Below are 144,179 nucleotides of genomic sequence, written 5' to 3' on the forward strand. Positions count from 1 at the left end.
ACGTGTTTCAGCTATTGTTGAAAGCTTGCGATGAAGAGGGTCCTGGCTTACGGTCTCCCACAAATTCATTCGAATATATGAGTCTTTAATGAACATTGCTACATCATTGAGCAGCATAAATAATGATGCACTTTGCAAAGTAGTCTTAGTGGTGTCTGACAAAACTAGGTTTAGGATATGTGAATAACACCACACATGTATTTGGCCAGGAGAGACAGTTGTTAACCAAGTGGAAAAGCCATTGTAAATCCCTTGCATATTAGCAGCTCCATCAGTGGAATTTCCAATGCATTTAGTCACATCTATGTTGCATGAAGTGAGAACTTTCATTAGAAGCTGGTGTATTGCTTCACCGGTGGTTAATCTGCAGTCATGTACTGCAAGTAGCCTTTCATGAATTTGGTTAGTGACATACCGAATTATAACGGTCATCTGATCCTTTGATGTTATATCTTGTGATGTGTCAATTTGGATGGAGAACATTCCAGCATTTCTAACTTCTTTTTGAATAGTACTCTGAATAAGTTGCTTGATGGCATCAAGGATTCCATTTACAGTGTTTTTTGACAGCAACGTTATTAGAGATCCTCTTCCCCTAGCACCTTTGGAATGCTGCTGCTGGCTTTTTTCAATGCATTCATTTACATGTTCTTGCAAACAAACATCATACTTGCCTAACAGTAGAACTAGTTCCAAAAAATTGCCATGATCTAAACTCACATCCTTGAACGTATAGGCTGCCTTTGCTTTATCCCCTCTGTAGCTAAGTCCACATTTTCCAATCACCTTTATTATGTCTATCACCCTATGAAGTACTTGTCTTCTTTTTCGAACTTGCTCTTGGTGAATTGACATTTGGTTTTGAAGAAGAAGGCTCCCTATATCAGCACTGCTTGCCTTTAGAAAATATGCTTCAGCACTACTTCTGTGATTTTGACTTTTCTCATGCTCTTCCATTCTTTGATGAACGTGCTTGCGATCTTTGAACCCATACATGAATGGACCAGTTGAAGAAGATTTTGAAAATGCCAGACAGACAGTACAAAAAAAAAATTGTTTTCAGTGTCATAAGTTAGCCATCTTCGGTTTGTTCCATCTTTGCGAAAGAAGGCTTTTTGTAAATTAGGATCTTGTGTATCTTGTTTAGGGTGATATTTCAAAAATAAAGACAATTGGACTTTTGAAGGACGTGCAAAATAGTTGATGCTTTCTCCAGAGGTGGGTTCCACACTGGAAGAAGCACTATCTGATGGTGGATACACATTGGAACATGGAGCAACAGATTGAGCAGTTGAATCCACATGTACAATACTGGATACCGATGCAACTGGCTCAGATGCAGTACGTGGTGGAGAGGGATCTCCAAGTACCGCCCTATTTAATATAACCTCTGGTTCAGCATCACTTGAAGAAGAATCTAAACTAGTTACTTCTTGAGATGTTATTTCAGTTTCAGTTTCTGTAAGAGGCAGATTAGCAGCTGTTTGTGCTGTGGCTTGACCAGTTGTGCCACGTGAGAACAAGTCTGATAACTTTGCACATTTTGCAGCATCAGCTTCTAGTCTCCTCTTCCTTTTTTCCCTGACCTTCTCTGCGCCACCTTTCCTTTTTTTGGCAGTGTTTGGATCCATTTCACAGCAGTAAAAGCAAGCTGTGAATGAAATAATGAAATATAATTGCTTTGTGTAACCTAAGTTAGGCTATGTCCACACTTCAGTTTTTTCCTGATCAGATCCGATCAGTTTTTGTGTGCCAAAACCAGGAGTGAACCTTGCAGAGAAAAACTATAATTGAAAGATTGACTCCTGTTCTGGGTTTTGGAGTCACTACTGGTTTTGGAACACAAAAAACAGCAGGGGTTATATACAAGCAGGCAGCCCCCCAGCAGGGGTTATACAGGCAGCCCCCCAGCAGGGATTATACAGGCCCCCCAGCAGGGGTTATATACAAGCAGGCAGCCTCCCAGCAGGGGTTATACAGGCCCCCAGGCAGGCCCCAGCAGTGCCACCTGCCACCCTCACCCCCCCCCATCACTGCAGCCCCAGTCCAGATGTTGGCGAGTTGGCTTACTGCTGTGCTCAGGAGCCTGATGGAGCGGGGCAGAGATTCCAGTGTCCGCTGGCTGCCGGGTGTCTTCTCAGCCAGGTCAGCTCCAGCCTCCTCCACTCTGCCACTGCGCACACAGGGAGGGAGCGAGACAGCCAGGGCTCCTCGGGGACAAGTGCCAGTCCCGGCCGGTGGGGTCACGCAGAGAGATGTGTGTGTTGCAGCTGCTCTCACTCTCCGCCTACAAAGAACACGCTGGGCGCCGGCTGATTTCGTCACAGCCGGGCCGCAGCGCAGCAGCAGGTCTGAGAGAGTGAGAGACTGTGTGAGTGATGCTGTGCGACTGCGACCAGTGACGTCAGTGGTGGCGCACTGGCGGTATAATACCGGCAGCGGCCAGCAGCATTGAAAATTGGCAGCGGGGGCCGCTCACCGGACCCCGCCGCTATAGTGGCGGCCGGCGGGTGGCGGCAGCCACAAAATAATTTTAAACAGCAGGCAGTCGGGAGAGGCGGGGGGCGGCCCCCCCACCCCTCCACCGGCCAGCCCACCGGGAGAAGTCCCGCCCCTCCCGCCTGTCAGTCCGGGCCTGGGGATATATATGGACTTACAGCAAAATATATGCACAATGTTGCTTTAGGGAGCTTAAAACATTGATTTATGCACTGCAAATATAAGTCCAAACATAATGAAAATTGATGTAGGTCTACAGTGCAACCGAGTAGAAGACAGATATTTGATTCTACATGAAAATTGACCTACGATACAGATTTTAATGTCTGCATGTCAATTTCTCATTCATAATGAATTTTACTGTAGCAGGGGAAAAGGGATCAAATGTTACTCATTTGGATTTTGCTAAGGAAATACCACAGATTTGTCTGGAAAAAAAAATCTGCTTTGTGTGAACCTACCCTAAATGTACTAAGGAATAGGACTCAGGGGGACTTTACACGTTGTGACATGGCTTCCAAAATATCGTCAGGGTCACATCGTTAGTGACGCACATCCGGCGCTGGTAGTGACATCGCAACGTGTATATCCTAGGTGCGACGATAAACGATCGCAAAAGCGTCGAAAATCATTGATCTGTGTAGCGTCGTTCATTTCCATAATGTCGGGTCGACCGCAGGTATGATGTTGTTTATCGCTCCTGCAGCTCCACACATCGCTGTGTGTAAACCCGCAGGAGCGAAAAACATCTCCTTACCTGCGTCCTGACGGCAATGCGGAAGGGAGAAGGTGGGTGGGATGTTATGTCCTGCTCATCTCCGCCCCTCCGCTTCTATTGGCCGGCCGATTAGTGACGTCGCGGTGACACCAAACGCACTTCCCCCTTGAAGGAGGGATTGTTCGGCAGTCACAGCGACGTCGCCGAGCAGGTATGTGCGTGTGAAGAAGCCGTAGCAATAATGTTCGCTACGGCAGCAATCACCACATATCGCATGTGCGATGGGGGCGGGTGCAATCGCGCTCGACATCGCTAGCAAATGCTAACAAGGTTTAATCGCCCACCCCAGGGCTCTGGGACACCCAGTGCCGGGCTGGACTAGTCTGGGGGTAGTCAGCGGTGGCAGGGCCCGGCTCCGTGACCCTGGCGGGGTCAACTAATATGACGGCTGAGGGGATGTGATTATAATTAAAGTTAATGAAATATATTCGTGACGCCACCTGTGGATTGCGGCTATGGAGCCGCCGCTGCTGGATAGGGCCTCCGGGGCTGATGTAATGGCAGCTGGGATGGTTCTGCTCCCCACAGGTGGAGCGGTACCCCGGGGCAACCGTTGGTGCTTGTAAGAGTTTATGCAATGGTGGTGCAGTGTAGAATAAAAGGGAGGCGACACCAGGAGTTGCAGTTTCAAGGTCTTTTACTCACTGTTTCTGAGTCCAAGTGTTGACAAACCAGTTGCCCACTGGTATGCTGGGATCCACTGTCAGGGACCTCCGCCGATCCCGGGTGATTCTTAGGGTTAATACCGGCGCACCACTTTTATGTCTCTTTCCTCGACTGACTTCACAGTCTTGACTTTGATAGATGAACTTGTCTTGGCCTCTACCATAGAATCTGGTCAAGGGGGCTTGCCTGACTGGAATCTTGCCCTCTTTCCAGGGGATCTATGGCAGGTTGTGCCCCTGGGCGCTTGCAGCCACCCTGGGCCTCGGTGTCAGTTTATGAGGAAATGTCTTTCTTCCCTCTGTGTGGGGACCGTCCCCGTTTGCAGCCAGATCCCTCCACCCGATCTTCCTGTGGAGCAGGCCATGAGCAAATATGCCCTTCCGTGGCCCTGGGATCCTTTCTTCTCTGTCTGTTGTGTCACCTGGGCCTAGCTGGGCCCCAGGATCTCCACCAGGAATCTTCTCTCTCAGTTACTTTCTCTCCACTCTCCTGAGGTGACTACCTCCCTCTCCTTCTCCCTCTCCTTCTTGACTGACTTTGAACTACCTGTTTCTACTCTCACTTTCAGTTGGCCCCTCCCACTTTTCCTGTTGCTAGGCCCCACCCTATGGGAGAAGAGATGGCTCTTACGGCCCCCCTGACTACAGCATGGGGGTAGCTGCCACTATCTCCGGTCCAAAATATGTCTGACAATAGGTGTAGTGTGAATTTGCCTGTGAACCGGTATGTACCCTTGTCCTTACCCAGGATGGGACATCACACCTTTGGCTGAGGTGCAATGTCTCTGTGGCGACGGAACCCTCAGGGGCGCCACACTCCCCCACAGCAAATCCCAGCACGTCCGCAGGCTGAATCAAGAAAATACAGTGGAAAGAAACTGTAAATTTTTATATGCATATAACAGTAAAACTTTAGAACTTTTCATCCCTGTATGGGAGGCACTTTTCTTGATCGTTGCATAAAAAAACTCTTAAATAACTCTAAAATTCTTGTGTGCACTTTACAGTCCAATGCACTGGTTCGGGTCACTCCCACCATAATTATGGTAGGGGGCAGAACAGGTGCAACTATATACATTGGGGTTACTGACCACACATAGTCCTGTGGCCCAAACGTCTGTTCAACTTTAACTTTACATAAGGGGCAGAACCAGCCACTAAGTCCAGTGGCCTGGTTAAACAACAACACACATATATACACATTTAACTGCGGACCACTTTCAAGTCCAGTGGCCCTGTAACACAGACAGTGGTGGGGGGTGACAGCTTCAAAAAGCACAAAGGGGCAGGACTTAAGGGATGGGTAGCTTCTTCAAAAAGAACAATGGGGCGGTGCAAAGGGAACATCTTCAGAAGGATGAGGGACAAACAGGGGCTATTTACAGTGCTGTGACTTCTTCTTCATTTAATCACGTGGATAGATGCGGGGATCCCACTCTGGCATGGCTCCAGGCAGCAGGTAGGCCGAGGAGATCATTGTCTGGGTCTCCTGCGTGCTTGTTGCAGGTCTGCTGCAGGGTGCTGTGGCCTGGGTTCGGGCAGGAGTGGGGCTGCGGCCTGCTGGTTCTGCCGGGGCTGCCTCCTCACGAAGTACGTGGACATTTAGGGCGTACTACCCATGGTTTCCTATCAGCCGCGTATATTCTATCAGGTCGCCAGGCTGGATATCGCGCCCTGATTGGCCTCTCTCTAGACGTTCTTCTATATCCCGGCGGGAGACAAACACGTCCTTTCCCAAGCCTGGCTCCCGTATAAAGCCCCAGCTCTCCTCCAGTCTAAAGTCCAGGACTTGGCCCCTCCTGACTGGGCCCTGGGACCCTTTGCGTGATTTCCTGATGTGGGCCTTGGAGGCTAGGTTAGCTGCCTCTATTGCTCTCCTCTTTTCCTCCCGGCACTCCCTTTCATACCAGAATTGCTCCAGCTGCTGTGTGCAGGCTATGCGGGTGGCAAGTGGGGTCGAGGCAGGAAGTATTGGACGAGGCAGTCCCAGGTCATGGACCGGTGCTGCGTCCCAATTTATCCCAGGCAAGGACGCACCAGGTATGCCAGTGGGAGGGCTCGGCAAGGGGCCCACAAGGTGATCGGGGGCCTGCGCTATCGAGGGAGCCATCCTCACTGTCGGGGTCAGCAGGTTTCGCCCAAGCCTTGGTGTGTTCAGCGGGCACCTCCTGCAAGCCTGCAGGAGGACTGGGCGGCAGTGCTTCATGGCGCCCTGGGCTTAGCCGGGAAGGGGCGGCGAACTGCTTACCCGGGTGCATCACTACGGTCTGCTCTCTCTGGCCCACGACCTCGGGTGTCGCCCGGTCCCTCTTGACACTTGCTTCTCAAGCTCCTTCATCCATCCGCCTCTCCACCTCCGCTTGTAAGGTGCTCAATCTCCGGGTGAGGAGCTCCACTTCTTCCCGGAGGAGGTTTAGCTCGGGGTCTCGTTGCTTGCTCCCTGGGGTGCCTGGCTGTAGGTGTTCTGCCATGTTTCCGGCCTGGTTCCTGCTCGCGTCTGCACTGCTCGAGCACTCGACCATGCCACTCGGCTGCACCATTTTCCAGGCTGTACCAGCGCTTGGCGCCAAGCTGGCACCCAGCCCACTATGGCCGACATCACTCCGCCTATGATCCAGTACATTCTATCAGCGTTCTGGTCCGACATCTAGGATCACTTTGCCAGACTTTCAGCTTCTTTGTGCGCCATTTTTCAATCCTTCTCTTTGCATAGCAGAGGCAAGACTTATCTTCACGCTCTTTTCTCAAGACAAGGGGGCGGGGCTTATTTTCACGCTCTTTCATCAGGCACGCCCCTCTTTTTCCCGCACTCAGCAAAGCTAATGGCGGCGGCAGCTTTTTCACCACAGTAAAACACAGTTAATCACAGTCTTTTCACACAGTTCCTTCAGGCGCACAGTACCCAGGGTCCGGGCACGAAATCCTGTTTGTGACACCAAGGTTGACTCGCCCACTCCAGGGCTCTGGGACACCCGGTCCCGGGCCGTACTAGTCTGGGGGTAGTCAGCGGTGGCAGAGCCCGGCTCCGTGACCCTGATTCTTAGGGTTAATACCGGTACACCACTTTTATGTCTCTTTCCTCAACTGACTTCACAGCCTTGACTTTGATAAATGAACTTGTCTTGGCCTCTACCATAGAATCTGGTCAAGGGGGCTTGCCTGACTGGAATCTTGCCCTCTTCCCAGGGGATCTACGGCAGGTTGTGCCCCTGGGCGCTTGCAGCCACCCTGGGCCTCGGTGTCACTTTATGAGGAAATGTCTTTCTTCCCTCTGTGTGGGGACCGTCCCCGTTTGCAGCCAGATCCCTCCACCCGATCTTCCTGTGGAGCAGGCCACGGTCAAATATGCCCTTCCGTGGCCCTGGGATCCTTTCTTCTCTGTCTGTGGTGTCACCTGGGCCTAGCTTCTCTCTCAGTTACTTTCTCTCCACTCTCCTGAGGTAACTACAGTGCCTACAAGTAGTATTCAACCCCCTGCAGATTTAGCAGGTTTGATAAGATGCAAATAAGTTAGAGCCTGCAAACTTCAAACAAGAGCAGGATTTATTAACAGATGAATAAATCTTACAAACCAACAAGTTATGTTGCTCAGTTAAATTTTAATAAATTTTCAACATAAAAGTGTGGGTCAATTATTATTCAACCCCTAGGTTTAATATTTTGTGGAATAACCCTTGTTTGCAATTACAGCTAATAATCGTCTTTTATAAGACCTGATCAGGCCGGCACAGGTCTCTGGAGTTATCTTGGCCCACTCCTCCATGCAGATCTTCTCCAAGTTATCTAGGTTCTTTGGGTGTCTCATGTGGACTTTAATCTTGAGCTCCTTCCACAAGTTTTCAATTGGGTTAAGGTCAGGAGACTGACTAGGCCACTGCAACACCTTGATTTTTTCCCTCTTGAACCAGGCCTTGGTTTTCTTGGCTGTGTGCTTTGGGTCATTGTCTTGTTGGAAGATGAAATGACGACCCATCTTAAGATCCTTGATGGAGGAGCGGAGGTTCTTGGCCAAAATCTCCAGGTAGACCGTGCTATCCATCTTCCCATGGATGCGGACCAGATGGCCAGGCCCCTTGGCTGAGAAACAGCCCCACAGCATGATGCTGCCACCACCATGCTTGACTGTAGGGATGGTATTCTTGGGGTCGTATGCAGTGCCATCCAGTCTCCAAACGTCACGTGTGTGGTTGGCACCAAAGATCTCGATCTTGGTCTCATCAGACCAGAGAACCTTGAACCAGTCTGTCTCAGAGTCCTCCAAGTGATCATGAGCAAACTGTAGATGAGCCTTGACATGACGCTTTGAAAGTAAAGGTACATTACGGGCTCGTCTGGAACGGAGACCATTGCGGTGGAGTACGTTACTTATGGTATTGACTGAAACCAATGTCCCCACTGCCATGAGATCTTCCCGGAGCTCCTTCCTTGTTGTCCTTGGGTTAGCCTTGACTCTTTGGTCAAGCCTGGCCTCGGCACGGGTGGAAACTTTCAAAGGCTGTCCAGGCCGTGGAAGGCTAACAGTAGTTCCATAAGCCTTCCACTTCCGGATGATGCTCCCAACAGTGGAGACAGGTAGGCCCAACTCCTTGGAAAGGGTTTTGTACCCCTTGCCAGCCTTGTGACCCTCCACGATCTTGTCTCTGATAGCCTTGGAATGCTCCTTTGTCTTTCCCATGTTGACCAAGTATGAGTGCTGTTCACAAGTTTGGGGAGGGTCTTAATTAGTCAAAAAAGGCTGGAAAAGATAATTAATCCAAACATGTGAAGCTCATTGTTCTTTGTGCCTGAAATACTTCTTAATACTTTAGGGGAACCAAACAGAATTCTTGTGGTTTGAGGGGTTGAATAATAAATGACCCTCTGAATAAACTTTTCACAATTTAAAAAAAAAAAAAAAAATAACATTCTTTTTTGCTGCAGTGCATTTCACACTTCCAGGCTGATCTACACTCCAAATGTCACAATGCCAAGTTAATTCCGAATGTGTAAACCTGCTAAATCTGCAGGGGGTTGAATACTTCTTGTAGGCACTGTACCTCCTTCTCCTTCTCCCTCTCCTTATTGACTGACTTTGAACTACCTGTTTCTAGTCTCACTTTCAGTTGGCTCCTCCCACTTTTCTTGTTGCTAGGCCCTACCCTATGGGAGAAGAGATGGGTCTTACGGCCCCCCTGACTACAGCATGGGGGTAGCTGCCACTATCTCCGGTCCCAAAATGTGCCTGACAATAGGTGTAGTGTGAATTTGCCTGTGAAACGGTATGTACCCTTGTCCTTAGCCAGGATGGGACATCTGTTATGATCCGGAACCATGGAAGACCACCATAAATCATTGGTAAAATGTGACAAGAGCATTGGCAACTAATCTGGCCGCCATCCCCTTACTAACCATCACAACTAGAAGTAGCCGAGGGGTGAACTAACAGCCTGTGCACCGCAAACCCAGCCGGAGAACTAGCTATCCTAAAGGAAGGAAAGATGAATAACTCTCTGCCTCAGAAAAGAGATAAAGAATAGCAAGCCCCCCCATATTCAAAGACTGCGGTGATATAGAAAAACACAATACACAGATGATAGGATTAGCAAAAGGTGAGGCCCCCACTGATTAAAATAGGAAAGGACAGGAAAGAGGCTGATGGTGGCCAGAGAAAAACCCTGCAAAATTCCAAATTCCTGATAGTACAAAAAGGCCCTCAGATCGCCCGATCTGCACTCCGTCCTATACCAGGCGCTCTTGTCATACCAATGAACAGAAAACAGGAATCATTACAAATTCAAAAAGCCACAAACACATGGACTTATAGGAGCAAAACTCCAAACATAACTGCAGGGAGTTTCCCAGCTAGGTAACTAAGAGGGAAAATTCCTGCATGCAAATAAACTGAAAACAACCACAGCAAATGACAAACTCAGATAAGAGTAAAAGAACCAAACAATAAACAGCAAAGCACTTATCTGGGGTAGATGTGGTGTGGAGCAGAATGAAGCAGGCTGGTGAATAAAGAACAACTGACATCCGGCATAGCCTGCTATCTGACCAGGATTTAAATAAGCAGAGAGTTAGCAATGGAAACGCCCATTGCTCAACACACCTGGTCTATGTCCAAACCATTCCTGGCCACAAGAGGGAGCCTCTCAGCAGCCAAAGCATAACTGACATTCACAACAGTACTCCCCCCTTGAGAAGGGGTCACCGAACCCTCACCAACGCCATCGGGTTGCTCAGGATGAGCATGATGGAAGGCGCGAACCAACCTGTCCGCATAACTGTCAGAAGCCACAACCCAAGAGTTATCATCCTGCCCATAACCCTTTCATTTCACAAGGTACTGAAGCTGACGCCTACTTCGACGGGAATCCAGAATTTTGTCAACCTCATACTCCAGATCCCCTTGTATCAAACCAGGGTCAGGAGGCGCTGCTGCAGGAACCGTTGGCTCCACATGTTTCTTCAACAAGGACTTATGGAAGACATTGTGAATCTTAAATGACACAGGCAGAGTCAAACGGAAAGATACAGGGTTGATAATCTCCGAAATCTTATAAGGTCCAATAAATCTGGGCTTAAATTTAGGAGATGGAACTCTCATAGGAATATTTTTAGAGGACAACCACACCATGTCCCCCCCTTTAAACCGGGGACCAACAGTCCGACGCCGGTTGGCAAACCTTTGGGCAGTTTCTTGGGACTGAAACAATTTATACACTACCTGCCCCTAAATCTGCTGCATTCTGTGTACCACCGAATCCACCCCTGGACAGTCAGACGCCTCAAGCTGCCCCGAGAGGAACCTAGGGTGATACCCAAAATTGCAGAAAAAGGGGGACACCAATGTGGTAGAGCTAGCTCTATTGTTAAGGGCAAATTCAGCCAAAGGCAAAAACGAAACCCAGTCATCCTGATCCGCAGAAACAAAACACCGTAAATAGGTCTCCAGGGTCTGGATAGCCCTTTCAGTCTGACCGTTGGTCTGAGGATGAAACGCCAAGGAGAAAGACAGCTGAACACCCAATTTGGAGCAAAAAATCCTCCAAAACCTGGATACAAACTGCACCCCTCTGTCAGAAACAATGTTTTCGGGAATACCATGCAAACGAACAACATGTTGGAAAAACAAAGGCACCAACTCTGAGGAAGACGGCAACTTAGATAGGGGAACCAAGTGGACCATCTTGGAGAATCTATCACAGATCACCCAATTCACAGTCATTTTCTGAGAGACGGGAAGCTCTGAAATAAAATCCATAGAGATGTGCGTCCAAGGCTTCTTAGGTACTGGCAAAGGCAATAATAGCCCACTAGAACGTGAACAACAGGGCTTGGACCTAGGACAAACTCGACACGACTGCACAAAACGACGGACTTCCCGGGACAGGGAAAGCCACCAAAAAGAGCGTCTCACAAGATCCAGAGTACCAAAAATGCCAGGATGACCCGCCAAAACAGAGCAATGAACCTCAGAGACAACTCGGTCTCTCCATTGGTCCGGGACAAACAGTTTCCCTGTAAGACATCTCTCAGGTTTATCCCCCTGAAATTCCGCCAGTGCAAACCGCAGATCAGGCGAAATGGCCGAGAAAACTACACCATCATTCAAGATAGTAGACGGCTCGACAACCTCCAAAGAGTCAGCACAGAAACTCCTGGAAAGGGCATCGGCCTTAACATTCTTGGTGCCTGGCAAAAAAGAGACCACAAAATTAAACCGGGTAAAAAACAAAGCCCACCTGGCCTGCCGAGGATTCAACCTCTTGGCCGATTCCAACTAGGTAAGATTCTTGTGGTCCGTAAGAACCACAACTTGATGTCTAGCCCCCTCCAACCACTTCATAGCCAATAATTCCCGGTTCCCCACATCATAATTCCGTTCAGAAGGAGCAAACTTCCGAGAGAAAAAGGCACAGGGCTTAAGTTTACCCGAAGTAGCGTCTCGTTGAGACAGAACAGCTCCAGCTCCGATCTCTGAGGCATCGATCTCCACTTGAAATGGGCGAGACACATCAGGTTGCTGCAGGACTGGGGCAGAAGTGAATCGCCTTTTAAGCTCCTGGAAGGCTACAATCGCCTCTGGGGTCCAATGCTCAGCATCAGTTCCATTCTTGGTTAAATCTGTCAGAGGTTTGACAATGGCAGAAAAATTGGCTATAAATTTACGGTAAAAATTAGCAAACCCCAAAAACTGATGTAGGGATTTTAGAGAAGTCGGTTGCACCCAGTCGTAAATAGCCTGAACCTTAACCGGGTCCATTTCGATAGCGGAGGGAGACAAGATGAAGCCCAAAAAGGAAATCCTTTGCACCCCAAAGAGGCACTTTGACCCCTTAACGTACAGTGCATTATCCTTAAGTATCTGAAAAACAGCCCGTACTTGCCTAACACGAGAGTCCCAATTATCAGAAAAAATCAAGATGTCATCCAAATACACAATCAAAAATTGACCAATAAGGTCCCGAAAAATATCATTCATGAAGGCCTGGAAGACGGAGGGTGCATTATTGAGCCCAAAAGGCATCACTAGGTACTCAAAATGCCCCTCAGGAGTATTAAAAGCCGTCTTCCATTCATCACCCTTCTTAATACAGATGAGAATATACGCACCCTTGAGATCCAGTTTCGTAAACCATTTGGCGCTCTTCACTCTAGAGAACAGATCAGACATCAGAGGCAAAGGGTACTGATATTTGACCGTAATTTTATTAAGAAGACGGTAATCAATACAAGGCCTCAACGACCCATCTTTCTTAGCAACAAAGAAAAAGCCAGCACCCAAAGGAGAAGAGGAGGGCCGAATGTGCCCCTTCTCCAATGATTCCCTGATATATGACCACATGGCATCATGTTCGGGCACAGACAAGTTGAAAATCTACCCCTTGGGAAATTTACAACCCGGCACCAGGTCAATGGCACAGTCACAGTCCCGGTGTGAGGGCAGAGAATCAAATTCCTGGTCACTACATACATCATGGAAATCAGACAAGAAGGCCGGAACATCAACTGCCTGAGCAGACATGGACGACACGGAAAGGTCCTGATGCAAACCTTGACAACCCCAACTAGCTACCGACAAGGATCTCCAGTCAAGAACTGGATTATGGGTCTGCAACCACGGAAATCCCAATACCAAGGTATCCTGTAGATTATGCAATACTAAAAATTTACAAGTTTCCTGATGCGCTGGTGCAACTCTCATAGGCACCTGGGTCCAAAATTGGGGTTTATTTTCTGCCAAAGGGGTAGTATCAATGCCCCTTAAAGGAATAGGAGTTTGCAAAGGAACTATGGGGAAACCACAATCCCTAGCAAACCCAAAATCCATCAAATTGAGCGCTGCCCCTGAGTCCACAAAGGCAAATGCAGAAAAGGAAGACAATGAGCAAATCAATGTGACAGACAAAAGAAACTTTGGTTGCAAAGAATCCACAGTAACAGAAGTAGCCAATCTCCTTTCACATTTAGGGCAGACAGAGATGTTATGAGAAGCGTCTCCACAATAGAAGTACAGTCTGTTCTTCCGTCTGAACCCCTGCCGACTAGCATTAGAAAGGACCCTATCACACTCCATAGACTCCAAAGGCTGTTCCACAGGCACAAAACCAGCAGGTATCTTCCTGCGCTCACGTAACCGCCTATCAATCTGAATGGCCTGGCCAAGGCCACAGAGGCATCAAGACCAGAAGGGACGGGAAATCCTACCATTACATCCTTCACAGCATCAGCAATACCCTTCTGAAAAAGAGCCGCAAGCGCATCATCATTCCATTTGGTAAGGACCGCCCACTTTCGAAATTTCTGACAAAACGTTTCTGCAGAATCCAAACCCTGAGTTAAGGACAACAAGACCTTTTCTGCTTGGTCCACAATATTGGGTTCATCATATAATAAACCCAAGGCCTGAAAAAAGGAGTCCACATCACGGAGAATTGGATCATCAGACGCTAAAGAGAAGGCCCAGTCCTGAGGGTCACCACGCAGAAGGGAGATGAAAATCTTAACCTGCTGTACGGGAGTCCCTGAGGACTTAGGGCGCAGGTCAAAAAATAATTTACAATTTTTTTTGAAGCTCAAAAAACTTTAAACTGAATGGGGGGAGCTACAGGCTATTAATAGCAACTGTCAGTGGTTGCTATAGGAACAAAATAAACTGTTCGTATAAGAAGCTTATGTGTGAGGTAATAAGATGTCGGTGGGGAGACTGATAGAGATAGACACAGACAGACACAGACAGACGGGCAAAGAGACAGACCTGAAAAGAGACAGACGGGAAAAGAGACAGACGGGAAAAGAGACAGACGGGGAAAGAGACAGCCCTGGAAAGAGACAGACGAGCAAAGAGACAGACAAGCAAAGAGACAGCCCTGGAAAGAGACAGCCCTGGAAAGAGACAGCCGGGCAAAGAGACAGACGGGCAAAGAGACAGACGGGGAAAGAGACAGCCCTGGAAAGAGACAGACGAGCAAAGAGACAGACAAGCAAAGAGACAGCCCTGGAAAGAGACAGCCCTGGAAAGAGACAGCCGGGCAAAGAGACAGCCGGGCAAAGAGACAGACGGGCAAAGAGACAGACGGGCAAAGAGACAGACGGGCAAAGAGACAGACGGGGAAAGAGACAGATGGGGAAAGAGACAGCCCTGGAAAGAGACAGCCCTGGAAAGAGACAGCTGGGCAAAGAGGCAGCCGGCCAAAGAGACAGCCCTTGAAAGAGACAGCCTGGGCAAAGAGACAGCCTGGGCAAAGAGACAGCCTGGGCAAAGAGACAACCTGGGCAAAGAGACAAACCTGAAAAGAGACAGACCTGGAAAGACACAGACAAAGACAGACGGGGAAAGAGACAGTCGGGGAAAGAGAGAGACAGACAGACACAAACACACACACACACACACACACATAGAGACAGACACAGAGATAGTGAGAGACAGACAGACACAGAGATGGAGACAGATAGACTGAGACAAATACAGACAGAGAGATAGAAACAGACAGACAGAGACATAGACACAGACAGACAAAGAAAGACACTGTCTGTGTGTCGCTGTCTGTCTCTCTGTCTGAGACTGGGAGAGAGACAGAGAGACAGTTACTATCCCAGGCAACGCCCAGGTACTACAGCTAGTCTAATATATAAAGCTGAGTGTATGTATGTGTGTATGTATGTCCGCTAAAGGAATCTGCACCGTTGCATAAATTTTGCACAGACACCCTATGTGACTCAGGGAACATCAGACTATATTTTGACGAGAAAATGTAAGCTTGCGCATTACAGTTACTCTCCAAAAAACCTGCCATTAAACTGAATGGAGGTGTGAGCTACAGGCTGTTAATATCAACTGTCAGTGGTTGCTAAAGGAACAAAATAAACTTTTAGTATAAGCAGCTTATTTGTGAGGTAATAAGATGTGTCAGTGGGGAGACAGATAGAGAAAGACAGAAAGAGATAGAGACAGACAGACAGAGAAAGACCGAGAGTGGGAGACAGGAAAAGAGAGGACAGACAGATAGGGAAAGAGACAGAGAGAGAGACAGAGAGAGACAAACAGTCAAAGAGACAGACAGAGGCAGACAGATACAGACAGACAGGGAAAGAGACAGGCAGACAGGACAAGAAGCAAAGAGACAGACAGTGAAAGAGACAGATACAAGGAAAGAGACCGGGAAAGATACCGGGAAAGAGACCAGGAAAGAGACCGGGAAAGAGACAGACGAGCAAAGAGACAGACAGACAGGGAAAAAGACAGATGGGGAAAGACACAGACAGGGAAAGAGACAGGGAAAGAGACAGATGAGGAAAGAGACAGACGAGGAAAGAGACAGACGAGGAAAGAGACAGAGACAGACAGGGAAAAAGACAGATGGGGAAAGACACTGACAGGGAAAGAGACAAGGAAAGAGACAGAAAAAGAGACAGGGAAAGAGACAGAGACAAGGAAAAAGATAAGGAAAGAGACAGGCAAAGAGACAGAGACAGATGGGAAAAGAGACAGATGGGAAAAGAGACAGACGGGAAAAGAGACAGACAGGGAAAGAGACAGAGACAGATGGGAAAAGAGACAGATGGGAAAAGAGACAGATGGGAAAAGAGACAGACGGGAAAAGAGACAGACGGGGAAAGAGACAGAGACAGATGGGAAAAGAGACAGATGGGAAAAGAGACAGATGGGAAAAGAGACAGATGGGAAAAGAGACAGACGGGGAAAGAGACAGACGGGGAAAGAGACAGACAGGGAAAGAGACAAGGAAAGAGACAGAAAAAGAGACAGGGAAAGAGACAGAGACAAGGAAAATGATAAGGAAAGAGACAGGCAAAGAGACAGAGACAGATGGGAAAAGAGACAGATGGGAAAAGAGACAGACGGGAAAAGAGACAGACAGGGAAAGAGACAGAGACAGATGGGAAGAGAGACAGATGGGAAAAGAGACAGACGGGGAAAGAGACAGACAGGGAAAGAGACAGAGACAGATGGGAAAAGAGACAGATGGGAAAAGAGACAGACGGGGAAAGAGACAGACGGGGAAAGAGACAGACGGGGAAAGAGACAGACAGGGAAAGAGACATAGACAGATGGGAAAATAGACAGATGGGAAAAGAGAGACTGGGAAAGAGACAGACGGGGAAAGAGACAGACAGGGAAAGAGACAGAGACAGATGGGAAAAGAGACAGATGGGAAAACAGACAGACGGGGAAAGAGACAGATGGGGAAAGAGACAGACAGGGAAAGAGACAGACAGGGAAAGAGACAGACGGGGAAAGAGACAGACAGGGAAAGAGACAGAGACAGATGGGAAAAGAGACAGATGGGAAAAGAGACAGACGGGGAAAGAGACAGATGGGGAAAGAGACAGACGGGGAAAGAGACAGACAGGAAAAGAGACAGACGGGGAAAGAGACAGACGGGGAAAGAGACAGACAGGGAAAGAGACAGACGGGGAAAGAGACAGACGGGGAAAGAGACAGACAGGGAAAGAGACAGAGACAGATGGGAAAAGAGACAGACGGGGAAAGAGACAGACGGGGAAAGAGACAGACGGGGAAAGAGACAGACAGGGAAAGAGACAGACGGGGAAAGAGACAGACGGGGAAAGAGACAGACAGGGAAAGAGACAGAGACAGATGGGAAAAGAGACAGACGGGGAAAGAGACAGACGGGGAAAGAGACAGACGGGGAAAGAGACAGACAGGGAAAGAGACAAGGAAAGAGACAGAAAAAGAGACAGGGAAAGAGACAGAGACAAGGAAAAAGATAAGGAAAGAGACAGGCAAAGAGACAGAGACAGATGGGAAAAGAGACAGATGGGAAAAGAGACAGACGGGAAAAGAGACAGACAGGGAAAGAGACAGAGACAGATGGGAAAAGAGACAGATGGGAAAACAGACAGACGGGGAAAGAGACAGATGGGGAAAGAGACAGACAGGGAAAGAGACAGACAGGGAAAGAGACAGACGGGGAAAGAGACAGACAGGGAAAGAGACAGAGACAGATGGGAAAAGAGACAGATGGGAAAAGAGACAGACGGGGAAAGAGACAGATGGGGAAAGAGACAGACGGGGAAAGAGACAGACAGGAAAAGAGACAGACGGGGAAAGAGACAGACGGGGAAAGAGACAGACAGGGAAAGAGACAGACGGGGAAAGAGACAGACGGGGAAAGAGACAGACAGGGAAAGAGACAGAGACAGATGGGAAAAGAGACAGACGGGGAAAGAGACAGACGGGGAAAGAGACAGACGGGGAAAGAGACAGACAGGGAAAGAGACAGACGGGGAAAGAGACAGACGGGGAAAGAGACAGACAGGGAAAGAGACAGAGACAGATGGGAAAAGAGACAGACGGGGAAAGAGACAGACGGGGAAAGAGACAGACGGGGAAAGAGACAGACAGGGAAAGAGACAAGGAAAGAGACAGAAAAAGAGACAGGGAAAGAGACAGAGACAAGGAAAAAGATAAGGAAAGAGACAGGCAAAGAGACAGAGACAGATGGGAAAAGAGACAGATGGGAAAAGAGACAGACGGGAAAAGAGACAGACAGGGAAAGAGACAGAGACAGATGGGAAAAGAGACAGATGGGAAAAGAGACAGACGGGGAAAGAGACAGACGGGGAAAGAGACAGACAGGGAAAGAGACAGAGACAGATAGGAAAAGAGACAGATGGGAAAAGAGACAGACGGGGAAAGAGACAGACGGGGAAAGAGACAGACGGGGAAAGAGACAGACGGGGAAAGAGACAGACGGGGAATGAGTTAGACGGGGAATGAGTTAGACGGGGAAAGAGACTGACAGACAGACAGAAAGAGATAAAGAGAGACACAGACACATAGATAGAGACAGACAGAGAGACTAATACAGAGACAGACAGAGACAGACGGAAAGAGACAAACAAACAGACGGACAGACAGAGACAGACGGACAGAGACAGAGACAGACAGACAGACAGAGACAGATGAAGATGGGAGACAGACATAGAGACACTTACTATCCTGGGCAACGCCCGGGTACTACAGCTAGTCTAATATATAGAGCTGAGTGTATGTGTGTATGTATGTCCACTAAAGAAATCTGCACCGTCACATTTACAATCACGAAATTTTGCAGAGACACTACATGTGACTCAGGGAATGTCATAGACTATAGACTATATTTGGACATGAAAATGTAACCCCGCACTTTACAGTTACTCTCCAAAAATCCTGCCTCCATTAAAGTGAATGGAGCTGCGAGCTATTAGGTTATTAATAGGAGCTGTGAGGGGTTGCTATAGGAACAAAATAAATTGTTAGCATAAGAAGCTTATGTGTGAGGTAATAACATGTCGGTTGGGAGACGGATAGAGAGAGACAGAAAGAGACAGAGAGAGAGAGACAGACAGTCAAAGAGGCAGACAGACACAGACAGACAGGGAAAGACACAGGCAGACAGGGAAAGAGACAGAGACAGAGAGACAGACAGACAGGGAAAGAGACAGGCAGACAGGGAAAGAGACAGACAGATACAGACAGGGAAAGAGACAGCCAGACAGGGAAAGAGACAGGCAGACAGGGAAAGAGACAGACAGACACAGACAGAGACAGACAGGGAAAGTGACAGAGACAAGGAAAGAGACAGGGAAAGCGACAGAGACAAGGAAAGAGACAGGGAAAGAGACAGAGACAAGGAAAGAGACAAAAGACAGACAAGTAACTAGACAGGGAAAGAGACAGAGACAAGTAAAGAGACAGGGAAAGAGACAGAGACAGACAGGGAGAGACACAGAAAGAGAAAGAGACAGACGGGGAACGAGACAGACGGGGAACGAGACAGACGGGGAACGAGACAGACGGGGAACGAGACAGACGGGGAAAGAGACAGACGGGGAAAGAGACAGACGGGGAAAGAGACAGACGGGGAAAGAGACATACGGGGAAAGAGACAGACCTGGAACGAGACAAACCTGCAACAAGACAGACATGGAACGAGACAGATGGGGAAAGAGACTGACAGACACAGAGATAGAGAGAGACAGACAAAGAGACTGATACAGACAGACAGACAGAGACAGACACAGAGACAGACAGAAACTCGAAGAGAGACAGAGAGACAGTTACGATCCTGGACAATGACCGAGTACTACAGCTAGTATCTAATATATAAAGCTGCACCGTCGCATTTACAATCACGAAATTTTGCACAGACACCTTATATGACTCAGGGAACGTCATAGACTATATTTTGATGGGAAAATGTAACCCTGCACGTTACTCTCCAAAAAAACCTGCCTCCATTAAAGTCAATGGAGCTGTGAGCCACAGGTTATTAATAGCAGCTCTGATTGGTTGCTATAGGAACGAAAGAGATTTCTAGTATAATAAACTTATGTGTGAGGTAATATGATGTTGGTGGGGAGACAGATAAAGACAGACAGACAGAGACAATCAAAAGAGAACCCAGTCCCGCCCTTTAGCCATGATTATTCAACTTCCTATATAGCCAGGTCCCTTGCTTCCCATACACAGCAGGTTTCAACCGCACATAGAGGTAACATTTGGTTAGGTACCCATGCACACAAGCAGGTTTTAACCGCATATAGAGGTAACATTTGGTTAGGGACCCCGTATATAAGAGATTAACGTGAAGTTGGTTATGGGGCAGTAATGAATTGATCAATACATTAGCTAAATATCTCTTTTTTTCAAATAATGCTCAGCAGTTATGCAATGTAACATTTAAATTTGTTTTCAATTTTTCATATGGCTAGTTGTATTTTTCATTCCTTATGTATCTTAAAGCAGTTATGCTTGTTCATATTTCTCTGAATTTGGTGTGCAGCTTTCACTTCATATAGATTATGTATTTTTTGGCTAGCACCCTGTTCACATTTACAATGGTGTTCCAGCAGTCTTTTTGATTGTTATGCAGTTTTTTTTCTGTCTGAGAACCCAGTCCCGCCCTTTAGCCATGATTATTCAACTTCCTATATAGCCAGGTCCCTTGCTTCCCATACACAGCAGGTTTCAACTGCACATAGAGGTAACATTTGGTTAGGTACCCATGCACACAAGCAGGTTTTAACCGCATATAGAGGTGACATTTGGTTAGGGACCCCATAAATAAGAGATTACCGTGAAGTTGGTTATGGGGCAGTAATAAATTGATCAATACATTAGCTAAATATCTCTTTTTTTTCAAATAATCCTCAGCAATTATGCAATGTCACATTTAAAAATGTTTTCAATTTTTCATATGGCTAGTTGTATTTTTCATTCCTTATGTATCCTAAAGCAGTTATGCTTGTTCATATTTCTCTGAATTTGGTGTGCAGCTTTCATATCATATAGATAGACAGAGACAGACAGACATAGGCACAGACAGAGTAAAAGAGGCAGACAGGGAAAGAGACAGAGAGAGACACAGACAGGGAAAGAGACAGACACAGACAGACAGGGAAAGAGACAGGCACAGACAGACAGGGAAAGAGACAGGCAGGGAAAGCGACAGACAGGGAGAGAGACAGAGAGAGAGAGACAGACAGAGAGAGAGGCAGACAGACACAGACAGGAAAAGAGACAGGCACAGACAGACAGGGAAAGGTACAGACAGAGACCGACAGGCAGGGAAAAAGACAGAGACAAGGAAAAAGACAAGGAAAGACACAGATGGGGAAAGAGACAAGGTAAGATACAGAGACAAGGAAAGAGACAGAGAAAGAGACAGGGAGAGATAGAGACAGACTGGGAAAGAGACACAGAGATAGAGACAGACAAGGAAAAAGACACAGAGATAGAGACAGACAGAGACAGGTAGACAGGGAAAGAGACAGACCGCAAAAGAGACAGACAGAGATACAGACAAAGACAGGCAGGTAAAGAGAAAGGGAAAAAGACAGACTGGGAAAGAGACAGACCTGGAAAGAGACAGCGCTAGAAAGAGACAGGGACAGAAACAGGCAGACAAAGAAAGGGACAGACAGGGAAAGAGACAGACATAGGAAAGAGACAGACATAGGAAAGAGACAGACATAGGAAAGAGACAGACCTGGGAAAGAGACAGACCTGGGAAGAGACAGACCTGGAAAGAGACAGACCTGGAAAGAGATAGAGAGAGACAGACGGACATAGTGATAGAATGTGACAGACAGACACAGAGAGAGAGAGAAAGACAGAGAGACTGATAGAGAGACAGACAGAGAGATAGACACAGAGACATAGAAACAGACAGATACACAGAGACAGACGGAAAGAGACAGAGAGACAGACAGACAGAGACAGAGAGACAGAGACTGGGAGAGAGACAGTTACTATACAGGGCAACGCCGGGTACTACAGCTAGTATAATTATAATATATATATATATATATATATATATATATATATATATATTATATATACACGCACACACACACACACACACACACACACACTATGTTCCAAATTATTATGCAAATTGGATTTAAGTGTCATAGCGATTATTTATTTTTATTTTTTTCAAAGGAACTCATTGGTGGTATTGTGTCTCAGGGTTCTTTGGATCACTGAAATCAAATCTCAGATACCTGTGATAATTTGGCTAGTTTCACATCTCCGGTATTTTGCGTGAAGCCAGATCCGGCACAAATGCAGTACAGTTACATTCACTTACAATGGAAGCACGATACCATGCGGACACATGCTTCATACACAATTGCATGTGTCCGCATAGTGTCGCACTTCCATTGTAAATTAATATAACTGTACTGCATTTTTGCCGGATCCGGCTTCCGGCAAAATACCGGAGATGTGAAACCAGTCTTAGTTTGCCAGGTGAGCCCAATAAAAGGAAAACTGGATGTTCCACAATATTAAGCAGGCCACATTTTTCAAGTAACATGGGAAACAAAAAGGATCTCTCCTCTGCCGAAAAGCATCAAATAGGGCAATGCCTTGGACAAGGGATGATAAAGCAAACATACCAAAAACCACAACAACCATATAAGGCCTCTATTGCATGAAATCAATATAAACACCAAAGAAGAATATGCAGGCCTTATTGTATAATGCAAAACACTTCATCTTTATTGACAAGATAATATTTAAAACACGTAACAATAATGGATCAGCCCAGGAGGGACGGATGGAATAATGGGGAACACCAGGCACTTATTGTTCTATCATTAATGGATAACCATATATGGGTAGTATGAAATGTTACTCTGTATCAAAAATCCTTCAAAAATGCAAACTTTTCCCAATAGTAAACATTAAGTAATGTATAAATTGTAACAAGGATACAGTATGCAGTATCAGTATATTACTCCATGTAACAGGTAACATAACATTACCAAAAGTCCAAAAGCGTAGGACTGCCACGGCCTCGACAGACACACTGACGCGCGTTTCGCACCTAAATGTGCTTCGTCCAGGAGTGATCTGTATTGGAAACGCTGACCTCTTTATAGGTAGGGAATCCCTCATAGATGTAAAACCGGTGTGTTACTTAGTGACGAAATGTCCGGGTTTAACCATGTGACACGCTCCGGTCACCGTAGCAACGGTTGTAAACAATCATATTTACTCATGGAAAGTCCAGAACGTCATTTCCGGGTTTGAACATGTGACACGCTCCGGTCACCGTAGCGACAGTTGTAAACAAGCATATTCATTCGTGGAGAGTCCATAACGTCATTTCCGGGAACGTCACATCAATATATCAGCAGTCCAAGGTGCCATAGAGACGTATCAAACATAGATCTGACACGTTATTTCCGGAGGCACTTCACCCGTAAGTATTAGTCGCCATGGTGAGATGTAAACATCAGGACGTCACCTCCGGATACACATAATAATCCCGTTTTCAAAGGACGCTGTAAAGACTTCCACGAGCATCCACCAGTATAAAACCCTAACATTTGCATCAAACTACAAAAGCATAATAGGGAAAGCTGAGGCAAGGAGAAGTATGTAATAATTGTCTATACTCAAACGATCATGTATATATATATATATATATATATATATATATATATATATATATTATATATATATGTGCATCTCGCTATCTGTGCATATATCTATGTTAATCACATATCCCTTTCCATATGATATAATATGAATATGAACCACAGTCTTATAGTTACCATACTAGCCATGTATAATTAAATAACAGTAATAAGTGAAAAATCAATAAATATGAATGCCAACCAGCACCCGTCCGAGAAATCTCAGGCGGGTGGTGGGAGCATAATAAAGTGCTTACGTGAAAAAAATTTATATATAATATTTAAAATATTCTCAACATACAAAAATTTTTTTTATAGTTATAATCAATTAGTGATTTTATGTACCGATCAATAATCAATAGTAATAAAAAGCCCAAAATAAGGGGCCACAAGGGCCATATAAAGAAAAGAGAGGAAAAGCAGGGACAAATAAGTGAAAGAAGTGACTGGTGAAGTGAGGAAATAGAGAGAGACAAAACATGAAAAAGAGCCTGTAAAAGATAAATACATAATCAATAATTATTTTTCATGAATATATGGAAAAAATGTTAGGGAAGGGATAGGGAGGATGGGTTGGGGTATCTCTAACACTAAACATAATCATAAATCCAAATGATTAAATACTGATAATATACATATAAATTTTAAATTTTATAGTAAATAAGATATATAACAATTAATTATTAATAATATTAAAAACATATGTGATAAATCACTCTATAAATATAAAACATGTAATGAAAAGTAGTATCAGCATCAAAATTTCTAGATTCCATTAATAACAAGTGCCCGATGAGAACCACAAAACCAACACGATAATCCAATTAGTATATTAGTAATTAATACATGATCCCAATAAATAACAATAATATAATATCCAAAACACATTCAAAATTCCACCTTATGCCAAGGTTTATACGAATACAATCTACAAAAGACCAACCAAAGTTGGCCCAAGATGAAAAGGTATTTCCAGAGACCCTAAAGAGGAAAGATTAAAACCATACATTACAACCACATAAATAAATATTAAAATAATATGTTGTATTAAAAACAGAATAAAAAAACAGAAATCTACACTTAAAATTTATATGGGGAGGAAGAGAACAAAACTATTATGATCGTTCAATCCATTTGGCGTAAGAGTATTCAATTTGTAAATCCACATTGTTTCTCTTTGAGCCAGGAGTCTCTTCCAATTACCACCTCTCATACCCCAGGACCAACATGTCCTTGTGGATTAGCATATGTGGGGATGACGTCCCGTGAACTGAGACATCGGATCCGTGAACATGTGCTAGATATTGAAAATGCTAAGCAGGAAGAAGATTCTAATAAACTAAAAACCATCCCACGCCACTTTAAACTAAAACATGGATGCGACAGTTCTTTATTTCAGGCCAAGGGCATAGATAGGATTTTGATTGGTATGAGAGGTGGTAAATGGCACAAGTTTGTGCTGGCCGCAACCAGTCCCGCACCTATGGTCCATTCTTACTATAAAATATATGGGGAAGGGAAAACGGAGTCCATGCACCAGGTGCAAACATTACTGTATGTAAACTCTTTTAATCAGGTGAGGTAAAACCTGGTAATCATCATTTTTCACATAAACATTACTTATCATTTTTCAAGAAAATAACAAACTAAGAAAAATAATAAAAGAAAACACAATATTAACATGTTAACTTCATATAACCTGGTACCGCTACCATTAATGCTTGTAACCTACAGCGGAGGCTGGCATGACCTGCTCATTGATCATAACAAGCCTTTTCACATCCAAGGCATACCTGCCCCGCTCTCCACAGTGCCGGGTGTATGAAACCACCTCTCTCGGCTCAAGGTTACGGCCCGGGTGCCCCCTCGGGAGATGCTCTTCTACATCTCTCCGGGAGACAAACACTCCTGCCGTGAGGCCTGCTTACTGAACAAACCCCCATCCTCGGTTGGGGTCAAACTGCTCTACAAGACCTTGGTACTACGGCCCTCTGACTCAGGAGGCAGCACTTCTCAGATTCTCCTTCTCTCTTTCGGTACGGGCAGCAATCTCCTGTCATCGCTGATCTCGTGTTGTCACCTCCAGGTGCAGCTTGTGCTGTTGTCGTTCCCAGTAGGTGGGCGTCAGCATTCGGCTTCGCCTCCCTTACTGGTATGGGTCATAGGTATACATCTGTGGCCCCAGCAGCCGCTGGAACACCGTGCGGCGGTAGTGCTGGCATCTCCACAGGCTCTGCCCTGGCAGACAAAGGAACCGACTGCTCCACAGCCGTAGGTCCAGAGTCCGGGTGCTCCGTATCAGGGTACAGGCCTGATGATGCGGCCGTGTCCGGTTGGGCCGATGTTGGGGTGACTACTGTCATGGCCTGGTCGGGTGGTAGGGTCTGAAGCTCTGCAGCTCTCTCTTTGTAAATGGGGACTGGAGGTTCCACTGCCGGTGTTGGGGTAGGCAGCTCGGCGTCCGCCGAGGATGAGGGTGACGCTGGTGAAGTGCTTGCAGCGGGCGGGGGCAGACCGGACCCCGCAGCCATATAGGCCGGGTCAACCGGGGCTGGGTAGCTGCTTACCCGCTCCTAGCATGGGACTTCAATCTCACGGGCTCGCACCGCCATTGCCAGGCTCCTCATCTCTTCTCTCCAATGGTCCAGTATAAAGAGGAATTGTGTCCGCATCCACCTGCAGAGTTGTTCAGCCTCTTGCTCGATACAGGTCGTGGTCCCAGGAGCAGCACGCTCTGATGACCAGTCTCGTGCCGCCATCTTGCCTCTGTGGTGCCCAGGAATGTTATGGCAGAGTCCTGGCGTCCCTGACTCCCGCTGCTACATGCTGTCATGCCCCCTCGGTTTTCGCCAGCCACTCACTACCACCCGGGGGCACTCTGGGAACTTCCGGTTCTGGCCAAACTCTCAGGACGAAGGGCGGGACTTCGACTTTGCGCGCTTTTGGTCTGGAAGATGGTGTTTTGGAGCCAAAGATGGCGGGAAATGGAAAAAAACGGGACTTTGACACCGCAGATTTGCGTTTCAAGGCACACGTCACCCAGGTTAGTGGGCCCATTTTGTATCCTGTGAGTGACACCAGAAATTTGAGGTGTGCCGCCCTGCACCGCTGCTGCCGTTGGGAGTACCCGGGGTGATGGAGTGGGGCAGCAAGATGACTTTACCCTCCACGGGTAGGGGTAGACCCCAGGACTTTGGATCATAATGCGGGGAGTGCAGTGCAGGGGTCAATCGGGTACTCACTCAGCAATGAAGCAAATGCTGACAACAAGGTAAACCAAGTCTCTGACTGCTGCTGTCTCCTGAGGGGAGCTCGTCCGGGTCCCATCCCCTGCAGCACTGCCTGGTGGTCCGTAACCTGCCTCCTGGCACCAATTTAGATTGTCCATTGTGACCCGGTAGCCTGGAGCTTTCTGGGCCCCGCTCCCCACTGTGGCTAAGTGAAGGAGCCTGCTCTCAGGAGCTCACGCTTGGGATTTCAGTGGGCCGCTTGCTAGGAAAGCCCTATCCCCTCATTGTGCTAGTGCCCCTGATCTCTGAGCTTTGTGGGAACAGTCCATAAAGGCTCTGTCCTCCGCAGGTTAATTGCCGGGTCGACTGAAGCTTCTCCCCGACCTAGGGTCCGTGTACCCCGACGTGCCTTCAGTCCCGGACCGGTGATCGGGCCAGGCTGCTGACCGTCCTCCTTGACGAGTTCCAGGGACCTAGCCTCAATCCCCTGCTACCGGGGTTCCGACTCCTCTAGGTCCAGACCACCGTCTGCGACCTAGTCTGCTTCTCCCTTGGGAGCTACTACTCCCATCTCCCTTAGAGCTCCTCACAGCTCGAGGGTTCCTACTCGACTCGCTTGACAACTCCCACCTCCCTGCCTAACCCCTAGGTTGGCGGCCCCATTCTTACTTAAGCAGCCCACTGGTGTGCTTGAGTACAGCACGGGAAGGGTAGATTGTGCAGAACCCTGTGACAACCCGAATAGTCCAGGGCGTCACAAGTGGAAGATTGCCTTCAACACTTCTGACTTCCTGACTCACTACAAATATCTTGTAATGCATTTCGGCTAAGAAATGCATAGGTTATTTTTCAGACTGTTATTAATAGCATAGTCAGAGACACAAATGCTCAAATTGTGGCTGTATATCAGGATGACATTATGGCTTATTCACCTGATATTAAATCACACATCTGATGTATGTACTGCATGCCAAAGACTTCTAAACAGTTCTTGAAAACTGCAAAACTTAAAAAATGTGTTTTCTGGTGCAACAAGTACATTTCCTAGAATGTATTTTCCACTAAAGCTTTCTGAAATCGGTGTAAACAAAATCCCTGAAAGCCTTGTAGCATTTTCTTGGGTTTGTAAACTATTTATTAAAAATGTTTTTCAAGATTGCCAAACCACTGACTGACTAGAGTTAGAAAGGAGCAGATGTGGTGAATTTGACGCCTAAATTGGTCCATGGTTTCTCTGAGTTAAAAAATATTTTCCTCTCTGGTATGTAGACTGGTTGGATCCACAGGCTAAAAAACATCCAGCTCCAAGAGACTCATTACAAGGTACTTTCAAGATGGTATCTTACTCCCTATAAATTAAACATAATAAACCCCAATTGTTCATCAGAATGTTGGAGAAATTAGATAGGTAATCTGTCGCACATATTTTGGTCCTGTAAGGAACTTGACCTTCTTTGGAGGGACATCAAAAATTAAATTTTAAGACTTACTAAACTAAATATCAGTTTAACCCCTCAGTTAGTCCTTTTCTCAATAGGTTTGGATCAAGTCCCAGTCAAATTCAGACATATAATTTGCCATATCTTGTTAACAACCAAAATTGCCATCGCTTCAAAATGGAAACAAACTCAAGTGCCCTCTATAAATGATAAAACAATCACTGATCTCGGGGAGACCAGCCAGAGAAAACACTGCCGGCAGCCAGCGAGGGCGCTCAAGACAGTGAAATCCTAGGTACATTGCCCCCTGGGAAATATTCAAATCAAAAAAGTCAGTGGATCCTCTGTTAGGAGTCTCAACACAGAAATCAGCCAGATATCCCTCCGGGAAGGACCCAACCAAGGGGTGGCTCTTTTTAGGAGACCACCATAACCACCATCGTAAGTGGCCCTTTTAGTCAATTGCCAACTTTTTGACAAGTTTAAAGATATGACAAGGGAAATACCAAGGCTAGGTATCCATCCACAGACAGCTGTTTCGGGGTATTGCCCCTCATCAGTGTGGAGTAGGATTCTGGCCAGGTGGGAGCAATGCCTAGTAGACCAACAAGACAAAACAATCACTGATCTCGGGGAGATCAGCCAGAGAAAACACTGCCGGCAGCCAGCGAGGGTGCTCAAGACAGTGAAATCCTAGGTACATTGCCCCCTGGGAAATATGCAAATCAAAAAAGTCAGTGAAGCCTCTGTTAGGAGTCTCAACACAGAAACCAGCCAGATATCCCTCCGGGAAGGATATAAATGATATCATAGACAAAGTGTCCTTGCATAACACGTCGAATATAACGTCGCATTAAGAGGAAAACAAATAGGAAAATATAACACAAGATGGAAACCCTGGACTGATATCTTCACGAGTCCATTGCAACTAAAAAACATCTAGAATGATTGTTCTCTTTTCTCAGGTAATTAAGCATGGGAAAAATATTTAATAAAACTTAGTAAATTGTTTTAAAATGTGATCATTATGTAAACTGTTCATTCCTTTCCCCTTACTGTCCTCCCCCCTTTTTTTTTATCCCCAAAATCTTTCCCAGGTTTTCCCAATAAAGTTAACTTTCCTAAACCTCCCCCCCTTTAAATGTTGGTTAATAAACTTTTAAAATCAAATAAAAACACTTTATAGACAAAAACATCCAGAACTCCTGCTGTCCATTGCCAATTATTATTTGATCAGTTTTAGTGAACTTCTGTTTGCCTTGCTCTTTAATTCCCAGTGGACATTCCTGATTTTGACTTTAGCTTGTTTACTATGTTCATGCCTTATGATTTTCTCCGTACACGTACCTCCAAGACAGGGCTGGACTCGCATTCAGCCCTGGCATTTGGGGGTGCAAGGTCCACTTATTGCATGGTGAATGTGGAATATCTTTGTGCACTTGTAGGTTGTGTAACACGACCATATAACATGTAGTCACAGCTGCGTCCAGTATTACAGCGCAGGCCTATTTATTGCTCTTAGTAGCAGGACCTGGTGAAGCCGCTATTTTCCCTACAGAGCTGGGTCTAGCAGATAATGAAGAGGATGCTGCTCTCCATATAATGCTGCGGTCACATAGCTGATGGCCAGGGATACAAAATCACATCCCCCTGAACTAATATTGATTACCTATTCTACAGATAGGTGATCAGGAAGCTGTTGTCAACTTCGGATTCTAAAACCATCAAGTGATTAAAAGAAGTGACCGCTCCATTCTTCTGGTGTTTTCCACTCGGAGGACGCTCTGTACTTTACAATGCAGATCAATGGGAAGACTCGGAAGATGCCGAAATCTACAACTCCCAGCTTGTCCTTAACAATGGTAAGGAGATGCTGGGAGTTGTTGTTATCAGACTGCGGACCAAACAGGAACCACAATACTGATAAGACGCAGGCAATATCACAAATAATCATCTACATCCAGGTACCTTTATAGGTGACATCTTCTGAGTCGATCCCATCCCTTTTTGTCTCCATGCAGTACAGACACCATGATGAGGTTTCGTGCCCACTGCTCGTCTCTGAAGACCTCCATCTTTATTCTTCAGTAGCACTTCCCCACACAGCACCTTTAAAAATAAAAGTATCATTATTCTGCCCCATAAATATAAATATCTCCCATGCTGTGCCCCTGAATAAATAATTGCTGTGCTTCCTTCACAAAATATCCCCCCCACACTGCCCTTATCCAAAATAGCTCCCACACTGCCTCTCTCCTTAATATACCCCCACGCTCCCTCTTTCCATAATGTCCCCATACACAGCTTCTCTCCATAATGTCCCCTCCACACTGCTCTCTTTATAATACACCCGCACACTGCCTCTCTCCATAATATCCCCCCATACTGCCCCTATATTATTATTTATATATTCCCCCAAACTGCTCTTTTGTAATCCCCCCACACACAATACAATGCACTCTCCATTACCCCTCCCCCCACACATAATATAATGCACCCCCATTACCCTCCCACACACAATACAATGCACCCTCCATTACCCCTCCCCCCACACACACACACACACACAAACACACACACACAATACAATGCACCCCTATTACCCCTCCACACACACACACACACACACACACACACACTCAATACAATGCACCCCTCATTATCCCTCCCCCCACACACAATACAATGCACCCTCCATTACCCCCTCTCCAGACATAATACAATGCACCCTCCATCACCCCCTACAGACACAAATTACACTACCCCATCACTACATCTCCTGCATCCCCCCTCCCTCGGATTTCAGTACTCCCCCTCTGCCTGTCACAAAGCTGTGTTGCTTCACAAATGTTCCCCATTGTGTGTCCTCAGCCCCTCCCCACTCATCCCCATTAATTAAACTTGTCTCTTCGGCTCCTCCATGGAGCGCTTACCGCTTCCTGACGTATCCTGTGTGGCGCCCGCAGCACTGATCTCATGACGATGCTGCACGTCGGGGGCGGGGTCCTGTACAGGTGCACTATTCAAATTTATTTAAGTCTGAAAGACGCAAATAGATTTGAATAGGAAGGAGGAAGCTACGGTCACCGGCACCGGCACCGCTGCGCTCCTCAGCAGTGTGTGCAGGCCGGGCACACTATCACAGCAGGGCCGGCACAGCACAGCGCACTGTCTCCTGGTCCTGCTGCAGTTAGTGTGCCCGGCATGCACATATTGCTGAGGAGCACGGCGGTGACTGCAGATACAGCGGCCCACTACAGGCACCGGCCCACTACAGGGATCGGCTCATCTGGCATTTGCCAGAATTACTCTATGGTCAGTCCAAGCCTGCTCCAAGGTCTTTCTTGGCTACTGGACCATTCTTTCTGCACCACTGGCCAGCAACTGAACCGGTGGCCCAACCTATATCCCTCTGTGTAAGTTTAAATCCCTTTCCAGAGGTTAAAGGTTGAAGGCCAGGGCATCTGATAGATGGTGTCTTCTGCTAAGCCTGTCTATAGTAATCATTTTAGAACTGCCAAGTGAAAAATGACAGGCTCACTTATCAGTATGAGGTAAGCGCTGCCCAGTCAAAAAGAAAAAAGTAATGCCTTTTTCCTGAGATTGTGGTTGGATACCGCAAAGCATATTAAAAAGTGAGGTTGTTAGGCAATGCTCCCCTTCCGTAGTGTTCATGTGTGTGGGGGAATTGGGACAGAACTATCATTTTTCCAATAGCTGTTTAAAGTATATGGGCATTTTTAGCGTACACCACAAAAGACAAGACACTATAGTTGAACCCTGATGAGAGTATAGTTCTGTTTTTCCTCAGTTCTTACATTTGCTATGATCCTGTGCTGGCTTGCTATTTTTCTCTAAAAAAAATATCTTACAAAGCAATAGATTTGGATAGTGATGTGGGTGCAGCATTTACATTAAAGGATACAGTATATATTTAGTCATATTGCTTAGGGCTCCATCAATCTCAAGTGCAACACATTAATTTACTGTCAACTTGATAGACACAAGCAAATGTATAAGTGTTTATATAACTATTATACTGTTCTGCAAACATCACAGACTAGTCAGCTTTCCAGATGTGTCAAGTACAACCCCAGCCACTACTTGATGAATGATCGGTACGTGACGTTTATATTTATGGAGTTACCACTGTTGTATCTCCGTACTTGTAAAGAAATAGGAAAGTATTCATTATGTTGCGGTATGGAAGAGATATGCACAGATTTGTCATTACTAATTAAACATGGATGATAAAGATAGTGACATCACAGCTAAATGTAAAAGATCATATGACAGTTAAAAAATGATTGTTTCTGTTAACCCTCATGCAACACAGACTGACCCTTTAATTTGTGTGCCATCAGCTCCCTCCCATGCTTATGCTAAACCCCTTAAGGACCGAGACACTTTGTACTTTAATGACCAAACGCTTCAACATATCCCAGTGATTCTGATATTGCTTTTTTGTGACACATTGCACTTCATGTTGGGGGTAAGTTTTGGTCAATATTATTTATTTTTGAAATTTTAGCAAAATATTTCAAAATTTCACAATTTTCAAACTTTCATTTTTTATGCCTTTAAATTAGATAGTTATACCACAGAAAAATAGTTAATATATAACATTTGACACATCAGTACTTTACATCATCACCATTTTTGAAAGATTATTTTGTTTTGTTAGGAAGTTGGAAGGGTTAAAGGTTTATCAGCTATTTCTCATTTTTCTAACAAAATTTCAACTTTTCTCAGGGACCATATCACATTTGAAATGACTTTGTGGGTCCTATGTGACAGAGAATACCAAAATAGACACCATTTTAAAAACTGCACCCATCACACAGCTCAAAACCCCATTTAAGAAGTTTATTAACCCTTTAAGTGCTTCACAGAACTTAAAGCAATGTGGTAGGAAAAAATGAACATTTTACTTTTAGCCCCAAAAATGTTGCTTTAGCCCCAAATTTTGCATTTATATAAGGGTAACAATAGAAATAGTATGATATATACTTTTTTGGCAATTTCTCCTGAGAATGACGTTACCCCATATGTTGTGGAAAACCAATGTTTGGGCGCACGGCAGAGCTTAGAAGGGAAGCAGCGCTATTTGACTTTTGGAATGCAAAATTGGCTGCAATAGATCGCGGTTGTCTTGTCTTGTTTGCAGAGCGTCTGATGTGCCTAAAAAGTGGAAAGTCCTCACAAGTGACCCCATTTTGTAAACTACACCACTCAAGGATTTATCTAGATGTGTGGTGTGAACTTTGAACCCACAAGTGCTTCACAGAATTTTATAAAGTTGATCCATGAAAATAGAAAAATACATTTTCCCCACAAAAATGTTGCTTTCTCCCCAAATTTTTCATTTTTACAAGGGTAGCAGTAAAAATTATCTGTCCAATTTATTCAACTTGTTGTTTTTCACACAGTGACAGTTTTAATCCATGATGGACATAGCACATTATGATGTGGGAACTGACACCTGCTCATGACGTGCTGTGCCCTTCATTGCTAGTTAAGGGCTTAATGCACTTGATTATACTTTATGTTCTGTGCTTTTTATCATTGCATTATGTGTATGCTCTCTTGCACTGCACTCTTCTCTTACATCATGGCACATTACATAAAATGTGGGTCTTGGCATGGGTAGATGGACTAGTGCTATGGGGGTGCTGGGCCCTTGCAGACTGCATTATGCCTATGACTCTAGCTGGCCAGGACCAGATGTTGGGCAATTCAATGAGAGATTCCACCACTCAAAATAAACTCTTTACTGAATGATAACTTGGTAGGGATTATGTACAGTAGATAGCAAGTGAATAGGTTCACAAAGGTTTCCTTTACAATATTCTCATGGATCATTCTCATACACTGTTTCTTTCTTTACTTTTTCAAGTCTACTTGTCACTCCCTCAACAAATCTCTGTTCCTTCACCATAACACAGCTCAGTACTACAGTAGTCCAGTTATCCTCAATCCGTGATTGCACGTCTTCTTCCTTTTAATAGAGTTAGTTTGCCAATTTGGCTGGACTTAACTTTTGACATTTTGGGAACTCCCGCCTGGGGCACCCTCTTTGTTCCACATTCTGTTCCATCTCGGACCGCTACCTTTCTGAGTTACAAACTTCGAGCTGTACCGCTAGGTGTTCTGTCTCCGGACCCAACTCTAGTCAATAACTCTCTCCTTTGACCATTTCTCTTTCTTTCCTTTTTAGACCATGCTATCCACTGTCCCGATCTTCTCTCATGTTAGAAACACCCCGGCATATGACTTTGCTTATTAGTCAGACCTTAGATCAGCTCTTACTGCACGCTGGGCTCTATCTCACCTACTGAGATGAAACTACCTTCACTATAGCCCCTTCCACTTTGGGCTTGTCCCAAACATTAACTCTCCCTACTGTCAATAAAACACAATCTGTCACTAATAACATGTCACTATACAAATTACACATCACAACAGTATTTGTGTCTTCAAGGGGGAAAAATGTCAGTGTGTCCATCTTCTTACAGTGCCAACACTGCAGCCGCCCAGTTAATCAGGGATTTATTGTTGATAACTTAAGTGAGACTTACAGGAGAGGGTGCTACACTAAGTTATTTGACTGCTGGCTTCCCATGATACAAGGTCAGTCATAAAGGACATGTGGAGAAGTTAAGAGCAATGTTACTTTTATATACAACATGAGTAGAAGAGTAGAGGATGCATCTGAAAATTATGTTTTGACCTAGATTATAGAGGAGAGATTGCCTCTGTGACTTTCTCTGGAAGCGAAAACCATGCCCATCCACTATGAATGAAGGAAGAGACCATCTGAGTAAAAGTACAAGAGCCAGAGTGACTGTACTGTGAGTGAATAGTAATAATAATAATAATAATTTTATTCATGTATATAGCGCTATTAATTCCACAGCGCTTTACGTACATTGGCAACACTGTCCCCATTGGGGCTCACAATCTAGAGTAAGCTATTAAACAGACATGGGCCTGAGCTCTGTGTAATAGATGGGCAATGCCCCATGATTTGGGATGAGTGAACCCGAACTGTAAAGTTCGGGTTCCGTACCTAACACCTTGTGTTTGGTGCTGAAACTCGAAAACAATCTATTGACTGTACGTCCAGATCCTGTTTGTCATCCAAATAGAGCTTGTTGAAAGGTTGCATAGTAGCCATTCAGCAAGCTTGTAGGCTGTGGGCACTTCCAGAGCCATCACATCCATGCCAAGTATTGGCATGGTTGTGATTGACCAGGGAAATCACTGTAAAAAAACAAATGACGTGAGTCACAAATGAAAGTTAAATGGTAATAAGACCATGATAGTTATACATACCATGTTTCCTAGAGGATCATGCTGCAGTCGGACTCTCTTTCAGGCCCACTAATTAAGGTTCATGAATATTCAATGCATCCCCTGCCCATGTCAGTGATTGATGGCAGACTGCGATACACGCCCTCTACCCTGTGGCTGCATCTATTGCAGTCAGTTTGCTGTATAGTAGTGTAAAAAGAAATAAATAATTGTAAAAGCTGCCATAGGCTCCTACCATATTTTGATAGCCAGCACAGGTAAAGCAACATCTGCAGGCTGCAGCCCCCACCTTTGAGCTTTACCATGGCTGGATATCAAAATAGAGGTGAAAGAAAGATGTAGGGTTCCTCCCATTTTTGATATCCAGCCACAGTAAAACAGGCAGTTGGGGGTAAAGCTTGGAATTGTCACATCTAATGGATGCAACAATTCTGGGCAGCTGCAGGCTGGTATTTTTATCCTGGGGGGGGGCAATAATTATGGCACCTTCCATCCTGATAATACCTGCCCCCACTTGTCTGCTTTACCGTGGCTGGATATAAAAAAATGAGGGGGACCCCACATCTTTTCCCCTCTATTTTGAAATCCAGCCACGTTAAAGCTCACAGATAGTGGCTGCAGCCTGTCACTGTAGTTTTACCTGCACTGGCTATCACAATATGGCAAGCACCTATGTTATTTTTTTAAAATTATTATTTTTTTTTTTTACACTACTATACAGCAAACTGACTGCAACTACTCAAAGCCATGGCCACAGGGTTGGGGGAGTGTATAGCAGTCTGCAACCAATCACAAACACTTGCACAGAGGGTAAATAGGGGGTAGCAATGAATATTCATGAATCTTAATTAGCAGGCCCGGATGAGAGTCCAACTGCATCATGATCCTCTGGGAAACACAGTATATATAACTATCTTTTTCTTACTACCATTTAAGTTCCATTTGCAGCCCCCGAGCGCTTAATACGGCCATTTTACAGCTCCGAACATCTCATCCCCATTGACTTGCATGGGGTTCATTGTTTGTGGTTAAGTTCAGAGTTGTTTGATTGATGATCCCGATTTTTTTGTCCCTTTGTTGGTTCGGCAGACCCGATTATCTACGGGTTTGCTTATCACTACCCATGATGTAAATATACTATGTTTTATGCGTATACTGTTGGATAATATCAATGCATGTGTTGATATTTGAATGTTTAAGGAAGAGTAAGTTCTGGCTGTAGCAGTGCTGGGACTGTCTATCAGGTTGCCAAATGTTGCCATATAGCAGCTGTATTTAGTCTATGGTAAAGTGAATTTAGAAGACATGTTAGATTAGAAAGGGTTAAAGTAGAAAAAGGAGGAGTGTCAGGTGGCAGGGCGATGGCTAGGAGAGGGGTTTCCAGAGGAAGGCAGTCGAAAGTGGGTTCAAAGCCAAAAGATGTGGCCTCTGTGCTATCGCCAGTCATGGACCTCCAGAGGTTCAGAACCTACAGATCAACCCGGTGGGCTTGGTGCCATGCACCAGGCCCAAAGTCCTCTCAGTCCTCTCAGAGTCCTCTAGAGTCTCCTTGGCAGAGACACGCCTGTGCAGCCCGGGACCGGCACTCTCCTTCATGTGTGTGGACAACAGCCAAGAGAGTAAGCATAATTTAGTAAGAGTCCTAACTCCCGAAGCATTGGTCAGTCATTAGTGTGTAAGCAAGTCCTCTTGAATCGACCAGAAGAGACTGGTGTTGAAAAAATGAATACAAAGACACTGTTGTTGCTAATATGCTTGAAGAGACTACACCCTTTGAAAGGAAGTAAAATTACCAATGTTAAAAGACTGTATCTTGCCCCTGCACTGCCTCAATTGAGAATCGCCAACTAAGGCTGTCATAAATATTACAAGAGAAGAGAACGGCGAGTTTAGTTAGAGGGAGTTGTAGAGAGTTGTAATAGTCCAGACAAGAATGAATCAGAGTAACTGTAAGAATATTTAGTCAAAGGTAAGAAAAGTTTGAATTACACAGATACCTTGATGTGTAAGTGACCTGATCGAGCAAGTGAACAGATTTAGGGAGTGAAGAAAAGATCTGAGTTAAAATAACTCCAAGACAGTGGGCATGCTTGCTGGGGAGTAATGGTAGAACCCCCCACAGAAATGGAAATTTTTGGTTTAAGAAATTTAGTAGAGGGAGGAACCACAAGTTCATTTTTTGACAGATTCAATTTTAACCCTAGAACGCATACCTGGGGCCTCGCAGGCCTGCTAGGTCACTTGTTTTCTATGGTACATTTCTATGGTTGTGCGTTCTAGGATTAATGGGAGGACATGATGTTAGAGACAGCAAATAGACAATTGCTAATATTTTCTAGTAATGCAGGGGTGATGTCTGGAGAATATATGTATAATTGGGTGTAATCAGCATGGAGATAATGCACGAAACTAAATCTACTGATGGTTTGTCCAATAGGGGTGTAGAGTGGAGGGTGGCTGTAGTCGTGGCTAAGGGATTGACTCCGGATGCCATGGCACGCTACAAGAATCAACTGGCCCTGGCTAGGTGTGTGGACTTGTGTTGTATGGGCTGTGAACGCATGGAGGCTGCATACTGCTGCTGACGTCAGCTGACCAGAACCGGATCATGACTCCTGCTCCCAATGAGACCAACAGTTTGTTTCAAACAACAATTTACTCAATGGTTCATTCTTGGCAGCAATGTTCCAGTCCTTATAGTGGGCACATATTTTCCAGCACATTACAGTTTTAGGGACAGGTGAGTAGAAGGTTCCCGTTCTCCGTGTGTTATCACGGATAACACACGGAGAACACACGTAGGCCATGCACACAGCACACTGAGGGCAATAAGCACCTTTGACACGTCCGTGAAAAACGTGCGTGTTTTTCAGGGACGTGTGAAAGTGGCCTTACAGTTGTTTAGGCACATGGACCAATATATTATGTATAATCCTGAGGATCCCGAAACACATTGCTTTCAATTTATTTTTATTTGTATGTTTTTATATTTTTGTGTACAAGTTTAATCCATTTATTTTTTTAATAACATAAAGACTGGAGCGGATTGTTGCTAATTTGGTTTAAGTAATGCTCTCCATGATATGCAGGTGGGGACACCAGTTCAGTATCCCCAATAAACAGTGAGTGTAGTTTCATTGGTTTAGTGTTGGTGTGTTCTTATTGTGGACCCAGTGGGCTGGTGCTTCCTTTTTTGTGTCTAATTTGGACTTTTATATGGCATCCTTGGTCCTGCTGATTTGAGTAAAGGTAAGGTGTAATCTTTGATGCGAGTGGACCCCATCTTTTTCCATTACCTGAGTGTAACTGTCATGCTACGTTCGTGGTGAGTGCATTCAGACTGACCTAAGTCTGACGCACAACGAATAAACAACTAAAACAATACCATAAGCTGGGGGGGAACACCGGGGACACAATACACTGGACGTCCCTGCCGCTAGGGAGAGGGGTGAGGGGGCACCTGCTGCGCTCACCTCAAGCTGATGCCTGAGCTCCCAGCATCTGTATACAGGTTCTTTCAACCTGTAGTCGAGCAGGATACCTGGGTCCTTCAGCTGCCCTTGCTGACCCTGTCTACTGAGTAGGCCGAGGAGTTCACTAGACTCGCCACTACAATACGGAAACACAAGAAAAGGAAAACAAACAGATGAAATACCGCAACAGAAAAGGATAAAGATCGGCTCCATGGAATGCTCCAACACAGCTCCTTACACTATGGGGGCCAGTATACAAATGAGTTTGTATCTTCAGCAGGGATTGCTGGGTAACACCTTTATTTAAACGTGAAAGGCATGACTACAAAGCTACTGCAGCTGAAGCACTTAGCTAGAGACTGCTGGAGAAGTTGCCAGCAGTAAAACTGACATTAACTGTTTAGGCACCAAAGGAAACAAAACCATGTGTAAATGTGGATAACCAGATGGAGCTGAAAGACAGCAGTCCGGAAGCTGTCACTAGTCTCCAGAAACAGGGAGACGATGGTGACAGTAACTGCAAGCGGTCTGTAAAAAGTGTATTTATCATTTTTTTCTTTTGTATTTTATGTATAACCAAGGGACTTTTTCTAAAAAAATAGATCAATGTAAGCAGGTGAACATAAGCTAAATACCTCATCAGAAAACCTTTTCTTACCATACACATTGTAATACACTTCAGCATGAGCAAGAATGAAATCTGAATGATATAGTTCCGTACTAAGTATTTTATAAAATCGCATATGTCAATCAACATACTACACTGCAGATCATTTAATTAGGGGGATACCTGAAATATTAGGAAATACAGTCACTCACTCATTAGGCATTTGTTTCACAATTTTGTTGCTTCCCACCTGGAACATCACTGATATTTACCGTACATCTTCATCACATATGGACCTGAGTGAAGAAATGTGGCATTTTGCTACAGTGGTCCAAACTATCTAAATCTTTGGTAGAAGCTAGGGCTGAGCGGACCCGGACTGTAAAAGTACAGATCCGCGTGGTTTCAACACAATCTGGGTGCGGACCCGGGCCAGGGATTCTGGGTGCATGATCTGGATTCGGGAATTAAAGTGAAAATAAACTAAAGAAGAACTAAGTGAGAGTTTCATACTTACCGAGACTTGATGTCAAGGTGCACACTGCTTCCGGGTCGCACATTCCCTTCCTGTACTGTGCATCGCATACACACAGCTGTGTTTTCCCCGCCTATCGGACGTCCTCTCATCTGTGATTGTTTGCAGGCTGACGTGCCCCCCAGCCTCAGTCATAGGAGAAACCCTGCACCAATGCACCAATTGTTTTATTTACTTTTACAGGATGATAGTGACACAGATGCTGCTGTGATGTAAACCAATCACTGACACTGTTACAGATGGTGGGCAGGGAACGCCATGCATATTTACAGGTTTTACATCTGCCCTGGAAAAGCTGCAGCGCAGCCAATCACCTCCTGGCAAAAAATCGCGGCAAAACCAAGGAAAAAAAAAGTGTCAAAATACCGTGGTTTTTACCAGGAGGTGTAGAGTGGATGTAGGAATATGGTGTTAAAATTTCAGCACCAAATTTGCATCCCTTGGCCCAAAAATAGAAAAAAAAATAAAATAAAAAATTCTGCTAGCAGATGGAAATTTAGAGCAGAAATCTAGTGCAGATGATTTCAGCACCAAATGTACACCTCCTGGCAAAAAATCGTGGCAAAACCGAGGCAAAAAAGTGTCAAAACACAGCGTTTTTTTACCAGGAGGTATAGATTGGATGCAGGAATATGGTGTAAAAATTTCAGCACCAAATTTGCATCTCTTGGCCAAAAAAACCCTGTGATTTTCTGCTAGGAGATGCAGGTCTGTGAACTCAGTGACCTCCACCTGAGGTCAGGTTACCTGCGATCACAGGTGAAGGACCGTTGGAACCTCCGGCTGTGACCGCAAATGACCTGAGTGACGTCACTGCTCATTGTGCAGCTCATTCATTCTCTGGAGCTCACAGAGAGCGGTTGTTCTATATGGCTTCTCTCTGTGATATTCAGATGTAGCAGAGCTGAAGCGGCATATGACCTAGTGTGGATTACGCCAGACCTGGAGGGCTGTGTTAGGCGTTAATAAAGAGGTGAAAGAGGGTGCGTGTTGTACTTAATTCCAAATAAAGGATTTTTTCTGTGTGTTTATTTACTGTAATTTACAGGTCTTGATGCAGGTATCTGATAGACGCCTGTGCCATCACTAACCTAGGGATTAGTAGCAGCTATGCGCTGCTATTAACCCCTTATTACCCCGATTGGCACCGCATCAGGCCACCGGGAAGGGCCAGTATTGCACTGGGATTGTCACATCTAATAGATGCGGCATTACCGAGTGGCTGTGGGTTGAGAAGACCAGCACCCTGCCGGCATTATCTTGGCTGGGGATGAAAATTGTGGGGGACCGCATGTCGTTTTTTTTTATTATTTATTTAAATAAAAAAAAAGCCACACGCGGTTTCTCTTAGACTGGAATCACACTTGCAAAGGACTTGCGAGAGTCTGCCATGGCATCACCCGGCACAGCCTCGCACGTGTGACTGTGGGCACTGGATACACAGCACAGATACAGCCCGACAGCTGGGGCTGCATCCGCGAACTATATCTGTGCTGCCGATTGTTTTATTTATTTGTTTATTTTTTACCACGATATAGACCCGCAGACACTTGCACTGCTTTCCCCACCTACAGGCCCTCCTGGCACCTGTGATTGGTTGCAGTCAGGTGACACACTGCTACTCAGGGTGGGGGCGCATCTAATTGCAACCAAATACATGTGCTGGTGGGCGGGCAAAGTAGTGAATATTGAATTGTCGGCTCCGAAAGGTAAAAACGTGACCCGGAAGGAGTGTGCCACCATGACCTCGCCTCGGTGAGTAGTCTGCGCGCGCTCCTACCCCCCTATCCCTCCACAGATGTTTTAATCTTCGGATTCTGGTGCCCATTGACGTATATGGACACCGGATTCCTGAGCAGATCTGACTTATTTTTAAGGCCATGTTCGCAGTAGAAAATGGAATTTTCTTTAGAAAATTCCGGATCTCTGCAAGAATCCCGCACCCATGGCAGAAATCCGCACGCAAATTCCGCATGCGATTTTACTGTGGGATGTTGCGGATTTGCCGCGGAATTTCTGCGTTTTTTCCGCAGGTTGGTCCCTGCGGGCTTTTACCAATTATTAATGGTAAAACTGCAGGGACCTGCAGAAAAGAAGTGACATGCACATTAATTCCACAGCGGAAATTCCGCGGGTAAATCCACAGGTATAAAAAAACGCAGTGTGCGCACAGCATTTTTTTATACCCATAGGTTTTTCTGGGGAATGACTGCAGAAATGTTAGACATATTTTCTGCAGCAAATCCACAGTAAAATCCTCTGTAAATCTGCAGCGTGCGCACATAGACTAAATCTGGCAGTGATCCGCAGGTCCCGGTTTTTGGGGAGTTCGATCAGCTCTAGTAGAAGCTGGTACTTACTTATACTGGATAACAATTGTTATGTCTTACCTGAGAAATGAAATCTGTAGGCCCTTGGTTCATTCTCACAGTTCTTGTTCAACATGGACAGAGATGATGACGCAGTAAGGTGGTCTGGTTGGAGCAATGGAGGTATTAGAGACAAGATGGTAACTTTAATTTTTAATTTTATATGCATTGAAAAAAAGAGAATAAAATTTATATAAAAAAATGTTTTAGATGGTCCTTTAATATGTACATAAGAATTGCACATATAGCTGCAGTCTTAGGGCGGCTTTGCACGTTGCAGCATCGCACGTGCGATGTCGGTGGGGTCAAATCGAAAGTGACGCACATCCGGCGTCACTTTCGACATCGTAGTGTGTAAATCCTAGATGATACGATTAACGAGTGCAAAAGCGTCGTTATCGTATCATCGGTGTAGGCTCCGACTTTTTCAAAATTACGCTGCCACGACAAGTACGATGTTGTTTCTCGTTCCTGCGGCAGCACACATCGCTGTGTATGAAGCCGCAGGAGCGAGGAACATCTCCTTACCTGCCACCGGCGGCTATACGGAAGGAAGGAGGTGGGCGGGATGTTTACATCCTGCTCATCTCCGCCCCTCCGCTTTGATTGGCTGCCTGCCATGTGACGTCGCTCTGACATTGTACGACCCGCCCCCTTAGGAAGGAGGCCGGACGCCGGCCAGAGCGACGTCGCAGGATTGGTGAGTGCATGTGAAGCTGGCGTAGCGATAATGTTCGCTACTCCAGGAATCACAAGATATCGCTGCTGCGACGGGGGCGGGGACTATCGAGTGCGACATCGCAGCATCGGCTTGCGATGTCGTAGTGTGCAAAGTACCCCTTAGGCTATGTGTCCACGTTGCTTTTTACCTGCTTTTTACCTGCTTTTTTGCTGCTTTTTCAACTGCAGCGTTTAATGCCAAAATGGATGTGTTCTGCTTTTCAAGCAAAGTCTATGGGAATTTGGGTTTCTTGTGCCCACTATGCAGTTCAAACTGCAGCCTTTTTCTGGCAGAAACTAAGGCAAAAACTCTGCTTTGCAGTTCAAAACGCAAATGGCAAAAACAATTGACATGTCAATTGTTTTTGCCATTTGGGTTTTGCACTGCAAAGCTGAGTTTTTGTCCAAAGTTCTGCCAGAAAAAGGCTGCAGTTTGAACTGCATAGTGGGGACAAGAAACCCAAATTCCCATAGACTTTGCTTGAATAGCAGAACACATCCATTTTGGCATTAAACGCTGCAGTTGAAAAAGCAGCAAAAAAGCAGGTAAAAAGCAGGTAAAAAGCAACGTGGACACATAGCCTTATGCTATTCATGATTGCCTTTTGCAGTCACATGAGCATGTCATCACTGCAGAGAAGTAAAAACAGATCAGCAAGGAGTGTTTTTTTTATTTATTTTATTGCATTTACTTGTGTTATGAAAGTTTAGAAAAAATGAGGACGACCCCTTTAATTGAAACTATAAATCTAAAGCTAATGTGGCGCCCTGGCCTAGCCAGGTCATCACAGATAACATACAAACACCCCCCACCCCCATTAGACGGGGACACCAGCCAAACAAAAATTTTTGTTGCCTCCCTCCAGTGTCTGATGTCCACACCAGGTGGGGCGGAGCCAAGCGGTTGGCCCCACCCACCGAGGAGTTCACAGGCCTGGAGGCGGGAGAAGTGTCAGTTGAGAGTTGAGAGTTGGGAGTTCAGTGTTGGAGTTTGAAGTGAGAGGAGTGAGCACTTGGGTGTCTGGGTTTGTGGCCCAGGCACTGACAGCAAGGTTGGCAGACGGTGGTGGCCAACTGCAGGAGTGGTGAAGCAACGCGGAACCGTAGGACCGGGGTCGGGTGATGGCCCGCCGGTACCGACCGGGGAGCGAAGTGAAGCCAGCACACCCAGGCAGGGCCATCGGACCCTGACCAGGCTATGAGCCGCCGTCAATAGTCAGATCCGAATGTGACTGGAACCCCAGGGGTTTCACAACAGCAAAAGTCCCGATTGAAGGCAACAGCCCACACTGTGAGGGTATACAGCTACCGCCTAAGGCTAGAGACCCAAGGGCCAGCGCCTGCGGGCAAACGGGCTCCTCCGGTACCCATACACCGGGGTGCAGACTACCGTTGGGAATCCATAGTAGTCAGAAGAAGAACATCAAGGTGCAGGGAAAGACAGCCGCCATCACCTGTTCGGGGAGAAACACTGCAGCCGGCTGCGGGACCCGTCCATCCAGCCGTTTGGTTTACCGAGGACTGTGTACCTTTCTTGCTGAGTGAGTACACTCGTGCCATCCGGCACCGCGCCGCGCTGTCCCTGTAACCCTGCACCTCGCCAACCTTGCTTCCCCGTCACAACATCACTGGGCCCTGGACCACCGATCCCTACCCAAGGGAGGGGAAAAACAACATCCCAGCTGCTCCTTACCATCGATCCCGGGATCCCCGTCATCAGCAGCGGTGGTGCCTATCTTCACCACGACCCGTGGGTGGCATCACGGACTAAATCCCCCAAACCAACCACCCCTTTCACTCACGGGTGAGGAGCGCCGCTCGAGTCCCCGGATCCGGCCCACCGCTCGAGCCACCGCGCAGCAGCAGCAGCCGCAGCAGCGCCGGACCCAAGCGTTAGCGAGAGCGCAGCAGCGACGGCGTCCTCCCCGCCCGCGACACTAACACGGTTTAAACCACAAGTACATTAATATTTGGCAGGATGGACAAATATATTATATTATCTGAATGTTTGTTGCAGCTTCGGTCTCTGGTCATAATTATGGTGGTGAATTCTCAAAGCCATAGGTTGATGAAGTGAGGTGAACTAGTAGAAATAGTGAGGGTTTTAGAGGCCAAATGCTAACTGAGGAACTGAGGCTGTAGAAGTTGGATGGCAGCTGAAGTCACGGAAGTGTAGAGGACCATAGGGAAGCTGGAGCCTCAGTAAACTAGCCATGTAGCAATGAGTAATGTAGCAGAGTCTGGGTAAATAGCATAGCTGAGCATTTCAAGAGCACTGGTGGACATAGACAGATGAGGGCCCCTGTGCAAAAACAGTATATTGGCCCTTTGCAGCCCAAAAGCTTATCAAAATGCACAATTTTACCCTCTATAAAGCAAATTATTATTATTTATTATTATAGCGCCATCAATTCCATGGCGCTTTACATGTGAAAGGGGTATACATAATAGGGACAAGTACAATAATCATAAACAATACAAGACACAGACAGGTACAGAAGGATAGAGGTCCCTGCCCGCGAAGGCTCACAGTCTACAAGGGATAGGTGAGGATACAGTAGGATTGTGTAGAGCTGGTTGTGCGGCGCTGTATCAGACTGAGGGTTACGGCAGGTTGTAGGCTTGTCGGAAGAGGTGGATCTTCAGGTTCTTTTTGAAGCTTGTCAAGGTAGGCGAGAGTCTGATGTGTTGTGGAAGAGCATTCCAGAGTATGGGGGAGACAGGGAAGAAATCTTGGATGCGATGGGAAGAGGAGATGAGAGGGGAGTAGAGAATGAGATCTTGTGAGGATCATAGGTTACGTACAGGTAAGTACCTTGAGACTAGGTCAGAGATGTAGGGAGGAGACAGGTTGTGGATGGCTTTGTAAGTCATGGTTAGGGTTTTGAACTGGAGTCGTTGGGCAATGGGAAGCCAGTGAATGGATTGCCAGAGAGGAGAGGTTGGGGAGTAGCGGGGGGACAGGTGGATAGCCGGGCAGCATAGTTTAGAAAAGATTCTAGGGGTGCGAGACTGTTAGAAGGGAGGTCACAGAGCAGGAGGTTACAATAATCCAGGTGGGAGATAATAAGGGCATGTACAAATCAAATTAAAGTTTTTATGACGTAGTACCACACCCCAAAACTCCTTCACAAATGTAATCATGCCTTCCCGGATGTGTGTTGGAGATGTGGAGGGGGAAGAGCGGCGTCCTTGTACTAAATCTTTTGGACATGCCCAAGGATCTCTAGTTTCTAGGGTGAAGTTGCGATCTTAATTAATTGCGTTACCCCGATTGGGGGTGGAGTCGGTGACGCGGCGCGTATGTGCGGTGGGTGTGGTAACGCTTGAGCATGTGATGCGTCCCACCTTGGAGCACATGTGGGGTACGCCCCTCTGAGCACGCGCTGCGTTATGGGCCGACGTGGATGGGGGCGGGATGCTGGTGCGTTCCACTATGGAACGCGGAAGTGAATGCGGCTACCATTGTAAGACATGTGGAGGAGCAAGGACAGATCACACATGTGAGCAAGTAAGGCAATTAGAATTAACATGCTGATTGGCTAGGATCTGGGCTTGGAGGACACCTGAGGGGTTATAAGGTAGATTGATGCACCTGGTGGCCCCCTTAGCACCATGAAAATCTAGCAGCACACTGGCTTTTATAGGTATATCGGACCACAACAGACTGATATCGGCCTCCTGATGAACCATGAAATGGGGAAACGCGTTGCAGCGTGAGGCATTATTAGCTAAGTATTATATGTCCCTGCTATAACTGAGGTTCTCATCGAGAACAATTGTAGCCTCCTGATATTTGAGGTTAATTGTGAACTCCATATTTGCACAGTATCACTTTATGTATATGCACTGCACTTTATTTATGCGCACTGCACTTTATCTTTGTGTTAGGGGTTCACAGGGACATAGCAGGGTCAGCCGTCGAGGAGTGGGGGCGCCACTACGTATCTTTAGGGTGCCAACCTCCATGGCTAGGTAGGGCACAGGAGGGAGTGGATATTGTAGGGATTGATTTTCCCTCTCTCCTCTGTGCACAAAGTCACTTTATTCACTTGAATTGTGGTATTTTACCTTTTAATACTATCAATAAATGTTAAGTTTTAGTTAGGGTTTTATGGTATTTTAAGTTGAGATCTTAATTAGTAAAATCTTGAGCAGGGCAATCCCTAGGGATCCTGTTGTTCATCTATTGAATTTATTTCCAATGTCCCTCGACAGATTTGAAACTAAGCTCCTATTACATATTCTGACCGCAGCTAAATTTTTGATATCTGTATTTTGGAAGAGAGTGGCTCCTCCCTCTGTTTCGGATCTATACGCCGGTGTAAAGGACATTAGAGTTATGGAGTGGCTGACTGCATTGATTCAATGGATAATTTTGTCATGATTTGGACTCCATGGGATGTTCTCATGGACACTTATCAGATGTAATGGGTCGGCCTTCTATGCTCCGTCTAAGATCACTATATGAATTTGAAGCCAGGGACTGTGCTTTTGGGGGACCATCCTTCCTTTATCAATGTAGCCTCCATCTGAGCCTCCACTGATTTACGTTTACCTCGATGTGAAAGATTTTAGTGATATGCTTACCTCTGTGTACTTGAGTAGTTCTTTACCATGTAATTATTTTATTGTTATAAAAAAAACTTAAAAAATAAAAAGTTGAAAAAAAATGCACAATTCTACCTTGTTTGGAGGTGATAATGGACCCCCTTACCCCTTGGGCCCCTGTGCGGCCGTACGGTTTGCACCAATGATATGTCTGCACTTGGTCAGGAGACTCCCTTGTAGTGAGGGTGCAGAGTCTATTGAACACCAGAGCTGGGTATATGAGGAGATTCATTTGTAGCAATGCTGCAGATCACAGTAGCAATAGAGCTCAGTATGTCAGGAGACTCACTTGTAGCCATTTAGCAGAGGCCAGTAGAAAAGCAGAGTTGTTTGGTGGCTCAAGAATTAGGCTATGTGCGCACAGTGCGTTTTTTGCGGCGTTTTTCGGGTGCGTTTTTGGCCTCAAAACTGCATGACTTTGCTTCCCCAAAATTGACATGTCAATTCTTTCCTGCGTTTTTCTGCGTTTTCTCCCCATGCAATGCATTGGAAAACGCAGAAAAACGCAGCCAAAAATGCACCAAATCGCAGTAAAAACGCATGCGTTTATTGCCACTTTTTTTGACGCGGGTGCGTTTTTGTGCGTTTTTAGCGGCCAAAAACGCACAAAAACGCAGCGTCAAAAAAACGCAGTGTGTGAATTTAGCCTAAGGGTACTTTCACACTTGCGTTAATTACCTTCAGTCACAATCTGCCCTTTTGGAAAACAGTGGAATCCGTTAACGGATTCCGCTGTTTCCTATAGACTTGTATGGATGACAGATTGTGCCAAAAGTACCTGCGTTGCTTCCGCTGGCTGACGCTGCATTGATTCCGCCGGGGGGAAGGAACGCAGCATGTAACGTTTTTTGAGCGGCGGAATCTTCTATTTTTCACTGCGCATGCTCATCATTTTTTTTTTTAATCACAGAAACTTTATTTTGTGTCTTGGTGGGCGAACGTTCAGCTGATCGCCCGGCAGCCGGCATGTGAGAGCGCTCAGCTGATCGCCTGGCCACCGGCATGTGAGAGCGCTCAGCTGTGCGCCCGGCCGCCGGCATGTGAGAGCTCTCAGCTGAGCGCCCGGCCGCCGGCATGTGAGAGCTCTCAGCTGAGCGCCCGGCCGCCGGCATGTGAGCGCTCTCAGATGAGCGCCTGGCTGCCGGCATGTGAGAGCTCTGAGCTGATCGCCCGGTAGCTGGCTATTGAGAGCTCTCAGCTGAGAGCCCGGCCGCCGGGTGATCAGCTGATCGTTCACAATAGTCTGCTGCCGGTAAAACTGTAAAGAAAAAAAAAATAAATAAATAAAAACAAAAAAGCTTTCCGTTTTTTGTATGATCTGTTGCATCCGTTTTGCCATTATATGCAACACATCTGTTGCATCCGTCACACAACGCAATGCTTAGAGCACTTATGTTATATCAGATAGGGATGAGCACATCTGAACTACCTGAACTAGATGTGCTGCAGAGGAGATAGCTAGTCTAAGCAGGACAGGGTAGTCTCTAAATAACTCATAACTCTAAATAACTCTTACTAAAAATGCATGGAAATGAAAACATGTTGAAAAGTTAATAAATGAACAAAAAACGTTTTTTTCTAAGTCACTTTTACCTCAGAAATTTTTAAACATTGGAAAACAAATCTGGGGATTGTGATCAAAACACCATAAAATCAAAAACATTGACTGTAATGACAGTTTTTGGTGTTAAGAAGTGTTCAGTATGCAAATAAAAATTATATCCAGAAGATTATCCAGTCCTCTCTACAGATGCTGGTCAGATGTGAATACATACTTATATTAGATTAATCAGAAAATTAAGGAATGAAGCGTGTCCCGAGATGATGGTGTCAAATTTTTAAAGTTAAAAGACGGCTAAATTAAGTTCTCTGGCACATTATCAAAGGCTTGGGCGCCACAAGAAATACAGACAAACACACTCATGAATTATTACAAATAGATATACTTTAATAACAAGTATTAAAAAACAGTCATTTAAAAAAATCACGTTTGGAATTTTGTTTTGTGATTTGGGAAGTTAAAGTTAACAGGCTCTTTAAAACCACGTCGTTGTGCGGGTACTTCTCATTTCTAATTGATTCTCTAGACACTCCTTGTTTGTGTTAGTGTTCCCTGGTCTGACTTCAGCTTGAGAACTAACCTTTCTTTGGATCGTACAAAACGTTTACCAGCCAATAGTTAAGTATCCCTTGTAAGACCAAGTTATAGATGTATCACAAACGCAAAGAATAAAACCATCCAAACCTCTTTAGAATACATGGTTACAGTTTTACAAGAATTGTGTTAGAAAATATTCATAGAACTGCAATGATGGGTTTTATGTGGTTTTTTTTCGACCAATGCCTTCCTCTATTAAAAAACGTAAGGTACTGGACCAACACCATTATTCTTCAGCAAAAAAGAGCAACAAACTGGCACCGAAACATCAACTGTAAATTGGTTTTATTCAATTTTTATATATTTTTGATGGCATAAACAGACGAAAGTCCATACTTTAGAGCTTGAGCCAAATATTGGAAGTATATATTTCCCATCCTTCTATGCACTACTGGTAACAAATATATAAAAAGAGAGTAAAAGACAGTAAATGTACGTGCATCAGATTAGTTAAAGAAGCCCTCCTATTAAGTTTTTTATTAATTAAATGTGTGTATGTACATGTAATGTAGCGTGCGTGTATTAATATACTCACCTACCACTGCTCTCTCCAGTGTCCATTTATTTCCTCTGCTGTGAGCAGCTGCGAGCTGTATGACCTGGTTGTGACTTTTACAATGTAACTCTATGGAGCCTGAGACTGAGGCTCCTTACAATTACATTAAAAAAGAGACTTACGGCTCACGTATAGAGCATAGAGTGAGCTGGCTAGCCGGAATTGTAGAGAAGCCACTCAGAAAAGGAATGGAATAGCCTTGAATTCCAAAGAGAGGAGCGGTATGTGAGTATATTAATACACACACTATATTACATGCACATATACACATATTATTATGATTATTATTATTATTATTATTATTATTGCACCATTTACTCCATGGAGCTTTACATATGAAAAGAGGCTTGAACAATACAGGGCACATATATAATTAAAAATCTTAATGGGAGTGCTTCTTTCATGTTGACTTCTAATTATACAGGATCAATATTTCTAAAAAGACATTTTTTAAAGAAACAAGTCTGTCTTCCAAAAACTTGACTGGCCTAAAATGTATGACATGACGTTTATTCAAATATTAATAATAACAATTCCATTTATCTTGCATCAACATATTCCACAGCACTTTACAATTGAGGGGGATATATACAGACAATAGAGATACTATGGAGTAACATGTAATTCAACAGTTTCCGGAGGAGGGAGGGCCCTGCTTGCAAGTTTACAATCTATAAGGAAATATGTGGGCCACAGTAGGTAGAACATGCCCGTCATGTATGGTCCAGCCACCATTATAGTAAACAGTGGTTGTTAGATAAAGCTGCATGAGACGGCCATCAGCCATTATCTGTCTACGTACAGTTACCAAAAGCTATTTTTAATTGGTGTATAGAGGATGATGAATTGGAGGAACCAGGTTCTAAGAAAGCAGAAGAGTAAAAGGAATAATTGGATTAGTGAAGGGAGGTTATGACTAGAGTTGAGCGCGGTTCGTGGTTCGAGGTTCTCCAGTTCTAAGCTCGAGTGATTTTTGGGGCTGTTCGAGATCGAACTAGAACTCGAAGCTTTTTGCAAAAGCTTGATAGTTCTAGATACGTTCGAGAACGGTTCTAGCAGCAAAAAGCAGGGCTTTTTACAGCTACAGTGTGCAGGAGCCATCGCTGGCAGCCTGCCACAAGCTGGTAACCAAGATAAACATCGGGTATCCAAGCAAAGCGCTTGGTTAGTAACCCGATGTTTATCTTAGTTACGTGCAGGAAGCCCACACTTCCCCGCTCAGCTCACTCCACCCCCTCCTGCCCGCAGCATGTACACACGTACACACACACACACACACACACACACACACGCACCCCCCCCCAGCTACAGTGTGCAGGAGCCATCGCTGGCAGCCTGCCACAAGCTGGTAACCAAGATAAACATCGGGCATCCAAGCAAAGCGCTTTGGTTAGTAACCCGATGTTTATCTTAGTTACGTGCAGGAAGCCCACACTTCCCCGCTCAGCTCACTCCGCCCCCTCCTGCCCGCGGCATGTATACATACATATACACACACACACACACACTCTCACACACGCACCCCCCTCCCCCCCCGCTCGGCTTACCTGCGGTGATGAAGTCCCGCCATCCCGACCTCAGCACTGTCCTCCATGGCCGCCGCTTGTCACATCACCTCTCGCTTCCCACCCGAGACGTCACGGACCTCTCGCGATACTTGATGTGAAGGCGCCGGTCATTGACCTCAGTGACAGGGGCTGTCAGTGTACTGGAGATCAGCGCAGGTAATGTACCTCGCTGACAGCAGCACTTGTCATGCCCTGCAGTGACCTGGGCTGACCCATTGATGTTAGCTCAGGTCACTGCATTGCTCTCCCAGCCAATGGGGAACATCCTGCTCTTCATTGACTGGGACAGTGTGGATCGTCATGGCAACCCCTTGGATTACAGCAGACCTGGATTTGTTTTTCTTTCTAATAAATTGGTTAAAGAGGGAATGTTTTGGGGAGTGTTTTTTCAAATAAAAATGTGTTTGTCGTCTATTTTTTTTTATTACTGACTGGGTTGGTGATGTCGGGTATCTGATAGACGCCTGACCTCACCAACCCCAGGGCTTGATGCCAGGTGACATTACACATCTGGTATTAACCCCATATATTACCCCGTTTGCCACCGCACCAGGGCGCGGGATGAGCTGGGGCGAAGCACCAGGATTGGCGCATCTAATGGATGCGCCACTTCTGGGGCGGCTGCGGCCTGCTATTTTTAGGCTTGGGAGAGTCCAATAACCATGGACCTCCCTAGTCTGAGAATATCAGGCCCCAGCTGTCTGCTTTACCTTGGCTGGTGATCCAATTTTGGGGGACCTTTACGTGTTTTTTTTTTTTAAATTATTTATTTAATTTAAAATAACAGCGTGGGGTGCCCTCAGTTTTGGATTACCAGCCAAGGTGAGGTTGCCAGCTGTGGTCTGCAGGCTGCAGCCGTCTGCTTTACCCTAGCTGGCTACAAAACTAGGGGGAACCCTACGTCATTTTTTTTTTTTTCATTTTTTTGGCTAAATACAAAGCTAAGCACCCCTTAGTGCCACATGAAAGGCACCAAAGAGTGCTCCACTTTTTCTCCACTTTTTCTCCACTTTTTTCTCCACTTATGGAGAAAAAGTGGAGAATAAGTGGAGAAAAAGTGGAGAAAAAGTGGAGAAAAAGTGGAGAAAAAGTGGAGAAAAAGTGGAGAAAAAGTGGAGAAAAAATGGAGAAAAAGTGGAGAAAAAATGGAGAAAAAGTGGAGAAAAAATGGAGAAAAAGTGGAGAAAAAAATGGAGAAAAAGTGGAGAAAAAATGGAGAAAAAGTGGAGAAAAAATGGAGAAAAAGTGGAGAAAAATGGAGAAAAAGTGGAGAAAAAATAGAGAAAAAGTGGAGAATTTTTTTCTCCACTTTTTCTCCACTTTTTCTCCACTTTTTCTCCACTTTCTCCACTTTCTCCACTTTTTCCACTTTTTCCACTTTTTCCTCCACTTTTTCCTCCACTTTTTCTCCACTTTTTTCTCCACTTATTCTTCACTGTTTCTCCACTGTTTCTCCACTGTTTCTCCACTGTTTCTCCATTTTTTTCTCCACTTTTTCTCCACTTTTTCTCCACTTTTTCTCCACTGTTTCTCCATTTTTTTCTCCACTTTTTCTCCACTGTTTCTCCATTTTTTTCTCCACTTATTCTCCACTTTTTCTCCACTGTTTCTCCATTTTTTTCTCCACTTTTTCTCCACTTTTTCTCCACTTATTCTCCACTTATTCTCCACTTTTTCTCCACTGTTTCTCCATTTTTTTTCTCCACTTTTTCTCCACTTTTTCTCCACTTATTCTCCACTTATTCTCCACTTTTTCTCCACTTTTTCTCCACTTTTTCTCCACTTTTTCTCCGTTCTTTTTCTATGGTCGGTCTACCCATTAGCTCTGCCATGCATACTGTAGCTCTACACCTACTGCACATGTTACTTTATGATTGACATCTCTTTCGTACCAGAGCTGTCTAAGTCTACTCTGACCCCATATTTGTCATTACTATATTGTCCTTGTACTGTATTATGACATTTGTATCATGTGTTTCATTTCTTGCTGTGTTGCAGTTTTTTTGCTGCATCCCAATTGTACCTCTACATTGTTCGAGTTTATGTTATTGTTCTCTCACTCTTATGTGATACTGATTATTGTCATTTTTCATGATTACATGCAGATAAGTCCAATCTGACGAAGGCTCAGGCCGAAACGTCAATTGTAACTTGTTTTGGACAAAAACATATATGCTTATGAAAAAAAAATGTTCTTAATACGGACCAATAAAGAGTGATTTTGCATTACTATCCATTGGGACTTACTGACTTAGTCTGGGAGATTTAGAGTGCCGAGGTTACTCACTAATTTTATCTATTATTACCTCTGAGCACCTATATACCAGTGAGCAGAGCTTCCTCTACAGTAGTTCTCCTGATTAGGCATGCCCTTACCTCATGAGCAGGGCATTGCAGCTTTGGTAGCAACCATTACGACATGGACTCTGCTGCTGTGGACCCGGGGAGAGTGAGTGCAGATTCATTGCACCCACACTCCTCACATGAAGGGTCCGCACTCCTAGAAAATGGGGGATACGTTCCCTGAGTGTCTCCCCCCCATATTCTAGACGGTCCAGAGTCGTCGTGGGACCCCTTTATTTTTTTTCTTACAATAAATTGGTGAAAGAGGAAATGTTTTGAGGACTGTTTTTTCAAATAAATTTCTTTTGTCGATTTTTTGTTTTTGTTAGTACTGACAGTTTATGATGTTGGGTATCTAATAGACGCCATGACATCACAAACTGCTGGGCTTGATCTCAGGTGACTTTACAGCTAGTATCAACCCGATTTATTACCCCGTTTGCCACTGCACCAGGGCACGGGATGAGCTGGGGTGAAGCGCCAGGATTGGCGCATCTAGTGGATGCGCCACGTCTGGGGTGCCTGCGGCCTGCTATTTTTAGGCTGTGAAGGCCCAATAACTATGGACCTTCCCACCCTGAGAATACCAGACCACAGCTGTCCGCTTTACTTTGGCTGGTGATCCAATTTGGAGGGGACCCTACTTTTTTTGTGTAATTATTAATATTTATAAAATAATTATAAAAAAGAGCCTGAGGGGACCTCCACATTGGATCCCCAACCACGGTAAAGCTGCCAGCTGTGGTTTTCAGGCTACAGCCGTCTGCTTTACCCTAGCTGGCTATCAAAAATGGGGGGACCCAACGTCATTTTTTTTTTTTAACTATTTTTTAAATAGAAAAAATTAATGGGCTTCCCTGTATTTTGATTGCCAACCAAGGTAACGGCAGGCAGATGGGGGTGGCAACCCAAAGCTGTCTGCTTTATCTGCGCTGAGAATCAAAAATACCGCGGAGCGCTACGTCATTTTTTTAAAGATTTATTTTTACAGCACTGTGATGTCCAGCAATCAAAATACAGGGAAGCCCATTTTATTTTTAGTTATTTATATAAATAATTAAAAAAAATAAATATGGGCTCCCGCTGCATTTTTTGTATTGCTAGCTAAGGGTAATCCAAGCAGCTACTGGCTGCTAACCCCCACTGCTTGGTGTTACCTTCACTGGCAATGGAAAATCCAGGGAAGCATTTTTTATTTTTTTTGCCAAAAAACTACAAAAAAAGGACGTGAGTTTCGCCATATTTTTGTATGCTAGCCAGGTATAGCAGGCAGGTGCTGGAAGAGTTGGATACAGCGCCAGAAGATGGCGCTTCTATGACAATGCCATTTTCTGAGGCGGCTGCAGACTGCAATTCGCAGCAGTGGGGCCCAGAAAGCTCAGGCCAACCTGTGGTGCGGATTCCAATCCTCAGCTGCCTAGTTGTACCTGGCTGGACACAAAAATGGGGCGAAGCCTATGTCATTTGTTTTCTAATTATTTCATGAAATTCATGAAATAATAAAAAAAGGGCTTCCCTTTATTTTTGGTTCCCAGCCGGGTACAAATAGGCAACTGGGGGTTGGGGGCAGCCGTACCTGCCTGCTGTACCTGGCTAGCATACAAAAATATGGCGAAGCCCACATAATTTTTTCAGGGGGCAAAAAACTTCTGCATACAGTCCTGGATGGAGTATGCTGAGCCTTGTAGTTCTGCAGCTGCTGTCTGTCTGTATGGAGAAGAGCAGACAGCACCTGCAGAACTACAAGGCTCAGCATACTCCATCCAGGACTGTATGCAGAATTTTTTTGCCCACCAAAAAAATGACGTGGGCTTCGCCACATTTTTGTATGCTAGCCAGGTACAGCTGGCAGCCACGGGCTGCCTCCAACCCCCAGTTGCCTATTTGTACCCGGCTGGGAACCAAAAATATAGGGAAGCCCGTTTTTTTTTAATTATTTCATGAAATAGTTAAAAAACAAATGACGTGGGCTTCGCCCCATTTTTGTGTCCAGCCGGGTACAACTAGGCAGCTGGGGATTGGAATCCGCAGCACAGGTTAGCCCGAGGTTTGTGGGCGCCTCTGCTGCGAATTGCAGTCCGCAGCCGTCCCAGAAAATGGCGCTCTCATAGAAGCGCCATCATCTGGCGCTGTATCCAACTCTTCCAACAGCCCTGGAGCCGGGTGGCTTGTTGGGTAATCATGAGTTAATACTGGCTTTGTTTTACTAGCCAGTATTAAGCCAGAGATTCTTAATGTCAGGCACGTTTGACCCGGCCATTAAGAATCTCCAATAAAGGGTTAAAAAAAAGACACCACACAGAGAAAAAATACTTTAATAGAAATAAATACACAGACACATTAGAGACTCCATCTTTATTACCCCCTGTCAGCCCTCCACGATCCTGCTCTTTTGTCTTCTTTCTTTCTAGTGTAGTAGTAGTGACGATTGTAGTGAGGAAGGATGAGATTCACCAGCTCATCACTTGGGGCTGGGGAACCTCCATCCTCACTACAATCATCACTAGTGTAGTAGTAGTGACGATTGTAGTGAGGAAGGATGAGGTTCACCAGCTCATCACTTGGGGCTGGGGAACCTCCATCCTCACTACAATCATCACTACAATCGGGAAGCAGCGTGCAGCCTTCACTCCGTGAGTGATCAGTGCTGGCTGCTAGCGGTAACGCTGACAGACGCGTTACCATAGCAACGGTGCTCTCGGAGCCGCGGTTAGCGGTGACGTCACCGCTAACTGCGTTGCTATGGCAACGGTGATCTCCGTTAATGACCGGCTGTGTCAGCCGGTCCCTAACGGAACGGGGAGTCGACCGTGTGCTAGAGCATGTCGCCGGTACACGGCGATACACATATGTGCACCGTGTACCGGAGAGATGCACTCGCAGGTCCTACATGACGTGTCATAGTCATGTGACCAGTCTGTAGCCAATGAGATAATAGCCACGTGACTGGTCACATGGCTATTTTGACGTCACGATAGGTCCTGCATCTCTGCTGGCAGTGCAGGTCACCGGGAGGATTCAGCGATCATCGGATGGAATAGCGGCAGGAGACAGAGTGCAGAAGGGATCGCGAGGACCGGTAAGTGTTATGGCAATGTTTATTAACTGTTTGTGTACATTTATAATGCATTTTTATGTGTTTGTGATTGCCTCCCATTATAGCCTATATGTTCGAGTTCGGTTCGTCGAACGTTCGACGAGCCGAACTCGAACGGGACCCCCGTTCGGCGAACCGGCCTCGAGCCGAACCGGGACCAGTTCGCTCATCTCTAGTTATGACCGGGGCCACACGGGGCACTAGTGCGATGCTCGCATGACACTCGGCTCCCGCTGGCAGCACAGTGGGAGCCGAGTGTCATGCGAGTGTCCCTGCGACTGAGGTCCAACTGTGCGAGCGGACCTCAGCTACGGGGGCGGGCCAGTACTGTGGAGGGGCGGGCCAGCGCTGCAGAGGGGCAGCCGGCACGGAGGAGGGGAGGGAGGGATTTCTCTCCCTCTCTCCTCCGTTGCCAACTATTGCGATTCTCGCTCTGCATGTGCGGTACGCCGTGTACCGCGAGTGCAGTGCGATTTTTCTCTCGCCCCATTCACTTGAATGGGTGCGAGAGACAAGAGTCTCGCCTTACAGTCGCAGCATGCTGCGATTGTTTTCTTGGTCCAATTAGGACTGAGAAAACAATCGGTCATGTGCGCTGACACACAGGCTAAAATTGGTCCGAGTGGAATGCGATGTTTTATCGCACTCCACTCGCACCGATTTTCTCAACGTGTGGCTTAGGCCTATAAGCTTGTCTACAGAGGGGGGCTGCAGAGTAGTGTATTCCTGGTGCAGCAAGACATGAAGCCTTGGTGATGGAAGTGGGAGTTTCGGATTATGGAGGATGTTAGTGTTAAGGTACCGTCACATTAAGCAACGCTCCAACGTTCCCACCAGCGACCTGACTTGGCAGGGATCGCTGGAGCGTCGCTACATGGGTTGCTGGTGAGCTGTCAAACAGGCAGATCTCACCAGTGACCAGCCTCCAGCCAGCAGCGATGCGTGGAAGCGATGCTGCGCTTGGTAAGTAAGGTAAATATCGGATAACCAACCTGATATTTACCTTGGTTACCAGCGCACACTGCTTAGCGCTGGCTCCCTGCACTCCTAGCCAGAGTACACATCGGGTTAATTACCCGATGTGTAGTCTGGCTATGTGTGCAGGGAGCAGGGAGCCGGCACTGACAGCGTGAGAGCGGCGGACGCTGGTAACGAAGGTAAATATCAGGTAACCAAGGAAAGGGCTTCTTGGTTACCCGATATTTACATTGGTTACCAGCGTCCGTAGCAGCTGGCTCCCTGCACATTCAGTTGTTGCTCTCTCGCTGTCACACACAGTGATGTGTGCTTCACAGCGGGAGAGCAACAACTAAAAAATGGTCCAGGACATTCAGCAACAACCAGCAACCTCACAGCAGGGGCCAGGTTGTTGCTGGATATCACACACAGCAACATCGCTAGCAACATCACTGCTACGTCACAAAAGTCGTGTCTCAGCAGCGATGTTGCTAGCGATGTTGCTTAGTGAGACGTGGCCTTTAGATCAGTTCTAGATGGAAGATAATCAGAGTAGGGTAGTAGACAGATAAGAGAGGAGATGTAGGGTGGTGCAGAACTGTGGAGAACTTTGTGGTTAAGAGCAATAATTTTATATAATAGTTTCTAGTGGATGGATAACTAGTGCAATGACTGGCACAAAGTGAAGGACTCTGTGTAGCTGGTGGTCAGAAATATGATAACTGACCCAATGATAAGTGGCAAATTCATTAGAGGAAGAGCTGTTCTTCTTTATTTGCCCTCTACTTTTGCTAACGGAGTAGGTTCTTGAAAGGGAATCCGTTTCTATACTGTCCTTATCTCATCATCACCTAAGGCATATAGACAATGGCAGTTTTGTTGAGATAACTCCTTTAATGTGATATTATCTCCAATACGTTTTACAGTACAAATACAGTATTTACATTCTAGGAATGTTTTCTTCTGCACTGAATCATTTAATCCTTTTGTGAACATTGCTTCTTTTTACAATGTACGAAGTTCAAAGCAGTTTATTTGTTTTAAGAAGATGAAATTCTTTTGAACTATTTGATGTCTGTAGAGCACACATACATTCCTGAACATTGAAACTGAAACACCAAAAAGGAAAAGTCATGGAATCACGGAAATCACAGAATAGGTAGACATGTTAATGATATGCACATGATGAAAAAATGGAAACAAAATTTTCAAAACATCTCAGTTTATTTGGTAAAAATGATTATGACCGCCACATGCAGAAATATACACATTTTCATGGTCGATTAAAGCATTTGAGAGCACTGGTGTGAGATCAATGAAGCACATGTAGCTGAACATCTGTTATATAGCCCAGTCTCATGCACAATGCATGTTTGGTTTGTGTAGACGCTGAGTTATGCCTTAAACCTAGTATGTGATATCTAATTTCACATGCAATACAGAAAAGATCACTACAAACCATTCTTCGGACCTGATGAGACCATTAAGGGAATACCTTCATGAGGGAAAATCACATCTGTCCTACTCCTGCGATTATGGTTTTGGGTAGTATGTATGGTAGCTATACTCCTATAGTCTTCATTTCAGGTACACTGACAGTTTGGCATCACATTGATTTGATCATAAAACCAGTGGTATGGCCAGTCCTCCAAAGTGTCCCAGGAGCCGTTTTTTTTATAAATTGTAAAGCGGCACAGCAAAATGTGTAGTAAGGCTACATTAGTCAAGCTGAATTGAACAAAACAAAAAGTAGGAAGAGAAAAGCAATATGATAAAATATAAAATCAATTAATCTGATCAGTAAATGGCATAGTCACAGAAAATTCCAAATGTCAAAATTATGTTTTTTGGTTGCCAAATATTTTGCGCAAGATGAGATTACAGGCAATGAAAACATAGTATCTGCGCAAAAATGGTACCATTAAAAACGTCAGCTCAAGGCGCAAAAAATAAGACATCACTGAGCCATAGGTCCTAAAAAAGGAAAATGCTATGGATCATGGAAAATGGCGCAAAAAGTGTGCCTTTTTTTGGCCAAACTTGTGAATTTTTTTAACCCCTTAGATAAAAGTAATTCTAGATATGTTTGGTGTCTACGAACTCGTACCGACATGAGTTATCACACTGATACATCGGTTTTACCATATAGTGAACACTGTGAATAAAATATCCCCAAAACAATCATGCAATAATACTTTTTTGCAATTTGTTCACACTAGGAATTTGTTTGTCATTTTCCAATACACTATATAGTAAAACTAATGGTGTCATTCAAATGTACAACACGTCCTGCAAAAAATAAGCCCGTATATGGCAAGATTGAAGGTAAAATAAAAATGCTATGTCTCTCTGAAGGGAAGGAAACCCCCCCCCCAAAAAAACGGAAAATCTCCTGGGGGTGAAGGGGTTAAGGATGAAAGTCTGAACCTCAACTGCATCTGAATTGTTTTGTTCAAAATCCATTGTGGTAAAGTACACAACAAAAATTTAAAATTTGAAAAATATTGTCTCTGTCCAAATATATAAGGACTTAACCGTATATATACCGGTACTATATATATATATATATATATATATATATATATATATATATATATATATATATATATATTTTTATTTATTCTTTATTTTGTAATCAAGCTACTTGCTTGACTTCACAATGCCAAAGTCCCACAAGAGTTTCCAAACTCCACACACATACAGTTAGGTCCAGAAATATTTGGACAGTGACACAATTTTCGCGAGTTGGGCTCTGCATGCCACCACATTGGATTTGAAATGAAACCTCTACAACAGAATTCAAGTGCAGATTGTAACGTTTAATTTGAAGGTTTGAACAAAAATATCTGATAGAAATTGTAGGAATTGTGCACATTTCTTTACAAACACTCCACATTTTAGGAGGTCAAAAGTAATTGGACAAATAAACCAAACCCAAACAAAATATTTTTATTTTCAATATTTTGTTGCGAATCCTTTGGAGGCAATCACTGCCTTAAGTCTGGAACCCATGGACATCACCAAACGCTGGGTTTCCTCCTTCTTAATGCTTTGCCAGGCCTTTACAGCCACAGCCTTCAGGTCTTGCTTGTTTGTGGGTTTTTCTGTCTTAAGTCTGGATTTGAGCAAGTGAAATGCATGCTCAATTGGGTTAAGATCTGGTGATTGACTTGGCCATTGCAGAATGTTCCACTTTTTTGCACTCATGAACTCCTGGGTAGCTTTGGCTGTATGCTTGGGGTCATTGTCCATCTGTACTATGAAGCGCCGTCCGATCAACTTTGCGGCATTTGGCTGAATCAGGGCTGAAAGTATATCCCGGTACACTTCAGAATTCATCCGGCTACTCTTGTCTGCTGTTATGTCATCAATAAACACAAGTGACCCAGTGCCATTGAAAGCCATGCATGCCCATGCCATCACGTTGCCTCCACCATGTTTTACAGAGGATGTGGTGTGCCTTGGATCATGTGCCGTTCCCTTTCTTCTCCAAACGTTTTTCTTCCCATCATTCTGGTACAGGTTGATCTTGGTCTCATCTGTCCATAGAATACTTTTCCAGAACTGAGCTGGCTTCATGAGGTGTTTTTCAGCAAATTTAACTCTGGCCTGTCTATTTTTGGAATTGATGAATGGTTTGCATCTAGATGTGAACCCTTTGTATTTACTTTCATGGAGTCTTCTCTTTACTGTTGACTTAGAGACAGATACACCTACTTCACTGAGAGTGTTCTGGACTTCAGTTGATGTTGTGAACGGGTTCTTCTTCACCAAAGAAAGTATGCGGCGATCATCCACCACTGTTGTCATCCGTGGACGCCCAGGCCTTTTTGAGTTCCCAAGCTCACCAGTCAATTCCTTTTTTCTCAGAATGTACCCGACTGTTGATTTTGCTACTCCAAGCATGTCTGCTATCTCTCTGATGGATTTTTTCTTTTTTTTCAGCCTCAGGATATTCTGCTTCACCTCAATTGAGATTTCCGTTGACCGCATGTTGTCTGGTCACAGCAACAGCTTCCAAATGCAAAACCACACACCTGTAATCAACCCCAGACCTTTTAACTACTTCATTCATTAACGAGGGAGACGCCTTCAGAGTTAATTGCAGCCCTTAGAGTCCCTTGTCCAATTACTTTTGGTCCCTTGAAAAAGAGGAGGCTATGCATTACAGAGCTATGATTCCTAAACCCTTTCTCCGATTTGGATGTGAAAACTCTCATATTGCAGCTGGGAGTGTGCACTTTCAGCCCATATTATATATATAATTGTATTTCTGAACATGTTTTTGTAAACAGCTAAAATAACAAAACTTGTGTCACTGTCCAAATATTTCTGGACCTAACTGTAATACATATGAGACAAACTGTCATGCTAGGTACGGGGAAGTATCAAGGGCACGACGAAAAGGAATGAAAACCCTGTGTCTAGGACAGGGGTGGGGAACCTTTTTACTGCCGAGGACCATCTGGAAATTTCTACGAACCATCGGGGGCCGCACAAAATTATCAATGTGAAAATTACCTGGCTACATTTGGTGAAGAAATTAATTAACTCACCCCTATTGTGGTGGCCAGAGATGCTTCTCTTTGGTGCAGCGGTTAATTTTCGGTGATATTGATCATGTTGCTTCTCACAGCTGCTTTTCCAGGATTGTCTCGGTCTGGAGCAGTCAACTCTTTGTGATAATAAGATTGGTAAATCATATACATCACAACTGACACTGGGACTGCTGTATTAATATACATCACAGGAGGGGCTGGGGGCATATACATCCCATAGGAGATGCTGGAACTACTGTATATACATCACATAGGAGACGCTGTGACAGCTGTATATATATATATATTAAAGGAGATGCCCCAGCCCCTCCTGTGATGTATATGCCACATGCAACTCCAGTGTGATGTATATGCCACCAGCCCCTCCTCTGATGTATATGCCCCCAGTGTCTCCTGTGATGTGTATGCTCCAGCCCCACCTGTAATATATACATTACAGAAGACAATGTTCAAAGCAAGAAGGCCTGCGGAGACACCATCACATGTTTCTCAACGCTGGCAGGAAACTAGCCAGGTCTTTCACCGGGAAGGAACAACCACGGGAAGGGCAGTCTCCAGTCAAGGAGACCACCTATGCCAAACATGGTATCCATCCACAGACAGCCGTTTCGGGGTATTTGCCCCTCATCAGTGTGGAGTAGGAATCTGGCTAGTGGGACATTGCCTAGTAAAAGACTATGTGAGCAAGGATGGTTGACCTTAGGGAGATCAACATCCACCACTGCGGAGACACCATCACGTGTTTCTCAACGCAGTGATTCTAGAACAATGCCCCCTGGGAAATATTCAAAGCAAGAAGGCCTGCGGAGACACCATCACATGTTTCTCAACGCTGGCAGGAAACTAGCCAGGTCTTTCACCGGGAAGGAACAACCACGGGAAGGGCAGTCTCCAGTCAAGGAGACCACCTATGCCAAACATGGTATCCATCCACAGACAGCCGTTTCGGGGTATTTGCCCCTCATCAGTGTGGAGTAGGAATCTGGCTAGTGGGACATTGCCTAGTAAAAGACTATGTGAGCAAGGATGGTTGACCTTAGGGAGATCAACATCCACCACTGCGGAGACACCATCACGTGTTTCTCAACGCAGTGATTCTAGAACAATGCCCCCTGGGAAATATTCAAAGCAAGAAGGCCTGCGGAGACACCATCACATGTTTCTCAACGCTGGCAGGAAACTAGCCAGGTCTTTCACCGGGAAGGAACAACCATGGGAAGGGCAGTCTCCAGTCAAGGAGACCACCTATGCCAAACATGGTATCCATCCACAGACAGCCGTTTCGGGGTATTTGCCCCTCATCAGTGTGGAGTAGGAATCTGGCTAGTGGGACATTGCCTAGTAAAAGACTATGTGAGCAAGGATGGTTGACCTTAGGGAGATCAACATCCACCACTGCGGAGACACCATCACGTGTTTCTCAACGCAGTGATTCTAGAACAATGCCCCCTGGGAAATATTCAAAGCAAGAAGGCCTGCGGAGACACCATCACATGTTTCTCAACGCTGGCAGGAAACTAGCCAGGTCTTTCACCGGGAAGGAACAACCATGGGAAGGGCAGTCTCCAGTCAAGGAGACCACCTATGCCAAACATGGTATCCATCCACAGACAGCCGTTTCGGGGTATTTGCCCCTCATCAGTGTGGAGTAGGAATCTGGCTAGTGGGCATTTACTAGGCAATGTCCCACTAGCCAGATTCCTACTCCACACTGATGAGGGGCAAATACCCCGAAACGGCTGTCTGTGGATGGATACCATGTTTGGCATAGGTGGTCTCCTTGACTGGAGACTGCCCTTCCCGTGGTTGTTCCTTCCTGGTGAAAGACCTGGCTAGTTTCCTGCCAGCGTTGAGAAACATGTGATGGTGTCTCCGCAGGCCTTCTTGCTTTGAATATTTCCCAGGGGGCATTGTTCTAGAATCACTGCGTTGAGAAACACGTGATGGTGTCTCCGCAGTGGTGGATGTTGATCTCCCTAAGGTCAACCATCCTTGCTCACATAGTCTTTTACTAGGCAATGTCCCACTAGCCAGATTCCTACTCCACACTGATGAGGGGCAAATACCCCGAAACGGCTGTCTGTGGATGGATACCATGTTTGGCATAGGTGGTCTCCTTGACTGGAGACTGCCCTTCCCGTGGTTGTTCCTTCCCGGTGAAAGACCTGGCTAGTTTCCTGCCAGCGTTGAGAAACATGTGATGGTGTCTCCGCAGGCCTTCTTGCTTTGAATATTTCCCAGGGGGCATTGTTCTAGAATCACTGCGTTGAGAAACACGTGATGGTGTCTCCGCAGTGGTGGATGTTGATCTCCCTAAGGTCAACCATCCTTGCTCACATTACAGAAGACAATGGGGCAAATACATCACAGGAGGGGCTGGGGGCATATACATCACATGTAGCGTAAATGTTGTGTGTTTTTTCTGCTGTTTTTTTGCACATTTTGCTGTGTTTAAATGTCCAAGCAAAGTGGATGTGATTCCATGAACAAACGCCTCAGAACTCTGCAATTTTGGTGCTTTTTTTCTCTAGAGGTTTCTATGTGGAGCTTACAAAAATACAGGAGAAAACTGCAGTTACTTTATTAAGTGCAGAATCAAAGCTTTTCTGTACTATAAAAACGCTAACAAACACAGATTGCAAATCAAAAAGGTCAGTGGAGCCTCTGTTAGGAGTCTCAACACAGAAACCAGCCAGATATCCCTCCGGGAAGAGCCCAGCCAAGGGGTGACTCTTTTTAGGAGACCACCATAACCACCATATTAAGTGTCCCTTTTAGTCAATATCCAACTTTTTGACAAGTTTAAAGATATGACAAGGGAAATACCAAGGCCAGGTAACCATCCACAGACAGCCGTTTCGGGGTATAGCCCCTCATCAGTGTGGAGTAGGATTCTGGCTGGGTGGGAGCAATGCCTAGTAGACCAACAAAACAAAACAATCACTGATCTCAGGGAGACCAGCCAGAGAAAACACTGCCGGCAGCCAGCGAGGGCGCTCAAGACAGTGAAATCCTAGGTACATTGCCCCCTGGGAAATATGAAAATCAAAAAGGTCTGTGGAGCCTCTGTTAGGAGTCTCAACATAGAAACCAGCCAGATATCCCTCCGGGAAGAGCCCAGCCAAGGGGTGACTCTTTTTAGGAGACCACCATAACCACCATATTAAGTGGCCCTTTTAGTCAATATCCAACGTTTTGACAAGTTTAAAGATATGACAAGGGAAATACCAAGGCCAGGTATCCATCCACAGACAGCCGTTTCGGTGTATTGCCCCTCATCAGTGTGGAGTAGGATTCTGGCCGGGTGGGAGCAATGCCTAGTAGACCAACAAAACAAAACAATCACTGATCTCAGGGAGACCAGCCAGAGAAAACACTGCCGGCAGCCAGCGAGGGCGCTCAAGACAGTGAAATCCTAGGTACATTGCCCCCTGGGAAATATGCAAATCAAAAAGGTCCGTGGAGCCTCTGTTAGGAGTCTCAACACAGAAACCAGCCAGATATCCCTCCGGGAAGAGCCCAGCCAAGGGGTGACTCTTTTTAGGAGACCACCATAACCACCATATTAAGTGGCCCTTTTAGTCAATATCCAACTTTTTGACAAGTTTAAAGATATGACAAGGGAAATACCAAGGCCAGGTATCAATCCACAGACAGCCGTTTCGGTGTATTGCCCCTCATCAGTGTGGAGTAGGATTCTGGCCGGGTGGGAGCAATGCCTAGTAGACCAACAAAACAAAACAATCACTGATCTCAGGGAGACCAGCCAGAGAAAACACTGCCGACAGCCAGCGAGGGCGCTCAAGACAGTGAAATCCTAGGTACATTGCCCCCTGGGAAATATGCAAATCAAAAAGGTCCGTGGAGCCTCTGTTAGGAGTCTCAACACAGAAACCAGCCAGATATCCCTCCTGGAAGGGCCCAGCCAAGGGGTGAATCTTTTTAGGAGACCACCATAACCACCATATTAAGTGGCCCTTTTAGTCAATATCCAACTTTTTGACAAGTTTAAAGATATGACAAGGGAAATACCAAGGCCAGGTATCCATCCACAGACAGCCGTTTCGGGGTATTGCCCCTCATCAGTGTGGAGTAGGATTCTGGCCGGGTGGGAGCAATGCCTAGTAGACAAACAAAACAAAACAATCACTGAAAGCAAAAAAACACAGGATTTATGCAACATGTGAACATGAACACAAAAAAGCAACATGTGTGAAGTGAAGCTTATATAAATATGAGAAAGTTCTGGCTGTTATGAATGAATGAATAGTCCGGGGCATCTGCTGAACATCTCTCACTGCCAAATGGGCGTGGCTTGGGTGTGTGGCTAGGGGAGTGGTCTAAAGTTGCCATGGAGCGTGCAGAGCGCCACAGAAATTGTCCCTCTTTCTGTTCTTCAAAAGTTGGGAGTTATGCATAAAAACTAACTCTATTTTGAGAGCTGTTTCTATAAGTTACAAAACCATGAGAATACATTTCTCAACATCAGTAGTAATGCCTTTAACTATAAAACAGTGGGCAGGAGATATTTACATCGTTTGAAAAAAGACCTGTGTCCATCTAGTTCAACCTTCCTCCACTAATTATACATTTTGTCATTTATAACCGACAATGTTGTGTGTACTGAAGAAATCATCCAGCCATTTTTTAAAAGCTGTTATAGTATCTGCCATTACTACCTCTTGTGGTAGGGCATTCCACAGTCTGACTGCTCTAACTGTAAAGAACCCTTTCCTATTTAGCTGCCGGTGTGACTGGTGTTGCTGTGCAGCTGGAGCAGCAAGGTAGAATTAAGACAGGGCAGGCAAGGAGATGCTTGGCAGTTTAGGGCCAGCAACAGCTGCTCCGGAAACATCAGTACAATCTAGCACTATGAAACACAGGGGTCATCCAGAAGGTATATAGCTGGTGAGGCTGTGCAGTGGTTGCGGCAGGAGCAGCATGATAGTGTTTAAGGGGTGGTCCAAAACATAAATTCATTTTAATAAATGCCTATTTGATGTAATAATCTAATATTTTTTCCAATTTACTTTAATTAAAAACTCCCTATCCTTTTCACACTCATTCTAAGTACATTATTTATTTTTTTATTTACTCTTACTTTTTACTTACTTTGATGATGCTTTGAGAATACCACTACATGTGTCGGATACTCAAACAAAGGTTCATCAGGGTGCAGAGGCTGATGGCATGGCCTCTATCCTCTCCCTGAAACTAAGCATCATCAGTGACATCTGCATTAAGGTTTGTGGCAGTCTGAACATGCATCAGTTGTCAATTCTCATGTATGCTCAGTAGATTCGTGACACTGCGCTGTCCCGCTGGCCTTGATCAAAAGTGACGAGCCATCAGGAGATCTCAATTTCAGCGCACAATGTTGGAATACCCGCATGCAGAGACTAGTGCCATCCCTCTAGTGACATCACTTGTAGGGCCACCACTGGCCTCTGCACGCTGGGTAATCTTACAAAGCACACTGACAGTGCGCTCTACTGTTGACTTGTCCCTCCTGATCAAAACTGCTGAGAGAGAGCAGTGTGACAGTACATATTGCACAGTGACAAGAATCTACTGAGCATACATTGGAATTGACAACCAACACATGCACTGGGATTTTTCCAGGATAAATATTAGCGGAATCAGATTACTGTTTCCACACATGTCCCTACTGACAAATTTACACCTCTTCAAAGGCCTCTATTAGTCAACACGCATCCCACATTAGCTGCTAATATCAGATTACAAAGTAACCCATGCTCAAGTTTGATGATTTAGTCCATCACTGCTTTATGCTCTATGAAGAAACGCTGCAACATATAGTCGAATTCTAGTTAGTTGCAACATCGCAAACCAGGAGATTATCTCACAGAAAAGAAACTAGACAAAAATGCATCAATAGGGGACCATGAGCATCTAGAACCAATAAAGGGGGATTTACACGCTGCGCGATAGCTAGCGATGTCGTGCGCGATAGCACCCGCCCCCGTCGTTTGAGCGACATTTGGTGATCGCTGTCGTAGCGAACATTATCGCTATGGCAGCGTCACATGCACATACCTTTTCAGCGACGCCACTGTGACCGCCAAACAATCCCTCCTTCAAGGGGGAGGTGCGTTCGGCGTCATAGCGACGTCACTGCGGCGTCACTAAGCGGCCGCCCAATAGCAGAGGAGGGGCAGAGATGAGCGGCCGGAACATGCCGCCCACCTCCTTCCTTCCTCATTGCCAGTGGACGCAGGTAAGGAGATGTTCGTCGTTCCTGAGACGTCACACATAGTGATGTGTGACGCCGCAGGAATGACGAACAACCAGCGGCATGCACCACAAACGATATTATGAAAAGGAGCGATGTGTCAACGATCAACGATTTTTGACGTTTTTGCGATTGTTGATCGTCGCTCCTTGGTGTCACACTGCGATGTCGCTAACGGCACTGGATGTGCATCACTAACGACGTGACCCTGACGATATATTGTTAGCGATGTCGCAGCGTGTAAAGCACCCTTTAGACTAAAAGATAAAAAAATACTTAAAATAAATATTTTTATTATATATGTGTTAAAAACATAAGCCAAAACAAAGAAAAAGAGGGTATGTAACAAATGGGATCACCAAATATTTATAGAAAATATTTTGTTGACAAAAAACACCAAAAATCATGTTATAAACAATTAAAACACTCAAAAAGTGAACATACTGGGGTTTGCATACAATAAGTCATAATAAACCCCATAATTCCTCCTTAAAGAAATTTCATACTACCTAAGGCTTAAAACACACTTCCGCATAAAAAACGTACATGTCTCACGTTCCGTTTTTCGGGTCCGTGTTCCGTTTTTTATGGGCGTTTCTCCGGTACGCGTGACATCCGTGTGATGGCGTATGCTTGTCGTGTGTGTGTGTGGAATGTTTGTGTCTGCGTACGTTTCATGTCCGTGTGGTGTCCATATGTGTTGATCTGTGTGTGTTGTAAAATGACGTTGCTACATACCCGCTGACAGCCGACACAGACCGAGACGAGCGGTGAGAATGAACTCGGGTGAACCTCACCTGACTTCATTGTCATACCACGGCTCTGTCTGTGTGTGGCGTCCTGATAAGAAGTCATCCGTGATGGAATCACCGGTGTCCGCTACTCCCCCTGAGTAACTGAAGTTAGCGGCGACATTTGCGCTGTCGTCACTCAGGTTACACGCGGCTAGCTGGAGTCACCCACCCGACACCACAACTCACCTGTGACTTCTTCGCTGATCACGCAGCTCACTTCAGTCACTTGGGTGACTCACAGTCACAGGTGGAGGATCCAGTGGTGGCCGCGAGTAACCTGACTGACGTCATTGGTGATCACGGGGCTCACTTCATTTGCAGCTTGGAGGTGATAGAGAGCGGTCATTGTGTGTGGCCGCTCCTGTCACCTTCATGTAGCAGAGCTGAGAGCGTCGTGGGACATCCATGGATTACGGCGGACCTGGATTGGTTTTTTGGTTTTATTAAATTGGTGAACGAGGGTGTTTGTTTGTTTTAATTATTCTAAATAAAGGATTTTTTGAATGTGTGTGTTTATTTAATTTTAATAACAGGTTAAACATGGAAGTTATCTTGGGGAGACGGTTGTCATGATTAACCTAGCACTTAGTGGCAGCTATGGGCTGCTGCCATTAACTCCTTATTACACCAATTGCACTGCACCAGAGCAATTCGGGAAGAGTCGGGTAGAGTCCCGGAAATGTCGCATCTAATGGATGCGGCTTTTCTGGGCGGCCGCTGGCTGATATTGTTAGGGTGGTGGGCTCCCCATAACGTGGGGCTGCCCATCCTGAGAATACCAGCCTTCAGCTGTGTGACTTTACCATGGCTGGTATCAAAAATGGGGGGAACCGCACGCCGTGTTTTTAATCATTTATTTATTTTACTGCACAATATAGACACGCCGGATGCTGTGATTGGTTGCAGTGAGACAGTTATCACTCAGCGTGGGGGCGTGTCTCAATGCAACCAATCATAGGCGCTGGTGGGCGGGGCAAGCAGGGAATAGTAGATTGAATAATGAGCGGCCGGCATTTTCAAAATAATTAAAGTCGCCGTATCTTTTGCACAGCTGTTCTTCGTCGCGCTGGTGATCGGGGATCGGTAAGTAATGGACAGGGGGAAATACAGACCGACTGACAAAGGGATATTGACTGACAACCACAGAAAAAAAGGTAAATTGACTGACAACCAATTAGAAAATAGATTGACCGACATCGCTCACTAAAAAACGCACACGGGCGGTACGTGTAGCACACGGACATGCTACGTGTGCCGTCCGTGCAGGCATGGACCCATTGACTTTAGCGGGTCCGTGCCTACGTGATGCCGGCGAAAAATGGACATGTCGAGCATGTGGGAAAACGCACACATGTACAAACGACACGGACCCACGTTCCCTGTGGTTTTACGTGTGTGGGACTGCTACCATAGGGTAGCATTGGTCTACGTGTCTCCATGCCGCCGGTACGTGCAAAAACGTACCAAACACGTACACCATATACCATCAAAAAAGCAGCAATATCGCAAGCATGAAGCCGCACAAAAAAACTGCATATAAAGTGACAATGACATAAAGCAGCAAGTATGGCTGCATGCAGAATAACAGCGCTGTAGGAAATGCTAAGCAGCAAACACAATTACAGATACAATAAATTGCAAGCACAAAACAGATGGAAATCAGATGGGGTATTTTTCCCTGAGGAAGCTGCCACTAGGGCAGCGATACACATTGGTTTCCTCCTTAATGATGGATATTCTGTCCTACACCTGGGACTTGCTGTGGATTGGTATACTTCCATCTATGCTTTACAGAATCAATATTTTTTGATTTCCATCTGTTTTGTGCTTGCAATTTATTGTATCTGTATCTGTAATTGTGTTTGCTGCTTAGCATTTCCTACAGTGCTGTTATACTGCAAACCTGGATATTGGTAATGCGGCTGATGTGATTTATTTGGACTTTGCAAAGGCATTGGATACTGTACCACATAATAGCCTTATACTAAAGCTCCAGAAGCAATTACTAGGGGAAACTATATGCAACTGGGTAAGGAATTGGCTAAAAGATAGGAAACAAAGAGTAGTCATAAATGGTACATTCTCTAAATGGGCTATAGTCAGCAGTGGGGTGCCTCAGGGATCTGTACTAGGACCGATTATTTTTAATCTCTTTATTAATGACCTTGTGGATGGGATAGATAGTAAAGTGTCAGTCTTTGCTGATGACACCAAACTATGTAGGATATTAAAAACTGACCGTGATAGTACAATATTACAAAAAGATCCGGATAAGATGTCAGAATGGGCAGATACTTGGCAAATGAGATTTAATGTAAAGTAATGTACCTAGGACGGAGTAATCCTATAATTGCATATACATTAAATGGAAGTAAACTTGGGACTACAGAACAGGAGAAGGACTTGGGTATTCTCATTACAAATAAGCTGAGCAGCAGCACTCAATGTCAAGCAGCAGCTGCTATGTTGGCGCTATAGAAATAAAACTTATTATTATTATTATTATTATTATTATTAAAGCAAACAAGATTTTAGGGTGTATAAAAAGAGAGATTAGATCCCGTGATCCCAACGTATTGTTACCCCTCTATAAATCCCTTGTAAGGCCACATCTGGAATATGGGATCCAGTTTTGGGCTTCACATTTTAAAAAGGACATTCAGAAGTTAGAGTCAGTTCAAAGGCGACTAACTAGACTACTACAAGGGATGGAAGGCCTCCCATATGATGACAGGTTGAAAAAGTTAGATGTGTTTAGCTTAGAAAAAAGACGTCTCAGAGGAGATCTCATTTATATGTATAAATATATGTGTGGTCAATACAAAGGACTGGCACATGACTTATTTCTTGCAAAGACAATACTAAGGACCAGGGGGCATACACTGCGAGTGGAAGAAAAGCGATTCCGGCAGCTAAATAGGAAAGGGTTCTTTACAGTTAGAGCAGTCAGACTGTGGCATGCCCTACCACAAGAGGTAGTAATGGCAGATACTATAACAACTTTTAAAAAAGGGCTGGATGATTTCCTCAGTACACACAACATTGTTGGTTATAAATGACTTTGTGACCAAATGTAGAATTGATGGAGGAAGGTTGAACTAGATGGACCTAGGTCTTTTTTTCAACCTAAGTAACTATGTACCTATGTAGAAAAAAACGGACAGCACACTGTCAGTATACAGTTAGGTCCAGAAATATTTGGACAGTGACACAATTTTCGCAAGTTGGGCTCTGCATGCCACCACATTGGATTTGAAATGAAACCTCTACAACAGAATTCAAGTGCAGATTGTAACGTTTAATTTGAAGGTTTGAACAAAAATATCTGATAGAAATTGTAGGAATTGTACACATTTCTTTACAAACACTCCACATTTTAGGAGGTCAAAAATAATTGGACAAATAAACCAAACCCAAACAAAATATTTTTATTTTCAATATTTTGTTGCGAATCCTTTGGAGGCAATCACTGCCTTAAGTCTGGAACCCATGGACATCACCAAACGCTGGGTTTCCTCCTTCTTAATGCTTTGCCAGGCCTTTACAGCCGCAGCCTTCAGGTCTTGCTTGTTTGTGGGTCTTTCCATCTTAAGTCTGGATTTGAGCAAGTGAAATGCATGCTCAATTGGGTTAAGATCTGGTGATTGACTTGGCCATTGCAGAATGTTCCACTTTTTTGCACTCATGAACTCCTGGGTAGCTTTGGCTGTATGCTTGGGGTCATTGTCCATCTGTACTATGAAGCGCCGTCCGATCAAATTTGCGGCATTTGGCTGAATCTGGGCTGAAAGTATATCCCGGTACACTTCAGAATTCATCCGGCTACTCTTGTCTGCTGTTATGTCATCAATAAACACAAGTGACCCAGTGCCATTGAAAGCCATGCATGCCCATGCCATCACGTTGCCTCCACCATGTTTTACAGAGGATGTGGTGTGCCTTGGATCATGTGCCGTTCCCTTTCTTCTCCAAACTTTTTTCTTCCCATCATTCTGGTACAGGTTGATCTTTGTCTCATCTGTCCATAGAATACTTTTCCAGAACTGAGCTGACTTCATGAGGTGTTTTTCAGCAAATTTAACTCTGGCCCGTCTATTTTTGGAATTGATGAATGGTTTGCTTCTAGATGTGAACCCTTTGTATTTACTTTCATGGAGTCTTCTCTTTACTGTTGACTTAGAGACAGATACACCTACTTCACTGAGAGTGTTCTGGACTTCAGTTGATGTTGTGAACGGGTTCTTCTTCACCAAAGAAAGTATGCGGCGATCATCCACCACTGTTGTCATCCGTGGACGGCCAGGCCTTTTTGAGTTCCCAAGCTCACCAGTCAATTCCTTTTTTCTCAGAATGTACCCGACTGTTGATTTTGCTACTCCAAGCATGTCTGCTATCTCTCTGATGGATTTTTTCTTTTTTTTCAGCCTCAGGATGTTCTGCTTCACCTCAATTGAGAGTTCCTTAGACCGCATGATGTCTGGTCACAGCAACAGCTTCCAAATGCAAAACCACACACCTGTAATCAACCCCAGACCTTTTAACTACTTCATTGATTACAGGTTAACGAGGGAGACGCCTTCAGAGTTAATTGCAGCCCTTAGAGTCCATTGTCCAATTACTTTTGGTCCCTTGAAAAAGAGGAGGCTATGCATTACAGAGCTATGATTCCTAAACCCTTTCTCCGATTTGGATGTGAAAACTCTCATATTGCAGCTGGGAGTGTGCACTTTCAGCCCATATTATATATATAATTGTATTTCTGAACATGTTTTTGTAAACAGCTAAAATAACAAAACTTGTGTCACTGTCCAAATATTTCTGGACCTAACTGTATGGATGACAAGTGAGAAAAAAATGCCATATACAAAATAATTAAAGAAGGTGAAAATTTGGAGCCCATCAGGGATCCTTCAACTTGTAGATAAAAAGCTGAATAAAATGAAAAAAAATTAACTTAATAAGTATTGTACAGCGGTCACAATGAATTGTTTCACCCTTGAAGAATATAGGCTATAGTTATTAAGATGGAAACAGAGCTTTTATGGCAAGCTGGTGTGGCATAATAGAATACAAACTCATCGCATCACAGAAAATGAAGAAAAAAACCTTGTGTCCAATGGAATTTGTCAAAAACCTGCAATACACTACTGCTGTGTCTCAGTTAGTCAGTATTCTAGCTACCAAAGGTTGGAGATGTTCATCCAACCATTCTCCCAATTTTTCATTAAAGGATCCAATGCTCAATATAATGGGGAACAAAGTGGGTGGTAATACAGTCTTGTGGATTCTAGGGAGATGGGAAGAATGGGATGTAAAGGTAAGTAATACCTTTCTTTTTTTTTAAAAAAAAAAAAACACCTAAAATCACTCCCTCATGCAAACATGCTGAATGTTCATTTTTAAAGATTGTAGTTGGATCTGAACAAAGACGTTTATATTTTTTTGGTGTCGGGCTATATAGATGACACTTGGTTAGTTGCTGCATTCATAACTACCACAAAGCCACTCTTGTCGGATTGGCGAACTACAAATGCGCGGTTGTTTTGCAATGTTGTAACAGCAAGATGTTGTTTTTTACGTAAATTGGTTTTAGTATGTTGTGACTTATTACTTTAATATAGTGATTTAAGATCCCATTCAACCAAGGTTTGGAACAAATCAAGGGCAGGAGCCCTGGATTGTAATGGTAATAAGATGGATTATTAATTTTGACAGAAATATCATTGACAGAGGAAAATCATTAGTATTGGTATTAAGCAATGCTTGTAAAAACATCAAAGCATGCTGTTCTTTAAAGGACAAATTTAAAAATTCATTGATACCCTTGGGATCAGCATCGGCCGAAAATGCTGCACTGTTAGAATCATTATAGGCAAAATGTCGTTTAACAGCAAGTAATCATGCAAACCTATTTACATACTGAATGGTCTGAAACAAGTTAAAATTGTGGTTAGGGACAGAATTAAGTTCCTTAGCCAGAACCAACATCTGTGTTGCAGACAAACAGTGGGTGATAAAACAAGGACCCTATGAAGATGATCGCTTAACAATGATAGTTGGCCTCAGAGGGTACCTTCTGAGCCCATCCACAGTGCGTTTGTTTACTTCTCCTCCTTCTTTTGCATTTTTTGAAACCTTTAGTGGTCTGTTGGCATCCCAAGATTGATCTGAAAGGGAAGTATCAGAGTCATAATCAGTAGAGTCTCTTTCAGAAGAGGAAAAAGACACTCGTTTTGTCTCAGTATTCTTTACTGTGGGTACGTTCCTCTCTATGAGCTTGACATTTAAGAATAGAACCAGTCCTACTTTTTCTTGGGTTCCTCCATGAGTAAATCTGATTTTGTTTTTATAATTTAAAGACTCCCGACTGAATTTTCTCTTCTTCATTCTTACAATCTTGCCTTCCAGCTTATTGAGATTCTCAGACATGTTTTATTGTAGTCTATCAAAATCAGAGGAATCATTATATTTAGTGAGGGCATCATGAACCTCAGCAGTGTCCTGTTTTAATTTAACAAGTCTCAATTCCTCATTTTGCACAATAAGTCCCATAAGTACCAATGAACCTTTACTGAGGTTATCATTCCATTCGTGCTATGTATGTCATTGGTCGTTAATGGGTTAATATCAATTGAACAAAAATATAAACACAATACTTTTGTTCGTGCTCCCATTTTTGATGAGCTCAACTGCAAATTCTAAGACTTTTTCTATTTACACAAAAGTCTATGTACACTAAAGACCTTTTTCACTCAAATATTATTTTTAAAGTTGTCTACATCTATGTTAGTTAGCCCTTCTCCTTTGCTGAGATAATGCATTCACCTTACAGGTGTGACATATAAAGATACTGATTAGACAGCTGTCACAGTACAGTGATGGAGGGAACAGAGGGACGTACACCTGCTGTTCCCAGAATCAGGCTTACTCAGAGAGGTGCATGACTAAGTGCTTACCCAGTCTACACCAGAGCCTCTGATGGTGAGTGTTACGGGGGGCTGTCTGATAATAACCGAAAGGAGTATCAGACAGTCAGGGTCCACCGTGCAAAGACTTTGCTGCAGACTATGGCAGAGTGCAATACCTCTGTTAACTCACAGAAGGATATAATAAGTAAGTAAAGCAATTCCTCCCTTACTTGGAGGGTGTGTGGAATGATCTCTGTTAATAATCACAGAGACAAAGGCAATGTGTGCAAAATGGCACCTACCTAGGTCCGCTCTTCTAGTGGTGCAAAAGAGACGAACAGCAGCATAAGCCGCACAAAGCTCCTACCTGCGTTCGCTCCACTAGTGTGCGAGGACACGAACCACTAGATATGGCACCTGCCTAGGTCCGCTCTTCTAGTGGTGCAAAAGAGACGAACAGCAGCGTAAGCCGCACAAAGCTCCTACCTCTGTTCGCTCCCCTAGTGTGCGAGGATACGAACAACTGCCAGACGCAGTATAAGGAACGTTACCCTAGCGGCAACGTCCACCTACGAGTAGAATCACAAGGCCCAGCCAGACCATGTGCCTCAGGCACCTGCCTATGTCCGCTCCCCTAAGAGGTAAGGATACGGACAGCAGCCGAAGCTGTAAGGTATAAGAACGCTACCCTGCCGGTAGCGCTCACCTAGCATAGACAGAGGAATGCCTAGAGGAACGCGCACAGAGCGTCTACTCATATGCATGAACCAAGAGGACTGAGCACCATGCGGCGTGTGTCAGGGTCTTATATAGACTCTGTGCCTCATCCAAGATGGAGGACACCAGAGCCAATCCGCTGCCAGAACGACAGGAGTGACGTCATGCTGGCCTATCACCGAGCAAGACGTCACAAGCACATGACCAGCGACCAATCGGCATAGAAGGTGTCAGAGACATGTGACCTCGTGTCAGCGATGATGTCACCCGCACATGTGCAATGGCTCCAAGATTGGACTTAGTCTCCGGCGCTCGCACATGTGCAGTAGCAAGAAATCTGGACTTAGTCTCCAGCGCTCGCACATGTGCAGTAGCAAGAAATCTGGACTTAGTCTCCAGCGCTCGCACATGTGCAGTAGCAAGAAATCTGGACATAGTCTCCAGTGCTCGCAGCAACCGTAACAGTACCTCCCCCTCAAGGGCCCCCCTCCCGGCGACGCAGGTAATCGGCAACTAAGTCGGGAGCATGGACAGCCTCCTCAGGCTCCCAAGAGCGATGTTCCGGGCCATAGCCCTCCCAATCTATCAAGAAGAACCTGCGCCCTCTAACCATCTTAGAACCAACTATGGCTCGTACCTCATAGCTAGAGCGAGAGGAATCAGAGGCAGGAGAGTGCACTTCACGAGCGTGAGGTAAAATAGCCGGCTTTAGCAGTGAGACATGGAATTTGTCATGAATCCTAAGATGGACAGGTAACTTCAATTGATAGACTACAGGATTTACCTGTCGAAGAACCTCATAAGGACCCAGGAAGCGAGGAGCAAATTTGACAGAGCTCACTCTAAGTCTCACGTGTTTTGCAGAGAGCCACACAAAGTCCCCTGGAGAAAAGACAGGAGCCGGGCGACGAAACCGATCGGACACCGTCTTCATACGGTCCTTAGCTGCTTGGATCGACTCTTGAGTCCGATCCCAAACCTCTCTGGCATTAGTTGCCCAGTCGGCCACAAGAGGAGGAGGTGCAGCAGCGGGAAACGGTACCGGTACCCTAGGGTGTTGCCCATTATTGAGTACGAACGGTGTCTGCCCAGTGGCCTCAGCCAGCGAATTGTTAAGAGCAAATTCTGCCCAGGGTAGGAGGGAGGACCAGTTATCGTGGTTCTCAGCAACAAAGTGTCGAAGGTATATAATCATAGATTGATTGGTACGTTCAACCAAACCATTAGTCTCCGGATGGTATGCCGAAGAGAGATTCAACTCAATTTGCAGAAGGCTACAAAGATCTCGCCAGAAACGGGAAGTAAATTGCGGGCCTCTATCACAAATGATACGATCTGGCATCCCGTGAAGCCTAAAGACATGCTTGAGGAATAGTTTGGCTAGTACCCTGGAAGATGGGATTCTCGATAACGGTACGAGATGAACCATCCGGGAGAAATGGTCCGTAATGACCCACACAAATCTATGTCCCTGTGAACATGGAAGATCACCCACAAAGTCCATGCCTACCACCTCCCATGGTCTATCTGGCACTGGTAAAGGATGCAAGAGCCCAGCCGGTCTCTGCCGTAATGGACGGTTGCGAGCACACGAGTAGCAGGAACCGACGTATCTCTTGACGTGGCTGGCTAAGTGTGGCCACCAATACCACCTCTCCAGTAACTCTCGTGTCCGCCTAATACCAAAATGCCCACCCACCTTTGAGGTGTGGGCCCATGACAGTATATCATTCTGTCGATCAGGCGGAACAAAGGTCTTGCCCGGTGGGATTTGGTCTAACGTCACAGGGGAGAGCGTATGAAAAACCCTGGAGGGAAGGATAAGACGAGGTTCGTCAATCTCTTCCTGGGTAGAAAGCATAGAGCGAGACAGGGCGTCTGCCTTGTTATTCTTACTCCCAGACAGATAGTTGATGGAGAAGTGAAAGCGGGAGAAAAACAAGGACCAGCGGGCTTGGCGAGGATTCAGACGCTGAGCGGTTTGTAAGTACGTCAGATTCTTATGGTCTGTATAGACCTGGAAAGGATGTTTCGCTCCTTCCAGCAAGTGACGCCACTCCTCCAAGGCTAATCTCAAGGCGAGCAGTTCCCTATCCCCAATGGTATAGTTTCTCTCTGCCGGTGAAAAGGTTTTAGCAAAGAAGAAACACGGCCTTTTTCTACCTGCACCGTTCTTTTGATACAAGACCGCACCAGCACCCACTGAAGAGGCATCAACCTCTAAGAGGAAGGGCTTATTCTCATCGGGTCTTTGAAGAACGGGAGCAGTTGAAAAGTGTCTTTTTACTGCCTCAAAAGCCTGAGATGTCTCAGTAGACCAGGCTTTGGGATTAGCACCTTTCTTAGTCAAGGCCACCAAAGGGGCCACCAAAGTAGAAAAATGGGGTATGAACTGCCTGTAATAATTTATGAATCCTAAGAAGCGTTGCACCGCCTTCAAGGAATGAGGTTCGGACCATTGCAGGACAGCAGAGAGCTTCGCAGGATCCATAGCCAGACCCTCTTGTGAGATAATGTAACCCAAAAAAGGCAATGAGGACTGCTCGAATACACATTTCTCGAGTTTAGCAAACAATGAGTGCTCCCTTAAACGGGAAAGGACACGAACGACATCCTGACGATGAGTCTCCAGATCAGGAGAAAAAATCAGGATGTCGTCCAGATACACCACTACAGAGGATAACAGTAAATCCCTGAACACATCGTTTACGAAGTCCTGAAATACTGCGGGTGCATTACATAACCCAAAAGGCATGACGAGGTATTCATAGTGACCGTCTCGGGTGTTAAAAGCGGTCTTCCATTCGTCACCCTTTCGAATTCGTACCAAGTTATACGCACCCCGCAGATCCAACTTCGTAAAAACTTGAGCTCCTCTCAGTCTGTCAAAGAGCTCCGAAATTAAAGGTAATGGGTATTTGTTCTTTATTGTGATTGCGTTGAGACCCCTGTAATCTATGCAGGGACGCAAATCACCCTCTTTCTTCCGAACAAAGAAAAACCCAGCTCCCGCGGGAGAGACAGACTTACGAATGAACCCCTTCTCTAAACTCTCTCTTATATAGGTCGACATGGCCTCCGACTCAGGTATCGACAGGGGGTAAACCCTGCCTTTAGGTGGAACCGAACCTGGGATAAGGTCTATGGCACAGTCATACGGCCTATGGGGTGGAAGAACCTCAGCACCCTGTTTGGAGAACACGTCAGCGAAATCCAAATAGGGTGTAGGTATGGGAGAGAGATCAGTTGATGCAACCGCAACGACCTTAGGTGGTAAGGGAAGACATCGGGACTGACATTTCGAACCCCAACTAATAATGCTGTCAGACTCCCAGTCAATGTGAGGAGCATGAGTCCGAAGCCATGGAAGACCCAGAAGGACGTCGTCTATACCCTCAGGCAAAACAAGAAAAGAAATCTCCTCTATGTGACCCTGAGACAGGGAAAGGCGCAAGGGAACTGTCCTCAATGTAATGGAGTCAGACAACATAGTTCCATTAACAACACGGACAGGAATAGGCGCCTCTAACATGATAGAGGGAATATTGTGTCCCTTTACAAATCCTGAGGACACAAAAATCCCGTCAGCTCCGGAATCCACAAAAGCCATAATAGGCCATGTATTCTCAGATAACGAGAGCTGACCTGGGATACAACACTTAGAGGGTGCAGAAGACGTCTCTAGTAACCCCCCTCTAATGGTTACTAGGCCAGGGAGTTTCCCTGACGACTAGGACACTTGTTGGCATAGTGCCCAGCCTGACGACATACGTAACATATAGGAGGACCAGACTTGCGTAGTCTGGAGAACGTATGACCTAACTCCATAGGAGTGGGAGATGTTTCAGATGCTGAGGAAGATGGTAGTGGACCCTCAACAACTGGAATAGCCCGATGCTTAGGGCGTGAGGAAGAGACCTCGAGTCTACGTTCCTTATGGCGTACATCGATCCTCGTTGCTACTGTGATCAAGTCCTCCAGAGAAGCAGGGACCTCACGAGTAGCAAGGGCATCCTTGACATAGCCTGCCAACCCTCTCCAGAAGATAGGAATCAACACCTTCTCTGGCCAATCTAGTTCTGCCACCAGAGTTCTAAAAGCAATGGCATAAGAACTAGTGGATAACGAACCCTGAGATAGATCTAACAGTCTCAGGGCCGCATCATGGGTAACCTGCGGACCCATGAATACCGCCTTAAGAGCATCAAGAAAGTCTTGATGTCTCAGAGTAACCACATCAGAGCGCTCCCATAGGGGAGTCGCCCATTCTAAGGCTTTGTCCTGAAGTAAGGAGATGATAAAGCCTACTCTGGACCTCTCCGTAGAGAAGCGAGAAGAGTTGACCTCTAGGTGTATCTGACACTGACTAATGAAACCACGACATGATCTGGCATCGCCAGAATATCTGTTTGGCAGAGCAAGTCGAGGATCATGTGCAGATGTCACCATGGTCTGAGGTTTATCCTCTATACTCTTGAGCCGTGACTCAAGTACTTGTATGTAACGGTGTAACTGCTGATATTCTGCCATAACTGCCAGACCCTTGGCTCAGTCCTAATGTTACGGGGGGCTGTCTGATAATAACCGAAAGGAGTATCAGACAGTCAGGGTCCACCGTGCAAAGACTTTGCTGCAGACTATGGCAGAGTGCAATACCTCTGTTAACTCACAGAAGGATATAATAAGTAAGTAAAGCAATTCCTCCCTTACTTGGAGGGTGTGTGGAATGATCTCTGTTAATAATCACAGAGACAAAGGCAATGTGTGCAAAATGGCACCTACCTAGGTCCGCTCTTCTAGTGGTGCAAAAGAGACGAACAGCAGCATAAGCCGCACAAAGCTCCTACCTGCGTTCGCTCCACTAGTGTGCGAGGACACGAACCACTAGATATGGCACCTGCCTAGGTCCGCTCTTCTAGTGGTGCAAAAGAGACGAACAGCAGCGTAAGCCGCACAAAGCTCCTACCTCTGTTCGCTCCCCTAGTGTGCGAGGATACGAACAACTGCCAGACGCAGTATAAGGAACGTTACCCTAGCGGCAACGTCCACCTACGAGTAGAATCACAAGGCCCAGCCAGACCATGTGCCTCAGGCACCTGCCTATGTCCGCTCCCCTAAGAGGTAAGGATACGGACAGCAGCCGAAGCTGTAAGGTATAAGAACGCTACCCTGCCGGTAGCGCTCACCTAGCATAGACAGAGGAATGCCTAGAGGAACGCGCACAGAGCGTCTACTCATATGCATGAACCAAGAGGACTGAGCACCATGCGGCGTGTGTCAGGGTCTTATATAGACTCTGTGCCTCATCCAAGATGGAGGACACCAGAGCCAATCCGCTGCCAGAACGACAGGAGTGACGTCATGCTGGCCTATCACCGAGCAAGACGTCACAAGCACATGACCAGCGACCAATCGGCATAGAAGGTGTCAGAGACATGTGACCTCGTGTCAGCGATGATGTCACCCGCACATGTGCAATGGCTCCAAGATTGGACTTAGTCTCCGGCGCTCGCACATGTGCAGTAGCAAGAAATCTGGACTTAGTCTCCAGCGCTCGCACATGTGCAGTAGCAAGAAATCTGGACTTAGTCTCCAGCGCTCGCACATGTGCAGTAGCAAGAAATCTGGACATAGTCTCCAGTGCTCGCAGCAACCGTAACAGTGAGGATGGACTTGCCTGATGATAGGTACCCAGTACCTTTTCAGGGCAGCACCTGGTTATCTTGCTCTTCCAAGTTCGGCGCAAGGCGAGAGAAGAGAAGGAATCCACTGCCACTAAGGAAGGATAAGGAGGAACAGCTGCTGACACCTGACTTTAATGAAGTTAAATGAGGTCATGTTACCTACAGTCACAGGTGGAGGGCCGTCGGAACCTCCAGCAGTGACCCCAAATAACCTAAGTTACGTCACCGCTCCTTGTGCAGTTCATTCACTCTCTGTTTGAAGCTCACAGCTGGTGGTTACGCTCTATGGCCGCACACTGTGCCTTCAGATGTAGCAGAACTGAATCGTCGTGGGACTTTGTGTGGATTATGTTGGACCTGTGTGCTTTTGGGGCTAATAAACTGGTGAAAGAGGGTTTTTTTTTGTATTTAATTTCAAATAAAGGATTTTTTGGGTGTTTGTGTTTATTTCTTTTCACGTACAGATTAGTAATGGGGGGGTCTCATGGACGCCTCCTATTACTAATTTACGGCTTAGTGGCAGCTGAGGTCTGTTCTTTACCCCTTCTTACCCAGATTTCCACTGCATCAGGGTAATCGGGATGAGCTAGGTAAAGTTCTGAGATTGTTGCATCTAATGGATGCAATAATTCTGGGTGGCTGCAGGCTGCTATATTTAGGCTTTTATGTGCCCAATTTGGATGCTCCCCAGCCTGAAAATACCAGCCCCCAGCAGTTGGCTTTATCATGGCTGGGTATCAAAATTGAGGAGGACTGCATGCCGTTTTTTTAAAAAAAAATTATTTATTTAAATGCTGTAATTTAAAAAGACCTGTATACAGTTCCTTTTATTTTGATACACAGCCAAGATAAGCACATGGCTGGGGGCTGGAGCCTGTAGCCGTATGCTTTATCTGTGCTGGTTATCATAATATGGGGGGACCCTACAACAATTTTTCTTTTTTATTTTTTTTTACACCAATCTACAGTGACCCGCAGACAGGGTCTGTGATTGTAAGCAGTACGACACGCTATCACACAGGCTGGGGCGCTGTCTTACTGCAACCATTCACAGACGTCAGGACTGCTGGTGGGTGAGGGAAGCAGTGAATATGCATGAGTGATAATGAGCAGCCCCTGTTAGAGACTCAGTAAGTATAACGTACTTGCTCTAATCCGCCTATCCTTTCTACCACCAGTTTTAAGTGCAGGATTGTGGTCTCCATAGACTTATATGGGGACAGGTGTCTGGCTACATATCCGGTATCAATTCTGGGCCGGAACCATTTGGGTTTTTTTCAAATCCGGTTAGTCCCGCTGATCCCGGATATCTGCGAATTCGCCTATCAATTACCATTTTATACCTTGGAACACTGTAAATTGTCCTGTAAATGAATCTCAATGAGTAATAGCTGCTGAGAAAAAAATTGTCCCACTTTCCTAAATGGAAACAAACCGAGAGATTATGAAGTATTTTCTCTACATTTGGGGCTTTCTCCTTAAATAAATCTGAAAGCAGCTATGTGAGCAGATTAACTTTTTAACTTCCACTCGTTTTTTTATAACAATCTCTATTGTATTTAATTTTGGCCTAAAATTATTGTTGCTCATCCATTGTGATTTAGAAAGTCTGCTCATTATAGTCACCGGACAAACTCTTGGAAAAACAAAACCTTGTAAGCTCTCACCATTGTGTTTAATTGCAGAATGAAAGCAAACACAGGCCTTCCTTCCTGTGTGAAGTTAGTGATGCTATTTATTTGTCATATAACTACAGCGTTGCACTTCTTTCTATATCTCATATTCTAGAGGGTAATTTATTCCTCAGACAAGAGGAAGTCATTCTCCGAGGACAATCTGATAACGTCTAACAGCTGTATATGATCCATGCTGCGTTTCTAGCATATGGTGTTTGAAGTTACTCTATAGATTTTGAAGAATTATGTTTGTTGTTTTATTAACCATAGGCAAATCTCCTCAAGTATGTTTTGAGTAATTATTACAGCATAATTTCAGATCATCTCGGCTATAAAGATAAAATAAGATTTAGGAATTTGAAAAAACATCTACAGTATATCACAAAAATGAGTACACCCCTCACATTTTTGTAAATATGTTATTATTACGTCTTTTTATGGAACAGCACTGATGATATGATCCAATGTAAAGTAGTCAGTGTACAGCTTGTATAAGGCTCTGTGCACACGTTGCTTTTTTCCTTGCAGATTTTAATCAATACTGCAAGGAAAAATGCATGCCAGCAAAGTCTATGAGAATCCTGACTTGCTGTGCACATGCTGCTTCTTTTTTTCCTTGCAGGTTTTGTTGCTGAAGAAAGAAGCTGCATGTCAATTCTTTCTGCATTTTTTTCCTGTCTAATCACTGATCCACTGCAATGCTTTATCACTACAGTGGATTACATCTGTCAGTGCTGCACTAGCAGCACTGGCACTTTGTCTCACAAAATATGCATTCAGCATGGTGTGTGAGGCTCTTCGTAGCTCAGTAACTTGGGATCGTCATGCTGACAACCCAAGGTTGCCATGGCAGCGATCGAGTCCCTGTGATAGCATTACAAGGACCCGATCACCAGGGAAAGGTAAACGATCCCTCTCCCTGCCTCCTGAATGCTTTGATCGCAGCATTCAGGGGGTTAAACTGCTGGGAGCAGTGCGGGCACCGCTCTTGGCAGTGAGAGCTGGGTCCCAGCTGTAATATCAGCCAGAGAACTGGCAGTAATCACTTGAACCCCCGTGATCGCCATGTGAAAAAACAAATGGAAAAACACATATGAAAAAAGCGCAACCGCAATAAAAAAATGCTATTTTTTTTCTGCTGTGTATTACCTGCCAAAAAAGGCACAATTAAGCAATGTGTGCATATAACCTAACAGTGTAAATTTGGTGTGCCCTCTTAAAAGCTCAAACAGCTATTAATGTCTAAACAGCTGAAAACAAAAGTGCTTCATATGTAGTCCGACCAGGGTGTAGCAGAATTTGTCCCTTATATAAGGTATTATTTAGTCATTATGCGGTTAGAATATATTGTCGGGTCATCGTGTGGCAGTATTTGTTCCTTGTATGTGGTATGAGTCGTCATCACGTGGTGGTAATTTGTAGTCTGGTCATGGTGTCTAGAGAACCTGGGGCGGGAAAAAGAGTAGTTTCAGTTTTCTGTTTGAGGTGGTAGTTCAGAGGAGTGAGGAGAAAGTCAAGTTCAAGTGAAGCCAGAGAGGAAAGGCGTCGGGGTTGGAGCCCCGGCGTACTGGCTAGGTGGCAGATGGTGGTCCGTGTCTGCCAGGAGATGGGAAGACGGCTGCCGGAGATCCGAGGTGGATCGGGACAGGGTAGGAGCCCGCCGGTACCGACACCGGAGAACCGACCCGGAAACCTTGCACAGAGGGGGTACCTGGACCCTGAAGCAGAGATCGGACCCACCGACTTTATTAATTAACCAGTTGAGGACAGGATTACAGGTCCTGTCCCACCCAAAGTCCCAAAAGTAGACCAGCAGCCCAACGAGAGGGATAGGGCATCCGCCAGTGCCCCTTTAGATCCCACGGGTCAGCGTCTGTGGGCAAGGCTCCCACCTATAGTTCTGGGAGCGGACTCCCGTGTTCTATACCGAGAAGTCCAAGGAGAACTATGAGCAGTGCAGAGGAAAGTGACACAGACCATCACCCCGGGTGAGTGACCAGAATACACCCGGCCACGGCGGCCGGCTACCAGCACCTTGGACTTGCGTGATTAATTGACTGTGAGTACACTGACATTCCCCGGTCTGACTGCCCCTGCAATCACCATCCTCAGCACAGAGACACTGGGCCCCAGGGTATCCATCCCTACCCACGGAGGGGTTAATATCTGGCTGCTATCCCATCGCCCCCGGGTGCTCCCCAACAGCAGCGGTGGTGCTACATCTCACCACACACCGTGTGTTACGTCACCAAGTGATTACAATAATCCCCGTATATATACGTCCCCTTTTATTCGAAGTGTCCGCACGACCCCCGGGTCCGGAGAATCCCTCGAGCCACAGTGCGGATCCGGATCCGAGCAGGCCCGACTGCTGGTGTGGGGGCGGCATACCTCGAAACTTGGCGTCACAAACAGGATTGTAACCCATCCACCTACCTGGTGGAAGTGCGCCTTGTTCTGGACTCTCAGCGGTGCTCCGCTGTAAACATTTTGAAAACCCTCCATTTTGCCGCCATTTTTGAGCGTGAAAAATGACAACTCAGCGTTTTCCTCCCCGAGAAAGGGCGCGAAGAGGAAGCCCCGCCCCCTGGGAACGCGAGCGGAAGCTGGTGACTCCCGAGACCAGAGGAGAAAAAGAAACCAATGAGACGCAAAAGAGACTGCTCCCAAACAACCAGGGGGAGGGCGAAAACTGCGGCATGTGACCCGAGCAGATAAGAGGCAGGGATACCAGGACTCTGCCATCTTCCATTTTTGGACACCATCAAGAGAGGATGTCTCACTGTTCCGGCAACCTGACAAAGAAGGAGCCTTCTCCCTGGACTGCTGACTGGGTGGAAGCCCAGACTACACGGATGTGCCTCAAAATCCAGGCCCAGGCCAACTACCTGCTGGCCAGATGGACGGCCGAGATGGGAAACTTGGCTGCAATCGTTCGGGCACGCGAAGACGAGATGGCCTCGGAGGAGCGGGTAAGCAACCCACGCCCCTATGTTCCACCGGAACCGGCCCAACCGGCTTAGGAGCTCGGTCTGCCCCCATCCGCCACGTCACCTCCCTCGCCGCCCACATCTGCAGCTAGTGCCCCAATCGGTCCGCTGCCCCAAGCCACGGCAGCGGAACCCATAGCATCTACCTGCGAGGAATGGGGACCTTGGGCCACGAGCACGCACCGCTCCGGCACCAGTACCAGCCCTGCGCCGGACCAAAGCCCGGAAGACATCCCCTCCAGCCCCGAGCCCGGCCGTGCCTAACATGACAACACCAGCCTCGAGCCCGGCCGTGCCTAAGATGACAACACCGGTCCCGGCAGCCCGCGCGGCCGCGTCAGCTGCAGCAATGACCCAGACTGCCGACCCGTACCCGGTCCCGGCTGTGGGACAGCCGGGATATACCTGCAGGGGAGCAGAAGCAGAGCAGGCTACTGTGGAGCAGAACCCTCAACCAATAGTGAAGCCGGTCGTAGCCGGCAGTGATGTTGTCCGCATGAGCCGAGCTCCCGAGCAGGGGGAGGAGTCCGAAGACCGCGCTCTATACTGGGAGCAGCAACAGAGGCAGCTTAAAAAGGAGATAGCTGCGAAGGTGTTGTTCCAGACATATCAAGAGAAAGACCACCTCCGGCAATCCACCTTCCGTGTGCGGGGCCTGATTTACGGTGGGCAGGTCCGCCATTTTAACTCACAAAAGGGATTGGGGTTCATATATGAGCCGGGCATGGATACCGAAATATTTGTGTCCCGGAGGGATGTAGCCCCTCACCTGCCCACAGGACACCCAGATCGAGACCTGGAGCCCGGAGACATGGTCTCGTACACCTGGCACTGCAGAGAAAGGGGGATGTTCGCCCTGGATGTGAAAAAGTGGGTGAAGATTGATGGGCAGCTGTGTCTCCACCCCCCTACACCATCTCCATCTACAGAAAGAGAGTAAGGTAGCGGTTTCCTGGCTTCCACAGTTGTTGTTTACCCCGATAAAAATTCCACAGTTTTAATCATGGACCAAGGCTGAGAACTGGCAGGCCAACTCAAAAACTTTTGGGCCTTGTAAATAAACCCGATCCACTTCCTTTCTATGCACCGGCATGGCCTCTAGAGAGGCTGATTGGAGGAAGGGCCTGCGGTAGAGTAGGCCGAGGCCCAGTCACTACTGAAACCAGTGACTAACCTCCAGGCCAGGGCAGGGGTCTCTGGACCAAGGGACCCGTGACAAGAACTGCTGGGTAAGGAACTTTTTACCTGGCCCGTGTGGGTGTCACCCAGAACTGTTTTTGGGTGACACCCACACGGTTTTCTTGGGTGGCAGGTGCAGTGAGAAAGTGGTCAGTTTTGCAACGTTTAAGAAGTGTTGCTCCCATAAAGGGAAGAAATGTTTTAATGTTTTATACCATGTTTTACTTTTCTTCCCGGTTGCAGTTGCAGAAAAAAATAAACGTTGGTGGTAGGACAACCCGCGGACAGTCTGTATTAAACCAAGGGGGAATGTGACACCCTGGCGCCACCAGGTGTCGCACACACATTAGGCCCCCACATAACACCATCCCTCACAGGGTTACATCAGAACCAACAAAACCCTAGTCACCCCCCCAGGGTAGGAAAGGCACACCAGTGGGCGGGACAAGGCAGAAAGGAAACACCCACCTAGGGGTCTAGAGAACCCAAGGCGGGAAAAAGAGTAGTTTCAGTTTTCTATTGAGGTGGTAGTTCAGAGGAGTGAGGAGAAAGTCAAGTTCAAGTGAAGCCAGAGAGGAAAGGCGTCGTTGTTGGAGCCCCGGCGTACTGGCTAGGTGGCAGACGGTGGTCCGTGTCTGTCAGGAGATGGGATGACGGCTGCCGGAGATCCGAGGGGGACTGGGACAGGGTAGGAGCCCACCGGTACCGACACCGGAGAACCAACCCGGAAACCGTGCACAGAGGCGGCCGGCCACCAGCACCTTGGTTTACCATTGGACTTGCGTGATTCATTGACTGTGAGTACACTGACATTCCCCGGTCTGACCGGGCGCGCCGGCCCCTGCAATCACCATCCTCAGCACAGAGACACTGGGCCCCGGGGCATCCATCCCTACCCACGGAGGGATTAATATCCGGCTGCTATCCCATCGCCCCCGAATGCTCCCCAACAGCAGCGGTGGTGCTACATCTCACCACACACCATGGGTGGCGTCACCAAGTGATTACAACAATCCCCGTATATATACACGTCCCCTTTTATTCGAAGTGTCCGCGCGACACCCGGGTCCGGAGAATCCCTCAAGCCACACTGCGGTCTGGATTCGAGCAGCCCCAACTGCTGGCGTGGGAATGGCACATATACACCGACAGGGCCATTGACTATAATGCAGCAGACAGAGCAAGCGTATGCTCTGTCTTTCACCTTTTTCGGTTTATAAGCTTTTTGCACGCGGATGCCCAGACGCAGCAGAAAAACGAGTTTCGGACGTATGCTCTGACGGAGCCACTGAAACGCAATGTGAAAGGGGACTTAATGCAAACTACAATAATTATTGATCCTAGTTATGGTTTGTGCACAGCAGATGTGCAGGAGCCTCCTGTATTTTACAGCTGACGCCTCACTATAATGGGGATAATGGCTTACAGGTATTTGCATATCGCTGTAGGGTGGGTTTCTAGAGTCAATTCCCCCTGTGGGCCTCAGATACCCCAGTCCGACCCTGGCCATACAAATTAGACAATCTACTTCAGTGGTATTGGCAAACCATCTAATATGAATGTCTCCCCAAACAAAATATATTGAAAAAGAGAAGGATCTAACTGTTCAAATATTAACTTCATCCCGACTGCCGATGGTAAATAAACCTTACATGGAGGTTTGTAGTCCAAATAGTGGCATTTTGCCCAGACACGGATGTTTTTAACCTAGATAGTGGCATTTAAGTTAGGTTCCTTGCCGTTGGTTTCCAGGCTTACATGCATTGGCCAATACATAAACTAAATATCTCTCTTTTGCAGTAATGCAGTGCCATATTTTCCCTTGTTCATTTTTGGCTTTTCACTATGCAGCTGTATGCATTTTATGGTAAATAAACCGTGGCGCTTGCTGGGCTCTGTGCTGCGCCAACATTTTTAAACGGTCAGAGGTCAGAAGAGAATCGTACCTCCCTGCGTGCCGCAATCACCAGGTTTCCGGTGCAGAATGGTATTTCTGACTGGATCAGGTCCTGATGATGTTAACTCTTTGCGATCTTCTATATGCCACAATCTTTAGTTATCATTAGAGATGAGCGGTGTTGGAATCGAACAATTCGCCAATTTCAAATTCGAGTTGTTTTGTGCGATGTTTGAGTCGTTCGACGAACTCGAACGATTTGCTTCACGTTCGACAGTTTGAGTTAACGTTCGATAATGGTTTGATCACCAAAAGCGTGACTTTTCACAGTAAGGCTATGTGCGCACGTTGCGTATTTGCATGCGTCCTGCGTCCCCAGCACAATCCATCTCTCTTTCCTACTCACCACGGCTGTCACAAAGCACTGGCGGCTTTTCCTCTTTTGAAAATGGCTGCCGCTCATTATTCAATCTCATATTTCCTGCTTTCCCTGCCCACCGGCGCCCATGATTGGTTGCAGTCAGACACGCCTGCACGTTGAGTGACAGCTGTCTCACTGCAACCAATCACAGCTGCCGGTGGGCGGGTCTATATCGTGCAGTAAAATAAATAAATAATTAAAAAAAAAAAAAACTGTGGTCCCTCCAATTTTGATACCAGCCAAGGTAAAGCCACATGGCTGGAGGCTGGTATTGTCAGGATGGGGAACGCCACCCTAACAATATCAGCCAGCAGTCGCCCGTAATTGCCACATCCATTAGATGCGACAGTCCCAGGACTCTACCCGGCTCATCCCGAATTGCCCTGATGCAGTGGCAATCGAGGTAATAAGGAGTTAAATGGCAGCTTATAGCCTCCACTAAGTCCTAGGTTAATCATGGCAGGCGTCTTCCCGAGATACCTTCCATGATTAATCTGTAGTGAAAGTAAATAAACACACACAAGAAAAAATCCTTTATTTGGAATAAGAGACAAAAAAAACCCTCATTTATCACTTTATTAATCCCCAAACACCCATCCAGGTCCGAAGTAATCCACACGACGCTTTCAGCTCTGCTACATGAAGCTGACATGAGGTAAAGCTGTGGAGAAAGGAAGCGCAATAGGGTCTTACCTGGTATATATCCGGGGAAAAATTAAAAGAAATGCACTCACCTCAAGGAAATGTGTCAGTTAAAACCCCTGAAAAAGCTTATGTTGTTGAGATGAAATCTACTGCAGCCTCGTGGTTGATAACAGAGAACAATAGAGAAAGGGGTGTATGCCGTGCTATTCACTAGGAAGGAGGACAGGAAGATGATCAATGTTCCTTTATTGTAGATTTTTTATCTACGCGTTTCAGGAGCTCTGATGAAGGGAGCAGAGCTCCTGAAGCGCGTAGACAAAAGCTACAATAAAGGAACATTGATCATCTTCCTGTCCTCCTTCCTGGTGAATAGCGTGGCATAAACACCTTTCTCTATTGTTCTCTGACATGAAGCTGACAGGGATCGACATAGAACACGACAGCTCTGTGTCAGCTCCACGCAGCAACTGAAGTGAGCCGCGCTGTCACCGGAGACTTCACTCACGTAGTGTTGGTGTGTGCGGGGATGATGGAGGCCGGTGTGTGCTTGCATGACGGAGGCCGGTGTGTGCAGGGATGACGAGGTCCGGTGTGTGCGGGGATGACGGGGGCCGGTGTGTGCGGGAATGATGGAGGCCGGTGTGTGCGGGGATGACGGGGGCGTTGTGTGCGGGGATGATGGAGGCTGGTGTGTGCGGGGATGACAGGGGCGTTGTGTGCGGGGATGATGGAGGCTGGTGTGTGCGGGGATAATGGAGGCTGGTGTGTGCGGGGATGACGGGGGCATTGTGTGAGGCGATGATGGAGGCCGGTGTGTGTGGGGATGACGGGGGCCGGTGTGTGCGGGGATGATGGGGGCCGGTATGTGCGGTGATGATGGAGGCCGGTAACTGCAGTGACGGCAATGCTGATCGCGGCTCACTTCAGTCACTCAGGGGATTTGCGGTCACCGGTGCGTCCTTCACCGGTGACCGCAAATCAGGCTGTGACACAGACAGAGCCGCAGGATGACAATGAAGTCGGGTGAAGTTCATCCGAGTTCATTCTCATTGCGCGACTGTCTGACTGCTGTCAGCGGGCATGGAGCCGAGCTGAATGGCAGAGCAAGCATCCAGCGCACATACATTCTGCATCAATTCTGCAGTCACAATACATTCACATGCGCTGCCAAATTGCTGCAGAATTATACGCATGGACACTACGCAATGTGCGCAATGTTAATAATAATATCCAAATTCAATGTATAGTGTGCGGGGGGTTCCTGAAATAATGGTGATCTCCATTTTTTTCCCTAGCCGCGCGTACAGTGGGGGCAGTGCAGGCTATCAGCCAATCACACACACACACACACACACACACACACACACACACACACACACAGCGAAGTGCATTTTTTGCACGCAAGCAGGGGCATGTGTCATTGGCTGTGTATGTCACATGTCCTTGCCCTATAAGGACTTCTGAGTAGTTTCACTTTTGGACACCATAGAAGGAGTTTACTCTGTGTATACGTACTTCATACCAGAACTGGCTCATCTGGATTGATCCGTGCACCTCCTGATTTGTCCTGTGGCTTCTACGCTGGTAAGCTGAACCTTATTTTTGTGTTTTCTACGTGTTTGTATGTGTTTGTGTTTGCCTGCCATTGTTTTCAATGGGGTCCGAAGGTGTTCGTCGAATATTCGACGAACACAACCGCCGTTCGATGAACCAAACCGAACTTGAACACTAGAGGGGAGGCCCATCTCTAGTGATCATGATATTGGGACGCCCTGGCCGGGCCAGGTAGTCACAAATAGGGCCCCGCATTACACCCTTCCCTCACAGGTAACACACAGCCAACCTTAAAACCCTAGTCACCCCCACAGGGCTTGATAGACACACCAGGAGGCGGAGCCAGGCGGTTGGAAGACACCCACCGAGGAGTCTTAGACAGCCCGGGGCGGGGAAAAGTTGAGTTCAGACAGATCAGTTGTAGAGTTCAAGGAGAGTGGAGGTCAGGCCTGTGTCTGGGCCTGAGGCAAACTGACAGGTACCAGGGTAGGAGCCCTGGTGCCTTTGGCTAGGAGGCAGACAGCGGTCTCCGTCTGCAGGAGCCTGGAAGACGGCTCGGTGGAACCGAGGTGGACCGGGACAGGGTAGTGGCCCGCTGGTACCGACCCGGGGAACCGACTCGGAAACCGGAGCACACAGGGGGGTACTTGGACCCTGAAGCCAAGTCCAGAAGCTACTGGAACTGGTTAATTCCCCGATTGAGGCCAGGACTAGAGGTCCTGTCCCACCCAAAGTCCCGATAGAAGACAACAGCCCACCGAGGGGGATAGAAGGCCACCGCCAGGGCTCAGAGATCCCATGGGCCAGCGTCTGCGGGCAAGGGCTCCTTAGGCCACATCCAGCCGGGAGCGGACTCCTGAAGTTGCAAGCACAGGCAGTCCACCATTTTAAAACAAGTGCAGGAGAAAGACAGAGACCACCAACCGGGTGGGGGAACCTGAAAGCAGCAGGCTGCGGGGACCGACCACCATCACCTTGGTTTACCAGAGACTCATGTGTTTTCTAATAGTGAGTACACCAGCACCCTGCGGTCGCCCATCTCCCTACACCACCAAACCCCAACGGGTCCCGGGGCCACCATCCCTGCCCACAGAGGGGTTAACAACTTGCTGCACAACATCTCCCCCAGGTGCCCCGTAACTGCAGCGGTAGTGTACAACATCACCACATACCGTGCGTGGCGTCACAAACTCCGTACGGCACAGCCCGTACATATACATCATACATCCACCATCCCATCACCCCTCTTTTAACTTGAAGTGACCGCGAGACCCCCGGGTCTGGAGACCCTCGAGCCACCCACAGAAAGACTGGATCCAAGCAGCTCGGCTGCCGAGAACGGGGCAGTACACTTCAACTTCTGGCGTCACGAACAGGATACTTACCCATCTACTTACCTTGTGGAAGTGCACCTTGTATTGAAGTCAGCGGTGATCCATTGAAAAATTTTCAGAATCCGCCATCTTGCCGCCATCTTTTGGCGCAAAGATTCCCGCCCAGGGTCTTCTTCCCCGCGAAAAGAGCGCGAAAGCTGAAGCTCCGCCCCCTGGGAAAATGGCTGAAAAGCAAAGCCGGAAGTTGAAAAACAAAACTTGCCGGCCTGAGAGAGAAGTGCCAGGAAAAGACCAAGGGGGGGGGGGGCGGTTGAAAATTCTGCGACATGTGACCGAGCAGATAAAGGGCAGGGACTCCAGGACCCTGCCACCCTTCTGGTTCCTGGACCCCGTGAGAGCAACATGGCCGACCCGTCCAACAAGCCCGGAGTAAAGGAGTTCGTGCCCGAGACCGCGGCATTGGTAGAAGCCCAGACCGCACGAATGTGTCGCCGGATCCAGGCGCAGGCGTGCTTTATGCTGGAGTGCTGGATGGCCGAGATGGAGGAGATGGCTGCGGCCGTGCGGGCACGCAAAGTGGAGGCAACCTTAGAGGAGCGGGTAAGCGACCCATGCCCCTTTGTCCCCGAGGGACCGGATGATCAGGCTGAGAGACCTGGTCTGCCCCTGCCCTACATACTGCCTCCCTCGCCACCCTGCTGACACCCCGCTCGGTCAGCTGCCACCAATGCCGGAAGCGGAGTCCATCCCACCGGCCCGCGAGGACCAGCCCGAAGAAGCCGCCAGCAGTCAGCCCGTCACCACCCCGACACCGGCTATTTTTCCACGTACCACCAGCATCCGGAAAGTGCCCCGTCTTGCTCTGAACCTGCCACCGATCCCGGAGGAGGCCGCGCCAGAGACGTTAATGGCCCTGGCAGTCCGCCCGGCCAAGGCAGAGGCGGTCCCCGACCGGAAGCCGGCGCGACAAAGAGCGCTGGCTGCTCCCAGACTGCCGACCTTGGCTGAGGTGCAGTGGAAATGTGCCTGCGGGGCAGCCGTACAAGCCACGTCACAGCGGGGCCCTCCACTGCCGAAGGTGCTGGTCGTAGCTGGCACAGAGGTGCTCCAGCTGGGCTTGGCCCCCGTGCAGTTCACTATGGAGCAGGCCACAGACGCTCCATATTGGGAGCAGCAGCAGCGCCAGCTGGGCCGAGAAATAACGGCCCGTGAAAAAAGAAAGGCGGAAGTCCTATCCAGAACCATGCAGGAAAAGGACAATCTCAGGAACGCCACCTACCGGGTGAGGGGCCCGACACATGAAGGCCAAGTCCGGCACTTTGACCCCCGATGAGGTTGAGGTTTCATCTTTGAGCTGGGCATGGAGGCTGAGCTCTTTGTGTCCCGGAGGGACGTGTACCCACATCTCCCCATCGGCCATCCCGACCGGGACCTGGAACCCGGAGAGCTGGGGACCTACACACGGCACTGCTGCAAGAGGGGGTGGTTTGCCATGGATGTAAGAAGAAAGGTGACCATGGGAGCCCAGCTGCACGTCCACCCCTCTCCGCCTCCTTCCAGCCCCGAATACCCCGAATATGCCGAGTATTAAGTTGTAGCGGTTCTAGGCTACCTTTCTGCAAGTCCCCGATGGGACCCTGTTGACGTTCCCGTTGTTTTAACCCCCTTACAAAAAGACACGGCTGATAACTTGCAGGCCAAAACAAAAACTATTGGGCCTGATAAATAGCCCCAGACCACCCTTTTCACCATCCTGCAGTCTCCGGAGAGACTGGTTGGAGGAAGGGCCTGCGGCAGTGTAGGCCGAGGTCCTGTCACCGTGGCAACCGTTGACTATCCTCCGGATCAGGGGTCCCCTGGACGTGAGGCCTCTGTGAGAGACTGCCGAGTAAGGAACTTATTACCCGGCCCATGTGGGCAACACCCAAACCCGAACCCGTTTCCTGGACTGGGGAAAAGGGGTGCGCACCAGTGCTTAGCGGTGGCACCAGGGCTAGGTTTGCTTAGGTGGGTTAAGGTGAAAAGGACCCGGTCCCGTCCCGTCCCGGTTAATAAAAATGTTTTATGCAACATTCAAGCAACCAGCCTCCCATAAGGAAAGAAAAACAAATATTCATACAATGTAAGTATGTTAGTATAATTGTATATGTGTTTTCTATCTTTTTCAGTTTAAAGCAAAATAAACCGGTGGTGGTCGGACAGCCTGCGGACGGTCTGTGTTTAACCAAGGGGGAGTGTGACGCCCTGGTCGGGCCAGGTAGTCACAAATAGGGCCCCGCATTACACCCTTCCTTCACAGGTAACACACAGCCAACCTTAAAACCCTTCACCCCCTCAGGGCTTGATAGACACACCAGGGGGCGGAACCAGGTGGTTGGAAGACGCCCACCGAGGAGTCTTAGACAGCCCGGGGTGGGGAAAAGTTGAGTTCAGACAGATCAGTTGTAGAGTTCAAGGAGAGTGGAGGTCAGGCCTGTGTCTGGGCCTGAGGCAAACTGACAGGTACCAGGGTAGGAGCCCTGGTGCCTTTGGCTAGGAGGCAGACAGCGGTCTCCGTCTGCAGGAGCCTGGAAGATGGCTCGGTGGAACCGAGGTGGACCGGGACAGGGTAGTGGCCCGCTGGTACCGACCCGGGGAACCGACTCGGAAACCGGAGCACACAGGGGGGTACTTGGACCCTGAAGCCAAGTCCAGAAGCTACTGGAACTGGTTAATTCACCGATTGAGGCCAGGACTAGAGGTCCTGTCCCACCCAAAGTCCCGATAGAAGACAACAGCCCACCGAGGGGGATAGAAGGCCACCGCCAGGGCTCAGAGATCCCACGGGCCAGCGTCTGCAGACAAGGGCTCCTTAGGCCACATCCAGCCGGGAGCGGACTCCTGAAGTTGCAAGCACAGGCAGTCCACCATTGTAATACAGGTGCAGGAGAAAGACAGAGACCACCAACCGGGTAGGGGAACCCGAACGCAGCCGGCTGCGGGCACCGACCACCATCACCTTGGTTTACCAGAGACTTGTGTGTTTTCTAATAGTGAGTACACCAGCACCCTGCGGTCGCCCATCTCCCTGCACCACCAAACCCCAACGGGTCCAGGGCCTCCATCCCTGCCCACGGAGGGGTTAACAACTTGCTGCATAACATCTCCCCCGGGTGCCCCGTAACTGCAGCGGTGGTGTCCAACATCACCACATACCGTGGGTGGCATCACGAACTCCGTACGGCCCAGCCCGTACATATACGTCCTACATCCACCATCCCATCACCCCCCTTTCACTTGAAGTGACCGCGAGACCCCCATGTCCGGAGACCCTCGAGCCACCCACAGAAGGACCGGATCCGAGCAGCTCGGCTGCCGAGAGCGGGGCGGTACAATATATAGAAGTTAGTAAGAAGCAGTGCGCGCCTTCTGTTACCTCTCCGACTCCCCGGTGACATGATCACGGGAGAGCCAAGGGTTGTCATGACAGCTGTAGGTCACATGATGTCCATAAGTCTGCCATATACAGTGGCCTGTCAGACCCAGCCTGCAGCAAAGACTGACAGGCGATCTGCGAGTCTGACACTGACAGTATAATGCATTGCTATGCTGCTGCATGGCAATGTAATATACCAGCGATCAGGCTAAGAAAAGTTAAAGTCCCCTAAGTAAAAATGTTCAAAAAAACACTGCAAAATAGGTAACACCCCCCCCCACACACACACACAAAACTAAATATATTATACCAAAAACTACATTTATTTATATAAAAACAACAAAATTAAACAAAAAAGTACACATATTTGGTATCACTATGTTTGGCCTGACCTGGTCTATAAAAATGTAATGCTATTTAACCCTTTCAAAGGACAGTTTAAAAGAAATAAATTAATTTAAAAACGTGGCAAAAAACTGTTTTTTCATCATACCGCAGTAAAAGATAAAATCGTAAAAACAATTCCTGAATTGCTGTTTCATGCTCATTCTACCTCTCAAAAATCAGAATAAAAAATGATTCAAAATTATTATGTGCCCAAGAATGGTGGCAACAGAAACGTCAACTCATTGCGCAAAAAACAAGCCCTCTTTTATCTCTGTCGGCAGATATCTAGAAAAATGATAGTTCTCAATATATGTTGATATATAAAAAATTTTTCGTAAAAAAAAGCGTTACAAGTGTGTGATAGCAGCCAAACATAAAAAACTATATAAATCTTGATTTGATGTAAAGACACCAACACGAAGAATAAAACCATTTAATTACTTATAACACATGGTGAACGATGTAAATGTCGCGCCCCGGGGCAGCCAAGTTGCTCGGATCCGGGCGATTCGTGGCTCGAGGGGTCCCGGACCCATGGGCACCGTCGAACAGTTTTAAATGAAAAATAAAAATGAAATAAAAGTCCGACTACGCCAATCGCGGTTTGTGGCCAGGAATGATAGGGCTGCCGCTGCAGTTTCCCACTGGGGATGATGGATGGGGGCAGCGTGGATGGTGGAGCCCTGCGGGAGTAGAGTAGGTGAAGAGTTAATGTGGAGGTGCGCGGCAATGAAGCAGTCCAGACAGGGAGAGCAGTTTGATGGTGTTTACTCACTGGTTCGACGCCCTTGAGACGTACTGGATTCCAGGTGCGCCCTTGTCCTGATGGCTGTGCTTGCCAACCTGGTGCCACTCTCCACCTGTGCAGTCCTGTGTATGTGGATCCTCCCTGGCATGGAGCGCCTGGAGGTCCTCCTGGTGTCTGGGTCCTGCCGCAGGCAGCTTGGACTATTTCAGGGAATATGTCCTGGTCCCAACTTTGGTGCTGATACCTTGGACGTTAAAGGGTGGCAGATGAGTCCTGGAAACCCACCAGCCTGGCAGAGTTAACAGAGGGCTTGAAGTCCGTGTCTGTTCTGGGGATCTGCACCCTGCGTGCAAAGTGCTGTGAGCCCTGGATGTCCACCCCACAGGGTCCCTCTGTCCTTGGGGTTTGCTTTTTCGCTCTGCAGCTACTTTTCTCCTCTGAGTGGCTGTTCTAACTACTCTGGTCTTTGCAGTCTTTTTTACTACCAATCCACCGACTTTCTTACTCCTCACTTTCCTTTCTGTGTCTCAAAAGCCTCTTGTCTGTCTTAGCACCCTTCCTCTTTCACTGTCTACTCCAGACTCACTGCTCACTAACAATTCCCAGGTCACTGTCTCCTCCCCCAGGTCTGGTCTCTTCCTCCCAGTTGGCTGCCTGTTATCTAACAATGCCCAGCCCTGTCATCTGGCTAGGTGACGCTCCCAGCCACGTACAGCGAGTGTAAATGTCCTGGTGTGCTAGTGTGTGTGTAGTGGCTGGCACAGTTATGTTGGACTTGGGCTATTAGCTTAATTGTTACCTTATTTTTGTGACACCTGGTTACCGCAGGGGCGTCACATAAACAAAATAGATAAAAATTATTTTTAACCCGCAGTTGATTTTTTCATTCTGTGTCCCAAAGATTGCAGTACGACGTGGCTCACATTTGTCCTACACTCTACGCTGAGTGATTACACCAGGTATTACGTGTAAATCTCTGAAAAAACGTGATTCAGACGAAACCCCGGACTGACCATTTCCTATAATGAGGCAGAAGGAGTTATTTTGGATGGTGCCTGTTTATGATCCGGCGGTGTACATTTCAATGGTGCATAAAAGTGTGGTCAACCATTTTTGTGCTCTTCTGAAAAGGACACCGCTGAACAAAGGCCAGACTGTGTATTTCTGCTGCCTCATTATGGTGAAAGCATCCCTCGGGAGTGTCATCGGAATCATGTTATTGGGAGATTTAGATGTAAACCTCAATGCAAATGCTCAGTAGAGCACAGAATAAATGTGATCCAAAATGTTATGTACAATGTCCGTAATAAAAGCTTCAAATCAACCCATACACAAAAAAACAAGTCACCATTCACGTCCGTCATGTGTTAATGGAAATATAGGAAGCATCCATGTTACTGGCAACACAAAAGCTCTAGAAAAACTATAGCCCCCCCACCTCAAAAAAGAATTCCAGGAAAATCTGCACTGCCAAATCCAAAGACCCCCTTCGTTCTGAGCACCATAGTGTGTCTAAACCACAGTTAGCGTCCATATGTTTGTCAGAGCACCAAAATAGTTGACTTCCACCACATAAGAGCTATCAGCCTACTCATGAGAAATTGCACAACAAATTGTATGGTGCATTTTCTTTTCTTACATTACTGAAAAGAAAAGGATTTCAGGTTGAAGTAACATTTTGTGGCAAAAATGTATTTTTTGTATTTTTACAGCTCAATGTTATAAAATTCTGTGAGGCACCTGGGGGTGCTCACCAAACATCTAGAAAAAACTGTTTAGACTCATCAGGGGCTCTCCAAACACGACATGTTGTCCGCTAACGACTACAGTTAATTTAGCGTTCAAAAATGAAATGGTGCTCCTTCCCTTCCGTGCCTTGCCGTGCACCCAAACAGTTGAGTTTCACCATAATAAATTGTATGGTTCATTTTCTCCTGTTACCCCTAAGAAAATAAAAGATTTTGGGCTAAAGTAAAAATTTTGTGGTAACATTTATTTCCAAGGCTCAATACTATAAAATTATGTGCAGCACCTGGGGGTTCAAGGTGTCCACCAAACATCTACATAAATTCCTTTAGGGGTCCAGTTTCCAAAATGGAGTTACTTGAGGGGGAGCTGGACTGTTAAGGCACATCAGGGGCTCTCCAAACGTGACATGGCGTCCGCTATCTTTTCCAGACAAGTTTGTGCTCTAAAATTCAAATGGCACTTCTTCCCTTTTGAACCCTGCCGTGCACCCAAACAGTGGATTTGCACCAGATATGGGGAATCAGTGCACTCAGGAGAAATTGCATAACAAATTGTATGCTGTATTTTCTCTTGTTACCATTGTGCAAATACAGAATTTTATGGCTAAACTAATTTTTTTTGTGGGAAAAAGTAAAATTTTCATTTTTTACTTCCACATTGCTTTAATTCCTGTGAAGCACCTAAAGGGTTCATAATTGAATATTATTTTGATTACTTTTTGAGGTGTAGTTTTTATAATGGTGTCACTTTTGGGTACTTTTTGTCATATAAGTCCTTCAAAGTCACTTCAAATGTGATGTGGTCCCTAAATAAATGGTTTTGTAAATTTTGGTGGAAAAATGAGAACTTGCTGATAAACTATGAGGTAACCCTTCTAACTTCTTAACCCCCAAAAATTGTGCTTCAATAATGGTGCTGATATAGAGTAGACATGTGGGAAATGTTATTTATTAACTATTTTGTGTGACATAACTCTCTGGTTTAATAGCATAAAAATTAAAAGTTTGAAAATTTTCAAAATTTTCGCCAATTTTCTGATATTTTTACAAATAAATACAAACAATTTTGTCTTAAACTTACCACTATCATGAAGTACAATATGTCACGAAAAAAATCTCAGAATCACTGGGATCCATTTAAGGATTTCAGAGTTATTACCACATAAAGTGAGACTGGTCAGAAATGAAAAAATTGGCCTGGTCAGGAAGGCCAAAACAGGTTCTGGCGCAAAAGGGTCAATTCTTTTATTTATCATAAAGAGAAGCCCCTACCAGAGGAAATGACAGACCAAGCATTCTTCCTTTGTATGGGAGAGTCAGGAAAGGAAGTCAGACATGCAACCTAATGTGAATGAGGGATTTAAGGGAATCTGTCACCAGATTTTTGCTATCTAACCTAAAAGCAGCATGATGAAGAACAGAGAACTGAGTCCAGCGTTGTATCATTGTCTGCTTGCTGTCATTTTGATAAAATCCCCATTTTCTCTGCTGTTATTTAGCAGTTCATTAAATGCTGAACTCTGTGCATCCCCACACCCATACAACTGATCGGCAGCTTTCCGTGTACACTGTAAATCATACCTCCCAACCGTCCCGGAATCTGCGGCACTGTCCTGTCCCGATTTGAGACCTCTCTCCCGCAGTACCGCGGCTCCCCTTATAATTTAATTTTCATTAAATTCTCATCTGCTCTGGGTTTCTAGGATGTCTAGGACTTGAATTCATGAACTCATTGTCCATAGGCAGCAGCTCTACCTCTAAGCTTCTGCCTCTAATGAAAGACATAGGAAGATTTGGTAATCTTGACCTCTGTATTACAGTAGAGAAACTGGATAGATGGATAGATGGATAGATGGATAGATGGATAGATGGATAGATGGATAGATGGATAGATGGATGGATGGATGGATGGATGGATGGATGGCTAGATGGATAGATGGCTAGATGGATGGATAGATGGCTAGATGGATGGATAGATGGATAGATATGTGATTGATAGATAAAGGGATATATATATATATATATATATATATATATATATATATATATATATGATAATGATAGATAGATACATAGATAAATAGATACATAATAGATAGATAGAAACATACATGATAGATAGATAGAGGGATAGATTTATAATAGATACATGATAGATAGAAAGATGGATAGATAGATAATAGATAGATACATGACAGATTGATATATAATAGATAAATGGAATAGATATACAGTGCAGACCAAAAGTTTGGACACACCCTCTCATTCAAAGAGTTTTCTTTATTTTCATGACTCTGAAAATTGTAGATTCACATAGAAGGCATCAAAACTATGAATCAATATATGTGGAATGAAATACTTAAAAAAAAAGTGTGAAACAACTGAAAATATGTCTTATATTCTAGGTTCTTCAAAGTAGCCACCTTTTGCTTTGATTACTGCTTTGCACACTCTTGGCATTCTCTTGATGAGCTTCAAGAGGTGTTCACCGGAAATGGTCTTCCAACAGTCTTGAAGGAGTTGCCAGAGATGCTTAGCACTTATTGGCCCTTTTGCCTTCACTTTGCGGTCCTGCTCACCCCAAACCATCTCGATTAGGTTCAGGTCTGGGGACTGTGGAGGCCAGGTCATCTGGCGTAGCACCCCATCACGCTCCTTCTTAGTCAAATAGCCCTTACACAGCCTGGAGGTGTGTTTGGGGTTATTGTCCTGTTGAAAAATAAATGATGGTCCAACTAAACGCAAACCGGATGAAATAGCATGTCTGCTGCAAGATACTGTGGTAGCCATGCAGGTTCAGTATTTGGACTCATCGGACCAAAGCACAGATTTCTACTGGTCTAATGTCCATTCCATGTGTTCTTTCGCCCAAACAAGTCTCTTCTGCTTGTTGCCTCTCCTATTTTACCATGAAGGCCTGCTGCACAAAGTCTCCTCTTAACAGTTGTTCTAGAGATGTGTCTGCTGCTAGAACTCTGTGTGGCATTGACCTGGTTTCTAATCTGAGCTGCTGTTAACCTGCAATTTCTGAGGCTGGTGACTCGGATAAACTTATCCTCTGCAGCAGAGGTGACTTTTGGTCTCCCTTTCTTGGGGTGGTCCTCATGTGAGCCCGTTTCTTTGTAGCGTTTGATGTTTTTTGCCACTGCACTTGGGGACACTTTCAAAGCTTTCCCAATTTTTCGGACTGACTGACCTTCATTTCTTAAAGTAATGATGGCCACTCGTTTTTCTTTACTTAGCTGCTTTTTTCTTGCCATAATACAAATTCTAACAGTCTATTCAGTAGGACTATCAGCTGTGTATCCACCAGACTTCTCCACAACACAACTGATGGTCCCAACCCCATTTATAAGGCAATAAATCCCACTTATTAAACCTGACAGGGCACACCTGTGAAGTGAAAACTATTTCCGGTGACTACCTCTTGAAGCTCATCAAGAGAATGCCAAGAGCGTGCAAAGCAGTAATCAAAGCAAAAGGTGGCTACTTTGAAGAACCTAGAATATAAGACATATTTTCAGTTGTTTCACACTTTTTTAAGTATTTCATTCCACATGTGTTAATTCATAGTTTTGATGCCTTCAATGTGAATCTACACTTTTCAGAGTCATGAAAATAAAGTAAACTTTTTAAATGAGAAGGTGTGTCCAAACTTTTGGTCTGTACTGTATAATAGATACATGATAGATAGATAGATAGATAGATAGATAGATAGATAGATAGATAGATAGATAAATACTGCATCTCTTTGTAGGTGAATGAAAGAGTCAGATTCACTTGTTCCCATAAAATTACTACAAAGAAATGAGAAAAAAATACAAATATATATATTTAAGACAGCGAAAAAAAAGTGGTACAATTCCAAAATTCAATAAAAATATTCTTTATTAAATTTCATTAACACATTAAAATTCAACAAGGAGTCCGAATTAGGAGACCTAAGCCAGAAATGTAACAAGAAACCACAATAATACAATAGTACAATAATTGACTGATATAGGCAGATGTAAATTTTTGGTTAATAATAACAATTGTGGGCACAATTACATAATATTTATCCAAGATGGGTCACAGAAAAGATTTTTTAAGCAAAAATGTTTTTCTAACACCAATACTGTTATGAATTAGATTAGATTAGAGAAATTGTCATAATGATGACCACATATATATATAATACATCAGTATGGCCAGATATAATTACTTTTGTGCAAAATAATACTCCTTATAGGCTATATATTAATATAGCCTATGCAATATACTGTACAATAATTGTGGTGCAAAAAAAACTGTTTTATATGACCCAATTGGGGTGAATATTGTTTACTAATGCCTATAAGGAGTATTATTTTGCACAAAAGTAATTATATCTGGCCATACTGATGTATTATATATATGTGATCATTATTATGACAGCTTCTCTAATCTAATCTAATTCATAACAGTATTGGTGTTAAAAAAACTTCTTTGCTTAAAAAACTTTTTCTGTCACCCTACTTGGATAAATATTATGTAACTAGAAGGTGGCCCGATTTTACGCATCGGGTATTCTAGAATTTACGTATTGTGTAGTTAATGTATTATTTTTGTTCTATATATATATATAGATGTTGTTGTGTGTAGTTACCAAGTGTTTGTGTAGGGCGCTGTACATGTTCTGGGTGTTGTCTGGGTGTAGCGGGGGGTGAGAGCGGTGTTCTTTGTGTGTTGCGTTGTTTGTAGAGCGCTGTGTGTCTGTAGCGTTGTGTGTGTGTGTTGTGCGGTTTGTGTGGGTGTGGGGTGTGTCTGTGTGTTTTGGGGGGAGGTATGTTTTGTGCAATGTGTGTGTTGTGCGGTATGTGCGTATATTTGTGTGTGCCGCGGTGTTTGTGTGTTGGGTGTTGTGTGTGTGCGGCGTTGTCTGTGTGTGTGGGTGTCTGTGTGTGTGGGTGTCTGTGTAGGGCGGTGTTTGTGGTTCCCACTGTGTGTGGTGTGTTATGCAGTGCGTGTGTGGCGGTGTGTGTGTGTGTTTTGGGGGAAGGTGTGCACCCCCCATCGTGCTCCATCCCCCATGCTGCGCACCCCCCATCGTGCTCCATCCCCCATGCTGCGCACCCCCCATCGTGCTCCATCCCCCATGCTGCGCACCCCCCATCGTGCTCCATCCCCCATGCTGCGCACCCCCATCGTGCTCCATCCCCCATGCTGCGCACTCCCCATTGTGCTCCATCCCCCTTTCTGCGCACCCCCCATCGTGCTCTATCCCCTATGCTGCGCACCCCCCATCGTGCTCCATCCCCCATGCTGCACAGTCCCCATTGTGCTCCATCCCCCATGCTGCGCACTCCCCATTGTGCTCCATCCCCCATGCTGCGCACTCCCCATCGTTCTCCATCCCCCATGCTGTGCATTCCCCATCGTGCTCCATCCCCCATGCTGCGCACTCCCAAACGTGCTCCATCCCCCATGCTGCGCACTCCCCATCGTGCTCCATGCCCCATGTTGTGCACTCCCCATCGTGCTCTATCCCCCATGCTGCGCACTCCCAAACGTGCTCCATCCCCCATGCTGCGCACCCCCCATCATGCTCCACCCCCCCATGCTGCGCACTCCCCATCGTGCTCTATCCCCCATGCTGTGCACTCCCCATCGTGCTTTATCCCCATGCTGCGCACTCCCCATCGTGCTCCATCCCCCATGCTGCGCATTCCCGATCGTGCTCCATCCCCCATGCTGCGCACTCCCCATCGTGCTCTATCCCCCATGCTGCGCACTTCCCATCGTGCTCCATCCCCCATGCTGCGCACTCCCCATCGTGCTCCATCCCCCATGCTGCGCACTCCCCATCGTGCTCCATCCCCCATGCTGCGCACTCCCCATCGTGCTCCATCCCCCATGCTGCGCACTCCCCATCGTGCTCCATCCCCCATGCTGCGCACTCCCCATCGTGCTCCATCCCCCATGCTGTGCACTCCCCATCGTGCTCCATCCCCCATGCTGCGCACTCCCCATCGTGCTCCATCCCCCATGCTGCGCACTCCCCATCGTGCTCCATCCCACATGCTGCGCACTCCCCATCGTGCTCCATCCCCCATGCTGCGCACCCCCATCGTGCTCCATCCCCCATGCTGCGCACTCCCCATCGTGCTCCATCCCCCATGCTGCGCTCTCCCCATCTTGCTCCATCCCACATGCTGTGCACCCCCCATCGTGTTCCACAGTCACACATCAGACAGTATACACGCACACATCTGATCCCATACACTCACACACACACCCCACTTCTCCCTGTGCCCACCGGTGGGTGGTCCCAGCAGCTGTTCTGCACGCCGTGCTCCTCTGCCGACACTCACAGATCCGATCGCATACACTCACACACACACACTCACACATCAGAACACACTCACACACATCCGATCGCATACACGCACACACACACACACACACTCACACATCAGAACACACTCACACACATCCGATCGCATATACGCACACACATACACTGACGATATCGCACAGCGCTCACACAATCACAACATCCGGAGATACCACATGCTTCCGGCCATGTGATCCTCCGGCAGGTCCTGGAAGATCACTGCACGCACAGGATCGCCGCCGAGAAGCAAGCGATATCACGGGATGTTGTGAGTGTGTGGATGCAATCTGATGTGTGTGTGAGGTGTGTGTGAGAGTGAGTGTGATCTGATGTGTGTGTGTGTGTCTGTTCTTATGTGTGTGCGTTTGTGCGTGTTCCGCCACTGCAGGATCTTGATGCGCTCACCTGGGAGCCGGTGTACGCTGGTAACCATGCTACAATACTACATGGTTACCAGCGTACCCCGCCCCCCGCTCGCACGGGAGCCCACACCAGCGTACGCCGGCGTACGCTGATGTGGGCTCCCGGGGGTACAGCACTCACCTGGGAGTCGGTTCGGGGAATGCGTGCGGGGGCGGGGCCAGAGCGAGCGTGCAATGCGTGAGGAGGGCGGGGCGTGGCCGAGTTGCCAATGCGTGCAGGGGGCCGGGGCAAGAGGCCAATCCGTGCGAGGGGGCAGAGCCGAGGCGAGGCGAGCGGCCAATCCGTGCGAGGGGGCGGGGCCATGGCGAGCCCAGCGGCCAATCCGCTGTTTGTCACCATAAGGACACAATTTTGGAGCAAGATAGACAGACAGAATAAGGCAATTATATATATAGATTGTGCCCACAATTGTTATTATTAACCAAAAATTTACATCTGGCTATATCAGTCTATTATTGTACATGTGGTTTCTTGTTACATTATTGTATGTGGTTTAGGTCTCCTAATTTGGACTCCTTGTTGAATTTTAATGTATTAATGTAATTTAGTAAAGAATATTTGTACCACTTTTTTTTTCCACTGTCTTAAATGTAATCTCAGTGGTTTCCAATATAATTGAGTTGATCTGGGTCAGTGACCTTTTCTAAATATGTATTTCTATATATATACATATACATATATATGTAAAACATTTTTCTTTATTTTCACCAGCTTGGATTCAAACCAGCAACTTTAAACATGTGTCCAGCAGCCCTCCTAGCTTTTCTAGCTGTTGAGCCATTAGGAATTAAGATACTAAAGGGAGGATTTTGTATAGATGAACCTACAATGCAGCCTCTGATTACACAGCAGATTACACAAGACACAGAGCTCCGTTGTACAGAGCAGCATCTCTGTGTTCTAGAGGGGGAGGAAAACAGTTATTTTTTCTTCTAATAAAATTACTAAAAATAATAATAAAAAAAAATAATATAATTATATTACTTTTTTTTTATAAAATAATAAACATCACAAATCAGCAAATAACATAGACATACTTGGTGTCCCTGTAATTGTAATGACCCGAACAACACAGCGATCAGATTTTTTATGGGGATTGGTAAATGGCAAAAAAAGCGGCGCAATTTATTATTTTTCTTTATTAAAACCCATAACAAATGTAATAAAAATGTATTGTTGAGGCCGTGTTCACACGTAATATAAATGCTACGTTATTTCTGCAGGTGTCCACACCACAAGCACAATAACAACCTTATCTGATTATTGCGTGTTTGCAGTACTTTTTATGCATTGTCCCCTTATTTGATACATGTTTGGTGCAGATGTGAATCCTGAAGCTTATAAAGAAAAAAAAAAACAAAACCACACAGTTCAGCGGCGTCTTTAAACGCAAAAGGAGTGGAAATGTCATGACGTCTCATCCACTTTGCTTGGACATGATCACATGTAGTGTAAATGCTTCATTTTTTCTGCTGTTTTTTTGCACATAAATTCTGCTGTGTTTAATTGTCCAAACAAAGTGGATGTGATTCCATGAAATAATATCACTGAACTCTGCGGTTTTGTTTTTTTTGTTCTCCGGAGGTTTCTATATGGAGCTTAAAAAAACGCAGGAAAAAACTTCTCTGTACAATAAAAACACTTAAAAACACAGATTCACATCTGAACCAAAACAACATTAAATAATGGAGAAAAGGCATAAGAAATGCAGCAAAAATGAAATAACCACAGAAGATTGTTATTGTCTAGTTTGGTGCAGACAGCAGCAGAAACAAAAAACACCGGATTTATGTGTGAACACGGCCTTATAAGCACAAATAAGCAACTTGTCATATACAGTGACACATAGAAATATAAGAAAATTCTGACTGCTATGACTATGAATGTACTGTCCAGGGCATCTGCTGAATGATGATTTACACACTGCGAAATCGGTCCCGATATCGCTAGTGTGGGTACCCGCCCCCATCTGTTGCGCGACACGGGCAAATCGCTGCCCGTGCTGCACAACATCGCCCAGACCCGTCACACATACTTACCTGCCCGGCAACGTCGCTGTGACTGGTGAACCACCTCCTTTCTAAGGGGGCGGTCCGTGCGGCGTCACAGCGACGTCACTGAGCGGCCGCCCAATAGCAGTGGAGGGGCGGAGCTGAGCGGGACATAACATCCCGCCCACCTCCTTCCTTCCGCATAGCGGGCGGGAGGCAGGTAAGGAGAGCTTCCTCATTCCTGCGGTGTCACACGGAGCGATGTACTGCTGCAGTAACGATTTTGAGAATGGACCCCCATGTCACCGATGAGCGATTTTGCACGTTTTTGCAACGATGCAAAATCTCTCATCGGTGTCACAAGCAACGGCATCGCTAATGCGGCCAGATGTGCGTCACCAATTCCGTGACCCCAACGAGTTCGCATTAGCGATGTTGTAGCGTGTAAAGCCCCCTTTAGGCTAAGAATGCAGTTTGCGTTTCCACCTGCGTTTCCACTGCTTTTTTGGTCCGTTTTGAGAAGCACCTTTTTTCTGCCTAAATGCATCCGTTTTGATTTTCCAGCAAAGTCTATGGAAACTGTTGATTTTCAGACCGCACTTTGCGTTTTAAAATGCTGCGTTTAACTTGCATATGTCAATTGTTTTTGCCATTTTAGGTCAGTTTTGCTAACATTGAAGTCAATGAGAAATGGCAAAAACCAAGATTCTTCAAATTCCTGCGTTTTACCTGCTTTTTCAGTGCAGAAAACATGCGTTTTGGACTACTAAAACGCATGCTTTTTGGACATCAAAATAATGATTTCATATGTCCCTTTACACACACACATAATCCGACTATTTAATTTAAGAAAAATATGCATTTATTGCTATGTTAGGCAGGTGCGCTTCAGAGCGCAGCTGAAAAGCTCCATTCTGAAGCGCATGGTGCCGGCAGAGAACGTGCGCTCTGCATGCTGCCTCTCGCTATAGACAGCATGCAAACCGCACGGAAGAAGTGACATGTCACTTCTTAGAACGCAGCGATTCGGGCAGCAGCCAAATCGCTGCGTTCTAATATGCCATGTGCGCACGGCTCCTGCACAATCTCCATAGACTGTGCAGGGGACGCAGGACGCATGCAGTTACGCTGCGCTGTAGATCGCAGCGTAACTGCATGTAATACGCACACGTGCGCACATAGCCTTAGTGATAAAATGTATATTAACGCTTTAATTTTATGAAATATATCTATTTTCATTATTTTTTCCATTAATATAGTTTTGTCTCGTTTTTTCTCTTTTTTCATTATGTTTGACTGCTTAAACTTTATTTAGCAGTGTCTTGATGTTCAAAACGTATCTGTCAAAACACAGGTGAAAACGCATGTAAAAAGCGCTGAAATCACATATCAAACGCGGTAAATACGCATGCGTTTTCAGCGCTAAAGTTCTGAAAAAGGCAACTTTGGTCAATCAATTAAGCCCAAAACGTGCGTTTAGAACTGCAAGTAGGAAAACGCAAAGTGCGTGCTTGCCCTTAGGCTATAACCGCACTTTGCTTTTTACCTACTTTTTTGCTGCTTTTTCAACTGCAGCGTTTAATGCCAAAATGGTTGTGTTCTGCTTTTCAAGCAAAGTCTATGGGAATTTGGGTTTCTTGTCCGCACTATGCAGTTCAAAATGCTGCCTTTTTGTGGCAGAAACTTGGGCAAAAACTCTGCTTTGCAGTTCAAAACGCAAATGGCATAAACAATTGACATGTTGCTTCTTTGAAAAGCTGAGTTTTTGCCCAAATTTCTGCCACAAAAAGGCTGCAGTTTGAACTGCATAGTGCGGACAAGAAACCCAAATTCCCATAGACTATGCTTGAAAAGCAGAACACATCCTTTTTGGCATTAAACGCTGCAGTTGGAAAAGCAGCAAAAAAAAGTAAGTAAAAAGCAGGTAAAAAGCAAAGTGCGCACATAGCCTTACTGCCAAATGAGTGTGGCTACTGGTGTGGCTAGGGGCGTGGTCAAAATGTGCGCGCCGCAGCCTTTGTCCCTCTTTCCTTTCTTCAAAAATTTGGAGGTATGCTGTAAATTGTCTGAAATCTGTTAATCAGTGATATAACCCCTTTTATACAAAATACTTGAGACATCTGGACGTCTAGAACTGTTTTTGAAGCAGACTAAAATAATAGTATATATTACCTGTATATGCATAATAACGTCACTTAACATGCTAACTTGTATATAATAGAAAAAGAGGTACTAACAAATTTTAGTCACACTCATATTGGTTTCATTATGACTTGATTAAATATGTAATTTATTAAGGAGTAAATGTGAGTGGATTTTATTTTTTTCCAGTAATCATTTCTTTTTACTTCAAGGAAACATTTGTCCATATGTTTAATTTTAAAAACCCCAATACAAAACAAACAAAAAAGCATGCTTGTGTCATGGTGAAGCTCACCTGCTGTGTTTGTCTTCTCTAATGTGGAATCAACCAGATCAAAGAGTGGGAGCATATAAAGTTATTTGATCAAAACCATTCTGTGGGAACAGGCTTTGTTCTGCTTTCATAAAAATGTTCTTTTATGATTTACATTCTTAAAAACTTGCTGTTGTAGTTGTGTATGCCTTGTACTGCTAGTATGAATATTTCACATATGATTGTTCAAGCAGACTTTACACCCTGTTATTATGGTAGCAGAACTGGATTACGCTAATGGCCACCATTGGAAAAGGATTGGCTGGGAACCCAAGATCAAAACCATTAAGAATATATCCTTAAGGGGGCTTTACACGCTACGATATCGTTAATGTTTTGTCGTCGGGGTCAAGTTGTTAGTGACGCACATCCGGCGTCATTAAAGATATCGCAGCGTATGACACTGACCAGCGACCTTAAGCAACCTCAAAAATGGTGAAAATCGTTCACCATGGAGAGGTCATCCCAAACTCAAAAATCGGTAAGGGTTGTTTATCCAGGTGGTTCATCGCTCATGCGGCAGCACACATCGCTATGTGTGACACCGCAGGAGCGAGGAACGTCTCCTTACCTGCCGCCGGCCACAATGTGGAAGGAAGGAGGTGGGCGGGATGTTACGTCCTGCTCATCTCCGCCCCTCCGCTTTGATTGGCCGGCCGCTTAGTGACGTTGCGGTGACATCGCTGTGATGCCGAATGTCCCTCCCCCTTGAAGGAGGGATTGTTCGGCAGTCACAGCGACGACGACGACCAGGTAAGTATGTGTGATGCTGCCGTAGCGATAATGTTCGCTACGGAAGTGATCACAAACAATCGCATGCGCGACGGGGCGGGTACTTACACGCTCGCTATCGCTACAAATTGCTAGCGATATCGCTACCATGTAAAGCCCCCTTTAGGATAGCTCATCAATGTCTGATCGGCCGAGGTCCGACACCCTGTGCTCCCATCGATCAGCTGCTCCCGGTGCCAGCGGTGTCAGCAAGTGGCAAGAAATGCTCAGTCGTGGAGCTGCCCCATCAACTGATAATGGCCATGGCCAGGTACTGTACATCCGCCTCCTATTGATTTAAAGGGTAGGCGGACGTGCACTACCCAACCACGGCCACTATCAAAAGAAGGAACAGTTTTGGAACTGAGCACTGCTGGCCTACTGCTCCTGCCACTATCATCGACAGCTGATCGGTGGGGGTGCTGGGTGTTGACCCCCAGATGATCAGGACAGTGATGACCTATCCTAAGGATAATTGAGTGCAACATAGACAGCAGTGGATACTCAGCTAATGCCGCTCGCCAAACTACCTTATCTCCTGAGGACCTTTGTTAACACACAATGAAACGTCTGTGCTTGTGTTTGTGCTGGTCCTACAAATCATTTTTCATCTTGATCCTGAGTGCCAAGTTTCTACATTTACTTGAGATGGCTTTTGACACTACTTGTGCACCACTCCTGAAGTGCCATGTATCTGCTCACCAACTATCCTAAGGATAGGCCATCAATGTATAACCTCTTTAATAATACTATTATGAAATTTATACATGCATATTCAGTCATAAACATCTATAGGAGTAGTAAGTTAGGACTATTGACTACTTTTACTAGGTAATCACAGTTACAAATCTTTTTTGTTTGCTTGTTTTAACTTTGCATTACATTACAAGGTCAGCATTACATACCATTCTATCTGCCACGATGGGAGGAATAGGATGAACACAGTCTCTGGCCACCTACCTCATAAGTTAGCTACTGTATAGGAATAGTGGCTCTCCCCATTCTTAGATGATAACTAAATAGAGATGAATTAATCAATTTGTAACGAATCAAATTTCACCTCAAATTTCCTGGAAAACTTGTAATCAGAATCTGATTATTTTGAGATTAAATCCAATTGTAATCTAGCAAGATAGCATGCAGATGGTTGCCATTTTACAAAATTTTGAGGACATGGGAGAGGTTGAAATAAAGCTCTTAAGCGGGATTTACACGCTACGATATCGTTAATGAATTATCGTCGGGGTCACGGTGTTTGTGACTCACATCCGGCGTCATTAACGATATCGCAGTGTGTGACACTTATGAGTAGAGATGAGCGAACCGGTCGCGGTTCGGCTCGAGGTGGTTCGCCGAACGGAGGTCTCGTTCGAGTTCAGTTCGTCGAACGTTCGACGAACCGAACTCGAACGTATAGGCTATAATGGGAGGCAATCACAAACACATAAAAATGCATTATAAATGTACACAAACAGTTAATAAACATTGCCATAACACTTACCGGTCCTCGCGATCCCTTCTGCACTCTGTCTCCTGCCGCTTTTCCATCCGATGATCGCTGAATCCTCCCGGTGACCTGCACTGCCAGCAGAGAAGCAGGACCTATCGTGACGTCAAAATAGCCATGTGACCAGTCACGTGGCTATTATCTCATTGGCTACAGACTGGTCACATGACTATGAACGTCATGTAGGACCTGCAAGTGCATCTCTCCGGTACACGGTGCACATATGTGTATCGCCGTGTACCGGCGACATGCTCTAGCACACGGTCGACTCCCCGTTCCGTTAGGGACCGGCTGACACAGCCGGTCATTAACGGAGATCACCGTTGCCATAGCAACGCAGTTAGCGGTGACGTCACCGCTAACCGCGGCTCCGAGAGCACCGTTGCTATGGTAACGCGTCTGTCAGCGTTACCGCTAGCAGCCAGCAGTGATCACTCACGGAGTGAAGGCTGCACGCTGCTTCCCGATTGTAGTGAGCATTGTAGTGAGGATGGAGGTTCCCCAGCCCCAAGTGATGAGCTGGTGAATCTCATCCTTCCTCACTACAATCGTCACTACTACTACACTAGAAAGAAAGAAGACAGAAGAGCAGGATCGTGGAGGGCTGACAGGGGGTAATAAAGATGGAGTCTCTAATGTGTCTGTGTATTTATTTCTATTAAAGTATTTTTTCTCTGTGTGGTGTCTTTTTTTTAACCCTTTATTGGAGATTCTTAATGGCCGGGTCAAACGTGCCTGACATTAAGAATCTCTGGCTTAATACTGGCTGGTAAAACAAAGCCAGTATTAACTCATGATTACCCAACAAGCCACCCGGCTCCAGGGCTGTTGGAAGAGTTGGATACAGCGCCAGATGATGGCGCTTCTATGAGAGCGCCATTTTCTGGGACGGCTGCGGACTGAAATCCGCAGCAGAGGCGCCCACAAACCTCGGGCTAACCTGTGCTGCGGATTCCAATCCCCAGCTGCCTAGTTGAACCCGGCTGGACACAAAAATGGGGCGAAGCCCACGTCATTTGTTTTTTAATTATTTCATGAAATAAGTGAAATAATTAAAAAAAACGGGCTTCCCTATATTTTTGGTTCCCAGCCGGGTACAAATAGGCAACTGGGGGTTGGAGGCAGCCCGTGGCTGCCAGCTGTACCTGGCTAGCATACAAAAATATGGCGAAGCCCACGTCATTTTTTTGGTGGGCAAAAAACTTCTGCATACAGTCCTGGATGGAGTATGCTGAGCCTTGTAGTTCTGCAGCTGCTGTCTGCTCTTCTCCATACAGACAGACAGCAGCTGCAGAACTACAAGGCTCAGCATACTCCATCCAGGACTGTATGCAGAAGTTTTTTGCCCCCTGAAAAAATTATGTGGGCTTCGCCATATTTTTGTATGCTAGCCAGGTACAGCAGGCAGGTACGGCTGCCCCCAACCCCCAGTTGCCTATTTGTACCCGGCTGGGAACCAAAAATAAAGGGAAGCCCTTTTTTTATTATTTCATGAATTTCATGAAATAATTAGAAAACAAATGACGTAGGCTTTGCCCCATTTTTGTGTCCAGCCAGGTACAACTAGGCAGCTGGGGATTGGAATCCGCACCACAGGTTGGCCTGAGCTTTCTGGGCCCCACTGCTGCGAATTGCAGTCTGCAGCCACCTCAGAAAATGGCATTTTCATAGAAGCGCCATCTTCTGGCGCTGTATCCAACTCTTCCAGCACCTGCCTGCTATACCTGGCTAGCATACAAAAATATGGCGAAGCTCACGTCCTTTTTTTGTAGTTTTTTGGCAAAAAAAATAAAAAATGCTTCCCTGGATTTTCCATTGCCAGTGAAGGTAACACCAAGCAGTGGGGGTTAGCAGCCAGTAGCTGCTTGGATTACCCTTAGCTAGCAATACAAAAAATGCAGCGGGAGCCCATATATATTTTTTTTAATTATTTATTTAAATAACTAAAAATAAAATGGGCTTCCCTGTATTTTGATTGCTGGACATCACAGTGCTGTAAAAATAAATCTTTAAAAAAATGACGTAGCGCTCCGCGGTATTTTTGGTTCTCAGCGCAGATAAAGCAGACAGCTATGGGTTGCCACCCCCATCTGCCTGCCGTTACCTTGGTTGGCAATCAAAATACAGGGAAGCCCATTAATTTTTTCTATTTAAAAAATAGTTAAAAAAAAAATGACGTTGGGTCCCCCCATTTTTGATAGCCAGCTAGGGTAAAGCAGACGGCTGTAGCCTGAAAACCACAGCTGGCAGCTTTACCGTGGTTGGGGATCCAATGTGGAGGTCCCCTCAGGCTCTTTTTTATAATTATTTTATAAATATTAATAATTACACAATAAAAGTAGGGTCCCCCCCAAATTGGATCACCAGCCAAGGTAAAGCGGACAGCTGGGGTCTGGTATTCTCAGGGTGGGAAGGTCCATAGTTATTGGGCCTTCACAGCCTAAAAATAGCAGGCCGCAGGCACCCCAGACGTGGCGCATCCACTAGATGCGCCAATCCTGGCGCTTCACCCCAGCTCATCCCGTGCCCTGGTGCAGTGGCAAACGGGGTAATAAATCGGGTTGATACTAGCTGTAAAGTCACCTGAGATCAAGCCCAGCAGTTTGTGATGTCATGGCGTCTATTAGATACCCAACATCATAAACTGTCAGTACTAACAAAAACAAAAAATCGACAAAAGAAATTTATTTGAAAAAACAGTCCCCAAAACATTTCCTCTTTCACCAATTTATTGTAAGAAAAAAAATAAAGGGGTCCCACGACGACTCTGGACCGTCTAGAATATGTGGGGGAGACATTCAGGGAACGTATCCCCCATTTTCTAGGAGTGCGGACCCTTCATGTGAGGAGTGTGGGTGCAATGAATCTGCACTCACTCTCCCCGGGTCCACAGCAGCAGAGTCCATGTCGTAATGGTTGCTACCAAAGCTGCAATGCCCTGCTCATGAGGTAAGGGCATGCCTAATCAGGAGAACTACTGTAGAGGAAACTCTGCTCACTGGTATATAGGTGCTCAGAGGTAATAATAGATAAAATTAGTGAGTAACCTCGGCACTCTAAATCTCCCAGACTAAGTCAGTAAGTCACAATGGATAGTAATGCAAAATCACTCTTTATTGGTCCATATTAAGAAAAAAAATTTTTTCATAAGCATATATGTTTTTGTCCAAAACAAGTTACAAATGACGTTTCGGCCTGAGCTTTTGTCAGATTGGACTTATCTGCATGTAATCATGAAAAATGACAATAATCAGTATCACATAAGAGTGAGAGAACAATAACATAAACTCGAACAATGTAGAGGTACAATTGGGATGCAGCAAAAAAATTGCAACACAGCAAGAAATGAAACACATGATACAAATGTCATAATACAGTACAAGGACAATATAGTAATGACAAATATGGGGTCAGAGTAGACTTAGACAGCTCTGGTACGAAAGAGATGTCAATCATAAAGTAACATGTGCAGTAGGTGTAGAGCTACAGTATGCATGGCAGAGCTAATGGGTAGACCGACCATAGAAAAAGAACGGAGAAAAAGTGGAGAAAAAGTGGAGAAAAAGTGGAGAAAAAGTGGAGAAAAAGTGGAGAAAAAGTGGAGAAAAAAGTGGAGAAAAAAGTGGAGAAAAAAGTGGAGAAAAAGTGGAGCATAAGAGGATAAAAAGTGGAGAAAAAGTGGAGCATAAGAGGAGAAAAAGTGGAGAAAAAGTGGAGAAAAAGTGGAGAAAAAGTGGAGAAAAAGTGGAGCATAAGAGGAGAAAAAGTGGAGAAAAAGTGGAGAAAAAGTGGAGCATAAGAGGAGAAAAAGTGGAGAAAAAAGTGGAGAAAAAGTGGAGAAAAAAGTGGAGAAAAAGTGGAGAAAAAGTGGAGAAAAAGTGGAGAAAAAGTGGAGAAAAAGTGGAGATTAAGAGGAGAAAAAGTGGAGAAAAAGTGGAGAAAAAGTGGAGCATAAGAGGAGAAAAAGTGGAGAAAAAGTGGAGAAAAAGTGGAGAAAAAGTGGAGAAAAAGTGGAGCATAAGAGGAGAAAAAGTGGAGAAAAAGTGGAGAAAAAAGTGGAGAAAAAGTGGAGCATAAGAGGAGAAAAAGTGGAGCATAAGAGGAGAAAAAGTGGAGAAAAAGTGGAGCATAAGAGGAGAAAAAGTGGAGAAAAAGTGGAGAAAAAGTGGAGAAAAAGTGGAGCATAAGAGGAGAAAAAGTGGAGAAAAAGTGGAGAAAAAGTGGAGAAAAAGTGGAGCATAAGAGGAGAAAAAGTGGAGAAAAAAGTGGAGAAAAAGTGGAGCATAAGAGGAGAAAAAGTGGAGAAAAAGTGGAGAAAAAGTGGGGAAAAAGTGGGGAAAAAGTGGGGAAAAAGTGGAGAAAAAGTGGAGAAAAAGTGGAGAAAAAGTGGAGAAAAAGTGGAGATTAAGAGGAGAAAAAGTGGAGAAAAAGTGGAGAAAAAGTGGAGCATAAGAGGAGAAAAAGTGGAGAAAAAGTGGAGAAAAAGTGGAGAAAAAGTGGAGAAAAAGTGGAGAAAAAGTGGAGCATAAGAGGAGAAAAAGTGGAGAAAAAAGTGGAGAAAAAGTGGAGCATAAGAGGATAAAAAGTGGAGAAAAAGTGGAGCATAAGAGGAGAAAAAGTGGAGAAAAAGTGGAGAAAAAGTGGAGAAAAAGTGGAGCATAAGAGGAGAAAAAGTGGAGTATAAGAGGAGAAAAAGTGGAGATTAAGAGGAGAAAAAGTGGAGAAAAGTGGAGCATAAGAGGAGAAAAAGTGGAGAAAAAGTGGAGAAAAAGTGGAGCATAAGAGGAGAAAAAGTGGAGAAAAAGTGGAGAAAAAGTGGAGCATGAGAGGAGAAAAAGTGGAGATTAAGAGGAGAAAAAGTGGAGAAAAAGTGGAGCATAAGAGGAGAAAAAGTGGAGAAAAAGTGGAGAAAAAGTGGAGCATAAGAGGAGAAAAAGTGGAGATTAAGAGGAGAAAAAGTGGAGAAAAAGTGGAGCATAAGAGGAGAAAAAGTGGAGAAAAAGTGGAGAAAAAGTGGAGAAAAAGTGGAGCATAAGAGGAGAAAAAGTGGAGAAAAAGTGGAGAAAAAGTGGAGAAAAAGTGGAGATTAAGAGGAGAAAAAGTGGAGAAAAAGTGGAGAAAAAGTGGAGAAAAAGTGGAGCATAAGTGGAGAAAAAAGTGGAGAAAAAAGTGGAGAAAAAGTGGAGAAAAAGTGGAGAAAAAAATGGAGAAAAAGTGGAGCACCCTTTGGTACCTTTCATGTGGCACTAAGGGGTGCTTAGCTTTGTATTTAGCCAAAAAAATGAAAAAAAAAATGACGTAGGGTTCCCCCTAGTTTTGTAGCCAGCTAGGGTAAAGCAGACGGCTGCAGCCTGCAGACCACAGCTGGCAACCTCACCTTGGCTGGTAATCCAAAACTGAGGGCACCCCACGCTGTTATTTTAAATTAAATAAATAATTAAAAAAAAAAACACGTAGGGGTCCCCCAAAATTGGATCACCAGCCAAGGTAAAGCAGACAGCTGGGGCCTGATATTCTCAGACTAGGGAGGTCCATGGTTATTGGAATCTCCCCAGCCTAAAAATAGCAGGCCGCAGCCGCCCCAGAAGTGGCACATCCATTAGATGCGCCAATCCTGGTGCTTCGCCCCAGCTCATCCCGCGCCCTGGTGCGGTGGCAAACGGGGTAATATATGGGGTTATTACCAGATTTGTAATGTCACCTGGCATCAAGCCCTGGGGTTGGTGAGGTCAGGCGTCTATCAGATACCCGACATCACCAACCCAGTCAGTAATAAAAAAAAATGGACGACAAACACATTTTTATTTGAAAAAACACTCCCCAAAACATTCCCTCTTTAACCAATTTATTAGATTGAAAAACAAATCCAGGTCTGGTGTAATCCAAGGGGTTGCCATGACGATCCACACTGTCCCAGTCAATGAAGAGCAGGATGTTCCCCATTGGCTGGGAGAGCAGTGCAGTGACCTGAGCTAACATCAATGGGTCAGCCCAGGTCACTGCAGGGCATGACAAGTGCTGCTGTCAGCGAGGTACATTACCTGCGCTGATCTCCAGCACTGCCGACAGCCCCTGTCACTGAGGTCAATGACCGGCGCCTTCACATCAAGTATCGCGAGAGGTCCGTTACGTCACCGCCAGTGTCAGTCTCGGGTCGGAAGCGATAGGTGATGTGACAAGCGGCGGCCATGGAGGAAAGTGACAGCGCTGAGGTCGGGATGGCGGGACTTCATCACCGCAGGTAAGCCGAGCGGGGGGGTGCGTGTGTGAGAGTGTGTGTGTGTATATGTATGTATACATGCCGCGGGCAGGAGGGGGCGGGGTGAGCTGAGCGGGAAGTGTGGGCTTCCTGCACGTAACTAAGATAAACATCGGGTTACTAACCAAAGCGCTTTGCTTGGATACCCGATGTTTATCTTGGTTACCAGCTTGTGGCAGGCTGCCAGCGATGGCTCCTGCACACTGTAGCTGTAAAAAGCCCTGCTTTTTGCTGCTAGAACCGTTCTCGAACGTTTCTAGAACTATCGAGCTTTTAGCAAAAAGCTCGAGTTCTAGTTCGATCTCGAACAGCCCCAAAAATCACTCGAGCCTAGAACTGGAGAACCACGAATCGCGAACCGCGCTCAACTCTACTTATGAGTAACCTTAAAGGATCGCAAAAGTGGTCAAAATCGTTTGCCACGGAGAGGTTGTCCTGAAACAAAAAATCGTTTTATGCTTATTAGCAATGTTGTTTGTCATTCCTGCGGCAGCACACATCGCTGTGTGTGACACCACAGGAGCGATGAACATCTCCTTACCTACCTCCACCGGCAATGCGGAAGGAAGGAGGTGGGCGGGATGTTACGTCCCGCTCATCTCTGCCCCTTCGCTTCTATTGGATGCCTGCCTTGTGACGTCGCTGTGACACCGAGCGAACAGCCCCCTTGGAAAGCAGGCGGTTCGCCGTCAGAGCGATGGCGCAGAGCAGGTATGTGTGTGTCATGCTGCCGTAGTGATAATGTTCGCCTCGGCAGCGATCACCACATATCGGCCGTACGACGGGGGCGGGTGCTATCACGCTCGACATCGCCAGCAAATGCTAGCAATGTCGCAGCGTGTAAAGCCCGCTTTATACTCACCTCTTCTTGACCCTCCTCATACCAGTCTCAAAAATTGATTCCCATTTTACCGCATGGGCATGAACCATGTCACTAACATCAATTAAATGCATTGCACCCCAATTAATAGCAGCACCAGAAGAGGGAGGACCCAGAAGGAAAAAAATAGTAAAACGGAGTCATCAGAGCACTAGGTAGTGATGGAACAGGTGTGGTGAGAGCCAAGGAGAGGTGAGCATAAACATTTTTTATTTTATCCCTTGATCTCTTTGTTTTGATGTGAATTTATTCAAAGTAAATCAAATCATCTCTAGTGATGGGTGAACTCGGACTGCAAAATTCGGGATCTTTGCCAGATACAGTACCTAGTATCTGTATACTGACTCCGGGAACTCCGTGTAACTATCTGGATTCGGCCATCCAGATAATTAAAATAAAATAAAGAAAAAAGAAAGAAAATAGGGAATAAAGCAGGAGCATTATGCAATATTCACTGCTTCCTCTGCACACCAGCAGTCCCGATGTCTCTGATTAGTTTCAGTCAAACCCCACCTCCACCCTGTGCGACAGTGTATCTGACTGTTTGGAATCACACACGCTGTCTGCGTGTCTATAGTAGTGTAAAAATAGATAAATAAAATTTAAAACATTTTCGTAGGGTCCCCATATATTATGATACCCAGCACAGATAAAGCATATGGGTACAGACTGCAGCCCCCAGCCATGCACTTATCTTAGCTGTATATCAAAATAAGAAGCACCCCATGTGTCTTTTTTTATTATTTAAATAAATAAATTTTAAAAATTGCATATGGTCCGCCCATTTTGATACTCAGCCATGGTATAGCCGACAGCTGGGGGCTGGTATCCTCAGACTGGAGAGAATCAAACTTATTGGGCCCCTCAGCCTCAAAATAGCAGCCTGCAGCCACCAGAATTGTTGTATCCATTAAGTTCGACAATCCCGGCACTTTATCTGGCTTATTCTGCTGCAGTGGTAATCAGGGTCATATAAGGGGTTAATGAAAGCTCACAGCTGCCACTAAGCCCTAGATTAGTAATGGGAGGTGTCTATGAGCCTCCCATTACTAATCTTTAACTGAAATGAAGTAAATACAAAAACCCAAAAAATCCTTTATTTGAAATAAAATAAAAAATACACCCGCTTTCTCCAATTTATTAACCCTAAACACCCAGTTCCAACGTTATCCACACAAGGTCTCTCAATGATTTCGGCTCTGCTACATGCAAAGTCACAGCACGCAGGCACAGAACATGTCCACACTCTGTGGCTTTAAGCAGAGACTGACTGAGACGTAGCTGTGAGTGGTGACGTCACTCAGTTTATTTGTGGACACAGCTGGAGGCTTCCATGGTACCCCACCTCTGACCGCAGGTAAACTGAGCTCAGGTGACCTGTTTGAACTCAGTGACCCCACCTCATGTGAACTGAGTTTACAGACCTGCCCCTGCCTGGCAGAAAACCACATTTTGTTTGCCAATAGATGCAGATTTGGTCGCAGACGGTGGTCTGGACCAGGAAGAGTCGGAGACCCGGTCGCGGGAAATTGGGACTGGGTGCTTGGCTAGTCTTGGAGGATAGCCAGCAGCCACAGTTCAATAGCCAGGATGTTACTGAAGGCACGTCGGGGAGAAGCTTCAAGCAACCCGGCAATTAACCTGCAAAGGACAGGGCCTATATGGACTGTTCCCACAAAGCTCAGAGATCGGGGGCACTAGCGCAACGAGGAGAATAGGGCTTTCCAAGAAAAGCAGCCCACTGAAATCCCAAGCATGAGTGAAACGCCCACGCCGGGGTTGCAGGGCTCGCACGGTCACCGGGCCAGTAGTGTTCGGGGTCGAGCTGTGAGTGCCCTGACCCAGCTTCTGTGACCCTGGCGGGTTTCATTAAAGAGTTCGACAGTCCACAAGAGGGGGGTAACGGGAAGAGGGTAACGGGGTTCCTGGGAGCACGTCACCGGTTGCAGTGGTGACTGGGGTCTTGGTCTCCTCTGCCGTGGACCCCCTCTCTGCACAGTCTCTCTCTGGGGCAGGTGTTACAGGCAGCTAAGATGGAATTGCTCCACACGGGTGGAGCGGGGAAGCCCCGGGAGGTTGGTGAGAACCAAGAGCAGCAGTCCACGGGACCACAGGGAGGCGGCATTTACTCACAAGAGTCACTGAGTGCGGGTTCCAGTTCCTTTTTATTCACCGGTCTTTTCCAACATCGCACCTGGGTGCCGGTCCTCGCCGTTGTACCCTCCGGTCGGTGCCGGGCAGGTCAGAGGCAGGGTCCGGTAAGGTTATCTGAGGGTCCCTCTGTCGTGTGCGTTGGTTTTCCGTCCTCGTGGCATGAAGCTTCTTGGGGACTCGCAGCCTCTCTGTCTCTCTTTCTCCCTACTCTGGTAGCGCCCCCTGACAGAATCAGGTCCCTCCTGGGCACTACCAGGACATTCTCCACGATCCCCAGTAGCTGTCGCCGTTCCCTTCCTCCAGATGTTACTAGCCCTGGTCTGGCTGGTCCCCCTCCACAGGAGCTACTCCTGTGGAGGTCTGTCTCCACTCACATTCCAGACGGTTCTGATTAGACTTCCTGCTTCTCTGCAGCTCACTCCTAGCTCAGGCCCCCACCCTACCAGGACGTCGTCATGGTGACCTGTCTGTGTGAAGCCACCTGCTTCTTGCTCATTAGGAGACAGGATGAGTCATGCAAACCTGAGCTACATGCTGAAAACTTATTAACCCTTTCCTGGTTATGTGATTTGTGTGTGTAAACTTACCTCCTCGTGCCCGGGAAAAGGATATTATACAATGCCCTGTAACGATCATGCTACAGGGGCGTTACATGAGCTCCTGAGAGCAAGCTCCTCTGCTACTCCTTGCAGGGAGCGGGGCCCGGAAAGCTCCAAGCTAACGGGCCAACTGAACACTCTAAAATACAGTGCCAGGAGGCACGGACCACCAGGCAGTGCTGCAGGGGACGGGACCCACATGAGCTCCCCAAGAGGGCAGCGGCACCCAGAGACTTGGTTTACTATGTTGTCAGCGTCTGCTTTCTTGCTGAGTGAGTATCTGATTAACCCCAGCTCCCAAACAGCCCTGCGCTCCCCCTGCACTGTCGCCAATCATCCAGAGTCCCGAGGTCTTTCCCTACCCGTGGAGGGTAATGTCATCTGGCTGTCCAACTCCATCACCCCGGGTACTCCCAAAGGCAGCGGTGGTACTCCCTATTACCGCACACCACAGGTGGCATCACAAACTATATATCCCCTGTAAATACCCCCCTTCTTCATTCGGGTGTGACCCTTTAGCCCCCGAGCCCATAGACCCTCGAGCCACGAGTAGCGACGTCCGGATCCAAGCTGTTCGACCGCTGCTGGGACGTTACAGTTCTCCCCGTTGCTGTAAAATAAAGACTTTTTGTGAGTCACCACTGGGTTGCCTTTATTGCATTGTTGCATTCCTGGCTCCTGTTTACACATAGGCCCATAGCACCCACTTTATTCCAGCCTCCTCTCCTCTCTTGGCTATCACATGCTCTTGACTTGGGTGATACTGTAATTTTTCTTGGGGGTACTTCTCACATAGCGAGATCGCTAGTGAGATAGCTGCTGAGTCACAGGTTTTGTGACATACCAGTGACCTCATCAGCGATCTTGCTGTGTGTGACACTAAGCAGTGACCTGGCCCCTGCTGTGAAATCGCTAATCGTTACACACTGTTCTGGTTCATTTTTTGCTCATTGGTCTCCCGCTGTGCAGCACACATCGGCGTGTTTGACGGCAGGAGACCAACGAGCACTGACTCTGTGTAAGCAGCGTACGCTGGTAACCAGGGTAAATATCAGGTAACTAAGCAAAGTGCTTTGCTTAGTAACCCAATGTGTACCCTAGCTACGTATACAGGGAGCCAGCGTTGGCAGCCTGTAAGCGGTGTACGCTGGTAACCAGGGTAAATAGCGGGTAACCAAGCAAAGTGCTTTGCTTAGTAACCCAATGTGTACCCTAGCTACGTATACAGGGAGCCAGCGTTGGCAGCCTGTAAGCGGTGTACGCTAGTAACCAGGGTAAATAGCGGGTAACCAAGCAAAGAGCTTTGCTTAGTTACACGATATTTACCCTGGTTACCAAGCTCAGCATCGTTACACGAGTCGCTGGTTGCTGGTGGCTGGTCGCTGGTCGTTGGGAAGAGCTGACTGTTTGACAGCTCACTAGCGATACTGTAGCGATGTACCAGTGATCCTGACCAGGTCGTATCATGGTCGGAATCACTGGTACGTCGTTTAGTGAGACGGTACCCTTAGGTAAGCCCTTCTTAAAGAGATCCTGTCAGCATGATTTTGTAATGTAAGGAAAAGACATGGCTGTAATGGTGCTTTAATACAGATTACATTGATATCTTTGGAAGCTTGCCTTCTCTGTTTGAATTTCCTCTTCAAGCAGAAGAAAAAGGTAATTGAAAAAGGAGTGACCTGTCATTCAGAGACCAGAGGCTGGCAGAGGGGCTGGGGAATCACAGACAGGGAGGTGAAGACCATATGCACAGTCTGGCCCTTGTGCACTGAAATCTAATTGGCAGAAGACTCAAATGGTGATTAAAGAAGAACCACAAAGGTTTCTTCACCAAACGTATAAGTTTAATCTGTATTACAGCTCCATTACAGCCGTGTCTTTACTTTATATTACGAAATCACGATGACTGATTCTCTTTAAAATACTCGTAATCCTCTCAACCTTTGTCTTTAACATGGCACCTGAGGATATATTTTCCTTGGTACATTCCTGGGAATAAGTGCTGCCTCTTAGGAAAAAAAATAAATCACAATTTTATATTGTATATAGTATACATACGATATTCAACGCTTGTACTTGCGTCTGAAATATGTCAAAGTGCTTTCCTAACCTAGAGGATCTGCTCCACACTTCACAAATATTTTTTTGTATACAGTATATCACGAAAAGTGAGTACACCCTTCACATTTTTGTAAATATTTTATATTTTATCATGGTACAGAACTGAAGATATGACACTTTGATACAATGTAACGTAGTCAGTGAACAGCTTGTATAACAGTGTAAATTTGGTGTGTCCTCTAAATATCTCAACACACAACCGTTAATATCTAAACTACTGGCAATAAAAGTGAGTACACTCACCAGTGAATTCACTGTATCAACCTGGTTATCTTGTCCACTAATTATAATAAATTCACTGGCTAATGTGAACAACTAATAAAATTTAAGCAAAGGAAGAAAAAAGGAACGGCACTCACCGGTAATTGCTGTGAAGTGTTCAGATTTATTTCATGGTCAGAGGATACATGCTTCGGCGTTACAGGGAGGGAATGAGGATTGTTAGCACAAAAAGACTACGGCCGTTTCGCCCCTGTAGGTGGGGCTTCAACAGGTCTTACAGATTAGTGACCTCACTATGCAGGTTTATAAAAAAGCAGCAAGCTCCAATCATGTGTGCAGGTGAGTTAAAAAAAAAACAAACCACACACATATAAAAACAAGTAAGCCCAAAATGGGCTAATATCACTAAATGAATCGCAATGACGGACACACTATTATAATTTCATATGATGATATAGTAAATTGTACTTTTTCAACCCAAAAATACGACTAAGTCGTTTTTTTCATTAAAGCCTAGCGGGCCCATAGCATTATATTTGATAATGTACTCTGCTTCCTTTTGTAAAAGGACCTTATGAGTATCACCACCTCTAGGTGACGGTTCAACCAATTCTAATCCAGCAAACGTTAATACGTTGCAATTTGCTTCATGAAAATTTTTCACATGTTGGATCATCTTGGTTGCGCCGACTCCTGTGGTTATGGAATTCCTATGTTCACGGAACCGCACAAAGAGTGGTCTGATCGTCTTCCCTATGTAGTATAATCCACAGGGACAGAAGACGATATAAATTACCATTTTGGTTCTACAAGTAATCAGATGTTTGGTCCTGTGCCAGGCATTGCCCACTTTTAGAGATTTACCAGTAAGATGGTACTGACAGAATGAACAATTACCACATTTATGGTTACCCAGAGGACCAAGGTTATGCAGCCAAGTTGAGGTTGGTGTGTAGCATTTTTTTACTAGTATGTCTCCGATGTTTTTTGACCGTCTGTATGTAATTAGTGGTCTATTTTTAGCTGTATCTGCTAAATCTCTGTTTTTTTCTATTAGGTGCCAGTTTTTATTTATTATAGTCCTAATGATATTGTCCATTGGACTATACTTAAAATTAAAAATCAAACGTTTTTGTGAATTATTTTGCTGGTCTGAACTGGAACCTGTTTTTCTGGACAATTTTTTATTTTTTATTTTTTCTTTTGTTACTTTTCTATTAGCTCGTTCCTGCGCTGCAAATACCTCGGCTCTTGGGTAACCGCGTTCTAAAAACCTTTTCTGAAGATCCTGAATTTGTTCGTTTAATTTCTCAATATCATTTGTAACTCTGTAAACCCGCAGAAACTGGCTGTATGGGATGGATTTGAGGACATGTCTTGGGTGGGCACTTTTATGATGTAATAAATTATTCACTGCTATGGGTTTCCTAAAGATCTCTCGTGTGATCTGCCCATCTTTTATCACTAATTTAACGTCTAGGAATTCTATCTCATTTTCTCCATATTGATGAGTGAATAACATATTAAATTTATTTGTTAAATTTAAATGTTGAACGAAAGCTTTTACCTCTGCCTCATCTCCATCCCACACAATCAGGACATCATCCACAAAACGTAAATACAGTTTTATATGTCTGATAAAAGGATTATTCAGGCCGTATACTAGATTTCTTCCACTGTGGCTAGATATAAATTTGCAAACGTGCAAGCCACCGGTGTCCCCATCGCCACCCCACTATGTTGTAAGAACCAATCATTACCGAATTTAAAAGCATTGTGTGTGAGAACAAACAACAATGCTTCTTCAATGAAATTAATTTGTTCTGGGGCTTCACCTATTTTTCTGAGTCTATCTACAATAACCTCCACTCCTTGGCGTTGTGGTATTCTTGTATATAGACTCTCGATGTCTAAAGACACCCATTTGAATGAGGGCTGCCAAACAAAATTCTCTAAATGGTATAGTAGATCGTTTGTATCTTTTATGAATGATGGAATACATGACAATAGAGGATGAAGTAGCCAATCAAGGTACTTAGACAAAGGTTCAGTCAGGGAGCCAATTCCTGAGACGATTGGTCTCCCTGGGGGTGCAACAATCGATTTGTGGATTTTAGGAACTGAGTACCAATGAGGTTTAGTAGGAAAGGAGGGTAGTAATTTTTCAGCTCTGTTTTTTGTCAGGAATCCCACACTGACTTGTCTATTCAGAAACCCTCTCAATTTTTCTTTAAATTTTACTGTGGGGTCTCCCTTTTGGACTCTATAAACCTCATTGTTACTGAGTTGGTTAGATGCTTCTTCTAAGTAGTATCGCGTGTCCAAAAGCACTATCGCACCCCCTTGTCTGCTTTTCTTATAGTCACGTTCTTCCATGACTGTAGTTTTTTTAAAGCAAGTTTTTCTGCTCCTGATAGATTATCAGGAAAGGCGGGGTAGGACAGCGCTCGTATGTCACGCAAAACTACTTCTTGAAATAAGTCAACATTGTTGCCTGGTGAAACCGGTGGAAAAAACGTGGATTTCACTCCTCCTGTAAAAATTGAAAAATCTTCAAATGGCTCACTGGATGAAAAAACATCGGTACTAGACATATTTTCATCATTAATGTTATTTTCCATGTTTCCAAAATTGAACCCGATGGGATCTGAGTTGCATTGTCTTTCTGACCAATCCATTGTAGATACAGTTTTTTTCTTCTTTTTTTCATCAGATTTAATTGAAAAAATTTTTTTCAAGTGCAGTTTCCGACAGGCTTTGTACAAATCTACTTCATCCAGTGAGCCATTTGAAGATTTTTGATAATCTATCAGGAGCAGAAAAACTTGCTTTAAAAAAACTACAGTCATGGAAGAACGTGACTATAAGAAAAGCAGACAAGGGGGGTGCGATAGTGCTTTTGGACACGCGATACTACTTAGAAGAAGCATCTAACCAACTCAGTAACAATGAGGTTTATAGAGTCCAAAAGGGAGACCCCACAGTAAAATTTAAAGAAAAATTGAGAGGGTTTCTGATTAGACAAGTCAGTGTGGGATTCCTGACAAAAAACAGAGCTGAAAAATTACTACCCTCCTTTCCTACTAAACCTCATTGGTACTCAGTTCCTAAAATCCACAAATCGATTGTTGCACCCCCAGGGAGACCAATCGTCTCAGGAATTGGCTCCCTGACTGAACCTTTGTCTAAGTACCTTGATTGGCTACTTCATCCTCTATTGTCATGTATTCCATCATTCATAAAAGATACAAACGATCTACTATACCATTTAGAGAATTTTGTTTGGCAGCCCTCATTCAAATGGGTGTCTTTAGACATCGAGAGTCTATATACAAGAATACCACAACGCCAAGGAGTGGAGGTTATTGTAGATAGACTCAGAAAAATAGGTGAAGCCCCAGAACAAATTAATTTCATTGAAGAAGCATTGTTGTTTGTTCTCACACACAATGCTTTTAAATTCGGTAATGATTGGTTCTTACAACATAGTGGGGTGGCGATGGGGACACCGGTGGCTTGCACGTTTGCAAATTTATATCTAGCCACAGTGGAAGAAAATCTAGTATACGGCCTGAATAATCCTTTTATCAGACATATAAAACTGTATTTACGTTTTGTGGATGATGTCCTGATTGTGTGGGATGGAGATGAGGCAGAGGTAAAAGCTTTCGTTCAACATTTAAATTTAACAAATAAATTTAATATGTTATTCACTCATCAATATGGAGAAAATGAGATAGAATTCCTAGACGTTAAATTAGTGATAAAAGATGGGCAGATCACACGAGAGATCTTTAGGAAACCCATAGCAGTGAATAATTTATTACATCATAAAAGTGCCCACCCAAGACATGTCCTCAAATCCATCCCATACAGCCAGTTTCTGCGGGTTTACAGAGTTACAAATGATATTGAGAAATTAAACGAACAAATTCAGGATCTTCAGAAAAGGTTTTTAGAACGCGGTTACCCAAGAGCCGAGGTATTTGCAGCGCAGGAACGAGCTAATAAAAAAATAACAAAAGAAAAAATAAAAAATAAAAAATTGTCCAGAAAAAAAGGTTCCAGTTCAGACCAGCAAAATAATTCACAAAAACGTTTGATTTTTAATTTTAAGTATAGTCCAATGGACAATATCATTAGGACTATAATAAATAAAAACTGGCACCTAATAGAAAAAGACAGAGATTTAGCAGATACAGCTAAAAATAGACCACTAATTACATACAGACGGTCAAAAAACATCGGAGACATACTAGTAAAAAAATGCTACACACCAACCTCAACTTGGCTGCATAACCTTGGTCCTCTGGGTAACCATAAATGTGGTAATTGTTCATTCTGTCAGTACCATCTTACTGGTAAATCTCTAAAAGTGGGCAATGCCTGGCACAGGACCAAACATCTGATTACTTGTAGAACCAAAATGGTAATTTATATCGTCTTCTGTCCCTGTGGATTATACTACATAGGGAAGACGATCAGACCACTCTTTGTGCGGTTCCGTGAACATAGGAATTCCATAACCACAGGAGTCGGCGCAACCAAGATGATCCAACATGTGAAAAATTTTCATGAAGCAAATTGCAACGTATTAACGTTTGCTGGATTAGAATTGGTTGAACCGTCACCTAGAGGTGGTGATACTCATAAGGTCCTTTTACAAAAGGAAGCAGAGTACATTATCAAATATAATGCTATGAGGCCCGCTAGGCTTTAATGAAAAAAACGACTTAGTCGTATTTTTGGGTTGAAAAAGTACAATTTACTATATCATCATATGAAATTATAATAGTGTGTCCGTCATTGCAATTCATTTAGTGATATTAGCCCATTTTGGGCTTACTTGTTTTTATATGTGTGTGGTTTTTTTTTTTTTTTTTAACTCACCTGCACACATGATTGGAGCTTGCTGCTTTTTTTTTTTATAAACCTGCATAGTGAGGTCACTAATCTGTAAGACCTGTTGAAGCCCCACCTACAGGGGCGAAACGGCCGTAGTCTTTTTGTGCTAACAATCCTCTTTCCCTCCCTGTAACGTCGAAGCATGTATCCTCTGACCATGAAATAAATCTGAACACTTCACAGCAATTACCGGTGAGTGCCGTTCCTTTTTTCTTCCTTTGCTTAATGTTCTATGCTCTGATGCTTTTGGAACAAGCACCCCGCAGCTGTATTCAGTATAGTCCGACCTGGAAGTCTCCTCTGGTCGCAGCAGAGATCAATAGCACCGTGTGTGCTTTTCACAACTAGCTGCTGATTGTTTAATGTGGACAGTCCTCAGTGAAAGTAGTGCCCCGCAAATCCTTCTTACTATAACTAATAAAATTTAACCTTTAATATTTACATTAAAATTTTGCACGTCCAATTCACATCAATTCTGAAGCCTTAGGCTACATGCGCACGCTGCTTTTTTTGCTGCTTTTTTGCTGCTTTTTTGGCTGCAGTTTTGTCAGCAGAACTTTCTGACATCTGACTTCCCAGCAAAGTCTGAGAAGTCAGATTTGTCATGCGCACACTGCAGTTTGTCAGCGTTTTTTTTGTCAAAAGTTTGTGACAAAAAAAATGCAGCATGTTCATTCTTCCTGCGTTTTTGTCAACATTTGTCACCCATTGAAATCAATGAGGGCATCAAAAACGCAGGAAAAATGCATGCTAATCAAAAGTGGTGCATTTTACCTGCCTTTTTACCTGCGTTTTTGCTAGCAAAAACGCAGGTGATTTGTCAGGAAGTGAGGTCAGGCAAGTGGTCCCGTCCCGTCTTCCACGTGTTCCCCGAAGTACCGCTGTCCCCAGGGGAGATGATGTGGAGGACGGGACTATCAGCAGCGGCAGCGAGAGGGGGATGGACATTGGCAGCTGAAAACATTGATTTTTCCCTCTCGCTGCTGCCGCCGCTGATAGTCCCGTCCTCCACGTGTTCCCCAAAGTACCACTGTCCCCAGCGTGCACGCACAGGGGAGATGATGTGGAGGACGGGACTATCAGCAGCGGCGGCAGCGAGAGGGAAAAATCAATGTTTTCAGCTGCCAACGTCCATCCCCCTCTCGCTGCCGCCGCTGATAGTCCCGTCCTCCACGTGTTCCCCGAAGTACCGCGGTCCCCAGCATGCACGCACAGGGGAGATGATGGACCCCTCTCACTGCCACCGCCGCTGAAAGTCCCGGGCTCCACGCTCCTGCCGGCTCCACGCTCCTGCCGGCTCCACGCTCCTGCCGGCTCCACGCTCCTGCCGGCTCCACGCTGTAGCGCGATCAGCTGAGCTGTCACTGAGGTTACTCGCGGCCACCGCTGGATTCAGCGGTGGCCGCGGGTAACCTCGGTGACAGCTCAGCTGATCGCGCGGCTGTCTTCATTAGCTGCATGGAAGTGACCAGAGCGGCGGTGTCTGCTGCTTCTCCGGTCACCTCCATGCAGCAGAGCTGGATGCGACGCTGGAGCATGCTGGATTACGCCGGACATGGAGGGCTTTGTCGGGGGTTAATAAATTGGTAATGAGGGAATGTGTTTGTGTTTTTTATTTCTAATAAAGGATTTTTCGGGTGTGTGTGTTTATTTACTGTAATTTACAGATTAATCATGGAGGGTGTCTCATAGACGCCTGACATGATTAATCTAGGACTTATTGGCAGCTATGGGCTGCCAATAACTCCTTATTACCCCGATTTGCCAACGCACCAGGGAAAATCGGGAAGAGCCGGGTACAGTCCCAGAACTGTCGCATCTAATGTATGCGGCAATTCTGGGCGGCTGCTGACTGATATTGTTAGGCTGGGGAGCTCCCCATAACGTGGGGCTCCCCATCCTGAGAATACCAGCCTTCAGCCGTATGGCTTTATCTGGCTGGCATTAAAATTGGGGGGGACCGCACGCCAGTTTTTTTTAATTATTTATTTATTTCTAATTTTTTTTTTTTCCAATTCAACAAGCTTTATGGGCTTGTTTGAACTGAAAAATACATGAAACAATTGTTGACAAAACTGCAGCCAAAAACGCACCAAAAAAGCAGCAAAAATGCACCAAAAAAGCACCTACATTTTTTGTGACATTTCCAGGCTCTCTCTGACAAGGTGCAGTTTTGGCTGCAGTTTGAACACGAAAAAGAAGCAGCGTGCGCATGTAGCCTAAAGGCTACTTTACACACTGCGATATCGGTCCCGATATCGCTAGTGTGGGTACCCGCCCCCATCTGTTGCGCAACACGGGCAAATCGCTGCCCGTGCCGCACAACATCGCCCAGACCTGTCACACATACTTACCTTCCCGGCGACGTCGCTGTGACCGGCGAACCGCCTCCTTTCTAAGGGGGCGGTCCGTGCAGCGTCACAGCGACGTCACGGAGCGGCCGCCCAATAGCAGCGGAGGGGCGGAGATGAGCGGGACGTAACATCCCGCCCACCTCGTTCCTTCCACATAGCGGCCGGGAGGCAGGTAAGGAGAGCTTTTTCGTTCCTGCGGCGTCACACATACCGATGTGTGCTGCCGCAGGAACGACAAACTACATCGTTACTGCTGCAGTAATGATAATCGAGAATGGACCCCCATGTCACCGATGAGCAATTTTGCACGTTTTTGTAACGATGCAAAATCGCTCATCGGTGTCACACGCAGCAACATCGCTAATGCGGCCGGATGTGCGTCACAAATTCCGTGACCCCAACAACTCCGCATTAGCGATGTCGCAGCATGTAAAGCCCCCTTTAGTCCAATATACTCAAACTATCGGGTTCATTAACCAGTGAATTTACACTCACAAGTGAAAATGGACAAATTGTGCCTCTTTAGACATTTTCCCTGCATGATATCATGTGACTCTCCCGTCTCTGGTGTGAATGGGGAGCAGGTGTGGGAAATTTGGTTTTGTTGCTCAGTCTCTCATAATGATCTCTGGAAGTTCATCATGGATCTTCATGGCAAAGAATTCTTTGAGGATGTGAAAAAAAGAATTCTTGCAATACATATATATCACCTAGGCTATAAAAAGATTGCTAACACCCTGAAATTGAGCTGCAGCACTGTGGACAAGACTATAGAGCGGTTTAACAGGATTAGTTCCACTCAGAACAGGCCTCGCCATGGTCGACCAAAGAAGGTGAATGCAAGTGCGACCTATACAAAGGTTGTCTTTTTAAAATAGACATATGAGTGCTGCCAGCATTTCTGCAGAGGTTAAAGGGGTGGGGGTGGGGGTCAGCTTGTCAGTGCTCAGGTCATAAATTGCACACTGCATCAAATTCGTCTGCATGGCTGACTACCAGTAGGAAGCCTCTTCTAAGGATGATGCACAAGAAAGCCCACAACCAGTTTGCTGAATATAAGCAAAGGACATAGATTACTGGAAGCAGTTCTTGTAGTCTGATGGTATTAAGCGTGTGTGGCAGCAACTAGGTGAGGAGTACAAAGACAAGTGTGTCTTGTCTGTAGTCAAGCATGGTGGTGAGAGTTTCATGGTTTGGGGCTGCATGTGTTTCCTGCTGGTTGTGGGGAGCTACAGTTCATTAAGGGAACCATGAATGTCAACATGTACTGTGACATAATGAAGAAGAGAATGATCTCCTCTGTTCAGAAACTGGACCGCAGGGCAGTATTCCAACATGATAACGACCCCAGACATACCTCCAAGATGACCACTGCCTTGCTAAAGAAAGTGAGGGTATAGGTACTAAACTGGCCAAGCAAGTCTCCAGACCTAAACTCTATTGATTATCTGTGGGGCATCCTGAAACCAAAGGTGGAGGAGCACAAGGTCTCTAACACCCACCAGCTCTGAGATTTCATCATTGAAGAGTGGAAGAAGATTCCAGTGGCCCCTGTGAAGTTCTAGTGAACTTGATGCACAAGAGGGTTAAGCCAATGTTTTAATATTTAATGGTGGCCCCACAAACAGGGGCGTAACGACCTTGGTCGCAGAGGTTGCCATCACAATTGGGTCCGGTGGGTTAGGGGCCCGGTGTCCGCCCTGTAGATCAGCAGCCAGCTCCTCTCTGTGAGAGAAGAGCTGCACTGTTCTGTGGCTGACTACGCGGCCGCTATAGTCAGAGGCGCTAGGCACAGGGCCCCCCTCACCCGCTCCATGCTTCATCATTCTCCGCACGTGCCTGCACTCAATGTAACAGTGCAGCCGAGTATGGTGATGTTACTCTTGTGCAACTGCTATGCTGAGACTACAGAACACAGAACGCAGGACGGGGGACCCTCTCACCGGAGCAGTGGGGGTACAAGGAGAGGTGAGGACTTGTTTCGTTTTTTTAATCAGTGAGTACATGGTGGACAGAGGCCTATGGGAGCTGCATTATACATGGAGGTCTATAGGGCTACATTATACATGGAAGTCCATGGGGCTGCATTATACATGGAGGTCTATGGGTTGCATAATACAATATGAAGGACACTTTATACATGGACTATAGGGGTGCATTATACATGGAGGACTATGGGACTGCATAACACAATATGAAGGACACCTTATACATGGACTATAGGGGTGCATTATACATGGAGGAGTATGGGGCTGCATAATACAATATGAAGGACACCTTATACATGGATTGTAGGGGTGCATTACACATAGAGGACTATGGGGCTGCATAATACAATATGAAGGTCTATGCGGCTGCATTGTAATACATATTGAACTATGGGGGCTGCATTATAATATATGGAGGACTATGGGGTCTACCTTATACATGGACTATGGAGGTGCATTATAAAACATAGAGGACTATGAAGGTGCATTATAATATATGGAGGACTATGGGTGCAGTATAAAATATGAAGTACTTTGGGATGCATTATAATATATGGCGAGCTATGGAGTGAATTATAATACATGGAGGACTATGGAAGTTGCATTATAATAATTGGAGGGCTATGAGGGCTACTTTATACATTAAGGACTATGGGAAATGCCTTATAATATATGGAGGACTATAGGGGTGCATTCTAATATATGAGGGGTTATGTGGGACCCTTTATACTATATTGAAGGATATGTGGGGGTCATTATTGCTTTTGGAGAACTATGAGGGGCTGCTGATAAGTCTTTGGCTTTACCCAGAAAGAAACAAGATAGAATGATGAAATTTTACATTCATTCCAATACTCTCCACTGATGTCAACACACTTCTTACATCGGTGTTCCAAACTCTGTAAGCCTAGCAAAAAGAAGGATTTCGGTTGTGCTGCAAACCAGGCATCCATAGCAGCCATGGCATTAGAAAGGGTGTGAAATTTGGTACTCTTGAGGTGTTTCTTCAGGTTTGGAAACAGATGATAGTCGGAGGGAGCTAGATCTGGTGAATAAGGTGGGTGGTCAACTAGCTGGAAGCCCAGCTCTGTCAGATTTACTGTGGTTGCTTGTGCAGTGTGAGTGGAGGCGTTGTCTTGCAGGAACAAGATTCCTTTGGACAGCTTGCCGTGCCTTTTGGCCTAAAGAGCTGCCTTCAATTGGTCCAAAAGCTCAATGTAATACCTTGCATTGATAATGGAACCCTTTTTAAGGTAGTCCACTAGCAGCACACCCTCCTTATCCCAGAACACAGACACCATCACCTTAGTAGCTGATTTTTGTGTGACGCCCTGGACAAGCCAGGGAGTCACAGCGCCCCGCACAACACCAGTCCCACACCAGGTAACACCAGCCAAACCACATAAATCCTAGTCACCTCCCTCAGAGCTTAATGGACACACCAGGGTGGCAGAGCCAGGCGGTGGGCACGCCCACCGAGGAGTTCAGAGGGCCTGAGGCAGGAAACAGTACAGTTCAGTCATTGCAGTTGGTAGTTGGAGAGCTCAAGTGCAGCAGGCCTGTGGTGACAGGTGTGCAGCGGGAACTGACAGGTGCCAGGGTCGTAGCTCTGGTACCTCGGCTAGGAGGCAAACGGTGGCCTTAGCCTCCAGGAGCCGAGAAGATGGCCAGGTGGAACCGTGGTGGACCGGGACAGTGTAGTGGCCCGCCGGTACCGACCCAGGGAACCGACTGGAAACTGGAGCACACAGGGGGGTACTCAGACCCTGAAACGAGGTCCAGAAGCCACTGGACTGAGTTAATTCACTGATTGAGGTCTGGACTATAGGTCCTTTCCCACCCAAGTCCTGAGTGAAGACAACAGCCCACCGAGGGGGATAGAAAGCCACCGCACAGGCAGAGAGATCTCACGGGCCAGCATCTGCGGGATAACGGGCTTTCCCAACACACATACCGCCGGGGAGTGGACTCCCATCACTGAAGCGAAGGCAGTCTACATACACACTACATGGTGCAGGAGAAAGGCAAAGACCACCGAACTGGGTGGGGGACCAGACGCAGCCGGCTGCGGGTGTGGCGCCCCTGACCTGGTCAGGCACCACAGAGTATTGCACCCATGCGGGGACAATGCTTCCAGGTAATCTCCAAAGGCCAGGATGAGGTGCACACACAAACATATAGTGACCAGGCCTCCCACATTACCAGAGGGGACCCTTGGGTAGCCAGAAGGGGTTAACTTTCAATTCCCAGCTGGGGGTGTGTTCAGGGGCTGGTTGCTAGGAAGCAGGGCAGAGAGAGAGAGGAAGAGGGAGTCGAGAGGAAGAAGTTGAAGTGTATGGAGGGGGGAGCAGAGAAGCTCCCGTGCAGACAGGTCCTGAGGAGTGCTGTAGCTGAAAGCGGAGGAGAACGGAGTACTGTGGGTCGGCCTGAAGAGCATCCAGAGAAAGAGGGGTGGCTGAGTACGGAGATCCCGGTATCCGAGCACCCAAGGGGAACTAGATCCCCAGTACAGGCAGCAAACCAGTCAGAGCTGCTCAATCTACAGGTGGGGATACTCCATGCCCTCACCACTATTACGCAGCGCTCGGGCCAAGCAGCAATCAGCAGGCCCATAAGGGGATAGGGCCAGAAGCCATCCCACCAAGGCCACGCTGCCGGCGGACGAGCCAGAGAGAGGGGAGCAGGGTGGTAACAGCTTCCCTGGAGGGGTCCTACCACGCTTCAAGCAAAGGATCCTCCTAAAACAGAAAGAGTGCAAGGAAGGCGAGTGGACAGCTACCCTCAGAACGGCCTCCTGGAATTCCTGGTTCCACCTGGTTATCACAGTGTCGCCCGGGCATCTCACCGTGACCTCCCAACAGTGAGTAAACACATTGAAAGACTTTTAGACTGTGTTTGAGTTATTCTGCGACTTGTGGTACTACAAACCCACACCGGGCCCTGGGGCTTGCCTCACTCTCAGGAGGCTACTACATCCGACTGCACCCACCATCAGCCCCAGGCGTCCCCTAACCTGCAGTGGCGGTCCCCACTGACCGCAATACTGAGAGTGGCGTCACGATCAAAACCGAAGATTCCCTACCTGTGACCAGACTGTTCCATCCACGTGGAGTCCCTGAAGGTACTGCACCGACACATACTAGCGGGGCTTCACAACTTCTGGCGTCACGAACAGGATTTGGACTAGACCTGTTCAGACAGGTGACCGTGTGCCTCAGAGGTCCGACCGCAAAAATTGAACCGCCGCCATATTGCCATCTTCAAAAGCGCGCGCTGCAGCCCGCGCGAGGGAGAAGAGCACCGCCCACGAAGAGGTGTGGCCGCCCCAGAATCCCCACAATTCGGAGAGCGTTCTGATCCAGGAAGTGGAAAGGGGGCGCGCAGATTTTTGAAGAAAAATGGACGCTGCAGGAGGTAATGCCCCTGGTCAGGGCGACGCAGCCCAAGCGATGCCAGCCCCCGTCGCGCTGGACGCAGCAGCGCCTGGTGCCGGTGCCGCGGTCGCAGCCGCGCCGGCTGAAATCTCCCCCATAATGCCAGTTTCCTTGCTGTATGTCCCAGGAGCGCAATGGCTGCCCCAATACGCCGGTAAAATAGACACGCTGACCGGGTTTAAGAAGAAGATCAACACCCTGCTAGACATGCACGCGATGACTGGTAAGCAGAGGGCCGCTGTGGTGCTGGGACAATTGACTGAAGCAGCAGAATTGGAGGCTGAGTCCTGGACCAATGATGACCGGAGCTCTGTTGAGACCATCTTTGCCAAACTAGCAGCTGCTTTTGAACACCGCACAGAGGGAGAGCTGAGGACGGACTTCTATAACTGCCGTCAGAAGCCCCAAGATAGTATAAGAGACTATGCCCTCAGGCTGCAGGCTGCACTACGGGCTCTCAAGCTGGTGGACCCTGTCAGTGATCAGGAAGGAAACCGGATGATGAAGGAACAATTCTTGCGGGGCCTGCGCTCTCCTGAGGATGGGAAGCAGATGAAGCTGTGGTCCCTGGAACACCCTGACGTGGACTTTGCCATTCTGAAAGACAGGGCAGTGAAAGCACTCCAACCTCCTGTGGACACAGACCCCGTCGCACCAGCATGGCCTGCCAGTTCCACGGCTGCAGGAGCGGAATCCTCCTCGCAGGCCCTGGTAACTGCAAAAGGACTCAACACGCCAGCAGAGACCATAAATACACTATCCTCCCAGGTGCAACAGCTCACTAAGGACGTCGCACAAATCCTGAAAGCAATGCAGTTGCCCTCAGAGACCAAAGTCCCTCATCGGATCCTGCTAGCTGACAACCCAGAGGACGTCCCTTGGATGCGGAGGAGAAGAGGTCCCCCAACCCGAGGCAGGAGCAGTGATCGCTATGACTCATCTGGACAACCCATCTGTCGTCGTTGCCAGGAGGCAGGACACTATGCAAGGGCCTGTCCTTTAAACGAGCCAAACCTGGGGCCGGGGGCCAGTCCTCAGGATTAAGAAGATCAGGCCCAAGTCGCTGCTGTGATCAGTACGTGGGTGGACGTCCTGTCCTGTCCATCGTCCTGGACGGGATCCCTACCCCGGCGTTATTGGACACCGGCTCTCAGGTCACCACGATCCCGTATGTCCTTTATCGGAGGTTTTGGTCGGACGACGATCTCCGACCACCGGACCCCTCCCTCACCATCTATGCTGCCAACGGACAACCTATAGACCAGATCGGGGTCAAAGAGGTAACCATAAAGGTGGGAAGGCAGGAAATGAAGGGACAAGGACTGATTGTTGTGGACACTGATATTAGAGAAAGGAACCCGCAAATGATTTTAGGCACTAATGTCATAGAAAATTGCCTAGGTGAAGTGTTGTTGTTGCTTCACCAGATTGTTGAAGGTGCTGAGGGCAGGTCGCAAAGAGCCTTGCAAAAGGAGATCCGAATCATTCTGAGGAAGCAACAGGTAAAACAGACTGGCGGTGAGATTGGTAGTGTACGGGTGATGGATGCTAACCCCATTGTGATACCCCCACGGAGTGAAATGATGATGTGGTGTAGAGCAGCGGTAGGTCTCAGAGGACAAGATTACCAGGCTGTACTAGAGCCCACTCATTCAGACCACTGGCCCACGATTCTGACAGCCAGGGGGGTAGTTGATGTACACAAGGGACGAGTGCCTGTACGAGTGTTGAACTGTGGGGAGGAGGAAGCCAGACTACCAAGGTACGCTACCATAGCCAAACTGTTTACATGCTCAGATGACGCCATAACACCTGTAGGTCCCCTGACACAAGCTGACTCAAAAGAGGGCGAGACCTCCCAAAAGCAGTTAGAGGATTGGTGCCAGAAACTACACGTGGGGACTGACTCTACACCCGACTACCAGAAACATGGGGTTTACAGGGTCGTGCAGGAATACGAGCAGGTCTTTAGTAAGAACCCACTAGACTTTGGTAGGATCAAAGGGGTGCAACATCACATACCCACAGGCAGTCATCCTCCCATTAAGGAAAGACATAGGCCTATTCCACCAGCCCATTACCAGCGCACAAAGGACATGCTGAAGGACATGAAGGAGGCAGGCGTCATAAGGGACAGTTGTAGCCCCTGGGCGGCTCCCCTGGTCCTGGTAAGAAAGAAGGATGGCACGATGAGGATGTGTGTGGATTACAGACGGATAAATCAGATAACACACAAGGATGCCTACCCTTTGCCAAGGATAGAGGAATCCCTCGCTGCCTTGAAAGCCTCTAACTACTTTTCTACCCTAGATCTTACTAGTGGCTACTGGCAAGTATCTGTAGCAGAAGAAGATCGGGAGAAGACGGCCTTCACCACCCCAATGGGCCTCTGTGAGTTCAACAGCATGCCATTTGGACTCTGCAATGCCCCCGGGACCTTCCAGAGGCTTATGGAATGCTGCCTAGGGCACCTCAACTTTGAAACCGTCCTGCTCTACCTGGATGATGTCATCGTGTACTCCAAGACCTACGAGGACCACCTGAAACACCTGGCTGAAGTCTTTGAAGCACTATCCCGATATGGAATGAAGCTGAAACCATCCAAGTGCCATTTACTGAAGCCAAAGGTCCAGTACCTAGGTCACGTGGTCAGTGCAGAAGGAGTAGCACCGGACCCAGAGAAGGTCACAGTCATCCAGGAATGGCCCACACCTACTACCGTCCGGGAGGTACGTCAGTTCCTTGGCTTGGTAGGCTACTACAGAAGGTTCATCAAGGGCTACACGAAAATGGCAGCGCCTTTGCAAGAGCTCCTGGTAGGCCACCCAAAGAAGAGAGGAAAGATCTCCGGCCCGCCATTTCACTGGGGAGAAGCAGAAGAACACTCCTTCAGACAAATGAAAGGGGCCTTGACGGGTGAAGAGATCCTAGCCTACCCTGACTACGGTCTGCCATTCGTACTGTACACAGATGCCAGTAATGTGGGACTGGGAGCAGTGCTTTCACAGGTGCAGGGAGGCAAAGAGCGTGTGATTGCTTACGCCAGCAGGAAGCTCAGGCCTACTGAAAGAAACCCAGAGAATTATAGCTCATTCAAGCTAGAGTTCCTGGCCATGGTATGGGCTATCACAGAGCGGTTCAAGCACTACCTGGCAGCCACCAAATTCACTGTCTTCACGGACAACAACCCCCTGACCCACTTGGATACTGCTAAATTGGGTGCCATGGAGCAGCGTTGGGTAGCCCGACTGGCGAATTATGACTTTACTGTCAAGTATCGAGCTGGCCGCAAGAACGGCAACGCAGATGCTCTGTCCAGGATGCCTCACCTAGCAGACGAGGGTGAAGATGAAGATGATCTTGAAGAGATTGAGCTGCCAGCGTTCCATCGCCATGGAGCAAAACAGTGTCGGCAGTCGCGTGCCAACCGCCAAGAGGTGACCCTGAACCCACTACCTCACTACAACTGGAAGGAGACCCAGGAAAATGATCCAGCGGTAGGCTTGGTAAAGAAACTGATCAGCCAGCCTGGCGCCAGCCTTGACAAAGGAGCCCCACCTGAGGCACAGTACCTATGGAAGGAGAGGGGTCGATTATTCATCTATCAAGACAAACTTTACAGGAGCATCATTGACCCGAGGACGCATGAGAAGGTGTGGCAAGTGATTGTACCACAGAAGGATACGAGGATGGTGCTAGAAGCCTATCACAATGGTGCAGGCCACTTTGGTTGGAAGAAACTGGAGGCCCTACTTAAAGTAAGATTCTACTGGGTGGGCATGAGATCTGCCCTAGAGAAGTGGTGTCGAAACTGCGGGCCTTGCAATCTTAGAAGAAAAGACCAGCACCGCCAGAGAGCACCACTCCAGCCCATCCAAACTAAACGGCCCCTGGAGATCGTGGCCCTGGACCATGTAAAGTTGGCACCCAGCAGACAAGGCTACAACTACGCTCTCACTATGGTTGACCACTACTCCAGATTCCTGGTGGTAGTACCAGTCAAGGACTTGACAGGTCAAACTGCAGCCAAAGCTTTCCAGACACACTTCTGTCGACCACATGGCTATCCAGATCAAGTGCTCACTGACCAAGGACCAGCCTTTGAAGCTGAAGTGTTTAAGGAGTTTTGTAACCTATACGGCTGCCAGAAGATCCGTACTACGCCTTACCATCCTCAGACCAATGGCATGTGTGAGAAGATGAACCACATCATTCTCGATCTTCTGAAGACGCTCCCATTGGAGGAACGAAGTCAGTGGCCGGAAAAACTGCCCGATCTAGTGGACATGTATAACAACATCCCTGTGAGTTCCACGAACTGCACACCGGCATACCTGATGAGGGCCAGACCCGGGAGATTGCCAGTAGATCTGGAAATGGGAGTTGAGACCCCTGAAGACCATCTACAAGGTGCTGATTGGGATTCCAACCGCCAAGCCCAATACAAGAAAGTACAAGAGTGTGTGGAGCGAAGCCTGACTCAGCAGCGTGAG

This window comes from Anomaloglossus baeobatrachus, chromosome 4, assembly GCF_048569485.1.
Source record: "Anomaloglossus baeobatrachus isolate aAnoBae1 chromosome 4, aAnoBae1.hap1, whole genome shotgun sequence".
Classification (NCBI taxonomy): domain Eukaryota; kingdom Metazoa; phylum Chordata; class Amphibia; order Anura; family Aromobatidae; genus Anomaloglossus; species Anomaloglossus baeobatrachus.